This window comes from Erigeron canadensis, chromosome 4 (genome assembly GCF_010389155.1).
Source record: "Erigeron canadensis isolate Cc75 chromosome 4, C_canadensis_v1, whole genome shotgun sequence".
Classification (NCBI taxonomy): domain Eukaryota; kingdom Viridiplantae; phylum Streptophyta; class Magnoliopsida; order Asterales; family Asteraceae; genus Erigeron; species Erigeron canadensis.
The window spans coordinates 33,403,536-33,520,257 of NC_057764.1; the positions used below are offsets into that span (position 1 = coordinate 33,403,536).

The following is a 116,722-nucleotide window of genomic DNA, read 5'->3' on the forward strand; positions in this document are numbered from 1 at the left end:
CCCATCTTATGATGAGGAGGGTCATTAACTTAGTAAAGCTAATTGAGCAAATCTATTAATTACACGTAACACGTTCATCATCAGTTGATTGAAGACTTGGAAGTCAATTAAAACTTATATGTTTCAATTTTTAAAGTGACAAATTAGTACATATATAACTTGTTTTATTATCTAGATGGATGAAGCAATTATAGAAATTTCGGTTGAGCACACATCTTCGCAAAATAAACTTATAGAATGATATCATCAATTGTTTTCGTGAAAGATTTTGCGAAAAGTATTTTGCATAAAGTAAAAATAAAGTTGTTTAATATCTAAACTTTTTTCACAATCTGACGTTGTTATATTATATGTCTAGCTAGCTAAATCATGTGTTCATAGTTCATACATATTCTTTCCATGTGCAAATCACTCTTTTTTTTTATTATTATTAATTTTTAAATATGTACAAAATGCAAATCACACTATTGATCCAGATTATGAGTACTGACAACTTTTGTACCACTATTATGGTATCCGATTCTATGAAGAATGAATTTTTGTCATCATATAGTAGCATGAAGACGAGTAGTAGTTAGCTAGGTCGACAGTAAAAGTAGTAACCCTTCTTTGAATTCAATTACTCTTTTTTTATTAGTATTATTCTCAACGTAATTAATTCTGTTTGCACGTTAAACGTATTTTAGCTGTGTCGAAAAACAATTACTTATAAAAACATACGTAGTATTATATATGTTTGGTTCCTTTTTGTGACACGTTGTACTGATCATTTAAACAAGAGAAGTCAACTATTTATTACATTATATTATACTAAACTACTAGTATCCACGCGCAATGTGATGGTGGTTTAGTGGTGGCGGTGGTAGCGAAGACCGTGGTGGTGATAAACTGTTGATGGTGGTAGATGTAAATAATTGATGTAAAGAGAAAGAGAAGATATTTCATAATGATAATTTTGTGTATGGAAATTTTATAAAAAGAAGTATTAAGAATTAAAGGTAAAACACGTACTTTGGTTATATGCGTTATTATAGAAACTAGTGTTATGCCCGGTCGATGGCCGGGGATAACACCTATTCTCTGGTTTTGAGTTTTAGGATGCAACATGGCTATATGTTGTTAACGTTTCTGGTAATACTATGCTTTAAAACAGGTTAATGGCTACTGATTAGCAAAGTGCTATAATTACATTATAATGTAATGTGTATTTACTACATGAGTAGGTTAGGTACTTCGAAAACAAAAGTTGTAACCAACTTATAGCTTTTGACTCGCAAATGATAAGGTGTTTAGCTAGTAAAAGTAAAAAGAAATAGGAATAACAATTGTAGATTAAGTTGTAACGGCAATTAATTGAAGCAACAAAAATGTTATCTGCCAAGGACAAAGACAACAGATAATCTTGAAGAAGTCATGTAAGCTAATGATAGATTAAGGGTAGACTGATACATATGAAACCTAAATAAGAAATGTTTAAGGTTGTGTTTAAGTGTTAAACTCAATCTATACTACTATATAAAAATTATAATCCCATATTGAAAGTTTAAATAAAATAGGACATGTGAATTCACCAAAATACCCTTAATGGATTACATCACCAAAATCCTTAATATTAAATTACACTATTAGTCCATTATATTATAAAATATCTCTACTAACCCCTTTAAATCAAATACCTTTACCTACATCAATTGATGATGTCACCATCCGTCACCGTCACCGCCGGCTCGCAGCCGCATTGCGTGGATACCATGCTCGTATAAAATTATTAAATGTTAAGTGATAGTTATATTAGATTAATATATAAGCGTTTGAAAGCAAAAAAAATTTAGAAAGGGTGTAAATTAAATGTTAAATATGTATATTGAAGAATCAATTTTTTTTGGGTGCTTGAATGTTATTGATAGTTTGTTGTATTTAGTATTTTTATTTCTATTAACGTGGCAATTAGATGACGAGGCCCACGACTAATTTTGGGAGTGGTAATTGATACATTGATTGGGTGAAATACTTGTACATTCTATGCTTAATTTACTTGTATTTTACTATTAAGACAAAAACTTTTTAAATAGGATATAAATAAACTTTGTGTATAAGAGAAAGTGCTAGAATTATTAATTATTATAAGATAATATAACATTTTTGCTTATATGCATGTGAAGGTTCATATATACTTTACATGCATGCATAAAAGTTTTTCAAAATTTAGAACAACAATATAATATTTGAAGTATGGGAAAATCATGAGTTGGATGGCACTATTGCACCATAATTTTGAAGGATTCGCTTTACACGGTTACACCTTGCTTCCTTGCAACTACATACATTCTTTGAGCATTTTGACATAATTTAGATGTTTGACTTTCATTCAGTCACTCAACATACCCCCTATATATATAACCTTCCCTCCAGGCTATGTCTCTCATCATTTCATTCTCCAAATACACTACTTAACTTAATACATACACAAGCTAGTAGTCCTTTACATATAATCCATCACTACTATACTCTCATATAAATTGCTGATTAGTACTGAATAATGAAGATACTATCCTTTAAAAAAAAGTTTGTCTTGCTTGTTTTCTTGTTAGCCACCTTCACTACCTTGGCACTAAGCCAAGGCAATCAGGGACGTGGTAGTCGTGGCACTCGTGTTGGCTTCTACAGGTCCACTTGCCCAAGTGTCGAATCCGTTGTCCAGTCAGCGGTCCGGTCTGCAGTTCAAGCTAACCCTACCATTGCACCTGGTTTACTAAGGATGTTCTTCCATGACTGCTTTGTCAATGGTTGTGATGCATCTATACTAATTAACGGTGCATCAACCGAAAAGACTGCGCCACCCAATTCTCTCTTGAGAGGCTTTGAAGTTATTGATGCTGCAAAGACACAACTCGAAACCACCTGCCCTGGAGTCGTTTCTTGTGCTGATATTCTAGCCATTGCTGCCCGCGATTCCGTTGTCCTGGTACTTAAGCACTATAAAAAGTCCTTTTTGCATTACATGTGGGTTAACTGCATAACTAAATGTGGTATTTATCGCTATTTTGCAGACGGGTGGACGTAGTTGGCAGGTGCCCCTGGGACGTAGAGACGGATTGGTTTCACAAGCATCTGATACGGCAAACTTGCCCGCTTTCAATGACCCAATGACTGTCCAAATCCAAAAGTTTGCCGACAAAGGTCTTAACATCCAAGATCTTGTTACCCTTGTTGGTAAGCATGCAGAACAAAATTAATTAATTAAAGATAACTTACAATACAATAAGTATATACATTATACGTATAATTAACTATATATATATGCATGCCCTCATGATAAAATTAAGCTTATATATATGTCATTTTTCGTTGAATAGGTGGACACACAATAGGAACAGCAGCTTGTGCTTTATTCAGCTACAGACTATACAACTTCAACAACACCAATGGACCCGACCCGGATATTAACCCAGCCTTCTTGCCACAGCTCCGAGCACTCTGCCCAAATGGTGGTGATGGGTCGAGGCGTGTGGCCCTTGATACAGACAGCGTGAACAGCTTTGGCAGTTCGTATTATGAGAACCTGAGGAACGGACGGGGAGTAATTGAATCGGATGCCAAGCTATGGAGCGACAGAAGGACCCAACGGTTTGTCCAAGGATTTTTGGGAGGAAACGGGCAAAGATTCAACGCTGAGTTCGGAAGGGCGATGATAAAGATGGGCGATGTTGGGGTCAAAGCAGGAACTCAAGGCGAAATTCGTAGAGTTTGTACTGCAACCAATTAATTAATCAACTGATGAAAGTTAATTGCACAATTAATTCATACTTCAATTGTCAATATATATATATATGGGTCACACACACTTGAATTAAATCGATTGAGGAAATATGTTAATTGGTTTCTTTAAAATGCAATAAAATCAATGATTCAGTTGTTTTATTTATGAGGATTCCATTATTTAGTCTTTCTTTGATATACTCTACTTATGAGATAAAATACACTCGGAAATAAGATTTGCCGAGAAGTGTTATGCATGGAGGTCAAAACAGGAACACAAGCCTTAAAAAAAAAACAGATATATAAGTTGGCGGTTTTTTTACATATGCAATAAGATAAAAGATTTACTTGCTTTAATTCACAATAATTCTGTATAAAAAGTGATCATGATGAGGATTTCATCACAATCCGATCGATGTTTTACTTGCTTTAAATCTTTTTTTTTTCTTTATTGATATTACAATGTTGATCCCTTCCAACAAAACACGAAAATTTCTTGAACTAGCTTCCTCCAATCCATGCATCTATAATAAGTTATTGTTGACTTTTTCTACACACTACTTTTGTATATTGACTTTTTCTAACCATGCATATTACTCGTAATTAACTTCGTCAGATATAAATAAAACCCGGACTCGAATCGTGCGTAATTTTAGACCCGGTCTAGTTAAGAGACTAGACCAATATTTGACTTATTCAGCATCGTTACAAAATTAACTTGTATTCATTCATCCTTTTGCGTTTCATTTTCCTTTCTAAAATATCTTCTCCCATCATAAAACCCCCACGTAAGAGGTAATCGGGTCATTCACGGATTACACGAGTAGCGGGTCACAAGGGTTGTAGACCGGGTTGTCGGATACGGGAAACACAGCAGGTTTACGGGTAATGGATATTGTTTTAAGTTGGTTGTGGGTGACCCACCAACTTCTCTTCTGAAATTACGTAACAAAAAGTTATTACTCGTATTTTTTTTTTCTTCAATTTTTCACTATACGAAACTGCTAATTACTTCTATGGGCTTGCTTAAATATGTTCAAAAGTTTTGCTTTATTCATTTCAAAGCTGTTAATTCTCCTATATATTGTGAATGTCAAGTGTGCATATAAACTGTTTGATGAAATGCCTAAAAGAAAGAACTTGCATTGTGTCATGGTTTGTTTTTCAAGTTTTGCCTATCTGACTTGTATTCTTTGTTATAATTGATACATTAAATTTCTATACCATAATTAGCTCAATCTTATATTTTTATTAATCCACTTTCTTTTTAGTTATGTGATTCTTTTCTTGAGGGTATCGTTGGTTGCCAAAATATGATTAGAATTGAGAATTTAGTAGTAGTATTTATGCATTTTAATGAAGTCATCAGAGTCGGGCTAAAAATCTACAATACATGTCACAATGTGCAGGTCGGTACCCGCAAAGAAAGTCTCGGTTTAACCATTGATTCTTAAGTTTCCTTGTTACATGTTTTCTGTTATATAAAGATAAAGTTAGAAAGTAGCTGCTTGACCATTAGCATACTCGCTATCGTTAAATTATTTCGTTTAACCTCAACTAGTGTCAATGCGATCACAAGAAGTATTTTCTTTCGTTATTTTTTATGTATGATATGTATCACACATCAAAAGATTTTAAAGTTGTGTTTAAACAAGCAATGCATTTATAATTTTTAGACTTGTTACAATCAATCCTTATTTTCGGACTACATTCCTTTATTATATGTACATACATCAATTTTAATCACCTGGAAGTATCTTTATTATATTTTAGTGGTATTATGATTTTGTGGACTTGATTTTGTACATCCGATAGAAATTGACCAGTTTTAGGTTTGTTGCTGCTCCACCTGCTGAAGTTCATGCTCGGCCATATGTCAGTTAGATATTTTGGTCGCCGTATATATAATTTCGTACATAACACATCCATTCGGCACTATCTCAGGTAAAAGTTTATCAGTTTTTGTACATCTCTCATGCATTTCTGTTTCTAAGTTTGGGTTTTGTTAAATGATCAACATATTGCTGATGCCTCTTGCGTTCCTAAAGAGAGCCATACTTGAACTGGTTTTCAAGTTGACCATCTTTCAACTAAAATTTAGAGATGCATATTATGTTTTCAACAAATGATACTTAATTGGATTAGATTCATAATTCATAAGAAGCACCATAATGCTGGGTTAAAATTGCACCTGTCTGTTTGGTGTATCAACCTTTAGCATAAAGAAAACTGGTGCTTTGTTCACAAATTTGAGATATTTTTTAATTTTCATTGTCAAAAACAACATAAGGATTTCAGACTAATATTTTGATCTACTTATATTAAGGGGTAAGTGTGCCAATATAAGTTATATAAGAGCTAAACTATGTTATTAACCTAGAGTAGAGAATTTAAACGATGTGTATTTTGGATTTGACAAACCACCATTTTGAGTTCAAAAGTTAGATTGTATCTTTAGTTTTGTGGTGTATGTGGCTTTAGTGATGTTAGCCAAACGTCATGAATCATTAGCTGTTATTCTTATATTAGAATCTGGGATATTATAAACTAATATTATACTATTGCTGTTTATTCAGGAATTCGATTAGCCAAAATCATTGCCTAGACATAAGATATACAAATCCAAGGGCCAATCTGCTTACTCATTCACTTTCATGTGTCCCAATGGCATCCCCAACCAGTGAAAAACTTACATTTGTGCTATACAATAGTCATTTATTAATGTCACATGTTCGATTAATGAGCAATTCTGCTATTGAAATGACAACGGATAAAGAAGTTGTCAGGTTTCGTATTAATAAACAGCTAAAAAGACCTGATCGTTTGAGAGAAGGGGACAAGAAACAAACACGAGGTCAAGTGTCAAAAAAGACCAAACTTAATGAATTAAGGTTTTATCGTTTGAAGGCAAAGAAAAAGATGAGATCTCCGAATCCAGAAGTTAGGATTTTATACAGGCTGGGAAAGGTTAGAAGCATTTCTACCTTGCTATTTGCATAATATTTAATATTGATCACGTATACACTCTATTCCAGGTTCATTTTCATTTTCTTATTTGAGGTCAAATGAACCAGATTAGTATTTCATCTGACCTACACATTGACAGAAAGCAGAGGTGGAATTATGGGCGTGTGAGGCAGATTGGGTAATGGGTCATCATTAGTAATTTTAAGGTGCAAGTGAAATGAGGTTACAAAAAAGTATATATGTCTAATAATAAGTAAAATGATTAAGGAAGTTCATGCAGCAGTACAAAATTTGGGTGACATTTGATCAATTGATCTTTATCTGATAAGCTTATTACTCATTTGACACTCATTTGACGATAAGCCATAAACATAATCTGAATCAACCCATTCATTAGTGAATGGGAAGAAATGGCCACTCGTTATTAGTCCATTGTGAAACATTGACTCATGTATTGTATTCAAAGTGGGTTTTTTTCATAATCATCTAAAATCTTGAAGTTTAATGATGATAATGATCAAAATATAATGGGGTTGAACTTGGAAATGTCCCTATCATTTTGGGTATATATAGTACTTGATTGTACTTTAAAAGTCAAACCATATGCATCTTGTATGGAACAGAAGGTGAACTATGAATATACGAATTCGTTACCTTATATATGTTTTTTTCTCCCAGGCCAAAAGGAAGGAAGAATGGTTGATTGAAAAACTAAGGAAATTTGAGGTACGGAAAGCTTCAGCTGAAGTATATGATCCTGAAATTTTAACAGAGGAAGAAAAGTTCTACCTAAAGCGAACTGGTGAGAAAAAGAAACATTATGTTCCAGTTGGGAGACGTGGGGTATTTGGAGGAGTTGTTCTAAATATGCACCTTCATTGGAAGAACCATGAGACTGTTAAGGTTGTTTGCAAACCTTGTAAACCTGGACAGATCCAAGAATATGCCGATGAGCTTACTCGACTAAGTAAAGGCATTGTGATTGATATAAAACCTAATAATGTCATCATATTTTTCCGTGGGAAAAATTATGTGCAACCAGAAATCATGTCACCACCAGATACCCTGTCAAAAGCAAAGGTAATTTTTTATTCATGATGCAAATGCATTCAGTTCTAAGTGGCTGTATTATTGGGATAACGGCATAAGAAAGCAAACAAGTTTGATGTCATTGCTATTATGGGTAAATAACTTATTTTAGGCTTAAAGAAAAGCACGATAAACGGTAATCCAAGATTACTTTTTTTCTGCAACTGCATCAGTAGTAACATGCTGATGAGAAGTCTAAAGTTACCAACATGTCATCGATTTATTTTGCATGTGGCTACTTTTTTTGGCGAATATTTGGTACATCATGTCTTTTTATGCAGTTAGCGCTTTTTTACATATCCTTAAGTACTCTAGAAATTCACATATAATGTTGTTATTGAACATTTTTCATTTTTGATGATTATACGAATTTTGCAGGCGTTGGAAAAATACAAATATGAACAATCCCTTGAACATACAAGTGAGTTCATTGAAAAACTGGAGAACGAGCTGGAAGAGTATTATAAGCATAAAGCACGGTTCACTAAAGAGAAACAAAGTTCACCAAAGGATTAAGTGAATGATGTTACATGGTTCATCTCTTTATGCACATGAATTTAGATTTGCATGTCCAGTTATTGAGAGAATGGGTCTAGATTGGACAACTGCCTGACTGGTTTATTAAGATAAACCAAGTAGACGATATCCAAATAGTATGTGGTGAAGTAACAGAACACCAAGAGGTTTGAATTGTCAGGTATCGCTTTTCCTCAAGATAAACCTGATGAAGAAGGTATCAGCCATAGCCGGAAGGTCAAGATGCAGTTTAATGCTGTAAACCTTATATAGCCGGAAGAAGTAATTGTTGACATGACGTTATTTAGTTTGTAAACCTTTTAATAGTGATGTGATAAATATTTATAATCGCTGTGTTTTAGTAATGTAAATGTAGGTTACGAGATTATCCCAATTACACGCTATTATCCAAGCTAAGTTTTTCCATATCTTATAAGGTTGGCATGATTTGACCGGCTCCAGTTCACCAAGCACAATGTTACACATAATCTTTTTTTCTCACTTAATAACATACAACACATGATCACTCACTTATTTCCATCCAATAAAAATAATGTCACCACTCCCATTTTGTAGGTTTATATACCATTATCACAACCACCAATCGAGTACCGTATTAACCCCACACAAAATTAAATGATTGAATGTGGAATAAATGTGGATAACGCCATGGGATGATACATAAAGATTCCATGGGTTCGGTCCTAAAAGAAAGATCAGTTTGTATTCAAAAAACAAACACTATACGTCTATACTAGGTTTTCTACGTTGATTTAAACCTTTAGAAAAAAATTTGCCAATTTTTTTGTGTTTGACTAATTTTATAGGCCCAGAAAAGTTCCTAAAAATCTAGCACTGAGTATTACACATGATATCTCTTAAACCTTTTATCTGTTGTGTGTCATCCTAAGGCATGATTTTAGCTCTATCAAATTCGTCAAATTTATCTTCTTTTTTTTTTCTTTTTCTTTTTTGTCAAATCTCAATTGAGTTGACAAATGGGCCATCACAAATTCTTTGGAAAATTAAAATTTAGTAGAAACCGGTCCAATTTAATCACGGCCCATATACCAAATCAATCTTCCCTGACTTGTGAGTTTCTCCCTGGAAATCGTACTTCAAACCCTCAAACACACAGACAGAGATAGATATATAGATATAGATATAGATATAGGAGGTAATGAGTTTGTCACTTATACAAAGCTATCCATCATCCGAAGATGAACAAGAACAAACTTACCTCAGCAGCTCATCTGACGACGACGAAGAAGAAAAACAAGACCATCAAAACGACGACGTTTCAGGCAGCAATTATAAAATAAAAAAGCCTTTATTTGATCCACCTCCAAATACTTCATCATCATCTTCTCTTCCTTCCGCATTCCTCGCATTCTCCGAAGTAATCTCTCTCTCTCTGTCACACACACACACACACTTTTTTTTATTACAAAAGAAGATATATATTATGATTATGATAAATATATATAATTAAACTGTATGATGTTGCTTTAGTGGCCGGAAAAAAATAATGCCCCCTTTTTTGCTTTATGACTATGAATTATAAAAACCCTTAATTCAAATGTATCAGCTGGACTTCATGATGATTTTACCAAAGTAAATACATTAATGGATGAGACCCTATTCAGTTCACCTGGGAAAGGCGACTCATTTTTATCGTAATCACATGTACTCCGCATAACTGAAGTATTCCGTAATTGTTTCCGAACTTTTCACTGGCCACTGCCAAGTTTGTACCTAGTCAGATTCGAACCTGACCTCGTAAAGAATTCCAGGATAGATTTATGCTTCACTCTAACAAGTTACCGAGTGAGCACGTCATTTTTAATTACATAAGTAAATAAGGCATTTCGTTTTTTTGTGTATCTTTATATTATAGATTTAAGGTGTCATCTTTTTAGGTAGCCAAGTGCATAGGTGAGGGGTTTGAAACGGGTTATTTGAGGATATTGATATGTTTACCTTAAGTCGTGGGTTGTGTGAACATCTTGTTGGTTCCTTTTGCAACAATTTTGACCATTGAGTTTATAGAGAATGCTACATACTGGAATTTGGTAGTGAAGGCTAGCAAATTAATCCTCTACAAAGAGTATTTGCGTGCTTGGTAATAGGATTGATATCAACAAGTTAAAAAGTGAGTAATGATAGACAATTTCTGCATTCAAGAGGTTTCATAATCTTTGTTTCTTTTGTTTTTTCTCATCTTCGTCTCTGAAAATTAATTACTGTGGTTTATGTCAGCTAAAAACTTATGATACTTATTTTCCTGTAATTCTTCAAGGTTTCAGGACCTCCACAGTTTCTTAACAACTCTGTTGGAGAGACGGGATCAGCAGAAAAAGATAATGATGGGCAGCTGTGGCGGCATGGTCGTCGGAGAAATCGCAGAGACAAAAATGATGTGCCTGAAGGTAGTTTCTTTCTCTACAATATAATAACATTTTCCTGCAGATATTTAGTATGATAAGAACCTGATCACTTATATATATTTGGTCAGAAATCCACCACCTTAAGTTTAAAGGAAGAGATGCACAATATCCTAAAGAACGCATTTGCAAGCCCCTCAAATCTTACAAGTTTTGCAAATTTTATGACTTTTGCCTCTTGTTTACCAGACAAATGTGTGATATTAACCCCTGTCCTTTGTTGTTCTGTTGTAAGCTCATCATTTACTTGTCAAAATGCAAAATTAACACTGAAGACAATTCTCATCATTTTATCTAAACTTCTGTTGCAAACTAACCATTTATAAATGGTCAAAAAATGTTCCGCTATGGCATACTGATATGTTTTAGTTTTTTTTTTTAAATCAAGTATGATTATTGGTATGAAATTTGATGGTTACTTGGTTAGGGACTTAGGGGACTACTTCATCAATACCATCGTTAGTGTGATATGGCCAACTTAGCTTTATCCTTGACCTCCTACTTCATAGTAATACAATCCTATGTGTATTACAATCACTTTTTAAGGTCAAACACGAAACCTGTTAAGAACAGGTCGTGTCGTGTTAACAGGTCCCGTGTCAAAATTGCCAGCCTTACATAGGATGGTGAGTATGACTTATAGATCATTGGGGGTATTCTTTCTTTTAATATGTTTTTAACCCCACATGGATGCCACCTGTGATGTGTAAGCTGCAATTTTAGTATAAAAAATATGAGGCTCGAATCTACTTTCACAGGAACATGTAATGTGTAGTTCATGTATTAGTCCTTGGAAAAGTATAGTTGGTTGGCAATCGGCTACTCTGTAAATGCTATTTTACGGTATAGAAAGCTCTTTCGATTAGAACGAAGCATAATGAGATTTTATTATTGTTTTTCATAGGTGCCGTAATGCAGGCTAAAGCGCAATTAGTGGGAATACGTGACAGAGTAAGCAGTGACGCTGGGACCAATACATCAACTCAATCTAAGGTTTCATCAAATACAACTGGAGGATCTGCAAAACGCGTGGTGACTGCAACTAATCCAAATCCAGAAGATGCTGCAGACCTTTTGAGGTGCTCTTCATATGCCCCTTTAAGTCACGAAAATAGTCTTTCCCCATAATCTAGTTTCAAAATCTGATCCTAAATTACCCTTCTGATGTCAAAGATTGGATTTACTTTTTTATTGAATTATTTATCTGTCATTATTTTTTCTTGTACTCTTGACGACATTGTTTTTCTACAGGATGTGTGTGCAGTGCGGAATACCCAAAACATTCTCTAATGCACGAGGAATGGTGTGCCCTGTTTGTAATGACCGTCCTATGAAAGAGACTGACGAATCATCAAAGAAGAAAGGATCTATGATTAAGGACAAGGAAAAGAATAAACGAATGAAAGGTCAGTCATCACATGCTACTTGGAAAAGCGAAACAGAGATGCATCTTCGACAACAGTTTGATTAGCGCATATCTTTTAGTAGTATTTGTGCTATGTAACATTTCTTTTTAAAGAATTCAGGTATCTTATCAGTTCAAAACTTGTGTAACCTATACTGTCACTCTGTCAGTAGCTCTGCAAGTATTATTTCTTACCTGTACTTTTGGGCATTGTAACCAATGACATGAGTTTTCTTTTTGAAATGTAGTATATCAATTGTTTGGAAAACAATGAAAATGTTGCATCTTCTTGAATGAAAAGATTTGTTGATTGCATTCTTGGATTCTCATGAGCGGTTAATCGTATCAGCTATGTCATTATGTACAAATTAAATCAATTTGTTCACCAGAAATCCTCAAATTTATTGGTTAAACTGATTAACATCCTCTTGTTCAATTTATGGCTGGTTTGAAATTGGATAAAGTGATCAGCTTGATCTCAGTATGATTACAAAGAGTGGAAGTATGTCATTAGTATACTGAATTACTGATGACATTTCTCAATCTTGTTGAAATGTGAAGGGCTTTGCTGTTCACTGACCAGTGAATCACTCTAGCTGCTAGCCTATTTCTCAATCTTTCTCTATCTTGTGCAAATGTGAGGAAATTCATTGTTTGAATCTAGTAAATCTGGTAAATGATACCACATTATTGTAAGATGGTAAATCTGGTAACTGATACCACATTAGTCTTTAAAAGTTTCGAGTCCCTGAGTACTTACGAAATCGAGGAGCAGAACAGCCATCCTCGTGCCAGCAACTCATGGTAACGACGTATAGAAGATCATTTGAAGGTTAATTTAAGACATAAATTGCTATCAAGATTTTTTAAAAAAAAGGGATATATACCAAGAAATTGTAAAAGCCCTACTGGTATAGGTATATGTTGTGATCCATGGGGCCTCTTGGATGATTTTATACATTATATTGCACAAACTATAAACAATAACTATAGCCTAATTTCGTTGCCACCGGTCTTGTCATTTGACTCGGCTGCTAATTCTTCTTGACGTACTATTTTCTCTGTCATCCTCGAGGGTCCTGGCATAGACCCTTGTTTCTGTTCAGCAAGGATATTACAATTTCAGTATCACGTAAAATCTATAATCTATTTATTGCAATAACAAAGTGAACCAGAAACAATAGATAATTTACCAGATTTGGCTTGGGAGACAATGGAGCAGGCAAATTAGGTGATTCTGAAGGCCTATGAAACAATAAATGTGCTACCGAACGATCTATAGGATTTGTATCAGTTTCCATATCCATGAATCCAGTGCACCTGTAATTATAGTGGTAACAGAGCCATTTAATCATTTATCAACATATACCAGAATATGTCAGGTCAATGCAATAAAGTAAATAGTTTAAAAAGCAGAGGTGGCATGATAGGCGGGTTGCGGTGGGTTAAATAAGAGGACAAAGGGGTTTGGGTCAAAAAAAAGTCATACTCTAATACTGGTTGAAACAGACCTAGTCCAATTCCTTGGCCTGCTAAAACTTATTAGTCCACTTTCCCATATATGTATCACCAAGTTAGGTTTAGGGGTCTGCCACATACACTAAAGATTGATTGAGCAACTTTCCACCCATTTGACCCTCCTTGACCCGTTTGGCATGTCCTTTTAGCTAACTTTTTAAATTTGACCCGTTCAATAACAAAACTCAAATTGACCTATACACAAGTAAATGGATCATAACATCCATTGAGCTATACAAAAAATAAGCCAACCTCCAGCTGAAACCATGCCTGATTTCCACCACAAAGATAAATGATAGTTGAGTAACTCATATAGCATGAGAGAAAGGAATCATACTTGTCAGATCTATCAGCAATTATAGGACCACCAATATCGTTCATATCAGTTGCGGCACTATTGAGACCTGGATTATTATGCCGCTGCTCAGCACTTCTCGCTAATCGGTACAGACTGTCCCTTATACATAACTTAGTTCTCAAGTCCAACTGAAAATAAACAGGTACAAGTTAAGAAACTTTAGAAAAGTTAAGAGTACAAGTAAGACGATAAAATAAACGAGAATCAGGTGCATGCAGGTAGTATGTTCCAAGTCTTAAATTTTTGTTTAAAATAACTGCAGGGGCACAGTTTCACAGGGCAGTGTACTCCATGAACTCCATATTGTGTTAGTTCATAGATTTCTCTTAATGCCCACAACTTTACTGCTCATGTAACTCAATGTCTACCCTGACTGTGATACCTCATTTATCATAACATTCCCATAATTGTGTATGTCTTCAACTCTTTTCTCCACTTTTATTACTTGGCAGCCTAGATTTGGCATGTATAGAAGATGTTAATGCTTCATTTCCATTTAGTTGCAACTAACATAAACTACATCTAATGTGCATACCTAGTACTCTAAATGCTGTGTGCGATATTCACCCCACACTATTTAAATTGACGGCCAAACTTGACACACTTTCACCACGTTTCTTAGGTGTGCTTTACCCAAAACCTTACTTTTTGGTTCCATTTGTTCTATCATTAAATCAGTCACATGATGAACATACTCCATTACTTCTCGCAGATAACTGTACTCTTCACACTCTGGGCTCAGTTAGAAACTTAGAACTGGTTATAATATTATATTTGACTGTATTATGATCCATATTCTGTAACAATCAACATGGCTTTCACAAATGGGTTGTAAGATCCACAACAGTTAGGGGATATTCAGCAATGTCCTTTGAAAACGATTATGGGATATGAAATGATCAAAAACTCACAATCAGCAATATTCCAAAAGTCGCCAGTCGCCACTGCTTAACCGATTATTTGACCCCTAAATAATCCGATAACCTAACTCAGTTACACTATACCCAAAGGCCCAAAACTGATTATTTAGGACCTTAGAACACAATACTTTTTTTTCAAAAAACGATGCCAAACATCCCTTCCTTGGTGCAACTATGAACATCTCACTTGTTCTTGTAGATCAGGACCAAGGTACTATTCATTCATTCATCTAAAATCTATTATTCTTAAAAATTGAATAAACACATGATATGATCAGCTATTATTAAGTGCAAGGGTGCAAAGTGTCGTCTTTAATACCTAATTTCGTATTTTTAGTATATTCTTGTGCCTCAAGTTTAGGTTTAAACCATTTGGTTAAATAAGGCCTATGGCCACCCTATTGTTAGTCAGTTAAACTACTGTGGTTCTTATGAACAATTAGGGGTTGCTGGAGCTCGAATCCAGTTATTTATCTATTATTTACTGCTGTGTTTCTGTGATTTTTCTTCATAATCAGTTTGGTACATATCAACCCAATTCTGTGTACCCAATAAAAAATCAAGACCGCAAGACCCAGAAGCCATGATTATTTTTCTCCACATCGAGCGTCCATATAAATTTAGTGGTGTAAACCCACATACAAGGCTTAATGAACAGCACGGACCACCCCAGGGATATACGTAAACTGCTTAGAACATAGGCAATATAGACAAAAGAGGGCCTTGTAGAACGGTATAGGATCTAAACACTTCTCGCAGTCGATATATATACACCAACTTTTAAGTTTCAACTTTCAGAACAGTTGGGTGTACAAGAGATCTCAAAGATGCAAATGTGAGTCATACTATGGTCCAGGTTTTGACTTCAACATGCATGTAAAAGATTGAGTAAGGTATGAAATATAGTGAAAACAGCGTACCTGTTCCATAATCTGTCGTAGCTGTCGGAAACAAGTTGATTCAAGTGACATCTGATCCAAGTCAGAACCAATTAAAGAGCTTGCTGAACCATTTGATAATCCTACATCATCTCTTTTTTCAACCCCTTCCATATCACTTTGCTTTTCAAGTTCATTTCCGTGAACTTGGTTTTCAGTAGAAAGCAAGATACTCTTTGAAGACTGAAACATCATACCTGTCTGTCTAGGGCATCCAATAGGTAAGGGCTGAAATCCTTGTAAATTACCTTCCTGATTTTGCACATCAACTTCAGCAGCACTCCCCATTGAATAACCCTGGTTAGATGCATAGGAAAACTCCATCAGACAAGGGGCCTTTAGATCCTTATGTTCAGATGTAATACCAGACTCCATTGGTCCAGGTGTGGTTTGATGAGAATAACTTGGAGGTAGATAAGATGTGTTGCTCGGCATGTGACCAGAAAAATCAGGTTCGAGGTTTCTATACTGCTGTCGATTGCCTAACGAGGTAAACACTTGGTCAAACTTATTTCTGGAAGAAAGCCGACTATCATTGCTTGTCAAGTCACTGATTTGATACAAGGAACTATCATCGTTTCCTACACCTTGTCCTACTTTATTTCCTTCCATCTGACTCTGATTCTTTGACTGCTTTTTCTGCAAGTTGATCAGTCAAATATCACCACAACTACATATTTATACATGATTTTCAGGGCATTACACAATTAAAAAGAAACGGCCAAACTACAAAAAAAAAGACTACTATTAACCAATAATTACATAGTTAACAGTAGAGTAAAAAATATTAAGCAAAAGCATGCATCTCAAGGTTTTTGTAAGAAGAGATGGACTAACCTGATTTCTGTAATTAAGTTCATCTTTGCTTTCAGAGATACAACTTATCTTGTGATTATTTGACTCTGAAGAATCATGATTCATTAAGATATTTTTCAAATCACTTGGCTTGGGACACGGGAAGTTGAAACTTGATGCTTCTTCAGAACCCTCAAGTCGATCTGATGTATACCAGCCAAGTTCAGTATCATTGTTTGTAACACCTAGTCCAAATGATGAATCACAACTTCTGCATGCAGAAAAGAAAGCATGTGTAAAATATTCTTCTATCACCAATGAAGAGAATATTTACTTTTGAAAGTTAGATCTACCTTATTAACTGGTCTACATCCTCGAAGTTTTCAATATCAGGCCAGCCATAATATAAAAGATCACTTGATCCCTTATCCTCACAATTATTGTCTACAAAACAAAGATCTCCTTCTTGGGAAATATGTGTTAGCGGGTAACTGTATGACTTATTATCACCTGCAGCTGATGTGCCACTGAGGACATGATCTCCGACACCAGAATCAGCACCAGAGGTGACATGGCTAATTTTGAAGCAGCTACGTGACATTCTAGTGTCATCAGATGCTAAATTAGGTATATCTTTAACAATCTCACCATCACTTGAAGACCTGAATACAGCAGGCGGTCGATGAGAAAGTATTTCCTTTTCCATCATGTTCGTTTTCTTATCCAATGGCTTAGAGTCTGTTTCTGTGATCCCTTGATAGACAGTATTGGAAACACCAAGATTGCCAGAGTTGCTCAAAATAGGAGTTGTCTCACGCCGGAATTTCTTACAGTTATCACGTTCAAATGAATTTCTACTTGTCCTAGCATTAGTAGGGTGTGGTACTATATGGTCATCACCTTGATCAAAGTCATCCCAGATTATATCATCGAGCTGCAACACCAGTTAGAAAATTAGCCATTATATTTCACATTAGCTGCAATAAAAGTTTGTAGGATAACATTCCAGTAAATTTGTGAAAGACAAACCAAAACAAACATAAATGTAAATCATCAACTTCCAACTGCCAAAATGAAGTGTGTTATTAAGTTAATCTAAAAGAAAAGTTCACAATCAGCAATTGCAAAATTTTGAATTTCACATGACTCTATCATCTGATTAGCTCATAACTCCAGATGATATCTCTCCTTTAGTTCGTAGAGAAGGTCAACGATATCATAAACAGAGGCGATTTACGTAATTTAAAAATTCCACCTTGATACATGATCTATAAGCAAAGGGTTCATTCAACAAGGGGCTAGGCTGCATAGAAATAAAACTTACACAAAATTCACACTTATATGTTGTTAGGAATACTCACTGACATGGAAACGGATTAAAAAACAAAAAAAAGTTTCTGATAACTAGAAGAGATAACTTAAAGTATCATATTACATGTGCAACTTATAAATTTCAATGCTTTAGATTCCCATCATGATTCACGGAAAACTTAGCTACAAAAAGATACAAAAAAGCTGTAACTATCACGTTTTATTTAACCAACTAAAATCTGGTCTCTCAGTCACTCTCATCAGCAATGAACGAGAACATGTGCTACAGGCCTACAGTAAAATGAATTAAGCGAATTTGAATCTTAACAGCAATAACACAAAGCTAGCAATAAAATTAAAATTCATACCTCATACATAGACATGTCTGACATTCTTTCAAACTCTTCTATCCAGCACTGATAATGGAGGGGATGTCAATATCGAACATCATAATTATACAAAACACAAAGCCTCCCTTTACCTCAGATAAGCACTCAAAAAGAACAAGAAAAAAAATATTAGACCTCAATAGCAACAAGATTAACATAATTATATACTAAACCAATATAAGGGTTACTATACTATGCTCAATAAATTATACAAAGAACAAGGTTACGTGCTTCTTAACGTAGTAAACTATACGCCAAAATCTATTAGTATGTATCATTGTATCTAACTTTAGATGTTGTTTTTGACTTGTTGAGGACTTGGGGGGTATATTTGGTAAGAAGCTTTTTGGAGGTTTTAGGAGCTTAAAGCTTTTACTTTTTAAAACAAGCTCCTATCATATTAGAATCTTTGTTTGGTTATAACAGTGGAGATGACATTTTAAATTAAAAAAAAAAAAACTCCAAAATGAAACGCTACTCCAAGAAACGTTACAAAAAGCCGGAGCTTTTAAGATGCAAAGATACTTCTTACAAGTTACATCTATATGCTTATGTTTGTTTTAAGAACCTGCTTAAACAACTTCACAACACTTTAACATCTTTTGTTTTTTTCTTATAATTTCAATCCTTGAAACTACAAATAATATTGCTGCATTTATATACAGATTTTTTTATGTATTCAAAATTACTATCAAAAACAATTACTATCAATTAACTCATACTAATATAACAATTATCATAATTTAATAATAAAATTGCTTATATTAATCAGATTTCACACATAACATAACTTTCCTTCACAAAAGTAAATAAATTTTATCTAAAAAATCTACTACATAGAAATCATACTTTCTAAATTTCAAATAAAAAAAAGACTATATTACTAATGAAAAAAACACCAGTTAAGTTCAAATTAATATCATAGAAAGATCTACCTGAAAAACTCTCCGAAAACCATGAAAAACTCGCCGGAAACTGAAAAACTCGCCGGAAAAATGAAAAAAGTCGCTGGGAAACCTGAAGTCAACCAAATCACACTACAAAATTCCAATAGCTTTCCGTTCAAGTAAAACCTAATTTCCGAAATATGCAACAAATCTGCGTTTATGTCGATATATATTATAGATACAGAGAGCGAAAATATGTGCGTGTGTGTGTGTATGTGCTGTATCTGTTTGTCTGTGAGAGAGAAAGAAGACAGAGTTTATGTGTATAAGTTAAAAATAAAAATAAAAAAATCGAGGGAAAAGTTAGGGGATATGAACACGTGACACGTGGCAAAGAAAATCAAAAGGATGGCTGTGAGGAGAGAGAGTGTTAAAAATTCGTGGATGAGACTGAAACAAAGAAATAATATCTGTTAGTAATATTTGGTTGGTCCACGTCAGCAGAGGGAACGAGTGCTATAGGCCTATAGTAGGCTGACGTGAGGTAACACGTGTTTCGTTAGTTAATTAAGACATTGATTAATTAAAGTTAGAAAAAATGTGTGGGTTTAGAATGATCCCGTGATACTTAATTATACCTATATTTTGTTAATTTTAAAGAAAGACCTTAATTATACAATAACCTACTAGCATTTGTTTATGTTAATTATTCTGTAATGCTTACCGACCTACTTTTTTTAATATTAGAGGCTAATAGTCTATCTTGTTGTCATAGTCAATTTTTGGATAACTAAGATTAATACTTTTAGAACGACTGTTGGAGCATTAGATGGAGGGATGTAAATGACCTTTTAACACTTTATAAACTGTTCGGTGAGAAGTCCATTAAACGAACATGAACACAATATTTATTCGTTTAGTTTAAATGAACAACATGAACAAAGATGGACCGAGGATCGGCCCATGTTTTATGGGGTCGGTTCGGTCCAGGTTAATTGTCAGGTTCGGTTTTTTGAAGGACAGCGTGAAGCCCGTACGTTTGTAAAAACATAGTGTAATTGTAGTTTGCAATTAGTACCTACTGAGTAAAATTTTCTTGAATTTTGTAAGTCTTAATTGTCATCGTAATTTTATCTTCTAAACTTTCTCGTGAAGAGAAACACCAAAATTGAAAAGGATGCATATCAAGTCAAGGTTTCAAGTTCATAATATCATGCATGTTAAACCAGCAAAACAATGTCAAATGTTGTCTTATAAATACTCGTAGATAAATATCAAGCATACACAACGTGTTAGATACCACATTGCAGCTATACTTGCCCAATAGTATATAGACACCATTTTGGAAGCCATCATAGAGGTATGTACCACGCTGAAAGCTATGCTCGTTACCACTAGTAATCGGCCCTTCTGTTAACTATAAATTTAACTACATGCCAATTATTATGGTATACATTCAGTCTTTAATCAAGACTCTTTATTAAACAAAGTCAGATACATAAATACTTAAAGGGAATTAAACGTGTACATATCTTCAGGTTTACGGGTTTTCAGGTTGTCACAGGTTACCCCAGGCACGACCCAAGGCCCGGTTTCATAAAAAGTAAAGCCCGTGGACTGGACAGGGTTCAGGCTTTTAACGGGCCGGTTCTTTGGTTTTTATGGCCCAGCCCACATTTTTTGATGACCCCTAGCATATGCATATAAGCATATTAATGAAACTGGCTTTCTACAAAGTAGCATTATGTTTGGGAGAAGAAACTTTTTCTTAGGTCAACACTAAACTGTCTAAACTCAAAGTAAGGTGGTGCTTGTTTGGAACTTTTTTTACTTAATGGATAGATGTCTTGATACAACACATCACAAGGGTGTGTTTGTTAACTTAATCTAGGAAGAATGACTCAACTTTAAAAGTATAACTGATAGGCAGCCATGTAATTTCCATATAAGTTATTATAAACAGAAGTTGCAATCTTGAATGTGTGCAAACGATTTGGGTAAAGAAAGTTGTAACATTGGTTTAAATACCAAATTCAATGAAATTTATCAAGGAAAACAAGCTCCAAATATGAAGAGTGATTATCCAAAAGTTACACAGACAACATTCGAGGTTCTAAACAATATTGTCATGAACATTTATCTATCAAACAAGTTGAACCCAAAATTTGCTTTCCCCTCTATCTATGACTCTAAATATGCGATTTTGACATAAAGATCATGTTATCAAGCACATGACTATCACTAAAATGATCCAATCCTAACAGACACATGAAACAACAACATTGTAATCTACATTCACCTTCTCAAAAGCTTGTTTGAGAAAATCCTCTTCGAATATGGGCTGCTTCTTGAAATTGCTTTGTGAGATTCAATCACATTCACCAACAAGTCATGAAGTGGACCCTGCACATATGAATTTAGACACTCTATTTTTGTTTTCAGTTACAATAAAGAAAAGGAGGTAATTTCGACCCAGTTACTTATAAATGGATCTATCCGAAGCATAACTTCTTTCTCTATCAGGTCAATGGTGACATAAAAAAAGGAAATTTACGGATTAAGCAAGTTAACATGTCAAATGGTAGAAAATCACCGAAAATGTATTTTTGATGCAACCTGGTAGTCTCAAAGTATCTATTTGTATAGTTAAAGTACTAAAGTATTAAGATAATTCCATTATCACATTAAATTTCAGGTCAACCCACCCATTACCTGACTTGCCAATGTTACTCTAACACAAACTTGGTGTAAGATCACAAACCTCAGAAACACGAAGGGCGGTTTGAACAACATAGTTAGCATGTGGATCTTGCAGCAACTGTTCGAAATGAGTAGCCAAGATCAGCTCACGAATGATGGTTGACCTGATTTGACCGTCTGATATAGCTAAACATTTCTCGACCACGTGGCTACTGAATTTTTGGGTAGCAAGGTGCACATAATTACCCTTAAACTGTGAGGTCAGTTGGGACACTGCTAAGGGAATCTGCTGCTCGAGAATGTACTGTACAACATAGTTTCTGTATAGTAAGTTGAATATTAGCTTCGCCAGCATCTGCAGAAATGATTAATTCAGGTAAATGATCTTTATTTATTCTTACCCAAATGCATCTTGTGCCAAAATAAAGCCATTTTTTGAAATTTCCAAGACTAGTTTTTCATGGTGTTCTTCAGTTGCGTGGCTGATACATCTTTGCAACACGCAACACCCATGCTGATGTGTGGCAATTTCAACACAAAAGTTTGCTGCAGCTTCGAATATGAACTGCAATCAATGAATAAATGGATGAAGTTGTTATACCCTTACAGTGGTTTCTACAGAAGAGGACGGGTTATGTGTTAACTCCAACGGGTCAAATGGTCAAATTTATTAGCTTAGCTAAAAATGAAATGCATCAGAAGCGAGTTGAAGCCACTCAAAGTGTATTTGAATGCTTTCAACCTCTTCAAACGATTTTTGAACAAGTTAGATTACATAGTATATTTCTTTAATTAAAATAATACTATACAATTCGCAAAATTCATAAGAACTTGTAGGAAAAGGTGTTTACATGACAACCAGGACCTGCCCCCACCCTGCCCAACCCAACCCTTATAGCTTCTTACCCACCCATCTTGCTGTCCATAGCTTTCCAAGAACATTAGTAAAAGACTGTCCTATGCATCAAGACCAAGCATCATGAGACCTTTATATGCAATCTTGTAGTTAAATATTGCAAAGAGACTTAATGACTCGAACCCATGAGATCCAAAGCCAGAAAATGGATACTTATAAGAACAGTTTATAAGTACACTTATACAACATTCATAAGACAAAGTATATTCAATCCATTACATTCATATGATTTGGGGTATAAACCTGTTCTTTTTTAAATCTATACCAAATATATAGTTTGTACCAATATTTAAACTAATGATTTCATTATTATATTCACATCTAAATTAAGCATACCCACCTTGTTCATCATGTGATCTTATATAGGAGGATATCATGTCAAACAGTATATGTTTGACCTTTAAAGTCAAAACAAGATCATCAGATTCCTAGTTGGTTCCAGTAACTAAATGCTTAATAAAAAACAAATTTTGGCCAATGCTTAATAAGTCCAAACCTTATTATCTTCATTGCTGAAGCACTGCAAGCAACGCTGAATGACATGATTACCATTTAGATCCTTTATAAGAGCAAGAAACCCTGGTTCAAGTGCAGAAATAACAAGCTCAATTTCCTGCCTAGTCTTTATAGTCTCTATGAGCTTCTGTACCACCCGAGTTCTACAAAAACAAACAACACTTTAGTAGTTTTTCATGCTTAAAGAATACAAATAAAGCAGAACAAACATGAAAGTTACCCATGAGTATTTAGTGAAATTTGAACAAGTTCCCTTCGTTCCTGAGTTATCGCCATCAAAATATGCATTCTTTGTTCTTCATTACACACTTCCAAAAGTTTTTGCATAAGGTAATTCCCAAAAGGATTGATCATAAGTTCGACAACATGCCCAATAATCTCATTAAATACAATTTGCACATGTTGTGGATTTCCATCATCAAAAATCTTTTGTAGAAGACGACACCCGTGTTGATCTTTTGCCATCAGAAAAATACGTCTTCGGGCTGCTGTCAAGTGTGATGAACTAGATAAATCAACTTTGGTTCGACCAAATTCACAGGGACTCACTAACCTCTTTCTAACCCGACTTAAGTCTTCACCTTGAATGATCAAACTTTCCTCACTAGCTGCTACACTTTCGAGCCCAGACTCAAGCCCTCTACGAGTGTTTCTAATATTTGGTGAACCACCTCCTGCCATGTGAAACTGTTTCGGGTCATGGTTCGTGTTACTCTTAGCTTTAGACCGGGTCACATAAGGTACATTTTGCATAGGCATACCTACACCACTTTCACACATCGGATTCATCCCAACAGGACCTGGAATCCCCCATTGATAACCATAATTCAATAAATTCCTTTCAAAATTCAATTGAGACAACACATTCTCAGAAATCCCACAATTTTGCTGAAAACCGAAAAACACTGGATTCATTTCACTACCAGAATACATAGGAATCCTCGAAAAATGAGGGTTAGCAGGAAGATAATCAGAGTCCCCAAACCTACTCAAACTAGTTCGGTTATCGCAAAGTAAACCCTCATTTCGACCCTGATCAATATACATTCTACCTAGTCCATCAACCAAACTTTCATCAACTTCATTACGAAAAGACGATTCGGGCAGTTCTATATAAGGGTATCTAGAAAAGACATAAGACTTAGGCATAGGGTCATGTGATGCTGCTGCTGATGATGATGATTGACCATTATCATTATTATACATACCATACATCCTTTTATTCAAAGTTGGAGCAACATTATAGGCCTTAACAAAAGGATTACCATTTACAACATTATAATTATAAGGATGATGATGACTATTTGCATAAGATGAATAATGATGATGATTATGAAGAGAAGAAGATGATGTTGCATGAGGGATCTCACCCAACAACATTTCAAGTTCTTCTTCATCTTCTTTCATGTTTTCAATAATCCCAACTTTCTCAACCATCATTAAAAAACACACACACAAAGTGTACAACAACAAAAGAAAAAAAAAATACAGAGAAATCAAGAAATCTTGAAAACAACAAAAAAAAAAGGCAATAAAGATTAAAAATTTAAAACACCCATATCAAGAAAAATGATCAATAAATAGTTAAAATGAAAAACTCAAAATAAATTACCATATTTTTCATCTGAGTCTATCAACAAGCAAGATTAAAGATGTGGGTTTTTAAATATGATTATATGATTGCAATGGGTTTTTGGGAAGTTTTGATCTTTGGGAATGAGTTTGGTGAAACATGCAAAGATGGATGAGTTTTTGTATAGTGTATGTATATGTATGTATGTATGTATGTACAGGTGATGGTGATAATGTACATACAAACACTGGGCTTACTAGTAAGGCCTCACGCCATAAAAGCTGGAGAGAGGAACATACTCACTCATCTCTCTTCATTACATTCTCTCTCAACAATACATACATGATGATCGATATATGTATATATATATCAGTATTTTTGTATATATATATCAGTATTTTTGTAAATATATATGTAGTGAGGGAGAGTGAAATTGCAACAAAAAATCTCATCAAATTAACTGGTCATTCATTGAAAATGTTATACATTTTTTTATATTATATGGAGTTACATATAACTTAAGAGCCATCTTTGAATGACAAACTAAGGTTTCATATACTGTGTATGTTATATTTATGAAAAAAATTGATAATTCGTATCACAACTTTTATTAGGTACACCACTATTATGCATTATATATTTGTACTGTGTGTTAATATGGCGGATTTATAAAAATTTATGGTACAAATATGAGCTCATTATGTTAGCAAATTATTACATTTACCTTTTATTTTATTATTTTTATGTGACCAAATATCAAGTTAAGGAACTTCAAATGTGTGTGTAGTGACTAGGATGCCTTTCATTTTGAGATAAATTGCCTACCCTTAACTAATGATGTGATGAAATGGTTAAATGTCATTATTGTTCACACAAATGCAACATCATTACACTCTTTAATGACAAATGGAAATATATTTAAGATTTTAACTATATTATGTTCACACAAAAAATGTTAAAAAAAAATAAAGATTTTAACTATATTATTAAGGGAAATAAGAATAAACAAATTTAACATTTTACTATTGTGTCATCATTTTAAATGGTTGTAAGCTATAATTTAATACGATAAACTCTATTAGATCATTCATAACAAGAATATCCATAGGAGATTTGTTATGACATAGAGGGTGTTTGTGGTAAGAGTATTGATGTAGGTGTTGACAATTTGACATGGAAAATATCCATCATTAGTTGTTTGTAGGGAAGGATGGGGAAAGATGAAGGTAGATGTCAAAAGTTATTTTAAAAGTTATTTGTTTTTTGTAAGAAGGATAAATATATTATTGTTGAGGGTAAAATATGTTTATAAAAAGGGTGAATGCAAAGCTAATGTGACATGCTAATTGGGATGTTTTTTAAAAGAACATACTAAATTGATGCGGATAGTCTTAAAATGATTAAATGAAGGTGTAATGTTTAGAGAACCAAGCCTAAAAGGTCCGGTCATATTTGTTTCTGTATGTTCAATTAGACTTTAAAGTCGAGTCATATCACTTGTATTAGTTCGGATAACATTGGAAAAAAAGCTTCGTATATCTTCTGTTTTAGATACAGGATATTAAATTGATTTATTTCATTAAACTATCAGATAAAAAATATGCATATTTCAAATAAGAAAGGGATTAAAAGAATAAAATGGCAACACGCAATGCATGTTTTATTATGGTATCAATGACTTTTATTTGGTCATAACTCATCAAGACTTTTTAAGTCTGTTTAGAATGAAGAAACGGAAAATTCTAAAACGCAAGAAAAAGATAGTTGAACTTTAATAATGTTTTACTAAAAATGAATGGTAAACTGAAACTTATGCATTACTTTTCCTTTCTTTACGTTTATTCACTTTACACTACGATTTAAGCATATGATATCTCACATTTTCCTCATACGACTATCAATTCTTTTTTTCGCATAATACTCATTAAACCAACATCACATAAGAAATTGTACTCATGTGTTGCATTTTTATGCTTTTACAAAGATTAACAAATAAATTTGATTGTTCTGTTTTGTACATTTGTACTTGTAGATTGTATCATACAATAATTTCTACTTTTTGAGTGAATTAAGAAAAATTAAAATTCTTTATAATATCTAAATACATTACATGGTAACATATTTTGGGGTGAGTTTAGGCTATATTCTAAGGGTAATATGGGAATTGACACCAAACAAGGAGGATAGATTGAGCCATTGAGGTCTCTTTTGCGTTACCATTAAGGGAGTGTGTACCTTTTTTTTGCCCCACATATATTTCGGGTACGCCAGATGGTCATGGTCGTGCAGTGGTATTATATCGATTCATAGAATGACACGTGTCATGTCCAACCAGACTACATATGTACAAAATTTTGATTCTTCATTTCCTATGATATGGTTTCAAACGAGAATTTTGTTTTATCTTATGTTTCAAATTTATGTGAAGCCATTTTGTGAGTTGTTGCCTTTTAAGTTCATTAAGAAAATGGACAGATGAACACGAACTCACTATGGAGGAATGAATGATGGAACGTACATACCAAAGGGTGTGAATTTGTAGGGTTAATTAACAATGAACTTACATATTGATATGATGAAATTTTAGATTTTTTTTCTAATCTATAATGAAATCTTCAAACAACTGTTTAAAATAATAATTTTAATAATCTCTACTAAAATGCAAATTTAATCTATATTATATTATAAGTCATTTAATTCATTTTTTAATTAAGTAATTATTGATAACTACAAAATGTTTTCTTTTCTATTCATTATTTTAAACATCTTCATTTAAATTACCTATAATATTTATTTAAAATACTTATAATACCTTTAATAAAATTAATTTACAATACTCATTCATTAACTCTTAAAATAACTACACTACACTTTTTACATCAATAACCTACAGTCTCGCACTATTTGTCACCACTATCACCATCTATCATCGTCGTCGCCGCCACCACCACCATCTGTCCACCACCACTTATCGACGTTTGTCACATCTCACATGTACTCTTCTATGTCTAATAATTCAACTCATACTTTCTTATACTTTATTTTGTTGTTTATATTAAGTTTAATTTTAATTATATAATAGATGATAAGTATATACACTTTTTTCGTCCCAAAAATATTGGGCACTCTTGATTTTAAAATTTTCCTTTTCATGTTCGACTTGTGTCTTTTTATATTTGTTATATAATATTTAAGTATAAAAAATATGATTGGAAATACATTTAAAATTCAATCCAATGTATGTCGATCTATGAAGTTGTTATATAGTACCAGTAATGTGTAGACTGTAGATTAGAGACTCCATGCGGTTGCATACCTCGCACATCTCATTGGCAACCTTGCAAATAATTAGTTATTCGAGTCGGAATATTATTTAATTCTAAGTTTCAAGAATTATAATAATAATAACTAGTAAAGGATGGCCCCGCATTACGGAGCTTCGGTTGTCGTATTGAAAGGTTGCTTATTCTAATATTGTTGAACTTTCAACGGCTAAATTAAAAAGTATTAGTTATTGATATATTTGTTTTAAATATACTTTGGATGATATGTCACTTTATATGTTGGCTAAAAACTTTAATTTCAGTATATTAGTTGAAAAAGGAGAAAAGTGTGGAAAAAAACCCTAACAGTGGTACATAATTGTATATGATATGGCCTTGAAAAAGTTGTAATATATTAGTTGAAAACCCTAAAGAAAAGATTATGTAAAAAACCAATAATTAACCTATAGTTGAAATTTAAAAAAGATGCGATATGGTAAAATCCAAATAGTGTGCGCAATATTGACATGAAAAAGTTGCAATATATTAGTCGGAAACTCCAAAGAAAAATATGTGCAAAAAACTTATAACAAACCGTAGTTGAAAATCTAAATGGAATGCGGTATGACAAAATCCAAATAATAGATAAAGGTGTATCGTGGACGAATGGTAACTCATCACGTAAGCGAGTTACTATTCATCAACTCATTTCCCTTGATATTATATATAATATAATATAATAATATAATATAATATAATATAATATAATATAATATAATATAATATAATATAATATAATATAATTTATTTATTTTTAAAACATGAGTTCAGATAAAAAATTATATGAATTTTTGGGAGCTTGGATTTTTATTTTTCTCAATAATATATTCAAACAATATTAAATTTTAAAAAAGGGTTTATGTTAAAAACTTAAACTGTAAACTTTTTAATACTCTAAAAAAAAAAACTTATAGCCAAATGGACCTATAGTCTCGCAAGTTGTGGAAATTAAAGGAAAAGAAAAACGAATTTTTTCCCCCAAACAGGTATTCACATGGTGGAAGCTACATCTAATAGAGTCCAAATGAATGACTGGTACAGATTGGAGGAATATTGGACCACGATCTTCAATATTAAGTTTAAGGGGTTGGTCTAATTCTAGATTTAAGCTTTCTGCCAAACAATAATTGAGATACACAAATAAACGTTGATAATTTTCTGATTAATGACGCTGTTTGGAAAAATAAGGTTATTACCTTCTAAAAGTCTTATCTATAACTATAATTTATTTATATTCCATTTCTAAGCTTTATAAACTATGATTACTCGGATTCATTTTCGAAATTTTTATCAAGTCATTGACGACATATAAAGTTATCTGTTGGTATAAAGATCGCATGAGTCATCAGTCATGTGATATTGTGATGTAGATGTTTTGTAAAGTGGATGAGAATAAGAAGATGACAGTGAAATATGTTAATCATGATCTAATAATATACAAGTCTTTCTACTAAATCATGACCCATGATATACGTAGTTTAATTCTTATACGAAATTATGAATCATAACTCTTGAATTTCTGAAATATCAAAGTTTTTATGACATGTACATCAGTACATATATTCCATGTAATATGACAAAATGAATTACAAACGATTTTTTTTTTTCGGTAAAAAGCCGTCAGCCCTTACAAAATTTCATTAATATGAATAAAGTTGACTTTTACAAAAACAATTTGGCTGAATGGATTACAAACGATCTTCTATACTCGTATAAGCTAACATCCCTTGAAAAATCAGTACTTACATCATTTGAGTAATTGACAAAAGTAGTACAACCATAACAAGTGATAGGGGTCGGTCAAATGTCATCTTGGATCTATAACAAGAAAAATTTTAATGTGTCAATAATGAAGCATAAAATATAATGCCACACTGATCATCAGTATCACACAGTCGCATTACTTTCAATTAATGTTCCAAATAAATAAAGATCAGAATTTATTTATTTTTTTAATATACAAAGATTTGATGTGTACAATGTACAAATCAATACCCTTATAATTAGGTAAAGTTGGAGTAGTATCATTTTGTTGGCTTAATTCAAAAGTATAATCCTTTAACTAATTCTAAGACTTCCACAAGAAACTTCCCAGTGCCCTTTCTGTCATGTATTTTTACTCCTTTCCAACGCCTTTTAACCACAGACGTTAATCGCTTTTAACCCCCCCCCCCCCCCCCTTTCGCCTGAATCCACAACCATCGGAACCATCTCTTCTTCCTCTTTATTTCGGTGCCTCTTTCCAATCTGGAAACCAGCTTTTTTCAGAAGTTGAAAGTGTTTTATTTTGGCAAGATTATGCGACATATCTATGACTAATTGACTATGTCACTATATACTTAATGTTGCGACACATTTGACCACCATCATAGCCTGCAGCCATAGGATGGGCAAGGTGATAGTATCGCCCCATTTAATATCACAAGTGACACGATTACACAACCTATGCGATACATCCAAACCTGACTGAGTAGACTATCACAGATACTAGAGATGCAACAGCTAGTCTATGGAATTGGACACTTGGTAATTATTAGTGCAACTGATAATTTTATATTCATCTAATCAAACATAACATAATCCAAAGATGTAATCGTTATAACATGTTTGGGACTTGATAAAATTGGAATGCAACACAACACAATGACCTGACTTTATACACTAAAGCTAAGCTCATTCTTTTCCTCCTAGTGTCCGAATTATAGCTTCTAGAAGCTTAATCTCATTATCCCGTTTCGAAATCTCGTCTTGTTTTGCTCGCAATTCATCCATGTGAAGTTCAAACACTTCTGCATACAACAACAAAATGGAAATGTTCATCACATCACTAAAGACGGAGTCAAGACTAAGGTGATGTTCATATGCACGTGTAAAAGACTAAAAGTGGCAATTTCAACTCATATATCAAGACTCTATTGTCTCAGGTCCTAAATCACCCCTAAGCTCAAAACGGGCCAAATGAGCAACTTTAGAAACTTGATTAGAAAAGAATGTGTCAAAGGGTTGAAAAATGACTCAAAAGAGTACTTAAGTGCTTACATTCACTTAAATCACTTCTTTTCAAAACTAATTAGACTAGTAATTTGATCATATAGCCTCACAATCATATGCTCAACTGTAATCTATTAGTAACTATAAAATTCAACATAAAAAGACAACTAACGTTTTCCGGTCGCTCGGCCCAATCCGTTTTACCTGTATTTCCATTAACCAATATGCATAGCTCAATACAGATACATCTAAGGTTGTTAGCAGTTTTTTCAAGGTAATAACAGGCCCTACTTGATACATGTTGGAACCTAAATATATTATAATTCATTTATATTTTCTCGCTCATTCTATAATTTCCTAATATCCTTTCTACTTAGATCAACTCATTGCAACCCCCAGTAATGCACTAAAATCATACAACCAGGACTCACTGTGGCTGAACCAGGTTTTCTTTAACAAAAGTATACACTATCACTGCAAACAAAAAGAGTATACGTACTACCGTCACAAACAAATTTTTGCTTGTTTTGTTATTTTTACACCTTTTATATCCACCCCTGCCCACAAAATGGAAGATGTTAACTAGCCTATATAAGTAAAAAGCCAAAGATGAATACTTGTGGTGTTCTCCAACTCCTTTGTGATTTCCTGTGCTCGTAATTCTGCAGCCTTTTGTCCTGCTTCAGCTTCACGTTTTTCCGTACGGGCACGGGCTGCAGCAGAAATGGCAGCATCCAGCTCCCTTTCTAAAGTCTCTACCCTTTGTTCAAGAACCTGCACTCAATATAACTCATTTTTCTATTTAAAAAAAAAACCTTATTGTTTTTGTTAAGTAACAACTCCAAAACGAACAAAGTACAAGAATATAATTTAAGAAGATAGTCATTTGTCCTAACAATCCAGCTAGTAACAACTCCACAATAAATAAAGTATCCTTAACGAGCATTTACATTACAGAATACTACACGCCATTATCTTAATAAGGAGAAACAGGTCTAATAAGTTTTTCTTAGGGCAGATGGGCAAAGTGTATAAGAACAGTGTTCAAATAGATAATCTCAGATAACAAATTAACAAGTATAGTGGTTGTTGAAGGATTTGGGTACAAACGGACCAGATGGATATTTATGTGAGTCATGTATCACTTTCAAAAAGTAATTATTACACTCTATTCAGTCTATTGTCCCTATATACTAAGGTATCACGAATATCACTACAGGAGAAAACTGATAACAATTTAGGTGCGATGTTTGGTCGCGTGGTTGCAAGTGAGTCTCGTATTTTGTTTTTGCATTTCCGATATATATAAAACAGTCAGAGGTCCCCCATACACCAGGGATTGGGTACGGTTGTTGTTGTAGAACAGTCGAAAGTTATAGCGAGTTTAAACTACATCAGAATGGTTCCGGGTAGTTACAGTTAGAGGGGGTCATATACTCAATTACCAACTTAAGTCCCAAATCAACATATTGAATCACTAACATAAGTCACTGACTGACCACACTCACTAAAAAAAAATACAATTTCCATATAATTTCAAGGATATATTAATATCAAAGGGATTGATTGATAAAATCATATATAAACACAGATAACTTTGAAGTATATCATCTAGTATTGAAATTGACCTTGATAGAGCGGGCTTGATCAGAGGTGAGATTGGCTTTTTCGAAAGAATCTGGATCCAGATAAACAGCTTTGTTGATGAGTAAGTTTTCTAAGGAATTCAGATTCTTTGATATCTCTGATATATTTGCGATCGCTCCCTTCCATCTCTCTCCTCCTTTTTCCTCCATCTTCTTTTTACTTTAATTAATCGAAAGTAATGGATTGTCCCGCATTTTTCATGTTTTTATTATGTTTGGATGAATCGGTTAACACGAGAAACTGAAACTGAGCTTGGTTTAAGATCAAATATGATAATTGGAATTGAATTTCATTAATTTCATTCCATATTTCCATTTAAATGTAAATATTCTATAGAATTTGATTCCTTCGTTTTCTTGAATTTTTAGAAAAATAAAAAACATTCAATCAAATTTTATTGAAATCTAATTCCGTTGCAATATTTTATTCCTAAAATACATTATGTGAACCAAACGCGAGTCACAAATTTTCTAATTAGTTAGAATTTTTATGACAGATTTTACTTAAATAGTTGGAAAAAAACTACTTTTTACAAAGAAAATATTTATCATTTATACAAACCATGCGACTTGGTTAACACGAAAAGGATCTATCCTTATGTTTTACAAGGTCAGAAAATCATTTGTATCTTAAATTTAACGTGAAAACAAAAATTTCTACTTAAGTGGTAATAATAGTATCTATATCTTAAATTATCCTATAAAAACACATGAAAAACTGCATTTGTTGTTACTTGCTCATTTATTCGACATAAATAAATAATTAGTTAGTATCGTGGATGATACGATGTGACACCGTCAAGTTCAATTAGTACATGTCGTTAATTTCAAAACAAATATTAAAAGAAAATGATAGCATAATATACTATAAAAATATAAGATAATGTTATAATTACGTTAAAAAGTTTGTTATTATCTTTCAATGCATATAAAATGTTTTGTAATTTAAATTACACGGTATCCAATGCATGCTTATTAAACATTAAAAATGATTTTAGAAATTAACTTATTAATTGAAGTTTAAAAGCTAAACATCATTTTATAATTTTTAATCTACAATGTGCCTCTTTGGAAAAGTCGATATATGGAAATCGATATTTTTAATTGGTCGATAAATTATTACAACAATTTTCTTTTAATATATATTAGAAGATAATTACTTTTTTTAAGTAAAAAAATAACCAAACTACAATTTATTTAACTATTTAAACAATATAAATGATAACTGATATTCGTCTATGTTTAATGAATCTTTAACCATTATAAACATTTTACATTCAAATCATCTAATGATTGTAAACTATTTAACAAAACCACAACAATTTTTATTTATAAATATACTTCACGCATCAAAACATAAGCAATTAAAAACTTATTTAGAAAAGGTAAATCTAAACTAACATAAATTTGGTTATTGAACCACGTTAGATGGTGATATTTACGTTTTTTCTCAACGAGCATGGTACCTGCGCAATGCGGCGGTGGTAGTGGGCACGACAGTCTAGTATTGTCGGTGACGGTATTATTCCTGGTGGTGGCGGTGTCAAGTATCAAATGATGTAGGTTGATGTAAAAGTGATAGTGGAAATTTATAGAGAGATAAGGTCTTTAAAGTGTTATTATTAAAATAAATATCAAGAACAATCCTGGTAGTTCAAAGATAGAAATTACTAAAAATAAAAAAAGATCATTTTGCTTTATAAAAGAGTTGAGATAAAGATAGAGATAAAAATATCTCAAATTCTCTAGAGATAGAGATAGAGATATCTCAAATTCTTCATCAAGCAAAGGATTTGCCCTTTGCCCTAAAACGTTTAATGAGTTGCTTTAAATGGTTCTATATTGTTTTTTTAAAAAGAGAAATTTCATGTATGTCTCATTTTAAAGACATAATTTCACATATGTTCAAAGCATGTCTTAAAAATATTATATTTATGCATTAAAAACTTACACTACTACACATGTGACGCTGACAAAAACATTGTATTTATGCATTAAAAACTTACGCTACTACACATGTGACGCTTCACTGACTTGTACAAAGTCTTAATCGAAACACCACCGCCTTTTCCTTACAAACAAACCGGCTACCGCGAGTGAACAACAACAAATCGCATACATGGAAGCTCAATCTTCCCGCAAACGCCCGTTCTCCGACGACGATGAATTTAACGACAAACAACCTCCGTAATTCTCTCAACTACATCTCATTTATATTTAATTTTATGAATATCTATATCTATAATCTATAAATACAGATAGATGTATTATTATATTAATTATTAGTTATAGTTAGGGTTTGTATAATAACTGTACTTTATCTTCAATTTGATTTATTCCTCTTATTGGAGCTTAATTGTTGTTGTATTTTATTTCTAATTTTATTGATCATATATAAAAAGTGTGGACAAGGAAGTAGGTTATTATGTGCTGTATAAATGCGTTTTAAACTGTCAGTATATCCGTAAAAAGTCGTATGTATGATATGTGAAAAATATTATATAGAATAAGTATGAAGGTTTGCTGTACTTGGAATTTATAAACAAAAAATAAGTTGTTGATTCTATCGATTTCTTGACGTTATTGTCATTTCGTTGTTGCTGACTTACTTGGAAAGGATATAGGTAAAAACATGAAACGTGATGACTTTTCGACACCTGGAAAGGAACATAGGTACAAAAATAACTATAAAAGTCGGTTTTTAGAAATTTGGTTATAATATGAAAACTATTTCTTTCAAGTTTTCATTTGATCAAGCTTTAGTTTTTTTAATTTTTACTTAACAATAGGAGATGCATAACGATTTGGGGTTTTTTATTTATATCTTGGGATGAAGGCTGCTAAGCACTTCATTATTATTCTGATTTGTTGATTACTGATATTCATAAGAAACCCTACAGCCCAATGGGCTTTCGGCTAACTAGCCGTTGGGTATTCTAACAGTTGATTATGGTTTTGTGTAGTTTGAGACTTTGTGATGTTTGAATAATGAGTTTGCAGGGAAAAGAAGGTGAGGTTTCCAAAGGGAAAGAAAGTGAAGCCTGGACAAGAAGTGCCGATGCCAAATGTCCCCCAACAAGTCCCTGAAGATGATGAACTTGTGGTGTTGGAAGAGCCTCAGGCTGTAGCCAAAGCACGTTCTAAACGACGGAATAAGAACAAAGGTGGATTCGATGATGAAGACAGCAGAGATATCCTTCAAGTTGTAGCAGATGCTGAATTGCAGTATAAGGTATTACAGTCTAGTTTAGCATTTTGTAGTTTTCATTATGTCACGTTTTCTTCATTTTTCGTCAGTGCTTAATGTTAATGAAATGAAAGTAGCTAAATGTTCAAAAATAATATAACCGGGCAGGCTAATAAACTGGAGAGATGCACAAACAGTCTGCTTGTACTTGGCCCAATTCCCAACTGCTAGGCTCTTCTGTATTCATTTAAAATTTTGTACTTATTAGTATCGTTAACTTTCTCATTAATCCATGCATGTTTCGGCCCTGTATTGCATGCCCCCTTGTTTTTCTTTGCCAAGTCTTACCATGCATGTACTTGTTGCTCATAATGGTTGTCTTAATTTTGAAATCTGTCACAAGTGGTGCTTGTGGATGCTTTATTCCACACAACACCTAGGGACCTAAAAGGGTTTGGATTAAACACTTATCACAATGTGGGATTATACCATAGTTGTTAAAAGCAATCGCTTTTGGCGCCTAGGCGCTGAGCGCAACAGATTTTCAACTAATTGCATCCTAGCCCTAAGCCCAAGGCCCACTAACTTAATGCGCATTTTTTGGGGAATCAGACTTAGAGATATGTATCAATCACATATATCTACCTTCTATATGTTTCATATATATCTCTCAATATATACCACAGAATATATATCACAGAATACATATCAATTCTTCCTTCTCTAATTCTCTGAAACGTTAGCCAATACTCAAAACAAGAGGGCGCGAGTAGGCAAGTAGTAATTAAGTTTGGTTTTTAACAAGGTCTTCTCAACCATCAACATCAAGACCATCGTCATATATAAGTTTAATTGATAACGATTCCCTGAAAGTAGAAGGTAATCTATATGATGTTGACAACATCCTAGATGGGTCGGATTAGTACTTAAGTTTGGTTTCCTAGGTTTTGAACTATCTGGTCTTAATATCTGTGTTTTCAATTTATGAATACTTTGTTCTTAAAGTTTTGGCTGAATTGAATGTTGGCTTGTGAATGGTAAAGCTCAACTTGAATGGCATTTTGCTTTTTTTACTTGAAGTCGCTTTTTTTTTTCTCGGGCCCGTGCTTTTTTTGCGCCTCTCGCCTAGGCCACATTAAGTGCCTTTGCGCATTGAGTGCACCCCGCGCTCTTGACAACTATGGATTATACAAAATCTTATTCCTCATGTAGGGTGTATGGTCTCATTTATGTAAATTATCATTGTTTCACTAGAATAGAAAGTGCTGGAAAACATCTATTATGAGATCTTGACACTGTGTTCCAGGTTCTGCTTAGGTGTTATAATATGCTTAGTTGATCCTTGAGTGAACTATATTTGCCATGCTAGGATAAGATAGAAGTGTGAACTTGATTGGGAACACTTGTTAAGTTGTTAGTATACTATAGTTGTAAGTGTTATCTTCTGCATGGATAATATTTTGCTTTGGGATGCATTACTTTGTGTTGTTTTGCTGGATCTGTGTCCATGGATAACCTGAGTTGAAATCATAGAAATCTATTTATAGGCTAAAACCAAGTTCCCTGCTTAGGGCCGGTTAATCGCTTGTATGACTGTTAAACATTTTACTGCTTATATTAGCAGCTAATCATCCTATTAAGCATTTCAAAATTTTAAATAAGATTAATTGGTTTACAGTACTTTTACCATATAAAAGGGTTTGATAGACTAAATGGTTGGGTAGTTGTTAGCTGTGTGATATGTATCAAGCATATTCAATAATCACACCATAAACCAAGTTCTGAAGTTGTATCTTCCTGCTTCATATGGCTGAAGGATTGAACGACAGATTCGATGTTTTAAATTGTTGTCATAAAAGTTTTGAGAATAAACCCTGATGAAGTCAATCCACCTGACCTTAGAGCTTTACGTAAAGCCCCTGAAAACATTTAACGCTATTATGAAACTCAAGTTTCTGTTCTCTAACTTTACTGCACTATTCATCTTTAAATCGGTTATCGGGATAGGAAGTGTGTATGAAGCAAAAATTTCTCAAGTCATACTCCTCAATATGCCATATCTGATGCTAATTTATTTCGTTGGAAAGGTATAGACCAAAACTAAGTAATTGAGGATATATGCATAATGCATGAAATACTAAGGATTCAGAAAGCAATGTATGAAAGATGTCCATAGAAAGTTGTAGCAAATATAGTCGTCAGATATCTCTTACATATTCCCTTTTGGTAATGTTAATTTCATACATTTGGCTCTACAGCATGATATTGATCCATGAGAGGGGTAAATTGTCTGCAAGTGCTATTTCATTTGTTTGAGTGCCAAATATCTTTTAATTGTTACGTTTTAGATGTAGACCTTTATTCTATCAAGTATTACATCAACCGCTTGTGCCACCGTGTAGGTTCACTACCCTCGCACTGATGACTGATCTAGGTGCAACTTTCACTGACTTGATCCTATTCCAATCAAATGACTTGAAAAGCTATTTTCAAGAAAGTTTAGACCTCTAGCATCATGGTGGATCGACAAAGTTACTAGAATTGCTATTTTAGGGCACTCTAGTGATTTTTAGCTTCAACAATTGCAATTGATTCCAATTTCTGTATTGTTAATATTTTGTTTACTTAGAGAACACCAATGACTGGGGGTTTGCTTGTGGCAGGATACTGAGACACTTGAAGACGATGGAATTCAGCTAGAACCTTTCAATCTCGAACAAGAAAGGAAGGAAGGCTTTTTTGACCAGACAGGAAATTATGTAGAGTACATTAGTAATGACATCAAGGTATGGTATAAAGAACCTTTTTGCGTATGGTGAAACGTCTTACATTTTAACCACTCATCACATCGATTACCTTTGCAGGATGCTTGGCTTGATAGCATTGATGCTGATCCAAATCTTTCCCTAAAACACACTGCGGTTACAGATAGCACGGTCGAAGCTGCTGATCTTTCAAGTCATGATATTGGAAGTATCAAGAGACGGATTGCTGATGTGCTTGAACCAGGGGAGACAGTAAGTTTCTGGTTATGACAGCCTCTCATTCATACTTCTATAATACGTTAATTGTTTTTTTCAATAACATTGATCTTTGACTTAAAATATAAAAATCATTTCTTTCTTGTTTTTCAATATTCTATTATATTACAAAGTGACTAATAGGGTACAGACATATATATGCTGGATATGGTATGAAGTTGTAAATACATACAGTACATGTTTTAATAGAGAATTCAAATCGCCTTGACCAAATTACCTTTTCTTTCTGTTGGTGCTTTATTTAATATCAGTATTTCCATGCTAGAACATGCTCCAAAATGAAATTGGTTTTGGCTTTTTGCTTCAATTTTTCCACCAATATCTAATCTCATATCAATTATAATGCTCTTTTCAGGTCTTGCAAGGTTTAAGAAGGCTGAAGGGAAGTTCCAATAGTAGAAAGGAAAAGATGTCGGATGAAACAAAAGTTATTTTTGATCAACTAACAGAAGATGCCATGAAACTGATGGAGGATGGCGACTACAGTTCAGACCTTAATTCAATTTTTTGCTTTGGATCTTTTATGAATCTTTAAGAGTTCTGAGTTCTGTTAATAACATTACTGCAGATGTATATGATGAAAAACAGGAGGTCTTCCAGAGGGAAGCCGGTAAGAACTATATCTAACATTACTTAATGGCCATTACCCAACAGTTTTACCATTAACATATAGAGAACTATTAATTTTTTCAATAATTTATCACAGTGTGTTATAGGTTGCTGTTTTGACAAATATACTTATGACTCGGTTTATTCTAGGTTCTATTTTATCTCAACCAGTTGAGAATTAAATGATTAGCTAGAAAGGGAACTAGTCAAATAGTTTAAAAGTCGCTGACTAATAATTTTAATGTATACTGGATTTTGTTTAAAGATGTAGTCTATTATTGTGGTAAACATCCAAACCCAATACGAAGGGAACCGTATCTGCCCATCTTGCCTAATCTATTGTTAGTGATTGTATCGTCATTCTATGTCGTGATTTATGAGAGTATGTGTCTCTCATTTTCATTTTATCTTTCTCACTTAAGAGGGATTTGAGAAGCTAGCACGGGCTAGAGGGGAAGGCACCTCAGGCTCAGAAAACAAGCAACCTGATTCCTCTGTGACTCTCAACGGAGTGCAGGCAGCAGATAATACTACAAACAACGAGGATGATTTTGACATGTTTGCAGAAAATGATGATGAACAAGCTGCTTCCAATGTATCCGATGGTAAGATATGTTCTCTGGGGATGTGAGATGTAATATATATTGTATTCCATTCAGATTATCTCTATCTATTCCTTTTGGATTATTATGTTTTTTTATGTCTATTGTATTTAACTGCCTCTGTTTTGTTTTCACGTGTAGGCACTGGACCAACACAAAACGACTATGTATTTGATGAGTCCTCAGGGTATGCATCTGTGTGCTAGTATCTATTTGTTTTTGTGTTTTTTTTTTCAGTCTGTTTTACTATATGATTTGTTTTCTCAGGTACTATTACAGTAGCAGTTTGGGTTATTATTATGATGCCTCTTCTGGACTATATTGCTATGCAGCATCTGGGCAGTGGTACGATACTCTGTGTCCGTGCTATTTCATTTGGTAGTTGGTTTACGTATTTTAACTTTTTCCTTATTTGGATTCTGCATCCAATAACCAGTGGCGAGACTCCATCTATTGCAAGTGCTACATTATTATATGCTTCTGTTTCAGTTTTAGCTGTCTATGGACTAAAAGCTATATGTAGTTTCTAACCATGTAGGAGAGAAAAGCCATGCAACTTCAAGTCAAACTTTTCAAAAATAGACAAAACACAGTGGTTCAATGGGCTTCCATCCTTCATCTAGCCAACTTGTTTAATTTGAAGTCCTATTACAAGTCGTAACTGCTATCTTAATTTTATGTTCCCTTTGGTCAATGTTCTCTCTATAAATGAATACATGATTATATTTTTTTACTTTTCTATTGTTAAAAACTTTACGTTAGGTACTCGTATAATCAAGAAACTGGGGCTTATGATGAGTTACCTGCAGCGGAATCCAATGCAAGCTAGTGGAATGACAAGTTTATTTTGTTCCCATTTATATCTTGTACAAAGTAAAGAGGCGACATGTTGCTAAAGCATCTTTGATTTCTAGAATTAATTGCTTAGTTGTTTCAGTTGTTGCTAGTACTTTGTCAAATTTAAATAGGACGAGTTCTCACCTTTTTTTTTTCCGGCAATTAAATAGATATTGCTTCTTTAAGGAAAATAAGCTGTATTTTGATGATACTATTGATGGTTGCTGCAATTTCATTTTTTTTTTTTTTTGCCAAGTATTAAGATATTTATATTTGTAAAAGAATAAATAATATCACAACATGTATCCATGTGTTTTGTGTTTCTTTCAGTTAACAACGAATGTGATCAAATGTGTCTTCTCCATGTTATTGGTTCATTCAAGAATTGGGCCAAAAAAGTTCTTCGTTGCGCTTTTCTTGCTTTTTGTTGGTTGACAACCAACCATATCCAAATCCAAGAAAATAAGATTTAGCTGTGCTAGCCAATGCCCAATGGGGTTGGTGGCTCATTCATAAAGTCTTTGACCTTGGGAGAATGCACCTAGGTTTTCAGATATACATGTAATTTAGGAATAAGAATAAGATAGAATCTTTTTTAAAAAAATAAATAAAAAATTAGATTTTTCTCAAGTCCTCCATGATTCAGGTATTTCAACTCTTCGAAGTCGGAGGCACAAATGGGAATGGCCCAAAGTGGCAAAAGATTAGGCGTAGATGCTTCTCTTTAAGATAAGAATTGGCTTCAGAGTTGAAAATTTACCAACCACACAAACAAAGTTTACGAAAATATGACAAGTTAACGAATGAAGCATGTGAAGCAGGAGATCGAGTTGCTATAGTATTATTGTTTCCCCAACATGTAATCTTGTTCTTTATGAGCTTGCTTGCATACACCTCATTTATAATGGGATGCATAGGTATTTCTAAACTACCAAAATCGCAAGACAGGGAGAGAGGGTAACGAATTACTAAGCTCTTCACATATACTCCTGGAGTGTTGGCAATGAATGATATACAAGCATGGAAAAGCCCTCATACGTTGTTTTTGACATGGTTGCCATTTTCGAGTCGATCGCATGGTGGTGACAACATGATCATCACCGTTTCTTTTTGTTTGTATAGATTTTCTTACTCATTTTCTATTTAGTAAAAATATTTTATGATAAAATGAGGAATAAACTTATTTTGATCTTTAGTTTGATATTGATGAAGATATATTTTGTTTGTCTTCATGTATTACTACTTCAATTAGAGATGATGCTAATTACATATGTATGTTAACACAAAAATAAAATGCAATTATATTAGTTAAAAAGATAACATAAAAAAATATTTAATAAAAAACTGACCAACTTAACTGAACATTCAGCATACAACTTTACCATTTAAATTTTATATATTTTTCGGTTAGCGTATGACTACTGATATATGTTTTCCTATCAATATTCATATTGATTGATAGTACTTTTTTTTAATACATTGGCAGTATTTTTTTAAAAGTACCTACTGGATACATACTAGTATTGTACGTATAAGGAAGCAAAATACCCAAAGTATCCCTTCAAAGGTGTTACCCAACTACCCTACCCTAGTAGATACTACATCCTATATATTAGCGAGGAAAAAAAAAAAGAGTCGTAAATGAGAATCCGAACAGGAAAACTAAATGAAAATGATGCAACAAAAATGGAGCAACAAAAACAACGGAACAAATTCAGCTCTACTTCTAGAGCATTAATTAACTAATTAATTAATTAATGGTAGGTACAATACCACAATGGAAAGACAAAATAATCAAGGATACAGATTGACACTTGAAGAAGAAGAAGAGGAAAATGGATCGAATCACATAAATTCTATTGATTCAGTTGAAGAAGAAGAAGAATCATATATTCGTTGGGTGTTTGAAGATAATAATGAGGAAGACGAGGATGGACACGAAGACGATTTACGGTTGCGAAACGGAATGGATTCGGATGACAGTGCAGAAGCAGCTGACCATAGGTTGATTCGAACTGGACCTAAACTTGATTCATTAGATGTTGAAACACTCGAAGTTTCCGGTGCTCAACGCAACGATTTCGAGGTATACTTTTTTGTAATGGTTAGTTTGTTGATTTGTGCTGCTTTGGATAAATGTTTAGAAATGGATTGGACGTTTAGTTGTGGAAAATGTTTTCTAGTTTTTCATTTATGATTTTCTAGAAAGAGTTTTCCATCCTAGAAAACAAAATGAAGTTTTTGAAAGCACGTATACTAAAAACAACTTGAGTTTTTTAAAATTTAGAAAATGGAAAATGAAAACTGGAAAACAATAAAAAAAAAAAAAAAGTGTAGTCTAATTTCCCATAGAAAAATGGAAAACAGTGTTTTCTGTTTTACTGGGAAAATTTTTTGATATTATAGCGTTTTCTGTTTTCCATGTTTTCTTGGAAAACAAAATACAAAGGTTTCAATGAGGACCACAAATATATTAAGACTGCGGTAACTGTGTGTTAATTTACATATGATAAGTGACTGAATTTTCAATGAGAAAGCGTAAAATGCTGAAAAAACATGTAGATTCGCATATGATTGGAGGTGTTCCCTTTTGACCGGTCTGTAGCATTCATATGTGAACCTATCGATTAACTTGTGTTTTCTACCTTTTCACCTGTCTTGTTTGAAATTGTATCACTTTTGAAATTTGAAAGAAGATGTAATTGTGTAGTTCTTGATATTTTTGTGGTTCTTAGTGGAGCCTAACTCTGCATGAATATATGTTCAAGTGGTTTGTGATTGGAGTTAAATGTTTAGAATGTGACGTGAGAAGGCATAGATTTGTTGAATACGAGTGAAGGTTGTATACATAGACATATTGGATGAAGGGTTTAGACCCTGTTTTAGCACGCGTAATTCTGTACAAGTATGCATGTGTAACTTAACTTATTTGTGATTCTCCCTCTATTGGAAGTTATCATATAAGGGTAAAGTCAAGACTAGAGATTGGAAAACTACATTTTGGGGATGGAGAAGATTAGATCCTTTTGAGTGTAGACTAATTCTTATGTTTTTCAAAGGCAGAGTTTTGGCTAACTTAATGAAGACATATTGCGTCAAAATTTAGCTTCAAGAACGATTGTTGTTTTTGCATAAATTGATTTTAGTGGAGTTTATCTTTGGCTTACCACTAGTAAGTTGCAATAAAGGATAACTCAACTTGACTTTAAAGCTCTTGGCTTTCATTCTTTTCATGTTATCATGAGTTCATGACTACTGTCAGGTGTGGGATTATTCAGGACAGGCCCTTCATTACTAGTTGGTTAAAGCACATCCCTCTCTTAGTATATCTATGTTCGCCAAGGATTCTTGTGGTATCGTGTAGAAAATTTTTTTTTTATTGAAAGCTGGCATAGTAGTTGGTTCAGTTGATTTCAAATAATGACAGTTATACAATTTATGATTGGTACTTGGGTACTAGCCTATTAGGCATATAAGTTTTCCTTTGATGTAGTCATGGAACCCATTCAAGTTGGTTAGAAGCAGTTCATGGATAAGGCACATGGCATGAGATCTGGAGTAGTTATTTACTAGTGAGGGGGGCCTTGCCATGTTAATAGCAAAGTTGTGTACCAGGGGAAGAAAGAAAGATCCACACACCCATGTCATGGTTTTCCACACTTCGATGTGTAAGCTTTAGGCTTGTGTATAAAAAAAGTGATATGTTTTTGTGTTGGATTCAGTTATATTCATCTAATAATACACAATTTCCCACCTACCAATTTACCTATTGCTGAAAGACTTGCCCCTTGGTACAAGAGTAAAAGGAGGAAACTGCATGTACTTGTGGAATGTGACAGAAGTTGCATACAAGCTTTATAATTGTTGTCTATCACTCTAACATCTTAAATTGTATTGGCAGGATGTTACTTTTAGTAAGAGCATTAAACTGGCTTTTCAAACACTCGGGGTTGTTTTTGGGGATGTTGGAACAAGTCCCCTATATACTTTCAGTGTGATGTTCAGCAAGGCTCCAATAGAAGGAAATGAAGATATTATTGGAGCTTTATCTCTTGTTATATATACACTGTTTTTGATTCCACTTATTAAGTATGTCCTGGTTGTTCTTTGGGCAAATGACGATGGTGAAGGTAAGTTGTAGCTATTTAATTCCTACTTTGTTTTACACTTATGCCTAACATGTGAAAGTCAAACTTTACAATTCGTATCTGATACACATGTTCTGTTCTCTATAAGTTAAGCATGCTTTTTATGGTGTATGATGCAGGTGGTACATTTGCTTTGTATTCACTTATATGTAGGCATGCTAAGGTCAGTCTACTCCCCAATCAGGTTGCTTCTGATACACGTATATCAAACTTCAAGTTGAAGGTCCCATCTGCAGAACTAGAGAGGTCATTGAGAATAAAAGAGCGCCTTGAAGCTTCATTACAACTGAAAAAGCTTCTTTTGATGTTGGTGCTAGTTGGTACTTCCATGGTGATAGCCGATGGGGTTGTTACACCTGCAATGTCAGGTTTTGTGCTTCTTTTTGTCAATTATTTCCCTTTCTCTAGGAGAAACTCTTATACATAAACCTGCAAAACATATCAAGGCTATCTTATTTTTTGCATGAAATCTTGTAGAGATCTCTTTGAGTCATAACTTATGCTAATATTTCTGCTGTGCAGTCATGTCCGCTGTCCGTGGTCTAAAGGTTGGAGTTCCCTTGGTCGAAGAAGGTGATATGATACTACAACTGTTTGTTATGGCCTAATAAAAAATAGTTCATAAAGGTCAAGACCTCATAGTTATGCCTTCGATCTATATTCACTATAGGATTACAACACAAAGTTTGTATTCACTAAAATGTTCCTTTGTATTTAAGACATTATGATATTTTTTGACCAGTTTACGTAGCTTGTTTTTGCCTCTACTGCAGATCACGTGGTGATGATTTCAGTTGCATATCTCATTGTCTTGTTCAGCGTACAAAGAATTGGAACAAGCAAGATTGGGCTTGCTCTAGGGCCAGCCTTATTTCTATGGTTTTGCTCCCTTGGGGGAATTGGCATCTACAACCTTGTGAAACATGATAGCAGTGTCTTGAAGGCATTTAATCCCATTCACATCTATTATTACTTTAAAAGGGACTCAGCTAAGGCTTTCTACTCTCTCGGTGGATGTCTACTATGTGCAACTGGTAAATGATTATGTTTATCATATAACTTTAGCTCTTCATATTTTTGCTGTAGCAATCTGATATGTACTGACTGATTTAACTGTACCAGGATCAAGCAAATTGATCTTTTAGAGTAATTCAATAGATAAACCATTCAAATGAACCAATCATGTATATCAATCCACATCCATGTGCATCAGAGCTATGTAAATAACCAATGTCTAAATGATGCACATTATTCAGGATTAGCAATATTTTTATTTACAAATAATGATGCAATCACACCATTTCTGAAGCATAAACACGACCAAATTATTACTAAATCCCATATTTACAGAACATGCTCGATACTGTGTGTAATTAGTTGCCTTGTAGTTATAAGATTGATAGTTCTAATCCCTTTACTTTCATGAAATGTATGTTTTACATTGTAATGTAATGTAATGTAATTTTTAGAGTATGCTTACCAAAGCAGCATAAGTTTGTCTGATTGTTTTATAACCTGAAAATCAAATCAGTACTCTATTAGGTCTATACTCTATAATTTCTAATATCGTATTCATAAGTCAGTTGGTTAATGTCTTTACTAGTAATAATAAAACGTCACAAGTGTCAAAATATGTTACCCTTTTGACTTTTGAAAGATAAAATGGAAAACTAAGAAGATAAAACCAAGACTGGAAAGTTTTAATCGTAGACAAATAGTTTTATAGCGCATATTTCTATTAAAAGATTGAGTTATTTGAGATTAGTACTGTCAAGAAACTCATTTAACATACTTTTCCAATTCATGTTTTGGTTCGAGAAATTGCTGAACCATAATATGAGGTTAACGTTTTAAAATCACATGATGTCGAGTAAACCTTCCGTGAATATCGTCAGTAGTAGTATCATACAAATTGTTCTGTAAAACTTGTTTTTATATCTGAAGTTCAGTTCTCCAAATGTTCTGTAAGTAGTAGATTTTTTGTATTTATCCTTCTCTTTTATATATAATTTGTTCCAGCTGTACCGTTATAAAATATTTGTGTGCTACCAGCACTAGCGCATTACAGTCATTCAGCATAATTTAGTGTATAAATGTATTTTTCCATCCAAAAAGTTTTGATGATAAAGTTATAAATAAGTTGATTATTCTAAATCTATCGTGATCTATAGCTGGATTAGTTGGATCAATCCTTTGATGGATCAAATTACAGTCCATCTAGTGAGATAGTAGATCAGTCTAAATGATGACACGATCCAACTTGACTCAGCCATTGACAGACCAAGTGTGTCACACTAATAGTTGTTACAACGTCAAGTGATCAACTAGGCTAGTACCGAGTGTGTAGCCTCCTGTTTGGCTCTTTTCTCAACATATTGATATATGAGATACACTTTTGGCAAGCAACCGAAAAGGACCATGGAAATGAACTGTTGTTGCCTATAAGCTGGTTTATGTAGTAACTGTCGGTTCAAAGTCAATAACACATTTTTTTGTGTGCTGGTATTCTTCAGGTTCAGAAGCAATGTTTGCAGATCTTTGCTATTTTTCTGTGGGAGCCATTCAGGCAAGGCAGAAGCATTGCAAATGTGTTAATGCACATTTTCTTTTCTCCTTTCTGTTGCTTTCATCTGACTTAGTTAACCTGGAATCTGTATTTTGCAGCTTATTTTTGCTTTCCTTGTACTTCCGTGCCTTTTATTGGGTTACCTGGGTCAAGCTGCCTACCTCATGGATAATAGTGGTGACACAGAGCAGCCTTTCTTTTCTTCTATCCCATGTGAGTCTCTTTCTCTGTCTCTAGCAGCGTCATACGCATCAAGTCATTTTTGGTTATCTTATTCCTGCTATATTGTCAATATATATAGATGTGGCTATTTTGACCCATTTAGCTATAACTTATAACCTGGTCGATTCAGGTTGTCTGTATTTTAAACGGATCAAGTAGTCGAAGTCTATATATTTTACTAAAAGGGGAACATGCCAAACAGGTCGAACATATCAAACATGTTAAAAGCCGGAAAAAGTCTATCTATAATACACATGACCTTCTAAACCATTTTATTTAAAAATTTAAACTTTTATTATAGTAGAATTGTTCTTTTCAATACTAGACCATTTTATAAGCTTAGCTTGTAAGAGGAAGTTATTTATATGTTCATGTATGACTTATACTTGGTTTATTGCATGTTCTATATGCAGATGCTATTTTTTGGCCGGTCTTCTTCATTGCTAATATTGCTGCATTGATTGCCAGCAGAACAATGACAACAGCAACCTTCTCTTGTGTCAAACAGTCAATAGCACTTGGTTGTTTTCCTCGGCTAAAAATTGTACATACTTCTCGCAAATTCATGGGTCAGATTTATATTCCCGTAATTAACTGGTTTCTGCTGGGCGCTGCTCTTCTTCTTGTCTGCTTTATTGCCAGCACTAATGAGATCGGAAATGCATATGGTATTTCATTCTCTATATATTCTTAATCTGCAAATGTCTATTTATATGAACTGTTTATTCATTGGATGCATTTTCCTTCTTTTCTTTTATCCTAGAGACTAAATTACCAAATATATTTTAAAAGAACTTCTAAAAGAATTTTCATAAACTTGTTTAGTTGCTTGGTGTAATCTCTAGTATTCATGTGAAATTAGCATCGAGAATCTCTAATGTGCCGTCGAGTGTAGAAGGCTAAAAGTTGATAATCTTTAAATTGAAATAAGCTTTGTGTGAGCATAATGCTATTCACTGTTTTAAAGTGTTAGTTTGAGGGGTTTGATTTTCACTGGAGGTATCAAAATGGGTTGGGTTGGGTAACAGGTCAAAATGGGGGTGAAGTGGACCCAAGTAGGGTCCAAAATTTATACTAGGTTTTATTAAAAAATGTGTTTAAAATCTGATTCCACAATTATATTATTATAATAACACACTAGCTTTAGAATAAGAATGTTTTAGGAGCCTTTAGGCATTAGAAATACACTGTAGGTAACTTCCGACCCATTGGAACCGCTCCATTTATTCTAGTATTATTTTTTACTGCCGTTTGACATCTTAGCGATAAAACTTGAGCATTATCTACCCATTCACAAAGTGTACAATTCAATCCATATATTGCTTTCTGGATGGATACGTAAAAAGTTCTGGTCTTGCCTAATGTAAATTTCTGTGAACTATACAGGCGTTGCTGAAATTGGAGTGATGATGATGAGTACTATCTTAGTAATCCTGGTAATGCTTCTTATATGGCAGATAAACATCATTCTGGTGCTGTCTTTCTCCATTATTTTCCTTGGGTTGGAGGCTGTATTCTTTTCATCAGTTGTATGGGGTATCAGAGATGGAAGCTGGCTCATCTTGGTATTCGCCATAGTTGTATATTTCATAATGTACATATGGAATTATGGTAGCAAGCTTAAATATGAAACAGAAGTTACGGAAAAGATGTCAATGGATTTGATGCGTCAATTGGGTAGCAATCTTGGAACTGTGAGAGCTCCTGGCATTGGATTGCTTTACAATGAGCTGGCAAACGGTGTGCCTACAATATTTGGACAATTTCTAGCCACTCTTCCAGCTGTCCATTCAATGATTATTTTCGTGTGCATTAAGTATGTTCCTGTTCCTTTTGTGTCTCCCAATGAGAGATTCTTGTTCAGGCGAGTCTGCCCAAAAAGCTACCACCTATTTCGTTGTATTGCCAGGTAATCTCTCCCTCTCTCTCTAGTTTGTAGGATATTCTTTTATGTTCATTGGGTCCTACCTCAAAAATTGAGGTGGAACTGGGCCAGACAGGGCTGGTTGGTTGAGTAGGTTGCCAAGATGGACTTGGTTGACCTCAACACTCTCAGTCCAAGAATTTTGTAAGTTAATTAGTGCTGTCATTAGGTATTTTTTTTATTTTTCCTGTTTGACCTGTTAGGTATAAAACGTAACCCAAGTAGACCCTTCTATAAGTAATTGGTCGAAATTATCACCTTTACAATTGTCCCCAATGATTGCCGATTGGGCGCTATATGAGTGTTTGGCTAGGCCAACACATTGTATATAGTCTAACACATAGCCTTCGACAGATACGGCTACAAGGACGTCCATAGAGAGAATCACCAGATATTTGAGCAACTTCTAATCGAAAGCCTCGAGAAATTCATCCGCCGAGAAGCAAAAGAAAGGTCATTAGAGAGTGACGTGGATGCCGATACTGAATCCGAAGACGAGTCTTCACACGTCCTTATTGACCCAAATGGGACAGTCTATTCACTTGGTGCCCCTCTCTTATCTAAGCACAAAAACAAAACCTCTAAACAGCCCATTATCTCAGAAGCAAGCACTTCACATGAGCCTGAAAAGGAACCTGGAAATAGCAACTCTGGTCAAGACAAGAGTTTGGAGAATGAGCTCGAGGTTTTACGTATGGCTAAGGAGTATGGGGTCGTTTATCTTCTTGGTCATGTATCTATTAGGGCGCGAAAAGACTCATGGTTTATAAAGAAATTGGCCATAAATTATTTTTATGCATTTCTGAGGAAAAATTGCAGGAGGGGGATCGCAACTTTGAGTGTCCCACACACACGTTTGATGGAAGTGGCCATCACCTACATGGTTTGAGCCACCAACATGGCATTAGGTTTGCTATTACGGCTGTGCAGATTTTGATATCTGTAGTTGCTGGATGGGCAAGATTGATTTAATTTGTGAATTAATGATTACCAACTTTGTGTGTAATTTTTTGACGTTGATGAAGTTAAAGCATACAGGGTAAAGAAAGGGACGTTGCTGGTTGTTGGTTCATTCATACATCAAGTTATTAGCTTTGTATTGGTAGAGGTCAAGCGGGTTATAACCCAAAAGGAAAATGTTGTATTGTTTTTAAACTTTTGTTAAGGTATAAGAAACGAGATTGTTCAGATAGTTATCTTACTTTTATAACATGATGAGGTATTTGTTGCTGTTACTTATTTATTTAATATTTTTATTTTTTATGTCAACATGAATTTTTTAATTTCAGAGAAGAGTTGTTTATCAAATATGTGAATGACTTCATTAGATCCAAAACTTTGGGATCAAATATAAAATGAACCTTTACAATGTGTAAGCATTAATTAAAGGTTAACTTAAAGTTAAGTCCATTTTTTTATTTTAAGGTTTAGGTTTTTGAGATTTCTTTTTAGCAAGCCATTGAAGATTCACCAAATCGAGTTTGTAACTTTGCAAGGGAAAGAAAACTAATAAATTAGGGGGGAAAAAAAAAAGAAAAAAGAGTATGATAACTTTACCAAATCGAGTTTGTAACTTTGCAAGAGAAAGAAAACTAATAAATTAGAAGAAAAAAAAAAAGAAAAAGAAGACCATGATAACTTTTTCTTTTTTTATTTATTTTAAAGTTAAATTTAGCTGGAAACTACGTGTCACGATTTGACAACGGAAGGTCTAGCATACGATGTCTTAACCGAGTCCGCGCTAGATAACTCTCTCAAAGTAGAAATGCGTATTTCAAATACCCGATCAGAGGAAAACTCCTTATTAATCCGCCCGAAGGCATGACAATTAATAGGGTAAACCTTGCCCCTTCAGACTTAAACCTGAGTATACCCAAGTCACACCTTCATAAAAGGACTTAAATCTTATGTCTTCTTCAAAGCTTGAATACATGATCTTATGTAAAAAGAGATCTTTCAACTATTGAGCTAAAAATCAAGGACAAAACATAAGTAGTAAGTGAAAACCCACAAGTGTAGTGTAGACTCGAGTACTTGGTAGCGCAGTGGTTGGACACTCCGGATGTTGTAATAAGGGTCATATGTTCGAATCTCATCTCGAGTATTGTTACTAACCAATATTATTAACGTGCGAGTTGAATTTACCGGGTGAAGCGAGCGGGAGGAAGGGATCGATAGGCCCTTGGTATCCAGCTTTGCTGTTTTAAAAACAAAAATAAATAAATAAAAACTTGGTAAAAGAAAACCAATCAAATCATTATCTTAATTAGGCAGGGAATGTATGAGAACGAATGATTCTCAGTCAAACAATTTTCCTCAATTTAAAAAAAAAAAAAAAAAAATTCTTCCTTTTTTGTAATATAACTTAATAAATTAATAAATAAAATAAATAGCTCACTCATTCTCAAATTTTCTCTCTCTGTCTATCTATCTGGGCGTGACCGACCTTGGCCCAAAATTTGACTATAATCTTCGCCTTTCATCAATTTTCCATCATCATCTTCCAGGTAAAGTAAGTAACTGAGGCTAAAATTTAATTATTATTATTATTTATTATAATTTTATGTACAAAGTTTGTATTCATCAGGTAGGTTCTCCTTTTTTATCTAATTTATATATCTTATTTACTTTAATATCTGTTATTGTATACTATACATCCAAATCCCGATTTTTTAGGAACTGAAAAACCTCTATAATTATTATTTGAACTTAGATCAACTTTTAATTCTCGATTCTGTAAAATACTTATCACTGTATTGTTTAAATCATCATCATTTTTAACAATATAAATAATGATTTTTGAATGAATAGCCTAGATACATTAACTTATTATATTTCTGTAAACATGGACACGTGCGTAAAATCTAGTATACAATACAGTAAGTAAATAAAAATGTGTGATTGTGTTAGCATGTTTTGTATAGTGCGGAATTTAGTATTGTATTGTATGGATCGGATATTAGTAAATTTCCGTTTCGCTACTATTTTATTGTAAGTATTAATGTATATGAGCTTGTAAACCGATGACATGGCAGCTTATATGGTTGCAGATACAATAGATAGTACTTATGGAGTATGATGCTTTTTTTGTGCATGGAAATTAAATCTCAAAGATGTGTATATTGTTGGGGACATTTTTAACGAGTTCTGACTATGTGTAAGCGTGTGCCTGTGTGTGTGTATGATGGGTGACATAGGATACTTGGTCTGCTTATATATATTGTGTGTTTATCTCAAGTTCACTTTTTTTTGTCCACGCCTGCAACAAGCTAAGAATAAAGTTGATCACTTGATCTCGACAAGAGTTTGTGATACCTGGAATGAAGTTACTTGCATTGCTGGTAAATGGCTTTGCTAGTTTTGATTATCTTTTTCCATTTTGGGGCGAACGGAGTTTATGTTAATTTGAAACCTATGCCCTTATTCCTAGGATAATCCTCTACGTAAACTGGCTCAACCTAACAAGAAGGAAATGTATATAGATATTTCTTGATCCTTTTTATATTACATTGTTTTTTGAATCTGTAAGAGAAATTTTATTTTGTATGGTGTGGGTGAAGATATCCGAATTATGATACTTTTTTTTTACGGCTTTTGGATGATACGCATTTTACAGAAAGGAAACTTGCAGCAACAATATTAAGGCTTTTCTCTAACAAGGGTTTAACGACGGATAGAAAATTCCTTTCTTTTAGAAAGAAAGAATCATCAGTACAAACGTATTCTGACTTTATCTATACTTCTATACTACTATATAAAGCAAACTGCCCTTCCCTTTAAAGTAATTAAGAACCTGAAATGACCATATTACCCTTCTTATTTATTCACTAATTTAAACATCTTTACCTATATACCTATAATACCCTTAATAAAATAAACTACAACATAGATTCTCCAATCCTTAAATAACCATATTAACCCTTACCGCCGCACACATCGCCACAATTGCCGCAGCCACACCTTTGTCGTTACCACCATCACCGCTGCATCGCGCGGACACCCCGTCTCGTATGAAAAAAAAAAGAGACCAATGCACAAGGGCGGTTCGGTAGTTGTTACAATCTAGTGTTCATCTCTTGTATTTTTTTTTCCTATATTCCGTTTCGGGAAAGAAATTTGGAAGGATAGTGCTGAAATATTCTTTTTATATATAAATACTTAAACAGATAAGGAATTTTACTTTGTTTCTTCTTTTTGTTATGTTAGCATGTTCCTTTCTTATTCAAAGAATAAAGACTCGTGAATCATTGAAGGAGGGCCTTTTGCCATACATCCCATCATTCTCGTTCGTTACATTGATAACTTTTCTGTGACCCCTGAGTAGTTGTCCTCGTATGGGCTCAACTACGGCTTTTCAGGGTCTTTTTTGTTCTTCTTTCTGGAAGATATTCCTTTATTTCCCTTTTAAATGAAGTTTCTCATTGGTGGTCTTTAAATTCAGTTTGTTTGGCAAGGACTATACATCTTCTCCTTCTCCTCTTTAAGTAAAGTAGCTGGAAGATGCTACCTGTGATTTAAGTTTTGGTTAAGTGAATAACACCTAGTTTTCTTCAAGCCTTTTATGATTATTATGTCGGGTATAGAGATGTCATTTTTGTCAGTCCTTTTTCGTGTAATTCACCAAGCATTTATGCTTTTTGGATCAACTTTATCTGATGATCGCACAACTAATTAGATTATGTGCAATATTATTCACGAGAGCAAGTACCCGCGCGTTGCGGCGGTGAGATGGTGGGGTGATACCTAGGTCATAGAGTATGATAGTCAAATGCCTTAGCCGTACGGGTTCCGCCCTCAGATTTAAAAATTTGTCGAAAGTATATCGAATGACATCTCTAATGAAAGAGCATGAAATTTTAAGAACACCCATACAATTTTTATAATTTATCGACGTATGATTTTTGAGATAAAAGATTTTGAATGAATTGGAGGAATAAATGATTTATGGAGGAGAGAGAAAAAAGGTGATTGGTTGAGATTTGAGGAGAGAGAAAGGGTATTATGGTTATTTTAGATAAATATAGAATAGATGAAAGAGGTATTTTGGGGATGTACTTAAAATCAATATTGAAAATTTCAACTCAATGTTGAAAATCTGGAAGGAATCTGCTTTATAATATAATATAGATATACCCTCAATTTCTCAATTATAAGAATGAAGATGCTAACCTTTTCAGTCCTTTTGATGTTCTTGAAACATACTTTAGTTTTCTCGATAAGAGAAAGGATAGGGATGGAAAAGAAATAAATAAAAGTTGCATTCTTGAGTTCTTCAAGCTAAAGAAAGGAAAGAAATAGAAAGGAATTTGAGGGTGGTCATAATGTTTATTCCTTCAAAACTTTTTCACCCAAAATTGGGACAAGTGTAAAGGAATCCTCTCCCTTTCTTTCTTTTCCTTCAACTCGAGAATGACCTTTTCTTTTCCTTTTTATTTCTATTCTTTTCTTCTCCTATGATATAATTTTTCAAACTCTGGAGAAACAGTAGATGCTTTAAATAATGACAGGTTCTCCTCTTCTCCTTTTGTTCCATATTAGGACTTTCTGATTTGAAGTTTTCCTTATAGAATAATAAACTGTTTCTATTCTACTTCCGTTTTTGTGTGAATAATAAACTGTTGTTGTTCTACTTCTGCTTTTGTGTAATTTCTTTATTGGGTCCTACTGTTATTAGTTATTTATAGAAGATGCGCTGTGCACTTAAGCATTGTGTAACGAACAATGTGTTTCTGGGCATATTAGTCAAGTTGCTTAACGAATCTTTTCAGACATACCGTATACCTTGTGTTTCAGAATAAGTGCAGACCTTCCTTTTTCTTCCATCTGAGATACATACCTTTTTTGTTAGACATTACAAATCAACTTGACTTACTCATATGTACAGACAATAATAGCTATAACACATAACTTGCATTCAACAACTGCGTAAATCAGTCTATTCTTAATATACTTCTTAGAGGCTGAAGGACCAAAAGGGCAACATAGGTTTTCCAATACATTGCTCATGGTATATTTCTTTCTTTGTATGGAAAAGAGTGAGAGTATTAAGGGTCTATTGGTTTAATTGGATTATCACTTTGACAAAAGGGCGTGTACAAGTTGGGCTGGATGTAAGAAACCAAAGAACCAAATGTGAACTAGACCGAACCGAATTGAACCATTATCGGTTTAACATGATTTTGGTATCCCTTTTTAAGTTTTCTAGGGAACGGTAAAATTCAAGTTTGCATTCAGTTTATGGTCCTGTTTAACGATTTCCTGGTCTCAATTATATTATTGTTAACTTATGTTCATATAAGCGTTCTTCCCTTGGAACTTTTATTAGCAAAAATATTGAACAATTATCTTACCTTATTCCTTGAATGCAGAATACGTTTGGTTTTCAGTTCTGACGTTCTGTATCTTTTGTGTGAATCAAGTTATAGTGACGAGCAATGTCGAGCGGCAGCAATACACATTGGTGTTACCAGTGCCAACAATCATTTCGTCTTCGGGGTCGTAATCCCGTATGCCCATATTGTTCTGGAGGATTTGTGCAAGAACTAAGTGAGTTGGTTGAGCCTGGACACCAAGAAACCGGGCGTATTCATGTACATGAGCCTTCGGATTTTGGGTATATGGAACCGTTCCCAGACCCAAGAAACAGAATCATGGATGCTTTCGCTGAGTTAATAAGACAAAGAATGGCTGGAAGAAACCCAAATTTTGACATCAGAAGAAGATCTGGACTCGTTCCTGAACATGGTGTCGTTCCATGGTTCATATTTGACGGTCAAGCCCCGGCTCGGATGTCTGCCAACGATAGGTTCGAGTTCTTCTTCAACGGTGCACCACCAGGTCCAAGACGGTCTAATGTCAGTAACATCTTTATGGGTCCCGGGTTACAAGAATTAATCGAACAACTTACACTGAATGATACTAGGCAGGGGCCACCACCAGCAACCCGTTCAGCAATTGATTCTATGCCCACTATCAAGATCACAAATAGACACCTTAATACTGATTCTCACTGCCCAGTTTGTAAAGATAGGTTTGAGTTGGGTTCTGAGGCTAGGCAAATGCCTTGCAACCATATCTACCATTCGGGTTGCATTGAGCCTTGGTTAGTTCAGCATAATTCTTGCCCGGTGTGTCGCCTGGAGCTGCCAGCACATGGTACAAGTAGGGGAAGCAGCAGTGGCGCAGCTGGTGCTGGTGAAGAAAGTGGTGGACACAGTCGGGGAAGGAGGAACGCATTATCATTTTTATGGCCTTTTCGCTCTTGAACCGGAATTAGTAAGAAACAAGTAAATTACTAATGGGGAATTAGTAAGAAACATGTAGCCAACTAGCCGCTTTGCATCTTGTACTTACTTTTCTTCATATTCGCAAATTAAAGTCTTGAAATTGGTTTGCGCTTGCACTTGGGTTTGGGTTTGGATTTTGGTTTGGCTTTAGTTATCTGAATGTTTCAATATATAAAATGTTAATCATATGTAATCTATGTAAATGGTCATAAACATTTCCTTTTCTAGAGATATAGACCCTGAAATCAATCACTACATAATTAAAAGTTGCATACTCACCTGTGTTGTACTGTTGTGCATTTTGTAGTATACTTCTTTTATGTCTATGGAGTAACTTTGCTGTGTGAAATACACTTACCAGCGTATAATGGTGCATGCATTGTCATCATATATATTCTATTCTGTGGGTGAGTTAATGTCATATAATTTGCACTTTCTTTGGGAAAGCTAAATCTGGGATCTCTTTAGTCTTTACCATTGGTTTATTTGTGCACCTTACGGTATTGCATCACATCTTAAGCAACAACCAAGTGTGAAAATTGTGTGAACGGCATCTTTATAAGAGCAATCCATGCAAAGACATGAGGTGTTAGCCATAAATTTTGTAAGAAAAATCAGAGTGGAAAAAATGTGCAAAAATGATCGAATTACACGTGACTCTATGCAATGTTGGTGGTGTTGGTGTTATTGCTAGGGCTAACATTTTTTTATTCTTGATAAATTGTTTAATTTGGACTATGCAAAATTTATTTTGCAAGTCTTTAGGGTCCTATTAGATCGTGAAGTCTTTTCTTGATTGAACATCACGGGGGCTTGTTCATAAAAGCCCCAGGAAATCATGACCATTAACGCCTTTTTCAAATGCTTTGTGAGTTTCTGGTGTAGTTAACTAATGTTTTGCGCAGATTAATATAGTTGATGTAGATATATAACATTTACAAAAGAGTTTCTGATGCAGGGGACCCGTAACCCGCCTGACCCGACCCGCGATGGAGTTTAATTCAAGTTATATTTTATTTTGATTAAATAATCTTTTATTTTAATAAGTTATCTTTTTATTTATTAGGATAACTATGACTTGATTTGTTTCCTATTTTATTGGTGTTAGGATTAATATAAGTATTAGGGTGGAGAATGTTTATGATCAGTTTTGAGTTTTATAAAAATATTGATATTTTGTCAAGAAAACCTTTATGGTTTTGAACTTTGATTAATCGATTGTTCTTTAGCCATTTGAATGCACTCGTAATTGCATCAGTTTCAGTGGCGTTCAGATAAAACATATGTTATCTTTTCATTCTTGCTAACATTCTTGCTAACACAGAAATTATATGATCTTCATCATCAAGTCACCTTAGGCAACCATCTACCTTGAAGCTGAATCTTGCAACAGTTGCGACTCGTGTGTGTGCGCGTGCGCGCGCGCAATAAATACAACATAAATCAAATTATTGTGAATAAATTTGTAGGCTATAGAGACCAGTTTCTAGTTTATGTCCAGAAATGAGTACTGAAACAATTACTATGATTACAGTGCTTGATAAATAGGAATTCAGTCACTTGAACCAATTGTGTTGTTTGATGCGGATTTGCTTTTCCACACATACATACAACTGCTAAAATGTATTCAGAAAGCAACAGACATTTTATTTAATCAAGATAACCCCATCTTGATAACAACCAAATTCTTGTGATTATGGTTCTCACAATCATGTAAATCCTAGTTGAATAGAAGTTGATATTAACTTATGAATTCAAGTTTGCTTGATTAAAAACAGATAGACAGACACTATTTGAATCTTATACCAAGAAATAGACATGTACCTACACAAAAATAATAGATTTAGTGGTAACCAACAGGCGCTGGAGCCTCCCTCAGTTCCTTCCCCTGAAAATGGATGTCCTGAAAAAGTAACAGCCCAGTTATACTAAACCGATGAATAAGAAGCGACATATCAAAATTAAAGATGACAAATTTCAACCCATCTAACTATGTATGGGTCAATTTGGATTCTACTTTATTTTAACATACCACAACAAGAAAAACTTTGAAGGAAATGTGTCAAACAGGTTCAATGTCACCCAAAGTGTATTTTCAATGCGTAGACCTAGATTGTTTATTCAATAATTTGGATTACTAGTAGATATATATTTTTTAATCTTATATGATAATAAGAACCCCAAAATGTGGACAAAAGATTTCCGCAGTTAACGTAACCCAAGCACTCCAACATGTACCCAAAAAAATGTTTGTCCTGACCCGTTACCCGCCTATTTATTCAACTCTAACCAATATGGTTGGCCTGAACTTACAGAAGCAAAATGGTTGACATCACGATGGTGAGCTTCATCAGCCCGGATAACAGTTATGACATCTTTCAAGGTTGAATCTTTTGGCAACCTCCAGTAATCAATAGCAATAGCAGGAGCTGGAACGTTTTCAATTGCACCACTCTCTATGTCCTTCAAAAACTCGGTGTAAGAATGGACCGCCTCTTCTTCAAGATACCCAACTATTCTATGTGCCAGTTTTGGGGATAACATGTATATAACGAAAAAAGCGTTGAAGAAAACCCCCTGGACTGCCAGAACCAGAAGGCGTTCATACCACTTGGGTTTCACAAGCTCCACCATTGTCATGAGGTGCATCCTCTCATTCTCGGCTTCTTCAAGCAATGCTTTGATCCAACCCCCACTTTGTTGGAACCTACGTAGAGATCTCAAGTGCAGTAGCATTCCACCCACCATGCCAGGGACGGCTGCTACTGTTTCAAGCATCATTGCACGGCATCCATATCGCCTCTGAAACATGATGACATTTTAAACATAAATCCAAGACTATTAGAGGTGGTAATTTTAACCCATTCACTTATGGATGAGCATATATGGATTCTGTTTTATCTCAAAAAGGTCAAACAAACAATCATATATAGCAAAAAGAGCAATGGATCAAATGGGTTCTAAGTCACCTACAGTCTCCCTTGTAATACATACAGCTTGATCTTTTTATTATTGATATATTCTGATTGTATTTCTAAAGTGTTGTTTTGTAATCATAAACGACGTAAATATTCATAAAAATATCAGACTAGCAGACTAAAAAAATGAATGCGCTAATAAACATTACATTAACTTGCAGAAAGAGTTCTGATTGGTTCTTCCTCTAACTGCAGATGCAATTTTAGTAGTGTGATTCCTACAGGATACAACCATTGTATAATCTCTTAAGTTTGTTTTCCACATGACACATTTAAGGTTATCAATATCCACATCTACTAAAGTGACGAACTTGAAATCCAGCAATTTTACAACTGCAACCAATGTTGCTTTTGAGTTTTGGAAATGCTTAGCCCAAAAACAACATATTATCAGACTACATGACTAGACCAGTAGACCAACCTCTAACATTACTTAACATATATCAAGCTTATATGCCTGCAGTTGGACTTCAGTAAACAGAGAAATAACAGATAGCAAACCGAAAGATAGGATAAGGAAGCAAGATACCTGGAAAAATACATCTGTTGGAATTCTCAGCAGTTTCACTGTCCTGAGAGCAAATTTATCCACAAAATTCTTCGGTACATGATGCTTGCTGAGATCTATGGACAAGTTTGATTGATAAGTATCCCATGGCTACAAAGCAAGAGAGAAAGAACAACACAATTAAAATCCCGGATGGTTCCAGAAACCGAAATGTAGATGACAGTTTGGATTTAGAAACCTTGAAAGTGTTCACAAATCACAATACCAGAAAATATTAAAATCCCATAAGTAAGAAATACAACTACTGCTACATCCATTAAAGTGGTTGTGTTGATATGTGCTGTGTGCAGTATATAAAACAAAACTTGTCACCATCGGAGGGCCACCGCCATTACCCCAGCCACCGGCCACCGTTGGGATTACTTTGTCTTTTATTTAATTTTAAACTATAGACAAAAAAAAACTACCAAAATCTAACTCTTGCTGCCACCTTAGCCGCCAGCTACCATCACCATCGGATAGTTTTTATCTTCGGTAAGTTGCATCAAAATGATGCTTGTGGTTTGGTCATTTTCTCATCCACCGTCCCTCATCATACATATTTTGCACATACGATCCATCAAACTACTCTTTGATAAGAATTGTCCAACTATTTCGAAACATTTTGCACGTTTCGTCTCTTAAACCATTATTTCAATCCACATTTATTTGTATGCCTCCTGTTAGGTCAATTTTTGTTAAGAGAGAGACCATTATTACAACCAAAACTGTGATTTTAAAGATCATACGTGTAAGATTCTTCAAAATAGCCTAAGAATGAAAGATTATGGTAAATCAAAGAGACCGTTCATGCAATTTACTCATTCATTTTATATTTTACGTTAAATCTTGAAGTAAAGAAACTACCTAAACATATCTGCTGCCGTTATCGGCCGTCCGGCCCTGTACATCTATATTTCACATATTACGTTTTATATAATAAAAATAAAGAAATTACGCTAAAGTATCCATTCAAAACCTTTTTTTTTCTTGCCACAGCTTTGCGGAACCATCATCACTTTTTTTGGTGAACTTTTTATGGGATTTTATAGTGGTCCATACCATTCAATTTATTAAATTAATATTCTTTGAGATCTAAAATATGACCAACATGAGTTATAAAATATGTCCTTATAAAATAGTCATGAATGATACATCCACTAGACATATTATTATGAAGGATGGAATTATGGAATCCAAATATTGTCTATATCCATTGCACCATAAAGCAAAAATGTTCATCTATGACCTTATAAATATATAACTTGGCAAATCAATTTGTTTAGCAGCTGACAATTACACATAATACTACAACTAGCCAGTTGCTTAACCAATTGATTTGCCAAGTTAATTAGAAAGCATAAAAGAAAATCAACATGCAGTAATTGTCTCGAAACAAGATCATTAGAATGACTCGAAAACTTGAGTCTGAACATTCATCAACGTATTACGTAATACATATATGTACTAAAAAATCAAAAGCATCGTTGTTATGATCCGTTTTTGACATTAACATCATACAAATTTAGAATTTGGATCGATGAATATGCATCAGATCTTGCATAGGATCTCAAACTTTATTGTTAAATATGTTCCGGCCAAGTAGCATACATATATTAACTAAATATTCAAATTTCACTAATTTCCTTACATTCAAATCGTATCATCTTAACTATAAAAACATCAATTTCATTCATTTCCTTACAATTACTGTTACATATCAGAAGCGGTACTAAAGGGGGCAAAGGGGTCCAATGACCCTCAAAATTTAAATTTTGTCATGTATTTTAAAATTTTTGTAGATTTTTTAAATTTTTCTATAGGTTTTTAACATTTTGCCCCTTATGGGATTTTTTCTTGGTACCCATATCATATATGTAACATACTCCTATAGGAAATTTTATCACAATTATTCAATTATTGTATTTTGCAGAAACTATTGATCCACAATAAGATCTCGATCTTAACATTCTATCTTATCAATCGTAAAATCGACAAATATATATACGTAATTTTAAAGTTCTCGCACTTCTAAAAAAAATTATTTAATTAAATATACATACATATATATATAGTGTGTGTATATATATATGAAACAAGCAGCAAAAAAATTAGAGTAGTAAGTAGAGTAATTAAGTTACCATAAAACAGTTCCAAGGCCATTCAGTACCATCTTCTCTAGTAATCTTTGATCTCGATATCCCCCAATAACTCGATACAACCTCCTTCTTTTGATCGCTACCGCCTTCCGCCTGCTTCACCGACGGCGCTTTCGCCGCCGGTTCCGCTTCCGAACTCATCATCCTCCGCCACTCAAATTTTCCAAAATCATGATCCTTAACTACAACCACCGCCGACGGAAACTGTACTCCGGTAAAGCTCCGGCCGCTGTTGATCACGCAGCTCCGCCTTATAATCATGTTGGCAACTAATCGATTCATTTTGATTTTAAGTTTAGAAATGAAACAGTAAATTATAAGGGTTTAAGGTCTGTAAAGATTTTAGAAATATATTATTATAAGAAACTGAATGTTTATATTTGAGGAAAGATAATAATATGATCAACTGCCTCGCGGTCTACAGTTTTAAATATAAGTTATGGTGTACCGCCATACACGGGATAAAATGTGCTGAATAAGTAGTACTGTACAAGTTATTTATGCGTGTATAAATAAAAGAAATAATTGGAATTAGAAATATAAATGACGATTTAATCCTTGAGAAAATATTAAGGCATTACTTTGGGTCCAAGCTTATGGGGGATGTTTGGCAATGGAGTAATTAAAGGGGTGGAATCTACAAGTGGCAAGATCCCATCTTACATTGTCTTATACTTTGGTCTTTTTAGGTGTGCTTGATTTTCATATTAAGAAGTTGAAAACATAATAAATAAGTTAACAAAAAAACCTGCCACTTCTTATATACTTGTTCGAACTAGAGACTGTGTCAGAAAAAAATTGTTAAGGGGACAAATTAAAAATTTCATGAAAAATAAAGTTAAAAGGAGGTAAAATGTTAAAAACCTATATAAAAAATAATAATAATAAAAAGAAATAATAATAATAAAAAGTTTAAAAATACATGACAAAATTTAAATTTTAAATGGGGCATTGGACCCCCTTGCTTCCCCTTTAGTACAGCCACTGGTTCGAACCGATTTATAAGATAATAAGCATCATTGGTTATACATATATAATTAGTTCTATATTGTTGGTTACGTATTTATAATTTTAGGACTCTTGAAAACCTTTAAATAATTCACTCCATAAATGTGAAAACTGGGATTCGAACCCTGATGAACAAACTCTATAAAAACACAATTGGATACTCTTATCAATTTCAAAATAAATATGCATCTTTTTTTCACAAGATAATTATCCTTCCAACATTCTAAATATTGATGGTTAGTCCAATTGATTAGAGTCAATTTCAGTTTTACTTAAGGTATTGAGTTCAATATTCAAGGATGACAAGTCTTGTAGTTTTTCTCTTTGAAAACTTGTAACGTCACATAGTCAACATTTGGTTGTTTAGGTCCGAACATAGCTTCACCATTATAAGGTGAAGTTTTCCTGGTGTCGTATCCCGAAATATTTGGGGAAAAAAATCCATATACCTTTTTTACAACATGGATCTATACGGTTTTGGAAAAATTGATATATTATTATTATTATTATTATTATTATTTTGCTATTAAACTAAACGATATTATGACTATTCATTTTATAAACTCATTTTTTTAGTTTCGAGATGGAAAGGGTTAAGTAATTGTTTGATAACATTTAACCAAATCACAAGATGATGCTTATAGAGTTACAACGTTTACTTGGTTTCACACTATACCAAATAAGAACTTTTATAAGGATTTTTATATAAAAATTACTAGGGGTGATCAAAAACTGAACCGAAAAACCAAAAACCAACAAAACCGAACCGAAAAAACCGAAAACCGAACGAAATCCATTGGTTTGGTTTTTGTTTTCTAAAAACCGAACGGATCGGTTCGGATTTCGGTTTCATATGCCAAAAAACCGATCAAAAACCGAACCGAATCAATTATATATTAAATATTTAATATTTATATCATATTACATTTATATTTATTAGTTATAATTTGTAAATATGTTAATATATATAAACTTTTTGTCTTTTTAGTATACAAATCTATATAAATTGTATGTTTTAGATGAAAGCGTACAAGAAAATCAATTCGTTTTATAAAAGTTTTATCAATTTTAACACCTAAAAAATATAATTAGTTGATAAAAAACATCTTTATATTTTAACTTCTATATCATAATTTTTTTTGTTAACAACTGAAAATTAAATTTATAACATAATAAACAAAAAAGTTTAAAAAAAAATTATAATAAAAACCGAACAAAAACCGAAATCGATCCAAACCGAACCAAAAAACCAACAAACCGAACCGAACAAAAACCGAATCCAATGAACTGGGTTTTCTAAAAACCGAATGGATCGGTTTTAACAAAAAAACCAAACCAAACCGATCTATACTCACCCCTAAAAATTACTATAGAATGCAAACAAGCATGCATATTAAAGTTTGGGAAAACCACTTTCTGATATATCGTTTTTGTTTTTGGTATTTTTGTTAGGAAAATGAGGTTGTCATTAACAACTTATTACATGCTTAAAAACTTGTACATTATATATTAAAAACCGCTCCTTGATTTTTCTAACAGCAAAATACAAATTTTAATGCACCCAATTAGTTTTTACTGACAACCTTAAGGGCTGTCACTAACAAATCCTTTTTTGTTATAATCATGAATATTCTAGCAGCTATCTTTAAATAAGAATATTTATTTAAAGCAAAGCTTAACCTGTAACCAAAAAATTTAAAAATAAAAACCAAATGTCGCTGCCCGGGTTCGAACCGGAGACCTTTTGCGTGTAAAGCAAACGTGATAACCACTACACCACAGCGACTTTTGTTTAAATATCAGATATTTTATTTTTATATATAAAATAAATCTTGAGTTTAGCTAATTAGAGTTTATGTATACGAAAAAGTAATTTGTTTTGTATAACTAATTTTTACATCAGTCAAGAGCAAAAAGATTATGATGTATCATTATTACAAACTATTTTTATATGAAAAAGTTATTTGTTTTGTATAACTATTTTATGCATAATGACTTGGTAGTAGCCTAGTATTGCAGTGGCATGGCCAAAGTTTATAGTCCAATACGAGACTGTCTTCCAACCCAATGAATTACCTTGGAATGCCTTGGTGGCGTTTTGGTACTAAACGCGTAATCGGTTGGAGCTTGGGAACGTCATGGTAAAACACATCAAAGTTCAGCTTTATCATTATATTCAAATAAATTAAATTTCTTTTTGGCTAATATATAACATAAAAAATCTAATAAACAGTCGTAGATAATATACCTAACTACCTAAGGAGGAAAGATGTAAAAAACAAACACCTTTCTTAGCTTAGTAAGGTTGCTTGTTTCCACTCATTGAAGATTCTATCTACAAAAAAAGGTCCACAGTGTACTAAGATGGCTCTCACTGACACCATCTATGAGAAGGTGAGGAAGGGGAAATCAAAGAAAGAATTGACTTCAGTATTCTAGTAAAGCTGGAGGCCAAAAAAGTAGTTTAGCATAAAATGCAAACAACATTCAGTGTACGAACCAAGCTATAAAATCTAACAATCCGGCTCTTTAAAGACCATATATATAAACTAATAAATCGCCTCATTTTGATCCAACTTGGCCAATGATCTAGCCTCATATCACATTACAACAAATTCTTCATTGCATGGGCTTCATTCTTCACACGTTAAACAAAAATACAACAAAACCATAGCTTCATTATTCTCGTAACATAAATAGGTCCTATAATGCAAAAAAATTACAAACAAGATGTCATTCCAAGAATTAACAACTCAGTCATCCACATTGTCATTTTCTTTGATAACCATATTAGGGTTTAAAAACGAAGCTTTCGTCATCATCCACATATGCACCTTTATTGTTACTACTAAAAACACATCAACGGCAGCAACTGTACATCAAACCCATCTCAAGTTTCTGCTCATCTAATAATCCCAAACTGCTCTATATGATATGACAAAAAGCAGCATATCCAGATGTGAAAAAGGATAGAAAAAAAACATTCACCAAACACCTTTTTTTTTTATCATTTTTTTTGTACCATGGTATCGACAACAAGGCTACTTCAATGATCATTGTTGGGCAGCAAGGCTCTCATAGAACAAAATGTACCCATGATCGGTGTTGCTTGCATATTCTTGGGCTGACCCAAATGCGGTTTGAACAGCAGATTCGTCGATCATTTCTACATTCTCGTCATCAAAGAATAGCCAGTGGTCATGGCTTTTAACCAAGCTGACATAATGCCCATGATTAGGACCACTTCCCACATGAACCACCACCGCAGATAAAGAGTACTCACAATCAGCATCTTCCATGGTGTTGGTCAGCTTTAGCTCAAGGGGAAAAACAACACGATATGATAATTTCTTGTACCTACCGAGCTGCTCCATGTACTTGAAACGCTTCAAATGTATAACCAAAACATGAGGTGGTTTCTTGATCTTCATCCTCTTTTGCGCTTCCTGCAAACTGAGAGCCACACAACTATCAATATCCAAAAGATATGGCAATATGCGTGGGTTGGGTAACAGATCAGCTTTTGACCCCAGATACCATTTATCCAAAAACTCCACATTACTTGCCAGAAAATTAGTGTGTCAGATATAATTAGATTATAACGTTTCAATAACAATAATAAAATATTGACTAAACTGATTTGGTAGATTTTATGCATTACAAACAAACTTTTGCGACTTTCAGCCCATAAGACTATTTATCACACTACCCAGTTCCTTATTAATCAATTTCTTTTTCATTTTACACTTTTGACCAGATAAAGATCAAACAGAACCCGAACTTAGCCAATAGAGTGAGAGTTGGGAATCACTTCAGAATAGTTCACGACCTTAAGTTACAGTTCCCTAAGAAAATGAAGTTTTTAGGTTCATTCATAAAAAGGATTTAAAGTTATACCGTAAATCAAACATACCCAAGCCTCGCACAAATATGAACATTTTATTTGGTGTTTTATGACTTAAACTCATTTCAAATAATCAGAAGTACATAACTGTTCCGTGGAACAAAAGTAGTATAATTGATGTTGAACATTACAAACCTGCAGCATTTATCACAGAAAAACTTATCCTCGGCATTTAAGGTCTCGGTAGAGCTGAAGTTTTTTAGACAGCTCGTTATTGAGCTGTTCTGCTCTATATCAAGACTCAAATCAAGAAAAGTCTCGTCCCTTGCAGTCACAGTCTCACATCTTAAACACTTGGTTTCGTTTGTAAGTATACCCTGAAATTAGAAGCAAAACAAATGATAAACAAGATGTGCTATAGACTAAAACTTTGGAAAATACTTTTGACTTTTTCTTTTTCATTAGGACCCATACATATTACAATATTTACAAGAATTACTGTAAGGGAAATACTTATATTATATAAAATAATAATTCTTTGAAGAAAATAATACAGATATAGGCCTCATCAGTTGGGTCCGTAATTACCAGATTTGAAACTAACCTGAAAGTTTTTGTGAACCCACGTAACCAAAGGCTCCTTTTGTACACCATTGGCCTGAGGCATATGTATCCCATTAGGGATACTTTCAGGAGGTGATGAATGTTCTTTTGAACTTTTTGCTGCATTGGTTTCTTTCTCTAGTATGTCAACTAGCTCATTCAGCAGGAAATTCAAAAATTCATGAGCATCCTAGACAGCATTTGCAGCATTACTCATGTTAGATATTAAATTTTGAAGGAAACAAAATGGAAATGGACTCATTTAGTTATGGGCGAGTTGATTTCAAACTAGTCAGATAGGTCAAGTGACATGTGTACTTCAAATGCATACGACCTTCTAAACAGGTCAATTCAACTTTAATCTTAATTGTGTAATCACATTCAAGGCATTATAATATACAAACTTTTCCAATAATGAAAAACTGATGGTGAGTAAACACAATTCAACACACATTGAAAACTACATAATCTGATTTTAACCAAACCTGACCTCCCTGGACATTTTGCTAACTTGAGATTCCTAATATCATATTCAAAGTAGAAGTTGGGACATATACCTGGTGCATATAACCACGGAAAAGCTCATTTTCTTTCTTGACTCTTTGTACAAAGCGTTTTGGAGCAATAACACCTGTTTTCTTCTTTTGTGTACTAATCTGATACATGTATCAGAAAAAATATAAGTTAAAATATATTAATCAGAGAGCATTCAACCAAATAAGAACTTCAGAATTGCTTGACAATGATCAGAAAATACGAGAATTGCAAACCATCTTTATATAAACAAATGCATAACCAGACTGAAACAACAGATAACACAAATACTTGGTTTTGGAAACTTCATTATAAGGTCTAGTCTCTTGGCATCTCATTTTATGAAAAGAGGGTGTAAATTTTCAGGACTTGAACAAGTCAAAAAACTTAGGGGGGGTTTGGTTAGAGAAAACACCCCTTGTTTTCCATTTTTGTTTTCCAAGAAAACATGGAAAACAGAAAACGCGTTTTAATCATAGATTTCTAAGAATGTTTTCTAAGAAAACAAAAAACAAGGTTTGAAAACACCTTTTTCTTGTTTTCTATTTTCCATTTTCATTTTCCAATTCATTCCACCCCCTCCCCTCACAACTCTAACATGTTTTCTAGTTTTCTAATTAGAACGCGTTTTCAAAAATTTTATTTGTTTTCTAGAAAACAAAAACCCCTTTTATTTTCTAGAAAATTAAAAATGAAAAACTAGAAAACATTTTCTACAACCAAACGCGCCCTTAACTTCTTTATCTTCCTGGTTCATAATCAAATTTTGAAAACAGTACAACCTTTGCCATATTCATCTAGACTTGAGCATTTAGACAAGTCTCCCCACCATGCCACAATGTAAAAACTTTCAACAGAGCATAAAATAAAATGATCATCAAATGAGACCTCAGTGTATAGGTGTTATGACAATTTCCTAGAAATTATGATCAAGGTGCTTTAAACTTAGCCGGAGGCCAAAAGATAAGAATGTGATAACTGTTATCATCAATATAAAACTCACCTTCTTTAGTAATGATTTAAAGCAGACACATCTATAACCTTTCAATAATATTAATATTAAAAACAGACGCGTGATGTTGTAGAAGTAAATCATGAGATACGATATATGTAGAATATTCTATAAGTTTACATAACAAGTAAGAACTGCTGCTAATAAGCTTATTTCCATGTATACTGTGTACCTGCATAAACAGTTCCGCCAAACATGTAAGAAGATTTTCTTCTACATCTCCTGGATTTTTAACATTTCCATAATATTCGAGTAGCTGCTTACGAAATGGAACACAAAAATATAGAGCCTGAAAATTTAAAGGGGAAAAAATCATGAGAAAAACCAAAAAAACGTATTTAGTCAAACTTTGTGTGAAGTTACATCAGGCTACAAAAAAAGGTGGTTTGTTGAACAACTAAGACAAGAACAGCATTAATGTTTTATTATTAAGATAACAAGGGAAGTCAAATGCAATCTGTAGATAGCTAGCTTGACGGCAAGAACACAAAAGTAGGCCTATGTATCAGCCAGTTTTTGAGAATATACTATCGAAAATAAATCAATGAAATAGTGACCGGTTTTATCAATGTAAAGTTAAGATTTATGAATTATTAATTGTTAAAAACAGATCAAGAAGTGCAATACTAACAAAATACCTCTCCAATCATATTTATCCATGTTTAAAAGCTATTCCAAGTACTAATTCTAATCACCCCGTTCCGCTGATTTACTCCTCAAAGACACAAGACATTTTTAGTATTTTACAACTTTCACAGTTTACGACACGTTAAAAGCAAAACTAAATAAGTATTTTAAAAGACAGAACCACCAAAAGCTACACTTTTGTTAAACTCAAGAGATATAACAGTGCATACTATTCAAGATTTTATTTGATCATCGAGCTACAACGAGGCTAAGCATATATAAGTTAGCAATAACGACTACTAGTCTAATTACACCAATTAAGATCATCATACTAATAATAGTAACAGTAATAATAATTAAACTAATCCAAAAATAAATAAATATTGTAATGGAAAAAATGAGGTAACCTGAAGGACAGAGTTACAATAACAAGTGTTGCCAAAGTTTTCGAGACCGAAATAACGTTCGCCTTCGGGGAATTGATCTCCTAATGCTTTCTCTAGTTTAGATCCTGCTGCTCCCATCTCTCACTAACCACCATTCACTACCAACAAATCCACTCTCTATTCTATTTCTCTATATATTTATCTCTATATTAATCGAAAGCACACAAAAGTAGAATAATAGTAAATAATGAAATGAGTAGTAATTTGATTGATTGAATAAAAATGCGATTGGAGTTATTAGGGTTGTGTAGCGAGGAGTATATATAATAAATTTTGTAGCGTGTAAGATTTGATTTTTTATTATGTGGGATGCAGATATAGATGATTATTATTAGGGTTTATATATATATATATATATATATATATATTTTACTTTTATATTTTTTTGGATTGGATTGGAAAAACGGAGGATATTTCAAAGAGAAAGAATCGTGGTGAATCCAATCGGAAAATTACACTGTGTTTTATTCATTTTTATAAAGTTTCATTTTTGTCAAATACGGATTATTTCTTTTTCGGCCCCTTTCATTTTTATTTATTTATTTTTCCTGAAAGATGACTAACTCCCTAGGAATCTAAAGGAAATAGTCTAAATAACCAAAAAACTATCTTAAATATACGAAAATACTCAAGTTTTTTTTTAGTTTTTTTTGAGTTTTCAAAAAATACACATACAATTGCAAAACCACAAGGACTTGCGATCCTCAAACACTGCTAGCAGTCCTTGCGATTTTGATTATTTTTTTTTACTTTATGGATAAAGTTTTTTTTGAAACTTCCGGTACTTGTAATACGTAAGAAATAAAAAGGCAGTTAGGACTTTTATCATAAACACTTTATCGTAAACACCATAAATATTTTCTTTCAATTATAAATAAAAGGTATGTTTTTTTTAACAATAAATATTTACTTTTATTTAAAATTATAATTATAATTTAAATAAACACTCATGATACTTGATAGAGCATAATCAATTTACATAGGTACTATTAACAATTTACATAGGTACTATTAGCAATTTACATAGGTATTGTTGACAATTTGACAATCATATCCGATAAGTGGAAACTCAACTGATATGACTATTTTCATATGCTTTTCATGGACTTTGTGCTATTCATTTCATGGACTTTGTGCTATTCATTTCACGTTGTTTGTTTATCTCTCTTACGTATTGTAAGTATAGTAAATCTCACAAAAAATCTTATCCATAAAGTTTTGCGATCCACATCTCCTCTTTGAGCTCTTGTGATTCTATGGGTATTTTTTATAAACTTGAAAATTTTTGGTTTTTTTGATACGTTTAAGATGACTTTTGGTTATGTAGGCTATTTTCTCATCATAAAAACAAGTATGACATATGTATTCCATTAACGGTCTTATCATGATTTTGTAGTTCAAAGGATTTGTCAGAAGATAGATCATTTTCCTTTTTTTCACAAATTATTATACATTTATATTCACTCCTCCAAATATCTTTTCATTGGTCATATCTCCGACAGACAAGACTCTTTTGGGTCAACAATGCTAGAGTAACATCCTTTCTTCGGTTTAGGCCTATTTTTTTTCTTGACCAAACCATCTCAAACTTCATTTAATAATCTAAGTAACTTATTGACATATGTCATTCATTCCTGAACCATGCCCTTCTACGTTATAAAGGAGTTTTGTCTTCCACTCCTAGACTATGTCCATTGGAGACATTAGTTCCCATGCAAACCCAAATGTTTGGTCATTTCATAGTCACTATCTCATTACCAATTAACAGTATCAGCCCATCAGTTTTTATTTAACAAAATGGCCCGACACAAATACATAATCCTCTTTTTCTTGGACGTTCCATAGCAAAATGACCCCAGCACCACACAAACCCTATTTCGTTGATTGTTGAGAAAAATGGATTGTACCGATCACAAATCTCATGTTTGCCTAATTGCCTGACATTATGTTGATTAAGAAAATATATATACTTTACTCATACTGTATAAATATATATATATATATATATAAATATATATATATATTTTCAAAATTAATGGAGTCCATCACATAAATATTCCTTTTCCAAACCATGTATGAAAATTTGACTTGTTATCACTCTTTTGACACGTGTATTGTCAGGTTGTAACTGTATGTATACTTGGCTCTCAATGGTGTGTCATTTGACAAACTTGGTCGGTTTTATGTTACTTTCGCTATTCGGCTTGGTTAGGGTTCGGCTTTGGTTAAGATATCTTTCGTAAAAGTAGTTGTATGATACCTACCCATGTTAGTTGTAGCTTTTAGTTTTGTCTGTAAGCCGTAACTTTTTATTGCTTTTGTCGGCAAGAGCTTTTAGCTATTAAAGACGTTTGACACAATAACGATACTTGCAACTTAAATGACTAAAAAACACAAAAACAAAATGACTAAAAAACACAAAAACAAAATTTACCAAAGAAAAGTGTAACCATATATAAGTTTTGCTTTTATAAATCATAATAATCATTTATTTTATGTATATTTATACATTAAAAAATAACTAAAAGTTAATTTCTTACATAAAAAACTCTAAAATCATCGACGTCATCTCCAAAATCTCATTTGATAGAATTTAGCTGGAATACCCACTGGTTAGGTGTAACACCTGTCGTTTAAAAACAAGGATTTTCAAAAACTTTTGCCTAACGGCGTTAAAAGAAGCGAAATTAACTTTAAAAGTCCAAACCAGTAAAATCTGTTTGGTTTATTCATTAAATGGTGTTACTAGCCATATCATCAAAATAAGTCTAAATGGAAATCCATCGGTTGCCCAACATTAAACAACCGAGTACAATATCAATACAAGACATTATTATTTAAACATAAGGCAAATGTCTAAAGCGAGCAGCCACTATGGGTAAATTATAGCCAGCTTCAAGATCATCTACCCATGCCTCACATCTTCTCACATCTACCTGCTCACTATTGTTGGACCTGAGGGCACAACACATTTAAAAGAGCAAGTGTTAGCTAACGAATTAGCTAAGTAAGATAACACATAGTTATAAAACGTTTGTCCATTTAAAACATTATATAAAAGTCGCCTTAAATCGTTAAGGCACATATCATCAAATATATCATCTCACATACGAATCATAGCATCATCATCTTTCATATTAGGATGGGTCATCCTAAATATGCCTAGTCATCTTTTGCATCTCCACATATCACATCTAAACATCTTTATAATTGTGACATAAGTCACGCATCTCATATAACATATGCATCTTAATAAGTGTGACATAAGTCACACCCGACTGGATGAACAAACTTTACGGTTGTACATCATTGTCGTTAAGGAATGGCAAGCCAATCCCGGAGTAATCCGTATGTTCACGACAAGTGAGGCGGGTCAAACCTCCCGTATTACTCTTCACATCTTTGACCATGTTGCAAGGAGCCACCCAAGCAACCACATCTACGCACTTAACCGGGCTAGGGCAAGTACGGGTTAAGCTTAACACTTTCATCTAAAATTACGAGCTCGATTTCATCTCATATAGTTTAGGTGTTTACACAACCTAAACAATCATCACATATACATCTTTTACGTTTGGGCCTTTAAACGTGCACGTGTCATGGCAACTTAAAAGGTCTAGTGAACTAGATGAACAAGCCATGTAATCATGCACATTTCACATTTCATCATCATATATCACATTTCAAATCATCTCAAACATTACATAGCATTTCGTTTCATATCATTACATCTCATAACATGGCATAACATTTCATTGCATATCATTACATCTCATAACATTGCATGTCATTACATTGCATATCATTACATCTCATAACATTGCATATCATTACATATCATAATATTGCATAACATTACATTGCATATCATTACATCTCATAACATTGCATATCATTACATATCATAATATTGCATAACATTACATTGCATATCATATCATATCATTGGGGTAGCATTTCAGGCTTTTATATGCATCTACATAGCCCATATCACCTCCCGTATACTCCCGAATACCCATAAGCAAACAAGATACCGTTTGGGAAGTTATTATATGAAAACTATGTTTTTGTTGAACTCTCAGCATGTCAAAGTAGTGTATCTTACCTCAATGGAGTGCACAAGAAATGATAACGTAAGTTACCGAGCTTTGCAAGTATTCCGACTCCCTATAATCATTAAACGACATAATGAGCTAATAAAATACCCACTTACTTATGGTCATAACTTAGGTCTCGATACCTATAAACATGACCCACGACAAGACTTGATGCATTGGAGGTTCAATTAATGCTTTAGAGCTTACATAACTCGACAGAATTCGACATTCACTCACTAAATTAACCTTTCTGAACACTTGAAATCATCGTCATCTTTTAAAAGCATAACCATTAGAAAGTAGACTCTCTCACGGTTTCGTGGATAGCTTATTTGTCAAAATCGGAGTTACGATTCAAAAGTTATGGTCGTTTAAAATGTTAACAAAATCAGTCCCTAATGGGAGTTACGAAAATATGTAACGGGAGTTACGAGAATTTGTAACGGGGATTACAGTGGGGGTGCTATCGCAATTACCCAACTAACGGGAGTTACACAACCGTAACGGGAGTTACGACGACCAGTCGTGAAAAACAACTAAACCTAACCAAACACATCTCAAACGACTTTAAAACATCTCCAGGTCTTATGAACATCAAATACACTTAAAATAAGACCAAAATCACTCATTGAAAACACCAATTAATCCTTGAATCATATACCAACTTTATACAATCGATTTAAAACCCGTAATGACCTAAAATCGATTATTAACGTAATTGAATCCAACCCAAACCCTAAAACCAAAAATCAATGGGTTGAAAGGACTTATTATGCATAAAATCAATGTGGCTAATCATCAATTACCTGGAGATAGCAAAGGGGATGCAAAACTTGATCAAAACACCATCGAATCACCCAAACGACGATGAAATCGAATTATAGAATGCTATGGAACCAAGGGGACAACTAAGGCTTCAAAGGAAGAGTATAATCTCTGTATTATGAGTCTAATGATAGGTTACAAGACCCTTAACCCGTTTTTGAGTTTAACCCTATGTCAAAAGTAGTCCCTAAGCTTCCAAACGACTCATATTAAGCTCAAAACACCTATAGGGAACACTTACAACACATTAAACACTTTAAGAACCTCTAAAGGCATTTAAATATACCTTTAAACACTTATACACATCGATCATTAAGGCATTTAAAGCATATTAAACATATAGACGCATTGAATCATCTAAAGACTTAATAGACACGGAATTTTGACTTAACGACTAAAGTCAACTGTTAACTAGAAAGTTCGGGATGTTACATTAGGTGCCCAAGTACCATTTATTTTATGTTGCACTATGAATTAAAAAGCTAAAAATTAAACCCAAGAAATAATATCGGGCAAATTAAAAACATAAGGAATATGATTATGACATAGGGGTATTTGAGTAATATAAAATGCTAAAAGCTACAACCACATAGGTAACGCTGTTTGGAGCAACGTTTTGTTTTTTATTTTTTCGTAACAAAATAAAAGCTACAACTAACACATCTAAACAAAACTTTTAAAAGCATATGAGCTTTTTGTTTAAAATAAAAAAGTAAAATTACTTAAAAGCTCCTTAAAAGCTCATGCCAAACATAACCAGGTCGACTAATCGGTACAACAATAAATCGGGTGCGAGTACGAGAATCCAAATAATAAATAAATAAAAACTTTTTTTCTCAAACAATTCATATAGCCTTTTTATTTATATTTTATCTTATTTCTTATAACAAAAACAAAAAACTATATATATATATATATATACACATTCATTCACATTTACGCTTTCTACAACAAAAGCAAAATTCACATTTGTAAATCCATTTTATCCACATTTCACTAGAACTATAACTAAAAATACACATTCATACCTTCATTTTGTTCATACTTAACTATAACAACAACTATAAATCTATATAACGTAAATGGATACATACCCGTTTACGACTCCAATAGAAAGAATTTTATGTTGGCTGGCAACGGTTTTTGATACGAAACAGACATTCATTGTTCTTGGTTATTTAGATGAAGAGAATGAAACAAAACAGCTAAAAGTTGAACACTGTCACATGATAAATTTAAAACATATATTGAGAATTAATAAATAGTTTTGTTTCTTGTTTTTAATTAATTAAAAATTTAGTATGTGATTATATGATGATTTTCATCTAAGTTGGGTATGAACAGAACACATTCACTTATCTAGTTATCTATATAATATATTGGGCCAAGAACTACAAACATGGACGAATTTATAGTTGATCCTGGATTAAACTGAGGTTGGGCTGGGCCAGATCGGTGAATGGGTAAGAGGTGGAACTAGTCCAATATAAAAACACGAAAGTTTGATGAAGCCCAGATGGATTAGGTGTACGTGGGTGGTGGGCCAAGCTTACATAAAAACGATTCCCTAGGATAATCGGAAAGTAAACTAGTACTACACTACTACGAGTACTTGACTAGACTCGAGTCAAGTCGAGGTTAATAAGGATAATTGTATAAGGCTGGGTTCATAATTTTTTAGAGTCTATATATTTGAGAAAATGATCCGTACTGCAGACTTTACGTAAGCTTAGGTACTGTCACTTTAAAAAAAGTTATAAATTAAACCTTTGAATTTGATAAACATACATAGCCCTTCTGAATTTTACATAATCTCTCTTGTTTTACCTAAGATAGGTACTGCATGATTTACCTAACATTTCTCTTATATTAATTAAGGAAAAGTGAATATAAGATTGTCCAGCACCTAAGCTTAGGTGTGAACCTCTTACATACGAAATTTTTAATATTTGTTTATTAATGAATAAATGTTTGGCCCCCCATGAATGTTATGGATTAAAAAAAACACGTAAGTGTTTCACACCTAAACTTAGGTATCTAATGGCTTTATATTACCATCTCCTACTTATTAAAGTTTACAACTCCAAGTAAAAAATAAGTATTGTGTGTTGAATGCTCAATGGAAAATCAACGATAATTGGTGCCTAAAATAAAACTAATTAAAAAGCAAAGTATTAGAAAGTACCTTATGATTGCATTGGAAGATCTAACTAAGAAACATGTATTGTAGAACAACTAGATGGGTGCCGCACGTTGCAGCGGTATCATTTAAAAAATGATAGTCTAGTGTGGTGATGATGGATATAGAAGGTGATGGTCGAGGTGTCGGTGATGATGGACACTGTCACACTGGAAAGTGATAGTATGAAAGAAAGGGAGACAAAGAAGTGGTGTGAAGTGAACGTGTGTTACTTATTTAGGGTTAGGGGTAATTTAAGAATATTGTAAAAAGTGTTTAAAGTCTTAAATCATATTCTCTTTATAAGGGTTTATAGATAAGTAAGTAAGAAGTTACATTACATATGGTTATGTTTTCTTATTAAAATATGTTGTGTATGATTTGTACTTGGTGGTTGGCTGGGCTTGATTTGATACGTGTACACAGGGGCGGTATCATTTGGGGGCAAAAAAAGGCAAATGCCCATCTAAAAATTTAAATTTTGTAATGTATTTTTAATTTTTTCATCAATTTTAAAAATTTTTTTATAAGTTTTTAACATTTGACCCCTATTATATTTATATTTCACGGATTTTTTAATAATTTGTTCTGTCTGAGATTTAGGAATCGCCTCTACGTGTACACTTTTGATAAAATGTTGTTCAAGTATGGTGATGTACGTGGCTTGTGGGTATGTGAATGTCTTGTTTCAAGTACAAGAACTATTTAATAATTGATCGGTATACACCAAGAAACTATATATGTTGGTCATGTTTGTGTCTATAATGAAACTCCCAATATTACTCACCGAGTTTTAGACTTTAGTTTATGAAATTGTTTGATCACGAGATGTAAATCTAATCCGGTGATATGCACTAATGTGTATAAAAAAAAGGACCAATTACATATTCTATGATAGATTTAAATTTGAATTTTTATATTTAATTCCAAAATTTTTTATATCTAAAATCGAAGTTCAAAAACTTATTGAATGCTATATATCTCCTTTTCAGACTTTTGGTTTTCTAAGATAAATACATTAAACATCAACAAAATACATTTGTAATCATTCTCCTTAACAATTAACTTTTAAAACCGAATAGAATGTATTTTTCGGTGCATTTTGGTGTTTTCATCCCCAAGAATAGAAAGACGTGAGCTTTTTAAACAAAACCATTCAATTTATCTAAATGAATGAAACATCACAGTTTTATGCATGCATACGGACCTTATAGCGGTCGTACACTTTCAAACGAAGTGAACCATACTATTTATAGTCTTTCAAGGGAACATATGACGTTCACACTAACATAAATTCCATTTTGGAACAATTTCGTGTGATAGGAATGCCAAGAAATTCAAATCATTACATCACAGAATTGTCATTTTTTCTATAAATAATTAACACGATCCTCAAAATTCACCAAAATTTGAAGGTGATGTATAGCATGTACACCGATCATGATTAAAATGCATCGTAGTTTCCGGTTAATTTACTTTTGATGAGACTATATATGATACATTATATGTATGCAAATGATCAATTTAGTTGTCACTTTAAAGTACAAAACCAATTAAAAGTTGCTTATAATGTAACGACATTAACAAAAAGTTAAGAAAAAGAGAAAGAATAAAGACAACGATGTTAATAAAGTTCGAGTTTTGCTTCTACGAAAAGGGCTTTTTAGATAAAAAGGCACATATCTTCTACTGTCTTTTTATTCATTTTTAACAAATCCTATGTACTTCATTGTTAATATATATTATTCAACTAAAGTTGTCGAAGTGGTAAGGATTTTAATAGATATACAAATAGTTCAAAGTTCAAATTAATTTTTTGTTACGTTTCAAGTGATTTACAAGCACCTCAATGACAAATACAGAGATGGTTTAGAATTTGGGTGTTAGTTGAGGGTATAATAATCAAGTCTATAGTAGGTATAAATGTCACCGATCTTTTAGAGTCTTGAATCTAAGATATTCTTTATATTACAACTATTTAATTTTTTAAATGCATGAATTACTCACAAATATCGAAAATATGGCATATATTGTTTTAATCAAACTCATACTAGATAGTCTCCTCATCAAATTGATACCTAACTTTAACCCTTTCATGAGAAATTCTTATCGCTAAAAGATCTGAAGGGAAAACTCACTTAGGCTCACTATAAATCGAGATTGTTTACCTGCAATCACCCCATATATACCTAGTGGATGAATCAAACCCTTCACTATTTGTGAGGAAAGAGGTCTCATTGCCATTAAACCGCAACGCCTTTATCGACATTGTATTGCGTGAGTACCCTTTTAGTTGTAACTAAATATTGCTAAAACAGAGTCTCACTTCCCACATTTGTGGGGGTGAATTAATAGGGATTTCACGAGTCTTGGGGTTCATCCCAGAGACATGCGTGTAACTTAGAAATAAGAGTTGATTAAAAATGTCGTTCTTAAAAAAACAAAAACTTTATTGGGTATCCCATAAAATATAAAAGAATATACATCGACTTGGTTTAAAACACATTAAAAATGTATTGATTTCCACAATGTTAGGGGAAATGTTATACTCTCACCGTCCCATATTAAATAACCTAGTTTGACTTTTTAAGTTTTTTATCTTTCAACTTTGACCGTAAATATTTTTGTTTGCGTTATCTAACACTTGATATAACATATATGAATTGATTGAGATTTAAGTGTATTTTTCATATAACTTTCATCAACTAATATATGACACAAACAAAGATATTTACGGTCAAAGTTAGAAAAAAAAATACTTGACCAGTCAAAATAAGACAATTAAAATGGGACGGAGAGAGTAATTAACAAGGTAACGAAAAATATTGTTTTAACGTTTTTAATAATTAAAAGCTTAAAACACAATTCATACCTCATAAAAATGGTAACTAAGTAATATGTAATGTCGTATTTTATGGGTTTTAGGTTTCAATACCTTAACAACGTATAAAGGAGATGGAGATGTAGACAACATTACTTCTACCTAAATAGAGAGACTCTTTTCAAATTTTATCAAAATGATTCAAAGTACACCTAGCTTCTACATGGAGTGATGATCGAACCCTTAAACTTTGTCTACAAAGACAAAGGTGGTAATTAATTGATGCAACCACATACCTTGCAATCCCTTCAGAGTGGTATATCGTTAGATATTTTCTTTGGCGTTGGTAATGAGAAAACATAGACCGTTAATCGGGGTTTCATACTGTTTGTTTGGATATCATTCTGGGAACTTGATCGCTAACAATTAACACGTTGCTTTTTTTTTTTGGAAAAGTAATTAACACGTTGCTCTAAAGTAATAATAATGACACTTTCACTTATATTGGTAAGTTTTATATTTTGCATTTAGAACACACTTAATTCGCGAAATTATATTTAGAAAAATGCTAAATGAAGCCCTTAGGGTTTTACTTAACGTGCATAAAAAAGTTGTACGTTTCCATATCAAATGTCCACCCCCTGATTTTTATGGTAATTGTACAACTATTTTATACACCTTAACAAAAACCCTTAGGGTTTCGTTTAGCAAAACCCTTATATTTATAATAACTAGAATTGTGCAATTACATTGCATGACAGTAGAATTTGTTTCAGGTTGTTTTGTAAGATACACGATTGAAAGGTTGGGGTGACGACAAAAGGTGTCGTGTTCGTTCTACGAGTATAGTGTCCGCGCAATGCGGCGGTGAGATGGTGGGAGTGAAAGGTCATAGGAGGTGATAAATCATAGAGTGCGATAGTCAAATGTCTTAACCGTACGGCTCCTCCCGCGAATTTAAAATTTTGTCGAAAATATATCGAATGAGATCTCTAATGAAAGAGCATGAAATTTTTGTTTTCCATCAATAATTTACACATTTCAGTCTTGAATATTTAATTTATATTTATTTTAGCCATCAGCTTGAGAATATTTTTTTCTTAATTTTTAATCATTTAATTAATTAAGAAAATATCAACATATGAAATATTATCTACAAAAAATTATTTCAAATGATGAAATACAATATATATGTTCAATGTTCTAGAACTATATTTTTTTAAATTTGTTTTTACTTACATTTTTTACATTTAAATTTTTTTATTTAATAATTTAATTTTTAACTTTTCGTGACTATTTATTATATGAATAAATATAGATTTACACATATAAATATCAATGTCGATTAAACTAAATAAATTAATAATTTATAAAATTGAATTCAAAAATCTATCAAATTATATCTCTTCATAACTAAGTTCATATAACTCATTAATTAAGATTTATTCAAAATAAGACACTTAACAAACATTCCAAATATCCAACCAAACCAATAATTAGCTGCCTTCGTTACCTTTTTTTGTCTTGACAAAATGTAACTATAAGTTTATTTAATAGAAAATTATATTAGTTTAATTAAAATTTATAAAAGGTAAATGATGTAATCAAATCAATCCAATGGCTAAAATTCAATTTTCTTTTTCATCTAAGGGCTATAGCTTTTTTAAAAATGAATTTAAAAGTTTCTTTTATTATTATTGGGAGATTGGGAGATAATATATTAAATTTTTCATTTTAATAAATTGAATTTATGCTTTTGCCGAACATTTAGTTGAGATACGACATCAGTAAAACCTCCCTGTATAATGATGGATTTATGCTTTCAAATTTATGTTTTTTCGAACATTCATTTTTTTTTTATGATATTATTCAAATTCTCTGTAATATAAATTACTTAAAAGTATATGATAAGGAAACAAGTGAGTAATTAATATTTTTATAATAAATGTTGAATAAAACAGTTATCATGATATGGACAACTAAAATGTTCATGATATAAATTTCGATTCGAATTATGAGACTTGAAAATTTCGAATGAAATTACAATACGTTTCGAACATATTAATCAAATTATTTAATATACAAAAACTTTTAAGGTTTTGTTATGACAGTTTTTAAAAAATACATGGACTTTTTTGATGTAAAGAAAATGAAAAATGATAAATACTTTTAACCAAATAGACTAATAATCCTCCTAATATATTAAGAAGGTTACATGTGTTATTCACTAATTCTTTTTCTTAATCTTGCCACCTGATTTTTTCACATCTCATCATCTCATAGTTAGGAGTTGGTTAGGAGGATTAATTATTGGAAAATGATAAATCATCTTAACCAAATAGCCTTATAATCTTCCTAATACATTAAAAAGGTGACATGTGGTATCCACTAATTCTCTTTCCTAATCTTGCCCCCTTATTTTCCATATGTCATATTAGTAGGCTATTTGGTTAAAAGGATTAATCATTTCCCTTAATTATTTCTCAAAGAAAATACTCGTATTAAATAGAGGTTTAAAAATCAAGGTTGATTTGAGTTGACTAAAATTCTCCCTGAGCGACCGGTGACCAAATTCTGGATTATGAGCATTTACTTTTGTAAGTCTCACAAAAGCACATTACACCTCCCATTTAAGACCATCATAAAAAATGTACTTTCAAAAATAAATATAAATTCATTAAAAATACAGCTGTGATATAGCTTCCACTTCAGAAACCTTTCTGACTTGGTGTCTTTCTTCACATTTTTATACAACCCCAAAATATACATATAAAAACATTTATTTATGTCATAAATAAAAGAAAGAAAGAAAAAAAAGTCAAAATACGGGGCAGTCTAAAGCCCTTTCTCTGTAATTAGCAAAGAACCCTCTTCTCTTTAAGTATATATTTTTTTTATAAAAATAAATTTTTAACTAGTTATATATTTATATCTATATATCTATATCTATATATATACATATAAAGTCCTCTATAAATACCAAGAATACTTACACATCTTTTGTAATGTTTGTCAACACAAATAGTAAGTCTTGGTGAGTTCAAATTGTTGATACCCATTTGTTAAATATTCACGAAATGATTTAAAGCTTGTTAATTTATTAATATAAGTAATAATTCTTCAAGCCAATATGTTAAATTTTCAAGAAATGTCATAAAGTTTGTTAATTTATTGATGGGGTTAGTGGGATTCCTGATATAAATGATGGGTTTGGTTGATCATGTTACCTTTTTTTTATATATATATTTTTATATTTTTATTCATAGTTCTAAGTTTTATTTGGTTTATTTATATACTCTACGTTTGTGTGCTACTATTTTCAGGTAGTGGAATTTAAGGCTGAAATGGGTAATATATGTGGCAATTCTGTTTCCAAGGTGAGGAAATTTCATTCCTTTTTGTATATGTTTTCAAAAAAAATTGAAGTGTTTTTATTTTATTTTGTTTTGTATATATTTTATTTGAATTTATGCATAATTGAAGTAACTTGGCTGGAAAAAAAAATGATTTTTGTCATTAATCTTATTTTTGCAGTTTATTTGATTAAAAAAAAACTACATATGAGTAAGTAATAAAGATTACATTTTTAAACCAACCTGTTGAAATTTAAAGTCAGGCTGGATTGGATGTATGAGTGTATGACATTGTGGATGATGGAATCCATTAAGCATGTCTGAAGTTTGAACTATATACAAAATTTGGTTTTTCGTTATATATGTCGTTATCAAATCTATGGCTAACGGCTACCGTTCGTGGTCACTGCGCCGCAATTCCGGTGCATTTGGAGTTCTTTCGTATTAAATGAGATCACATGTATTGTCGTTTTTCGGTCATGGTCAAAGTTGACTACTTTTCAAAGTCATTTATGTGATCTTCAGTTGTTGATTTAAGCTCATATTGTGGTGCATTTTGAATATAAAGCTAGATGTTCCTCCTGTGTCAAAACTTGTTTAATGACTGTATTGATTGTGCTTGCCACAAACTCCTGCTTTTTTTAATCAAATTGTTGTTTAAAGTTGACGGTTGACTTTATAGATATTTAAATTCTGGCAAGATAACTTTTGGGTAAATTGATAATTTTTATGTTGCTAATTCGACGACCACAACCGCTGTTCTAGTACATTATGAATTTTCTTAATTAGGGCAACCATGATTAATGTCGTCTTACCATCAAGGTCAAGGCTAATCTTTTCTTGTTATGAAAGTTGAAGTGCAACTTGTAACGTCAGTCTTCATTTCATGGTTTAATCTTTTATTTCTCTAAATTAATATATGGTTTATATGTATAGTAAATAATCGAGCACTAATGATAGTTCTATTATTGTGAGCTTAACTGTTGACTACTTTTTGGCGACTTGCATGTTTATGCACGTTCACAGTACTGCATTCAGTCAATTAAAACCCTACTTCAACCCAGCACTGCAAATTGTTAGAACCTTTACAGTTTTTGATAGATAACTGAAGTGTTTTCTGTTGTTGACTTCAGCTTGCAAGTGGGGAATCATCGAGCGGGTCAGGCAAGGGACGAGGCCAGAATGGGTCGGTGAAATATGGGTTCACCCTTGTGAAAGGGAAGGCTAATCATCCAATGGAAGACTATCATGTGGCAAAGTTCGTCCCTTATCAAGGACGTGAGCTCGGGCTCTTCGCTATTTTTGATGGGCATCTAGGGCATAGTGTGCCTGCATATCTTCAAAAGCATTTGTTCTCCAATATCCTAAAGGAGGTGAGCTTTACAATATCAAACAGGCTAATTCTGACTTATTAATTGACCTAAAAGTTAAGACTTTAAGTTAGAGATGGTATCTAATCTCATAATGGAATATTCTCCAAAGTTTTGTAAATAAGAAGTTAAAACAGAAAGCAACCATGGTGCACAAGGTCCCTTTGACAATTTGAGGTTCATGTGCTAAAAAAATCTAGAAGTCTTTTAAGGAACTGGCATTAAAATTATTTCAAAAGTTTATAAGATTTAAATGCATGGAAATTTTCCAAATGATTGGTCGTTGACATATCGTCCGTACATATGTATGCACATTTCTAGGTTTTATTTCCTTTTTGTTTTCGTGCGCGTCATACTTGCGCTTGAAATGTGAATATATACTCACCACGGTTATGTTTTGTGCGTCATACTTTTGCTTCCATCGTGCGTACGTCCTAACTTTGACTCAACTGTACTGTCAACGTTGCTAATTTGGTTATATGTAATTATGTATGTTACGTTAGAAGTCAAAAATTTGGGATTGTTACATCTTGAAAGTGTTTATATTTGTCTTTTTGAACCAGTTATCTCAATTATTTTTAATGCTTAGCTGATGAGATTTTGGTTCTCATTTTCTGATATTGGTAAGTAATCATTTTCATATAAACCACCGAGGCGACCTAGTGGATAGGCGTCCTAATGTCCGCACATTCACAAGAGATCTCATGTTGGAACCTCCTTATGCAAACATCTTGGGGGTGGTGTGGGAAAGGGCACGCGGAGGGTCACAGGGACACCTAGATTAGGCCGCGTACGTATGAGTCAAAGACTCACCTTCCCGGTAAGCTGAACAGGGATAACCTTCTCCGTTTATCCATAATCATTTCCATATAAGCCACAACGATAAGTTTACTTATTTGCCCTTCATCTTACCTGATTTGAGAGACTTTTACTTGCATTAGATAATATGCCTCGTTTCGCCCCCAAGATGTGTCTGTTTTGCTGACTTAATCTATTCATTTCTTCAGTTATTGTCAAACAAACATCTAATTATTACGGTTTCAAACAGCATAGCTACATCCTAATAGTACTATTTTCTTCAACCTTTTTCATTAAAACTACTTTTTCATTTAATTACTTAATATCATATAATTACTTCCAAAGAACATACCCCCAACCCCCTTGCACACCCCTCGAGCATTTCTAGGGAACATGTTATTCTATATACTTTCAATTAATCAAACATCCTGTTTTTGGATAATTCTTTGATCATATGATGTTTTGTGGTATAGCAGGGAGATTTTTGTGCAGACCCAAACCGTTCAATTTCAAAAGCCTACGAAAGAACTGACCAAGCGATTCTTTCACATAATCCTGACCTCGGAAGAGGTGGGTCCACTGCAGTTACAGCAATTCTCGTTAACGCTCGTAAATTATGGGTTGCAAATGTTGGAGATTCTCGGGCCGTTCTTTCAAGAAGAGGAAAGGCAATTCAGATGAGTGTCGATCATGAGCCTAATACCGAGAGGGGTAGTATTGAAAACAGAGGAGGGTTCGTCTCGAACATGCCAGGTGATATTTTAAGATCCTTAAATTGGTATTTTATTTGGGTATATTTAAGGTTTAGTTGTCATAAATAGCGTGTTCTCATCAGTAGCACTTACCAGTGTGAAAGTTGGCAATATCAAGTTATCAACCCATTTATGAGTGAATCCGTCTGATTTGAGTTATCTTTCATCTCAAATGCACGGAAAGTCACTTGATTTTTGATATGCATGAAACATTCTAAATTGTTTTATTGATAAGTATTTCTAATCATATTTAGCACATTATATATCTATAAAATGCAACTCAATAAAGCCAAAAAGTGGATGGGTCTACCCGGCTGACCTAATATAACCCAAATTGAACATACGCACCCCATCCGCGACGCACCCATTTTGCAACTTCTATCTGTGTCGATGAGGTGAGCCTGCTTGTTAAATTTGCTTACCGACCCTAGGAGAGGAATCTTGCTTGAATATCTGAGTGAAGCTCAGGCTAGGATGAATTAAGCCTATAGAAGTCCTTACTGGCAAAGCTCGAGCTTACATTTATGTGAACCATACGTTAGACTTTGTAGATTGGTATGCATTCGAGAAATCCATTTCTGAAATGGGACTCTTTCCTTTAGAGCAAATACTGGAAGTGATGAGCTTTTAATTTCTCGTAAATGCCACGTCAATTTGATAATGATGTAACAGGAGATGTGGCTAGGGTGAATGGACAACTAGCTGTTTCACGTGCTTTCGGAGACAAGAATCTGAAGAGTCATTTGCGCTCTGATCCCGACATTACAAACTCGGATATCAGTGTAGATACTGAGATTCTCATCGTTGCAAGTGACGGGCTATGGAAGGTAAAAAAGCTATAACTTTGACTTCACGTATTCGAAATTTCTCTCCCTACATGAGTTTGACTTTAATGGGTGTCAATCCAGGTTGTGACTAACCAAGAAGCGGTAGACATAGCTATAAATATCAATGATCCAGAAAAGGCGGCCAAGAAACTTGCTGCTGAAGCACTGAACCGAGATAGCAAAGATGATATATCATGCATTGTCATCCGTTTCAAGTGATGAAGATGGAAACTACATAAAGAACCTGCGTATTAGGATCGAGTATGTGCAGTATAAGATGTAAATTATGAAGGGTTTACAAAGTTCATTGGCGTTCTGGAGTTTTTTTTTCTTTTTTTTTCCCCTTTTTTTTTGGGTTTCTGTTAAGAATATTGACTTGTTCATGTTGGGTATTGTGGGTTAATTTTTTCATTTCTTGAACATCTAGATTTATATATACTACATATATCGGGTTTGGTTAGTTATGCAGCGATCAATAAAGTAATAATTGCCGTTAGCTATCCGATCTCTTGTAGTGAAAGCAAATTTGGATATCGAGTTTTTTTTTTAGAACAACATTTTAATCTATTCCTATTCTTAAATTATACGCATACCTGAGATGAAATTCAAGAACTTTTGAAAAATCCTTATTAATCTACCGCCACAAATGTGGGAAGTGAGACTTGAACCAGGGCCACCAACCCTATTGGCCGGATATTGAGCTTACTTGAACTTATTTTGAGGGCGTGTAAGTAGACAAACTACAATAGCTTTATATCCATTGCAAGTTTGCTTTTCATTCTTATACCATGAAATTTAATGTAAAAGGACCGCAAAATACATGTTTTGGAAGTAAAGAGTTATTAACTTTTGGTTAATTAGAAATCTCTTATATTAATAAAACAAAATTGTTTCCAAAAGCTATTTTTAGAAAAAGAATGAAATGACAATCCCTCATCCTTTGCTAGCACAATTTTTTAAAAGATATGACATCATAATTTTTTGTATTTTTATTTTCTTATTTCTCCTTTTTACCCTAAACTCAATGTACGGGTTCGAACTGATTTAACTGTAAAAACTCGGGTTGAACCCGGGTTTGATTAACTAGTATAATGAAGAATAAAATTTAGTCATTCAAACATGACAATATTATGCTTACAAAGGTTAATGTGTCGAGTCTTTTAGTAGAAGTAAAGTCAAAATTGAAGGGCATATCAGGATTTAAACTTGATACTTTATGTAAGAAAACATGACCATTTGGTTAATTTCATTAGACTTTTGGTTTTAGTTAATAAAATAAAGCTGTTAAAAAAAGAAAATTGTGAGATTTCAATAATGACTTCATTAAATAAAAAAATTCCCTAAATATATCCTAAATATTGACTCTTTTTCAAAACTAACTTTCCTGATCAAATCTTTTATTTATGTAAAGTAAACCGTAGTTGTTAACTACAATAATCACGAAAAAGGTAATATAAAAAACAAAATATTTGTTTTATGTAGAGTATATGTGGTTATGAATATTAGAAAAATTGTCCTCTCCCCTAGCAACCATACAAACAAGAAAACAACATTAATCGTTTTACACGTTACATTACTACCTACACCAATTTTTCTTGAGGTTTGTCTATTTTCTGCAATTCAATATCTAAACTTTGTTTTTCTCCATCTTTCTTCTTCTTCATTTAAACTTATCTTAATCTCAAAAGTGTGACAACATGATCGAACCTCAACAAGCAACAACACCTTTAGCTCCATATGTTATTCGTAACTTCATATTACCTTTACTCGTATACACCGATAAATCCTTAATAAACTTAACTCATAAGTTTAAACTATTCAAATTAATTCGTTACACTTTAGTCAAAACCTTTTTATTCTTTCTTAAAATCATCCAGTCTTTCTTCCTTTTTTATTCCAATTTCAATCCCAATCCCAACTATGACAACGATTTTTATTTAGGTTCGTTTTTGGATTCAGATTCTGAAACCAATGGAACTTATTTAAAGGTCCCTTTTATAAAAGGGACCCAAGAACATAAGAAAATTGGAGAACATAACGTAACTGGTGACACGTGCATAGCACGTGCACTTGCTCAGTTATTAGCTATAGTTAATGAAATACCAGTTAGTTCAAGGAAGTACGAGGTTGTCAGATCATATGCGGAGAAACTAATAGATGCAAATCTCAAGGAGAATCATGAGGCGTTACGAAAAGTTAACGCCGCGGTTTTGTCGCATGCGTTTTCACACGCGCTTCGACAACTTGAAATGGCGGCTGAGGTGGCGGCTGTGGTGGAGAATGATGATAGTACAATGATTAAAAGTAAAAGTAAGGGTGGTGGTGGTCGTTTTGGGTTGACCCGGGTGATAAAAACAGTTGGTTATTATGGTGATGTTGCTTGGACCCGGTTAAGAAAAAAGAAAACGGCCCGGTTTGAGGGTTCGGCTGAGAAGTTGTCAGCTGAGCTGCTTTGGTTGGCTGAGAAGTTAGCGGCTTGTGGGAGTGGTGATGAGGCTGTTCGTGAATGGGCTTCGGCTTCTAAGCTGGCGTCTGTGGCTCTTTCGGCTCAGCTAAGACTACAAGGATCGTTGGTTAAACTTTCTGGTACGGCTTCTCCTTATGACTTTTGTTAGTATATCAAGGTAAAGTGGAATGTTCTTTATTAGAATGGAATATAAAATATGTCCCATTTGAGAATAAAGTATATTATAGGTGTTACAATTTTAGCCATTGTGTGTTAATTTTTTTTATTTTTTATTTTTAACTGACTATTAACTAATGTCTATGGTATGAACGAACTAAAGTTGTATACTATATGGAGGGATTTGTACATCAAAATGTAAACAACTTTACACGAATTGTCATAGTGTGTATCGAACTTCAATCTTTTGCATTGTATGTAATAAACTTTCAAATTCTGTGCATTGTATGTATCTGGCCAATCAAAAACTTACAAGTGTCAGCTTATATGGTTCACGCATATACTCAGATACATGCAATGCACAAAATTTGAAAGTTCATTACATACAATGCACATAATTGAAGTTCGATACTCACGATGACAATTAGTGTAAAGTTATTTACATTTTAATGTACTAATCCCTTATATGAATACAATGAAAACCATGCAGCATTCTTGTTCAAGCAAGCGGCGAATATGGGAGGTGAAGACCAAGAAGAGGGTAACATGGAGGAATTAAGGAAAATCAAAATGACATTGTTAATGTCATGGCTACCGTTTATGTGCCAAGCAAGCCTTGGAACAGACGCACCCGTGCTAACAATTAAAGAGAAGCTTGAGCTAGAAAATGTCTTAGGAGAACTCATAGGGTCTTTAAAACATGAAGAAGAACAAGAAAAGGTCTTGTCTTTATGGCTCCATCACTTCACTCATTGCCCATCTTCTGATTGGCCCAACCTACATCTTTACTATGCTCGTTGGTGCACCGCTTCTCGCAAGCTATTGATCCTCGAGGGAAAGTAAGTCAAGCAAACAAGAACCGTCATTGTTAATCTTGTGCGGCGAAGCACAGATTCTTTTAACTAACAAAAGCACGAAAAAGGACTTATCACCAAGAATCCAAATGCAGAATGATGGATTTATCTTTGTCTTGTATATTTTGGTAAATGATCATATTTATTTGCAATAAAATGTGAATATGTTCATATTAATCCATGATATATGTTTATCTGATTAATGTAACATGATTAGTGCCGCTATATATAGAAATCTGTTTAAATGTTTTATGTCTACATTTATGTCAAAAGCATGTTTGTTGTTGAAAACGGTTTTAAAACACACATGTAATTGTCTAAGTAGGTTGGTACCACTAAATAAATCAGAAAAATTTTATTTCCTACATAAAACGGTTAAATGGAAAAGGTTTTTTGGGCTCATACTTCCCGGTTTTAAAGAAATAGGATGCCTAACTACAGTCATAGCGGGTCAAAATGTGTGATTATAATGGCAATGCGGCAATGCCAGAATCAAATAGCATGTAAATACGAGAATCTGAATTTATCACAATGCGAGAGGGCTACATAAACTTGGCACAAGGTTTGTTTGTTGGTTTTCTAATTTTGTTTTTAGATCTGAAGATGTGGTTTGAACTTCCCCAGTCATTATCTAAGCTCCTTGCCACACACATAGGTAAAACGGTCACTATAAGTGTCTTACCTAATGACATTCTAACCTTAGAGTTCTAAAAATATCTGAGATTATTATCTACTTAAACTTAACCTAAGTAAACTTCTATGAGTTTTCTACATGGTTATTTGTTTAGCTTGAGCCCAAGGGCACTTAATTACGAGTTAAATTTTATTTAAAATCTATTAAATCATTAATTCAAGTGGTTAAGGTAAGGTACCCAATGATATCAATAATGGGAAGAGCATGGGTTAGTCCCACATGTGACAAAATATTGGTGTTTTATGTTGGGCAAGGGGGTTTTTGTCTCACATATGATGGGTTTCCACATGTGGAAGCATGTGGAGATGATCAGGTAATTTAGTGGCTCGTCAGTAATCTTAATTTCTCGTTCAAAGCAAAATGTTAAAATTTTACGAAATTCTTCGCGCTATCATGTCATATCACATTAGTTCTTGGGTGTCTCAATTGTTTATAAGACCTAAATGGATTTTAGAAAGAAAAAAAAATTATACTTTATTGATTTACATACTAGTATTCAACTGCACTATGGCTTTGACATAATTAATTTTGGTTTATTTATTTACAAATTACAAGTAAAAGGAGCGACTGTCAAAACTAGATTCATACTTCTTTTGGGGTTTAGAACACGTTTATGCTTATAGAAATTGAAAGTTTTTTGATCCGGAAAGGGAAGGCTTTGTAGTCTATGGTAACTACTTCTTATAATCAAGTGTTGAGTACAAACCAAAATCTCACACTGAAACATGATAAATTCCTAAGCCTGCATATAAGTTTGATGACTAGCCCTATTCCCACTTAATTTTAGGATGAAACCACCATGTGGGCTTACATGCTCTTCTTGGTAAGATTGATTAGTTCAGAGTGACAACTTTTTTACAATGAAAAAGGCTCCGAGTAAATCTCAAATCTTGTTGAACTAGATAATTGAGGCTCCTGCAATGATAAACACAATGTTAGTACCTGGTACAAGCTTATGTCAATTTGGCATGCATGAGAATCTCTTGGAACAGTTCTAAGAGACTATGTTTATCTCTTTTAGACATCAAACCTGTGGTGTAGATGCAAATGGAGCATTTAGGCCTTGTCGTTGTTGAGCTTCACAAATTACTTTGCGTATGTTATCAAGTAAGTCTCCATATGTCAACTTATGTGCAGTTTGCACTGTTTGGATGAAGCTATAAGTCAATGCACCAATAGCACTGCCGGTGAAAACCTGAACGTAAAGTAGATGCTATTAGCTAGTAGGACAATCCAAAACTATTGTACTTGAAAATTACATTGTCATAACATACGATAAGTCCTTAAATGGTGAATGTATGTTCTCAATGCATTATGCATATATGCCATTTCCGGATAAGGTACTAACCGGCGTATCTGCTGAATATTGATCATCATCACAGGCACTAATACAGATTGCTTTTCCACCACTAGTACCCCCATACGCTGAAACATGAGATGGATGGTGATCTTCCCACTTATAGAATCCTCCCCTGCATGGAAGGTAGATTGAGCAATCCTATTTTGTCAAAGAGTTGTAAAATTTGATCCGTTTACCTCAAAATGGGTCAATTCAGATTCTATTATATCTCTAGCAGGTCAAACAGTAAACAAGTTAAACTTTCATGAATTGGGAACGGGTCATCTCGGTAGACCTAAAATGTTTTCAAATGCTTAAAGACTCACACATCCCCACATCCCCTTATTAAAAGAGTTAGCTTTTTATTTTAACAACATAGTCATTACTATTTTAGTGAATACTTTAAGTAATTTTAAATCTCAACGAAAGGAGGGCCTTACTAGACAAGACCCATTTTGACATGTTATCCAACCCAGCTGACTTCCAGTTCGATATGTTTCAATAAAATTTATTTATTGGGTAAAAACTATAACCCTTGGGCTTTACCAATATGTAAAATATGTCTAGTTTGATAAAGTAAACGTGGTTCAAATTAGGCTTTAAATTAGCTATTGTGATTCCAAGATTACAAGTGAGACCAAATTTTACCATTAAATTTTGGTATGACTTTCAGGCCTACTTTGAGGGCTCCTAAGTCTTAAATGGTTAAATTTCACTGAAACTGGTTTATTGCGTATTAAACTACGCCCCTAAGGCTTTACAAATATCTAGAACATGTCTTGGTTGTCAAGGTGGTTCAAAATAGGCTTTATTCTAATTATTTAGCTAAAAGATAAGACCAGATCTGGTCTTACCCTATAATTCTAAAATGACTTTCTGGCCTACTTTAAGGGCCCAAAAGTCTAAAATGATTAAGTTTCATCGGAACTTATATATCGGGTATTAAACTACGCCCCAAGGGTTCTACAAAGATATAGAATATGTCTAGTTTGGTAAAGTAAAGGTTATTCAAAAAAGGTTTTAATTTAGCTATTCCTGATTCAAAAGTTAAAAGGTAAGACCAGATCTGGTCTTACCCTATAATTATGGAATGACTTTTTGGACTGCTTTGACGGTCCATAAGTCTTAAATGGTCAAGTTTCATCGGAACATACTAATTGGGCATTAAACTACGCTCTTAGGGCTCTACAAATATGTGGAATATGTCTAGTTTGGTAAAGTAAAGGTGGTTCAAAGTAGGTTTTGTAATAGTTATTTGATAAAGTTAGAAGGTAAGACCAAATTTGGTATTACCCTATAAATCTGGAACAAATTTTGGCCTACTTTGAGGGTCCAAAAGTCTAAAATGGTCAAGTTTCATCGGAACTCATTTACTGGGTAATAAACTACGCCCTTAAAGCTGTACAAATATGTAGAATATGTCTAGTTTGGTAAGTAAAAGTGGTTCAAATTAGGCTTTAAATCAGCTGTATTGATTCAAAAGTTAAAAGGTAAGACCTTACCATTAAATTTTGGTATGACTTTCGGGCCTACTTTGAGGTCCCATAAGTCTTAAATGGTTAAGTTTCATCGGAATTTATTTACTAGTGTTAAACTACACTCTTACGACTCTAAAAACATGTAGAATATGTTAGATTTGGTAAAGTAAAGGTGGTTCAAAGTAGGCTTTAAACTAGCTATTCTTATTCCATAATTATAAGGTAAGACCAGATCTGGTTTTACCCTTCAATTTTGGAATGACTTTTGGCCTACTTTGATGGCCCATAAGTCTTAAATGGTTAAGTTTCATCGGAATTTATTTACTAGGTATTAAACTACACTTTGAGGACTTTAAAATTATGTAGAATATGTTTCATTTGGTAAAGTAAAGTTGGTTCAAAGTAAGCTTTCAACTAGCTATTCTTATTCCATAATTATAAGGTAGGACCAGATTTAGTCTTACCCTATAATTCTAAATTAACTTTCTGGCCTACTTTAAGCGGCCATAAATCTAAAATGGTTAAGTTTTTTCGGAACTTATATATTGGCTATTAAACTACGCCCCAAGGGGCTCTGCAAGTATGTAAAATATGTCTAGTTTGGTAAAGTAAAGGTGGTTTAAATTAGGCTTTAAGTTAGGTGTTTTGATTCCATAGTTAGAAGGTAAGACCAGATCAGGTCTTACCCTATAATTCTGGAATGACTTTCTTGCTTATTTTGAAGGCCTATAAGTCTAAAATGGTTAATTATATATTGGGTATTAAAGTACGCCCCTAGGGCCCTACAACTATGTAGAATATGTCTAGTTTGGTAAAGTAAAGGTGGTTCAAATTAGGGTTTAAGTTAACTATATTGATTCCATAGTTAAAAGGTAATACCGGATTTGGTCTTTACCCTATAATTCTAGCATGACTTTCTGACCTACTTTGAGTCCCATAAGTCTTATATGGCCAAGTTTCATCGGAACTTATTTATAAACTACGCCTCTAGGGCTCTACAAATATGTAGAATATGTCTAGTTTGGTAAAACAAAGGTGGTTCAAAGTAGGCTTTAAGTTAGATATTCTGATTCCAAAGGTAAAAGGTAAGACTAGATCTGGTTTTACCCTTCAATTATGGAATGACTTTTTGGCCTACTTTGAGGGCCCATCATTCTTAAATGGTTAAGTTTCATCGGAACTTATATATTGGGTATTAAACTATGCCCTTAGGGCTTTACAAATATGTAGAATATGTCTAGTTTGGTAAAGTAAAGGTGGTTCAAACTAGACTTTAAATTAGCTATTCTGATTTCAAGGTTAAAAGGTAAGACCAGATCTGGTCTTACCCTTTAATTCTGTAATGACTTTCTGGCCTACTTTGAGGACCCATAAGTCCTAAATGGTTCAGTTTGATCGAAACTTATATGTAGACCAGATCGAAACTTCTAGCCGTAGAGGTTTAGAAATATGTAGAGTATGCTTAGATGGTAAAGTAAAGGTGGTCCAAATTAGATCTTAATAAAGCTCTCAGGATACCAAATTGAAAGAGTAAGACCACATCTGATGCAATGGTTCTCTTTAATTTTGGTATCATTTTTTGGCCTACTTTGAGACTAAATGGTTAAGTTTCTTGTGAAGCTAAGTTTTCGGTAATAAATATTTCAGAAACATAGTGCAATTACTGTTATCATTGTGCTAATTATACTAACCGCTTAATCCTGCAAAGAAAAGGTAGATCGAGAAGAGTTCCACTAAAGCAAGTGTCCATAATACTGTGAAGTGTTGCTCCATGAGGTAATGGTTCTACAAGGATGGCATTGAATTCATCATCTAGAATCTTCCCAGATACACGATAGTCAACAGGACACAATGCTTCATCATACCCATCTTTTTCATCTCCACTGTAATCGATCATGCGGGACCCATGGCCTGCATAATAGAAGACCAATGAATCTCCAAATTGGCAACCTTTGGTGAGCCACTCCAATGCCATTAGGATGTTATGTCTTGTTGGAATCCTGTTGGCATATGGTTCCTCTTCTGCAATTATAGGTACTCGGGTCAACTTTGAACACTGCTCTACCATGATATGATACTTTTTGGGATATGATACGATATCATTCGTGGAAGCTAAATGTGTTTGAACGTTGGTCTGACTAAACAAACATAAGAAAGTGGTCCAGTAGTTTCGATTAGCTTCTGAATATGACAGAATCAGTCATTTCTTATAAAAGATTATTTTCCTGTGTTAAAAAAGATTCTGCTTATAAATGGTCAATTCAGGTTATGTATTATCTCTAACGGGTCATTCAGGTCAAATCAATGAATCAAGCTAAAAAGGAAAATAGGTGAGATGGGTCAAAATTCGAATGAAGTTTATTTAATACAAAAAGCCTTGAAAGTAATTTTTTTGAAAGAATCAGATTTTCTTTGAAGTTAAATACAGACTAATTATTTATAACGTTTTTAAACTCGGACAGAAAACTCATTCTAGATTTCTGGCTAACCAGACATTTCATCCATATCAGGCATTACCCATTTTATTTTTTGTCAATCATGTTTTGTCCGTTATTCAACCCACCCATTTTACCACCTTTCATTTTAGACAACTTGGTTTTGGCACTGTTCATTGATAATTTTGTGCATTACTATTCTACATTACTATATATATAGAGAGAGAGAGAGAGAGAGGAAGGTGGCTGTCAAGACCTGTGAGGATGCAAATGGAACCATTTGGGAATCCCATTTTCAACAATACTTGGTGCATGCTCCTGACGTTATTTATACTGGCAGTTAACGTCCTTCTATGACCTTTGTAGGTCACACCACACAGCACTGCCCTCTTTCTCTTATACACTTGTGGTGATTCTTGGTAATAGCTGTTATAATAACTGTTCCCATACACCGGTGGAGGTGGCAATGCCTGTTGTGGTGGACTATAATAAGCATCACTATAGGCTGTAGGAGAAGACCATGGCTGCTGCGGTGGCTGTGGCTGCATGCTATAGTAGCCAGAATCATAGGCTGGTGGAGAATTATAACCTCCATATGCTGGAAATTGTACAGGCTGTTCATATGGGACGGCATCAAAGTAATAACTGCTTCGTCTGTTGGCATAACCATCAATATACTGGAGTACTCGAGACAGGGCATTATAGTTAGAACTATTTTTAGGCCTGTTGACTGTATAACAGATGGAACAAGGATGCCCAGTCGGAACTGTCAGGTATTTTTTGCACCCTTTGCAGCGTTTTTGAAGTTCCATGTTGTCTGTGATAGATTTTGAATATTTGGCAGGATAGAAATATGTTTATGAGAGGAGATGGTTGGCAAGTCTTTTAAGTTTGTTCTGGTTATTTATAGATTCAGACTTTTAGTAAAAACCAAGTATTCCTGCTTTAACCTTTCTTACAAAAAACTAATTATAAATGATTACGGGAGACTTTAGCATGGGCACGTTTTGTACAGGTTGGATGAATGGACCAGGTTCACCTTTGAGAGTCCTTAAGGTGGAGATCAGATTTATTCTTCTCTTAACAAGTGGTTCTACATCTAATATTTAATTTGGTAGTGTGAGCATATGTTAGTTATTCATGCTTTCATATGTAGGGATGAAGATCATCTTTATTATTCACCTCGCCTAACTATTAAAGTTAATATGTACTTCCAAATTCTATCAAGGTTCCACCTTTGAAATATAAGCATGTAGATTCTTATGCAACTTAATCCTAATTAGCTTTTTTGCGATAGGGAAGATGTTTCCACCAAATTAGAGCATAACTACAATTGGGCATATGAGTATAACTTGAGCAACTTTACCATCCGTACAACCCATTTGACCCGTTTGTTTTTTGTTCTTCATGTTTGACCCATTGAGATGGTATATGGCTATATGCAATACAAATTAGCCCATTTCAGGGTTAGCGAGTTGGAAATTCCACCTCTTACGCAGTTTGAGGTTTCTTGGAATTTTTAGAAGTTTTTCTCTGTGTTAGTGATTTTTGTGCATCTAAGGGAATCTAACTTGAACTTGTTGATGATTCAGGAGGTAGGAGTGCAGTTACCAACATATCAGACCCATCATAGGAGTCAACGGGCCATGCTTCCCTGCGAGATTGTAAGGCCCAGTGGCCTACCCCTCTAGTGGGGTCTAGAGCATCCGCAATGGGGACTAGTTTGAAGATAATTCGGAAAACTATGTTTTTAGGAGAACCTTGAACATACTTTACACGTTATCCCATTTGAGTCAGCATACTTTAGGAAGTCCCATTTTCATAAACCTAAGTATAGAAGTTGTTCCATTTGCATCAATCATATTCATAATACTTGTGAAGTTTTATTTTTCATATACTAAAGTAGATAAGTTTGTTTCATTTTGAGAAACTAAAGCCCTATTAGAAGTTTCATTTTCAAAGACTTGTAAAATACGACGACTCGTGTAGAACAACTAGTAAAGTACATATATATTTTATGGAATTCGCCCTAGAACAATTTAGGAAGTGATTATATAATGAACACTCTGGGTCTTTCAACCCTTTAGAGATATAATCAGAAGACAAAAATCGACCCATTTATAAGTAATACGTCTCAGTTTCCACCTCTACTTGTGCTGACATGCTTTACGTTTAGTTGTGTCTTAACAAGATGGATATTTTTGTATCAGGACGCAATCTTTATTTAATTCTGCCTTTTTTAGACTTCTGTTTATGGCACCTTTTGAGCAGAAGGAAGATAGGCAAATTCTTATTGGCTTCTTTTTATGGTTCACATAATAGGATCATATAGAGTATAGGATAACCAATTACAAATTCGTGTAGTACTGTTAATTATTTCGTTTCCATGCACATTCGGTGTTTTACATTTTAGGATTTCAGCTTTGGATAAATCTTAAAAAGCAAAAGAAACTAAGGTAATACTACAAAAGGCAAAGACAACTTTATATATGATAGTGGAATGTTTGATTTGTTGGAGGAATTAGATGCACTTTGATCAGTTTGATGATAGGGAAAGAGAAAAAGCACCTTGACATCATTTGTTTTTAGCAGGTAGCATCTCCTAAAGTCATATGCCGAGAAATGGTAAATGCAACGAATGAGCCAGAGCCCATCGTATCTGCTTTCTAAAAATTCTGGTTTAGCGTTTTGTGCCTGAAGCATCGAAGCTGTTGTAGAGCAACCACATCTTTGTAGATTCTATTTTCCTGTTTTGCGATCGTTATATTAAAGATTTGTTTCTTATGTTTAAAAGTATTGTAATTAATACATATATCAAACAATTGGGATTCTTGGTAAAGCTTTGTTAGATTCCTGATATATCTAATGATCATCTTTACTTAGCATACTCTCTGCATCAATCCATTTTTGTAGTGCTTATCATGTTTTGGTGGGTCAAACTCAAGATATAAATCATGTTCAAACAGAATATGCCTTCAAATATTGTAATATGCACTCGCAGTTTGAGCTGGAGCATGACGGACGTTCAAACAGGATTGAAAATTACGATACATTCTAAGAACGGTGTGGGTGGTGAGACATAACTTGGCCCGAAACTATGTAGATCTGGAAACAAAAGTTTAGATGAGTGTTATGTATCTCTGAATTAACATGTGACTTATTTTAATTGGTTATGAGGTGACTTTTTGGTTTGTGATTTCCTTGCAGGTCAAAAGAGATGGATTGTGATTTCCTTCTTGAGTCTTTGTAATGAAGGTGGCGTGACACATCAGCGTCACATCACCACATCCAACAATTAATCAACAATCACACCACATCTATAACAGTACCCCCCCCCCCCCCCCCCGGCCGGCTCCCTAATGGAAGATCTCACAATGTCGGGTTGGTTGGGCTCCATAGATATACGTTATTCTAGATTTCTCCAACCATTTTTCAAGAAAGCTTCCGTAGAAGTATGATAGTAGGACGCTGTGGCTGCCGTACCCGGGAAGCAGGCGTTAATTTGTTTTAAATGGAAACCATGTCAAACACTTACCTTAGCCAAACGATTTAATTTGTGTTTATTCAGTTTGATTCTATTTGCTTACATGCATATCTAAATTATTTCTCTGTTCCATTTACTATCAGAAAATATAATTTGCATCTGTTATTAATCATCTTTTGGTGTTCTAATATCCCTTTTCCTACAACTTGGTCCTGAAGAAGTATGTAGTTTAGTTGACATTCTCTGTTATGTTTCTATATGGATAAATGAGCTGGTGTGGTCAAAATAAAAGGCTGACCTTCATATTTGAGAGGAAACCTATATATTTGCATATTGAAAGAGGGTATTTTTGAACTCAATCGTGACGTTCGAGTTACAAGAAGGAAATTTATGGTTGCTTCATTCCATGAAATTCCATATTGATGTCTTGTAGAATTGCAATGTTCTTCATGCCACAATAATGATCTATTAGACAATAGCAATGCTAAAGGTTTTTATTTTATATATGATTGTTATTTTACAATTTGTGATTGTCCATTTGACTTTTGATTAACTTCATTTAGGGGCAATATGGAAAACTTACTCCATTTTGGTACTATAATTTAGGCATTTAGCAATAGTAAGATGAACAAAACCAATGCTTAGTCCGGAGTCATCAAGAAAATTTCACACATTTAAGTATTACTTAAACACATTCATTAATAGTAAATTGTAGACTAAACTATCAAGCTTCAAAGTAAAGACATTGTGTAAATCCGAAATGCACAAGTTTGTCAGTAAAAAAGAATTGCAGCTTCTTTTCTCAGTATACTACATAACTTGATGTCAACTTGGCAAGCATGATACATTATTTTTAAGTTTGTGTATAGATAGTAGATACTATGACAGAGTGAACATCTTCTTTACAACATAAAATGCTCTGAGTAAATCTCAAATCTTGTGGAAGATGATAGTTGAGGCTCCTGCAATGATCAGTACAGATATATATGTTAGCACGTACAATAAGCTTTTGAAATGTGACCATAGGAAACAGAATTATGATGATTGATTTGTAATGGGGATCTACAGGTGTAAAATCTGTTATAACCACACGTGTGCACAGTTGTGGCCCATAAGCAAAACTACTATCATCATTGATATATATCGTGATGATATTTGCGTCTTGGGTCTTCATTATGTTGACATCATACCTGTGATGTAGAAGATGCAAATGGAGCATTCATGCCTTGTCTTAGTTGAGCTTCACGAACTACTTTCCGCATGTTCTCAAGTAAGTCTCCATATGTCAACTTACGTGCACTTTGCACAGCTTGAATAAAGCTATAAGTCAATGCACCAATCGCATTGCCAGTGAAAGCCTGCTTGTAAAGTACACATTTAGTATATATATTGACTGTTTAAAATGATCCATAGCTAATTTACATGTAAATGTGGTAATGATTTGCGCTTAATCCGCTGAAACATATTTAGATATGCATGAAACATATTTAGATATGCATACTAACCGATGTATCTGCAGAATTTTGATGGTCATCACAGGCACTAATACAGATTGCTTTTCCTCCATTAGTACCTCCATATGATGAAACATGTGAAGGGTGGTGATCTTCCCATTTATATAATCCTTCCCTGCGTAAAAGATAGTGAGTCTTCCTACTTTTCCAAGTGTTGTGCCTATATTTATTATTTAGAAGTGGAAATCTTAACCCATTTATCTAAAAGGACAATTCGGGTTGTATTTTTCTCCGAAATGGGTAAATTTGTTAAAACTTGGCTAAAACTGAAACACGTCACATGGGTCAGCCAAGATTACCTACTGAATCAATTTTGTTATATAAATCATAAATGAACATAGTATTGTTTTAATAGTGTAGTTTTTATGTTCATATCTACAGTAATACTTTGATTAATTACAAATTTCAAAAAAGATTAACAAAAATTTTCAGGTTATACTACCTGCCCATACTAGAAAGTAACTATTTTGACCCAAACCCATTTTGACATGTTATCCTACCTGCCCGACCCGCTAATTTTCCCTCTAAATAAAGATAGTAGAAACTTGGTGCAAATGAAGATATAATGCTGCCAACAATACTAACTGATTAATCTTGCAAAGAAAAGGTAGATCAAGAAGAGTTCCACTAAAGCATGTGTCCATGATGCTGTGAAGTATTACTCCACGAGGTAGTGGTGCTACAAGAAGGGAATTGACCTCATCATCTAGAATTTTCCCAGCTATACTATAGTCAACAGGACACAATGCTTCATCATACCCATCTTTTTCATCTCCACTGCGATCAGTCTCATGAGACCCATGGCCTGCATAGTAGAACACCAATGAATCCCCGGACTGGCAACCTTTCGTGAGCCATCCCATTGCGGTTAGTATGTTGCGTCTTGTAGGAGTCCTGGCCGGGTCTGATTCCTCTTCTGCAGAAAGGTTATATAATTATATTTTCTTGACAGTGGTTGCTTCGGCATTAGATTTGGCCATCCTGTAAGTCTTTGAACTTTAACTATCTGCCTTCAATTTATTTTTCTATATCTTTGAGGTTGTGAAAATTAGCCCACATTGACAAAATTGATGAAACAAACCAGAACCAGGTATATTCTGTTTGGTTTTAAACTTTGTATGAAGTTCATTATCTGTTTCAGGCTGAAATGGTTGTAAAATGGACAGTTTTAATCTATTGACACCCGTATACCCAAAAGTATCATTAAATTGGACAAAGTAGTTTGCTGATGCATAGAAAAAGAATTCTTCTTTGGGCCGAATGGGTCATAGATCTCCCGGTGTGTATTTTTTATGCATAAAGCCTCAACTCATCCTATTCTAAAAGTTATGCTGACTTAACATAAATTTGATTGACTTGCTAATATATATCAAGCGCCCAACCCACCCATTTGGCCACCTTAATTTTTATTGTCTTGGTATGGTTCATCGATCATTTTTGTGCATAAATATTTTTATGTTATTTTTGTGTGTGTGTGTGTGTGTGTGTGTGTGAGAGAGAGAGAGAGAGAGAAGGGGGAAGACGGTCAAAACCTGTAAGAATGCGGATGGAAGCATTCTGGAAGCCAAGTTTCACCAAGAATTGGTGCATGCTCCTGACGTTATTTATACTAGCAGGCAGTGTCTTTCTGTGACCTTTGTAAGTAACACCGCACAATACCGCCCTCTTTTTCTCATGCACCTGTGGTGATTGTTGGTAATAGTTATTATAACCATTACCATACGCAGCAGGAGATGACAAGGCTTGTGGAGGTGGACTATAATAGTCACTACCATAGGCTGTACGTAGGAGAGGGTGTTGGCTGTGGCTGTTGGCTGTAATAGCCGGGCCCATACACTGGTGGAGCATAGTAACCTCCATACGCTGGTGCTGTTTGTGTAGGCTGTCCATAAGGGGCATTACTGTAGTTATTGCTTGCTGGTCTGTTGGCATAACCATCAATATACTGGAGTATTTGAGGAACGATACGGTGAGCCTTTTTGTTGGGCTTGTTGACTTTATAACAGATGGAACAAGGCTGCCCAGGTGGTACTGTCAGATAATTCTTGCACCCTTTGCAGCGTACTGGATTTTCCATATTGTTTGTAATAGAGTTTGAATTTTTGACAGGATGTAATGAATGCTTATGAGTGGAGACTCTCTTCGATTTGTTCTTCCTATATATAGACTGAAGCTTTTAGTGACAACCACACAATCTTGCTTTATTCCGTTTACACAAAACTTATTTCAGATGATAACAAAATGAGACGTAATTCTAGAGGTGTCAAAATAGCCGGGTTGGATAGTGGGTCAAAAATGGGTTAGGCAGTGTGGTTTGACTTTAAACACTATTCGTGAAATATATATAATGTTATCCATCTATAAGTAGTTAGTGTCATGTATATGACTACACATATCTTGTTTTATATCAATAATAACCTAATGTTTGGATGCCTATATCTTACATCCCCCAAACCCCATTTTTGGCGAGACTGCGTTGATGTTGTTGTTTGAATGAAAAGATTTCATGCATTAAGAATACAATTTGAGTAACTTTTGGCCCATTTGACCATTCTACTTTTTAGAGATAATACATAACCCATAAGTAGATGACTTGAAACCGTCACCTATACTTTATTCATTCATGGATACGTGATAGGATGGGAAGAACCTGGTTCACACTTCAAAGTCCTTTCGGTGGAGATCAGATTCGATCTTTTAAGGCAAGTTCTAGATCCCGTATATTATTTAATAGGGTGGACATATTCTGAATTTCATCTTTTATTGCTAGTGTCATTTGTAGGGATGAAAATGGTCTTCATTCTTCACCTTGCCATACCTGTAAAGTTGATCTGTACTTTAGTTACCTACTTCCATAACTTAGTTTCAGCTTATTTAGATTCCTGAAAATCTAAATCTATCAAAAGAGAAAATCACTACAATTTTCCTTAATAAGCTTTGTTATGTATTTTGAGAACTTCATACGCTAAGATATGGCAAATATGTAAACCTTACGCCTGCAATGTACCTTTTTAGGACATTTTATCGCTGCTTGTTAGATTAATTGAAATTAAAAGCATGCGATTTATGATAAACACAGTGAGCAAAAGCCAATATACCTGAGACCCTGGCTCCGTAGAATGTTGGTTACACACATCAAAATATTAGAGTTCATGTATAGCAATTAGTGATAATGTTGGTGATCCAAGATAAGTAATGCCAGTATGCCATCAAGCTCATGGAAACTGATCAAATATGACAAGACGAGTGGGTTGGATAACGGGTCACAACCGGTTAGGTCAGGTTGATTCCTGTCTTTCCATCTATGAACTATTAGACTAAAGATGATTATAAGAGCTATTTTATCAAACTAATAGTCTAATTGTTTTAATAAAACGCTTCAAGAGGTTGTATCATTTCTGTTGGGATGCATTACTTTCCTATTCGGTTTCCACTGGATGGCACATTGACCTTGACAGTCAACTGCACCTTCTGAACTGAAGTAAATTCAACATCATGGCCAATTGCAAATTTGTGTCTAAATAAAAAGAATGATGGTACCGTGACAAACAGCAAAGATTACTTTATGATGGTGAAATCTTTGATTTGTTGAAGGAATTAGATGCATTTTGAAGAAAAAGTATGGCAAAAATACTTTACACCATTTGTTTAGAAGGTAGCATCTCCTAAAGTAATATGCTGAGAAATGACAAATAGAACCTATGACGCCGTCTTACTTTTGTTTTTCATGCTATTGAAGAACAAATTAACTTTTGAAGACATTCATTTATCGTTTTGTAAACATTGAAAACAACGTTTCGTATAACCTTAACATTAAATCCAGCTTTTGAGTGCTTATCTTGACTATATCCCCAGACAAAAGTGACAAAACTACTAATCATCAAGTGAGATTGTAAAGACTGTAACTACCAGCAAACCAACCTTTATACACCTAATGAAAAATGAGACAATCATCAGCCTTCACAGTGTTGAAGCAATATCTAAATACATAATCCTTCATAATTACCTGTTCTAACAGACATTTTGCATGTTAGCAAATATGCCGAGAACAATCTGAATTTAATCTATGAGCTACTACTCTCTTATTCTAGCCGCACTCTAGAGGTAAATTATCTGCTTGCAACAAATCCACAAGCACTTTGTCAGAAGATATAAACATATTCACTCGACAAAACAATCACAACTACGTTTAATAAAAATTGACCCTTTGTATCTAAAACTTGATTATCAAACATCAAAGAAATACATTTCAACCATCAAAAGATGCAAGACACTACATCATTACAAGATCCACGAAATGATGTGCCCGTTAGAAAATAAATGGGATTACCACGAATTAATCGAATTTTGATCCACCCGAAATCCCCTAATGTAAATGAAACAGGACCAGTTTGAAAATTGAGGGTTATGCACTACAGTATACACAAAGCTTCTTTTAAGATTTTCTTCTGCAATCAGTATCTTCGAATAGAACAAGTGTGCCATTTTGATCATTACAGCTTCTAAGAAAGAGATATATAAGGTCCTCGAATCAAACAGCTCGTGTATAAGTCACAGATACCACATTGAGAATCAACGTCCATCACCTGCTTTAATAACTAGGCATTGTGCTTTTTGTTGAGGTCATATAGCACACATAAATCTGCTGCTGTCTTCATCTGAAACCATTCATAAACCATTTGTTAAAGCACTACCACTGAAAAAAAGATGTGGAAATTTCAACCCAATTACCTATAGATGGGTTGATTTGATAAACAGGGCAAGCAATAAAAATACTTGATGAAAATTAAATGGGTCAAATAAGTCATAAGTCGTGCAAAGTGGTTTTCATATACATAAAATCTCAAAAAATCATTTTAATAAAAAGAAAATTAGTTAATTATTGTAACAAATAGGGATTTGTAAACTATTATCGAACAAACAAATATTTGCAAATTTTAAGAATAATACATAAAATATAAGGGCACGTTTGGTTGTGGAAAACACCCCTTATTTTCCATTTTTTTCCCAAGAAAACATGGAAAACAGAAAACGCGTTCTAATCATAGTTTTCTAAGAGTATTTTCCAAGAAAACAGAAAGCAATGTTTTTTAATTTTCAATGGAAAACCTGAAAACATCTTTTTCTTGTTTTCCATTTTCCCTCCCTTCCCCTCACAAGTCACATCTCTAACATGTTTTCTAGTTTTTCTAATTAGAATGCATTTTAAAATTTTTTATTTGTTTTCTAGAAAATAAAAAACCCTTTCATTTTCTAGAAAATTAGAAATGAAAAACTAAAAAACATTTTCTACAACAAAACAGGCCCTAAGTGTCCCTGTTTAGACCTAGACAAAGAAAGTTACACACTTTTGACCCATTACCCACCCCACCTACGTTGGAAGCTCTGGAATAAAGCCATAAAGGATCGAGTTACATATGCATAACTGACCAAGATTTTACCAAGGGTAAAGAGAGCCAGTAATACATATGAAAAGCAAATCATGAGGACTTAATCCTAAGATGAAAATCAGAAGGAATATTGATATTTTTGAGCAAAGGTGAAATCTGCCATAATTTTCGGACCAATATGTGTACCACTAGAAGACATAATTGACATGATAAAACTGTAAAAGCAAACTAGAAATGAGTTCAAGTGTCAGCCTAATCCAGCCCTACCAAACAATAAATCATGATCTAAGTAATTAATTACTAAACTAGTGGTGTAGCGATCAAGGTCCGCTATATGCTATATTGGTTATAGCGGTGAGATAGTGGTGGTATAGCGGTAATGAAAATATTATGCAATATCTATATATATATAATACTTATTACTTAATATTCAATAAAAATATCAATTAATACTTTATACTTAATAGAAATAGCAAAAGTCAAGCTTAAAAGTGTCAATATTTGAAACATTAGTGTTACTACTTGCAAAAACTAGAGCTTCTTTTAAGTTTTGGCCCAAAAAAAAAACCCGCTATAGCACCGCTATTTTACCACTCTTTGGACCGCTATAGCACCGATATCGGTAAAATAGTGCCGCTATTAACTACACAGATCATGATCAGGGCAAAATGTGTGACACTAGAAGACACCAATCTGATCCAAACCAAGACATCAGCCTTTTTCACCTACAATTTTGACTATTTATATGGGACACCTTTTGGATTTATACATGGCCCTGTAATGTATACTCGGTGACAGTAATGTCAACGCATTTTGCATATGTGGATATCCATGGGTTTATGCAGGCGTCTATGATAAATGGCTTTGAGGTATTAGCCAGTAACTAAATGTTCTTCTAAGCATTCAATACTCTTCATATGCATTCTCCTATGAGCTTCATGCTGGTAATGATCTTTAACTACACATTGTATTTGCGCTTTAGCAACAACGAAATTTGATCACTTGGATCATTTTTTTTTAATGAACAGCATAAATTGGATCAGTTAATCATACTTAATGAAACAGTAGAGTTAAGTGATTGCACTCTTTTGTGATTGGTTCAGACTTTACGGAAAAACTGTAACTCATAGATGCAAACTGTACAAATATTATCAACCAAAAACAAGAATACCGCCCTCATCTTGTATTTTGTGATCAATTAATATAGAATTTAATTTGAAGTGAAGACTAGCTACCATATATATTGTATTTTAGTTTCACCTCTTAGTAAGGTTACACCATCTTTAGATGCTGCTAACACAAGGAGGTGTAAATGGTAAAACCTAAACATAGTGTTACTCTATCTTTAGATGCTGCTAACACTGCATCTGTAAGATTGGAAATGATCATAATACCTGTATAATATTGACTAATTGTTTGGTTGCCCATCCAAAGATAAGCAAAGCAAGTAACACAGAGTATATTATACTTTGTTGTGCAGCACCAAGCAAAACCTAAATTTCCATAGAAAAATGACATCTGTTACTCTAAATATTAAACAAAAGTTCAGAACGGAAAAGTTTTAGGCTTACATCAGCTATATTATCCGACTCCTTGGCTAGAAGAAACAAAGTTATGTAGAGAACCTGGAGATCAGAGATTCAGTTTATATTTCTGGAGCCCTTTGCTAGAGCAGACTTTGAATTGAAAAACCTCAGATTTCAAGAAGCAAAAGCTCAGAAAGCAAGCATTTATAATTTACCTCACAAGCTATGCAGCAGTATCCCATAAACATCCTGTTTCCGTAGTACAACTTAAACAGCCAACTGGTGCTGTCTTTCACATCTTTATGATTAGATTTGCCAACCAAGAAAGTACTGCATTTAAAAAAATGGATGACACAATTGAGCATATCTATTTCCATACAGCAAAAGGATACTATTTTGGCCCATTCACATTAGGAATGATCACTGCAGATAATGTTTCATACTTTCATATCTAACAATTAGAAGTATTTAATTAGAAAAATAAGCATACAAGGAGATGGTTAAACGGGTCAAATGGGTCGGAATTCAGAAATTACACAAAATGTATAGTAATATAGTTAATACATAAATTTTCCTGAATCACTTTTATGTATACAAGATTATTATAGTTGAAATATTGTAGCTGTTGTATCACATTCAGCACAACTATTTGTAAAGAACTTACAAATTCTGAATAAAAGGTGAGCCGGGTCAACTAAATACGGCCCAAACCATTACTGACCCAAGCCCATTTATAACATTCACGGCTTCACATAAAATGAATGAGGATTTGAGTTGCATACACATAACATACCTGTACATTTGCAACCAATGGCTTGCAATATCCAAGGCAAGCAACGACAGGAAAACAAAGCTAGGTCTGCAAAGTTGAAAAACCAAGTGGCTGAGATAATAATCACATGGGCACAAGCGCAAAAAAAAAAAAAAAAAAAAAAAAAAACAGGAAATAAGAGACAAAATAAAACCTGTAGACTTGAGATAGAATTACCAGAAGGCATGCAGTGCTAATCCTGAGAGATGCCAAATTTCAGTAACGTAAACAGATAGATGTGATGACCATTAAGATAAACTCACGAAACAGACAAATATGAATGATGTAAAAGTAAAACAGATGTAAAGAATTCACAATAACTTATTATTATCACCTATCTGTGACCATATCCAGAACAGCTCCAAAGGTTGAAACTGCACGGGTAAAATAGAACAGAAATAAATTAAATTGGAAGAAAATTCTGGAAACACCCAAAACAGCTAGAAATCAAAAAACATCTAGATGATTTGCAAGCTTCAAATTGACAACGTTGGTAACAACTATTTTTGGATAAATTCTTACCTTGATTAAATTTTCGAGCAAACCAACCATCCAAGGCATCACAAACAAAGCTGCAACAATAAAATCAACCACTTAATGTTCTAATCACAACTTTAATAAAATGGTATCTTAGTTAAGCCAAGAATCAAGCTAACCAACAACCTTTTATAAAATACTTATATTTACCTGATGAAATAGAGAATTGAGAAAAGCTCTTTATTAGTAAAGCAAATCGCAAAGGCAAAAACATTCATCAAAACCCTTATGTAACCTGAAAATACGCATAAAGCAGTAATATTCATGATCAATAATAATTCCTATAGATACAACATATTTTGCCCAATAGTTAAGTGCTTGGAGACGTATTGATCTATAGCTCGAAATTCATACTTTGTATTGATCTATAGCTCAAAAACTGAAGTATGTATCATACTTTAAATGTTGATATTATGTGTATGCAACTTTCACTATCTAAATTTCATTTCATATTCTATAAGTCATCAAAACTGTGTCACGCCAGCACTTTACAAGTCAGGTGGATACAATATCATACATACTATGGATTTCGAACTACAGCTCAATGCATTTCCAAACACTTAACCCTATAATAATTTTAGTATATCGAAAACGTAAATGAGATAGAATACACTTACCAATGATATTAGGTATGTAAAGATACACACTTATTGTTCTAGGTCTCGATTTCGATGCCATTTCTACTTGTCCAAACTTATATATAAGTATAAGCAAATCTTAACCTGCACAAATTAATCAATAATTTTTAAAAACTTCACAAATTTAAAGCCAAAATTTTTTTTAAAAAAATACTTAGAGACACGGCATATATAAAACTACACTATGGACTATATTAACTAAAATTAATACTACAAAATATGATTATAATTCATGAAAGAAAAACTAGGAGGTACAAAATTCAAGATTTAAATAAAAATAAACATATATACAAGATACAAAATAATTATGTATATTTATAGAAATTGAAATATATAGAAACAACGGAAGATGGATTATACCAAATCTTGTTGATGATGAATTGAAAAAAAAGATCTTTCAATTAGGAACCCTAAAAATAATAATAAACCCTTTTCAGGTATTATTAATCAATTTTTTGGGATTAAAATGGAAGTCAATCATGGAGAGAGAGATACAGATGGATATTATATATATTCGTCTGGAAATGGCGATGGCCTCCGTTTAAAGCAATTCTACGCGCGTCCCCGATTTTATTTTTTTTTTACTTTTTTTAATTATTCTGTTAAACAACAAGAGTGAAAAGTTTCATATACGCCCTCTACCGATGACTAATACACACTCAGTCCTTCAAATTATCTATAGACTAATACTATACTTCGATTATCTAATACGAGTACTATATAAAACATTTTGTCTTTTTTTTATTAAGAAAAGATGATTTGAATTACCCAAAATAGCCTTATTCTTTATTCACTAATTTAAACATCTCTATCTAATATACCTATAATAACCTTAAATCTCAATCACTCATTTTTTTTCTTTTCTCAAATCTCAACCACTCATTTTTTTCTCTCTCCTACATAAATCATTTTATTCTTCTAATTCATTCAAAATCTTTTATCTCAAAAATCGTATATCGATAAATCAAAAAAAAATTGTATGGGTGTTCTTAAAATTTCATGCTCTTTCATTAGATATGTCATTCGATATACTTTCGACGAATTTTTAAATCTGAGTGCCCGTATAGTTAAGGCATTTGGCTATCATACTCTATGACTTGACCTATCACCCCCACCATATCACCGCCGCAACACGTGAACACTAGCTCTTGTTTCATACAAAATATATTGGGCTTCGATTGGTATTGTTGTTTTGTTTTGTGGTTTTAAATCAAGCTCAACAAGTTTTTTTAAAAATTATTTAGGTTTAATTTTAATTTTTTTAATTACTTGAAAACGTGAATCTTCATTGCTTATACAATTATGTGGGTAAATGTATATATGAGCATACATGCATTAATAGTATTATAGTGAAGTGATTAAGTAAGAACAAAAATATCGATGAAAACGTGATAACCATTAAAAAAATATCTCTAAGGGCTTAGAGTTAAGAGCTACGCCCGTACCGTATCAAACCATCACCATCTCTTGTATCCCCGCCTATTAAATCCATACTATTCCATATACGTCCGGTGACAACCCCTTTAGAACAGATGGGGACAACTCATATGATTTTTTACAAAAAATAAAAAAAAATTTTGGAATGGGTTTTTGTTAAAAGAAAATAAAAATCAAGAATTAAAAATTAAAAAAATTTTAAAAAACAAACCAAAAAGGAGTTAAATGGAGGAAAACTAGTGGTTCTTACGGTTCTCTTTCATGTTTTGGTTCTCACATTAATCCTACCCGAGGCTTATATATATATATGGGAAAAAAGAATATAAGGTTGTCAAACACCTAAACTTAGGTGTGGAACCCCTCACATACTAATATTTTATTATTTATTGTTTAATAAATAAATGTCTAAGTCCCCATGATTTTTATGGTTTAAAAAATTAATATGTGAATGTCCAGCACTTAAACTTAAGTACCTAACAGCTTTATATTCCCATCCCTTATATTATATTTATATATATATATATGCAAATCAAGCATATCCATACAAGTATTTTATAAATAAATGTATCATTAGATAGTTTGGTGATAAAAAAAAAAACGTACATAGATAGTAAATGAATATGTGTAAACAGTAGTAAATGATAAATGATTTCATAGATATTTCTATGAGCATGGGTGCATGAAAAATGTTATGAACATATGTATGCAAAAAGGTACTTAAAAGTTTCTACGACTTTATATTGTTTCTCTTGTTTTATTGTCTAATCAATAAGAAATAATCAAATCTATAATATTTCTAGCTTTCTTAAATATAAATACAATAGGTGACTCTATCAAAACTAAAAGAGATTAGATTTCGAAGTGTTAGAAACTAGTTTTTGGCTATCTACAAAGGCTATTAGCAATTTTAGAAGATAGAAACTAGTAATTTAATATTTTGATTGTGTGAGTGTTTAGTGTTTAGATTTAGACCCGAGAACTCTACTAATTATTACAACATATATGGCATCACGAAGATTAGAATAAACTTTGCAAATTGCAAAAGCATTAATAAACAAATTAAAGGAATTTATTCCACATATTTTAATAAATCTCATGGAATGGAATTTGATTCTATTTTCAATCTTTCAAGTCTTATACGAGTATTTGGAACATGTGGATCTCGAGGACACAATAAGTTACGCAATGTTTGTTCACTTTATGAATCAGAAACCGTTCATAAATATTTTGAATTATGTTTAAATGTTTGTGTAGTCTCTTTAAAGGAAAAAAAATTAATTGGCAACTTGTGTTTTGTGACAAGAGAGTGCTCGAAATAGTGAAATACTGATCTGGACATTTTCTATGCCTTACCTGTTTGTGATTTGGCAGCACGTGAGAAGCAACAAAGCAAAATGACGCGCCAACAAAACAAGACTTTGACCAAATATTATAAATCAGGTCCTTAAACTACTTGTTTCTTTTAAACCAACCCCTAAACTTCTTACAAGTAACACATCGTGCCTGATAATTGATAAATCATAAATTCTGAATGCTACATCCTAGTCATTTCACTTGATGTAGTTAAGAAAGTTGCACTTTAACGACTCACATATACCTAATTATCTTTTGTCTTCTTTGTATGTACAACTACGAGTTGTTGTTTGTTAAAAGCTACAATTTTAGCCAATTCTTAATTTGTTCAAAGAACACAACATTTTGATCTCTAAACATTCAAAAAAATATATAATAAAAATAATGATGCAGATATATGTTTTATAAACAAACTTTGGATATTAAATTCGATCTATTCAAAGCCAGTAGGCACTAAAGTATTCAAAGTTTCAAAACTAACCATCTTTTGTCTTATTCGAATGTATAATTACAAATTGTTGTTTGTTATCATGCATCATATATACTTCAACGTACTATATAACATATAAAAGAAAATTCAATCGGCCGTGCCTCGTGACGAGCAGTAGATATCTCATCATTTCGATGGACCAACACTATAACAAATATATGCATGTATATAGTTGACTCGATCTTATATTGTTTGCCTATAGGTGTTTTACATGTATCTATTGAGCTTTAGCTCACGTGATATGTGTAATAACTCGTCAACTTATAGACTATGGATTTAAACAAAGTGGATTAATGGTTTATCCATCAATAAACACTTTCATTTTTCCTTCTCATTTCTTGAACCAGACTATCATCCTCTCAATCCAAAAAAGCCTAAAAGATCACATTTTATGAAGATAAAACTTCCACAGGCTATCGCATTTGTTTGACATTACGATTGCAAACAAAAAGGTTGTGACCATTGATCAAAAAGGAGAGAGTTTAAGTAACGAAAATAACATTATCTTTACCTTAATTTTTGGGATGTTGATCAATATGTATCTAATTACCCTTTATTAACATAAATGAATGTGAATAGTGTTATTTTGTCTTTTTGCGCCACTTTTTAGCTAAGAATATACTCGTATATCTGTTACAGCAAGTACTAAACAAAAGGCTTGCTAGAAGAGTTACTCAAGAATTAATTTTTGTAGTTGATGGTCATGGGTTCGATTGGCCTTCCTCTCTTTTTTACTTTTAGGTTGAACAAAAGAAATATGTTGGTGGGCTGGGCTGGGCTCTTAAAATGAATGTAATAGGGCTCTGAATTTTTATCCATTTTGGCTGGTGAGTTGGGTTGGTTAGGTTTGGATTTATTTAATGGTTCTTTTTGTGTTATGTTTTTTAACAATTCTTTTCAGATTTGTTTTTTTTTTTTTTTGAATATATGTATGTATTTGGGAAGACAACTTTTTAAATATGGTTATTCTTTATTTTTACATATAATTATTTAAATACTATATATCTTAAAATTATCTCTTTTATGAAATAAATATGTAGTTTTATAGCAAAGTTTGTTGGAATTTTTGTTGTTGTTGTTTCTTAGTTTTTACATATAATTTTAACATGTTTTTACTTAAACTAATTTTTTAAACCTTTTGTTTTAGGTTTTAGTTTTAATTTTAAGTTTGGAGGTTTTTTAATACTCCTCTATAAACTTTTACGCATTTGCATTCTAACAATACTTTTTCTCTTTCTATACTTTTATTTTTATTTTCTTCGCTTTAATTCATGGGTTTATTTGGTAACATTTTCTTTTCCCATTATGATTTTTTGAGTATAAATGTAAACATGATGGTGTAGTTATGGTATTGCTCTTAGAAAGAAAAATGACCAACCGTACTTTTTTAGCTTTACATTTTTACGAAACAGTAGGTATGGAAGTAAACAATTTACAATGTTTTGTTTGTGGTATTGTCTTCAGAAAATAAAACGCGCAAAAATGATAATTACGAGCGCACAACTTAGGGCTAGCGAATCTTCTAGTTCTAAATAATAACAGGTAGTCTGGTGAACTTATATGATAGTAATCTTGTTAGCTATATAGACACTTTGTAGTTGCTTATGAGAATTATGTTAAATGAAATTAATCTTTTCTTTAAATGCTTTTTGATCATTGTTGTGTTACTGTTGGGTATAAAACCATATCTCAAACATTAAAAATAAATAAATAAACTCTACGGGTGTAACGCCTCGATTTTTAAACGGTAATATTTTAACTATGATATTATATTTTATAATTAGTAAGGATAAATGAGTCATTTCCTTATAAAATATTAGTTCCTAAATGAAATATTAGATAAACAACAGGGGTAAAATATAACTAATAGTACTAAATACCCTTAATTTAGTTAAAATTACAATTACATTGTAAACATCCTGGAACTTCTTATGTGTGTGTGGTCGAGAGTGTTCA

General features: G+C 33.4%; 16 protein-coding genes and 1 non-coding gene across 29 annotated transcripts; 8 read left to right on the plus strand and 9 right to left on the minus strand.

Annotated features, from left to right (window-relative positions):
• Positions 1 to 2,454: 2,454 nt before the first annotated feature.
• LOC122597808 (peroxidase N1-like) lies at positions 2,455 to 3,859 on the plus strand. Its single transcript, XM_043770383.1, has 3 exons — positions 2,455 to 2,965; positions 3,051 to 3,213; positions 3,357 to 3,859. The coding sequence occupies exons 1-3, from the start codon at positions 2,540 to 2,542 to the stop codon at positions 3,764 to 3,766; spliced, it is 999 nt and encodes a 332-aa protein (XP_043626318.1). The 5' UTR covers positions 2,455 to 2,539; the 3' UTR covers positions 3,767 to 3,859.
• Positions 3,860 to 4,500: 641 nt separating this feature from the next.
• On the plus strand, positions 4,501 to 8,725 carry LOC122595743 (uncharacterized CRM domain-containing protein At3g25440, chloroplastic). Of its 2 annotated transcripts, XM_043768173.1 has the most exons (5): positions 4,501 to 4,644; positions 5,586 to 5,703; positions 6,336 to 6,726; positions 7,405 to 7,806; positions 8,194 to 8,725. In XM_043768173.1, the coding sequence occupies exons 2-5, from the start codon at positions 5,621 to 5,623 to the stop codon at positions 8,329 to 8,331; spliced, it is 1,014 nt and encodes a 337-aa protein (XP_043624108.1). In that variant the 5' UTR covers positions 4,501 to 4,644; positions 5,586 to 5,620; the 3' UTR covers positions 8,332 to 8,725. The 2 variants fall into 2 exon arrangements, with proteins under 2 accessions (XP_043624108.1, XP_043624107.1); XM_043768172.1 differs by lacking the exon at positions 4,501 to 4,644 and having other exon boundaries at positions 4,936 to 5,703.
• Positions 8,726 to 9,291: 566 nt separating this feature from the next.
• LOC122595526 lies at positions 9,292 to 12,423 on the plus strand. Its single transcript, XM_043767893.1, has 4 exons — positions 9,292 to 9,730; positions 10,631 to 10,760; positions 11,680 to 11,854; positions 12,027 to 12,423. Exons 1-4 carry the CDS (start codon positions 9,512 to 9,514, stop codon positions 12,244 to 12,246), a joined length of 744 nt encoding a protein of 247 aa, XP_043623828.1. The 5' UTR covers positions 9,292 to 9,511; the 3' UTR covers positions 12,247 to 12,423.
• A 582-nt stretch (positions 12,424 to 13,005) lies between these two features.
• On the minus strand, positions 13,006 to 18,825 carry LOC122595525 (protein LNK1). Its single transcript, XM_043767892.1, has 7 exons — positions 18,389 to 18,825; positions 17,063 to 17,643; positions 16,752 to 16,980; positions 15,897 to 16,553; positions 14,036 to 14,184; positions 13,374 to 13,500; positions 13,006 to 13,278 (listed from the first exon to the last, which is right to left on the minus strand). The coding sequence occupies exons 1-7, from the start codon at positions 18,410 to 18,412 to the stop codon at positions 13,168 to 13,170; spliced, it is 1,878 nt and encodes a 625-aa protein (XP_043623827.1). The 5' UTR covers positions 18,413 to 18,825; the 3' UTR covers positions 13,006 to 13,167.
• A 2,583-nt stretch (positions 18,826 to 21,408) lies between these two features.
• On the minus strand, positions 21,409 to 24,661 carry LOC122598432 (putative pumilio homolog 8, chloroplastic). Its single transcript, XM_043771024.1, has 5 exons — positions 23,649 to 24,661; positions 23,409 to 23,571; positions 22,398 to 22,561; positions 22,058 to 22,316; positions 21,409 to 21,699 (listed from the first exon to the last, which is right to left on the minus strand). Exons 1-5 carry the CDS (start codon positions 24,641 to 24,643, stop codon positions 21,592 to 21,594), a joined length of 1,689 nt encoding a protein of 562 aa, XP_043626959.1. The 5' UTR covers positions 24,644 to 24,661; the 3' UTR covers positions 21,409 to 21,591.
• A 6,193-nt stretch (positions 24,662 to 30,854) lies between these two features.
• Positions 30,855 to 33,232, minus strand: LOC122596541. The gene is made up of 3 exons (XM_043769140.1): positions 32,944 to 33,232; positions 31,933 to 32,089; positions 30,855 to 31,113 (listed from the first exon to the last, which is right to left on the minus strand). The coding sequence occupies exons 1-3, from the start codon at positions 33,109 to 33,111 to the stop codon at positions 30,998 to 31,000; spliced, it is 441 nt and encodes a 146-aa protein (XP_043625075.1). The 5' UTR covers positions 33,112 to 33,232; the 3' UTR covers positions 30,855 to 30,997.
• A 1,799-nt stretch (positions 33,233 to 35,031) lies between these two features.
• Positions 35,032 to 41,451, plus strand: LOC122595872 (CD2 antigen cytoplasmic tail-binding protein 2). Of its 2 annotated transcripts, none has more exons than XM_043768335.1 (10): positions 35,032 to 35,148; positions 35,962 to 36,193; positions 38,812 to 38,934; positions 39,013 to 39,165; positions 39,545 to 39,674; positions 39,758 to 39,799; positions 40,221 to 40,403; positions 40,542 to 40,587; positions 40,668 to 40,745; positions 40,939 to 41,156. In XM_043768335.1, exons 1-10 carry the CDS (start codon positions 35,081 to 35,083, stop codon positions 41,021 to 41,023), a joined length of 1,140 nt encoding a protein of 379 aa, XP_043624270.1. In that variant the 5' UTR covers positions 35,032 to 35,080; the 3' UTR covers positions 41,024 to 41,156. The 2 variants fall into 2 exon arrangements, with proteins under 2 accessions (XP_043624270.1, XP_043624271.1); XM_043768336.1 differs by lacking the exon at positions 40,939 to 41,156 and adding an exon at positions 41,163 to 41,451 and having other exon boundaries at positions 35,034 to 35,148.
• A 1,434-nt stretch (positions 41,452 to 42,885) lies between these two features.
• LOC122596235 (potassium transporter 7-like) lies at positions 42,886 to 51,332 on the plus strand. The gene is made up of 10 exons (XM_043768782.1): positions 42,886 to 43,323; positions 45,139 to 45,367; positions 45,505 to 45,753; positions 45,908 to 45,958; positions 46,159 to 46,419; positions 47,899 to 47,951; positions 48,050 to 48,164; positions 48,587 to 48,841; positions 49,560 to 50,082; positions 50,452 to 51,332. Exons 1-10 carry the CDS (start codon positions 43,015 to 43,017, stop codon positions 50,984 to 50,986), a joined length of 2,580 nt encoding a protein of 859 aa, XP_043624717.1. The 5' UTR covers positions 42,886 to 43,014; the 3' UTR covers positions 50,987 to 51,332.
• A 1,163-nt stretch (positions 51,333 to 52,495) lies between these two features.
• On the plus strand, positions 52,496 to 57,657 carry LOC122597926 (probable E3 ubiquitin-protein ligase RHC1A). 6 transcript variants are annotated; one of them, XM_043770518.1, is made up of 2 exons: positions 52,496 to 52,609; positions 56,466 to 57,657. In XM_043770518.1, the coding sequence occupies exon 2, from the start codon at positions 56,532 to 56,534 to the stop codon at positions 57,360 to 57,362; it is 831 nt and encodes a 276-aa protein (XP_043626453.1). In that variant the 5' UTR covers positions 52,496 to 52,609; positions 56,466 to 56,531; the 3' UTR covers positions 57,363 to 57,657. The 6 variants fall into 6 exon arrangements, with proteins under 6 accessions (XP_043626453.1, XP_043626454.1, XP_043626450.1 ...); XM_043770519.1 differs by having other exon boundaries at positions 56,517 to 57,657; XM_043770515.1 differs by having other exon boundaries at positions 52,496 to 52,604.
• Positions 57,658 to 59,007: 1,350 nt separating this feature from the next.
• Positions 59,008 to 63,462, minus strand: LOC122596563 (ubiquinol oxidase 2, mitochondrial). Its single transcript, XM_043769170.1, has 4 exons — positions 63,050 to 63,462; positions 60,891 to 61,019; positions 59,697 to 60,185; positions 59,008 to 59,286 (listed from the first exon to the last, which is right to left on the minus strand). Exons 1-4 carry the CDS (start codon positions 63,347 to 63,349, stop codon positions 59,227 to 59,229), a joined length of 978 nt encoding a protein of 325 aa, XP_043625105.1. The 5' UTR covers positions 63,350 to 63,462; the 3' UTR covers positions 59,008 to 59,226.
• Positions 63,463 to 65,788: 2,326 nt separating this feature from the next.
• TRNAV-UAC lies at positions 65,789 to 65,861 on the minus strand. The gene has a single exon. It is a non-coding gene; the product is annotated as a tRNA-Val (tRNA).
• Positions 65,862 to 66,620: 759 nt separating this feature from the next.
• LOC122597879 (ubiquitin carboxyl-terminal hydrolase 4-like) lies at positions 66,621 to 71,459 on the minus strand. Its single transcript, XM_043770457.1, has 6 exons — positions 71,103 to 71,459; positions 70,241 to 70,357; positions 69,080 to 69,178; positions 68,524 to 68,712; positions 68,115 to 68,296; positions 66,621 to 67,528 (listed from the first exon to the last, which is right to left on the minus strand). The coding sequence occupies exons 1-6, from the start codon at positions 71,217 to 71,219 to the stop codon at positions 67,129 to 67,131; spliced, it is 1,104 nt and encodes a 367-aa protein (XP_043626392.1). The 5' UTR covers positions 71,220 to 71,459; the 3' UTR covers positions 66,621 to 67,128.
• A 12,409-nt stretch (positions 71,460 to 83,868) lies between these two features.
• Positions 83,869 to 88,665, plus strand: LOC122597997 (probable protein phosphatase 2C 9). 5 transcript variants are annotated; one of them, XM_043770601.1, is made up of 6 exons: positions 83,869 to 83,944; positions 84,387 to 84,440; positions 85,550 to 85,789; positions 87,058 to 87,337; positions 88,009 to 88,163; positions 88,245 to 88,665. In XM_043770601.1, the coding sequence occupies exons 2-6, from the start codon at positions 84,408 to 84,410 to the stop codon at positions 88,380 to 88,382; spliced, it is 846 nt and encodes a 281-aa protein (XP_043626536.1). In that variant the 5' UTR covers positions 83,869 to 83,944; positions 84,387 to 84,407; the 3' UTR covers positions 88,383 to 88,665. The 5 variants fall into 5 exon arrangements, with proteins under 5 accessions (XP_043626536.1, XP_043626537.1, XP_043626535.1 ...); XM_043770602.1 differs by having other exon boundaries at positions 83,880 to 83,914; XM_043770600.1 differs by lacking the exon at positions 83,869 to 83,944 and adding an exon at positions 83,998 to 84,097.
• Positions 88,666 to 89,724: 1,059 nt separating this feature from the next.
• LOC122595633 lies at positions 89,725 to 91,817 on the plus strand. 2 transcript variants are annotated; one of them, XM_043768040.1, is made up of 2 exons: positions 89,725 to 90,749; positions 90,950 to 91,302. In XM_043768040.1, the coding sequence occupies exons 1-2, from the start codon at positions 89,861 to 89,863 to the stop codon at positions 91,156 to 91,158; spliced, it is 1,098 nt and encodes a 365-aa protein (XP_043623975.1). In that variant the 5' UTR covers positions 89,725 to 89,860; the 3' UTR covers positions 91,159 to 91,302. The 2 variants fall into 2 exon arrangements, with proteins under 2 accessions (XP_043623975.1, XP_043623974.1); XM_043768039.1 differs by having other exon boundaries at positions 89,743 to 90,749; positions 91,277 to 91,817.
• Positions 91,818 to 92,935: 1,118 nt separating this feature from the next.
• On the minus strand, positions 92,936 to 98,398 carry LOC122597444 (metacaspase-3-like). Its single transcript, XM_043770037.1, has 5 exons — positions 97,843 to 98,398; positions 96,843 to 97,332; positions 93,683 to 93,806; positions 93,365 to 93,529; positions 92,936 to 93,249 (listed from the first exon to the last, which is right to left on the minus strand). Exons 1-5 carry the CDS (start codon positions 98,396 to 98,398, stop codon positions 93,190 to 93,192), a joined length of 1,395 nt encoding a protein of 464 aa, XP_043625972.1. The 3' UTR covers positions 92,936 to 93,189.
• A 3,422-nt stretch (positions 98,399 to 101,820) lies between these two features.
• On the minus strand, positions 101,821 to 104,736 carry LOC122598421 (metacaspase-3-like). Its single transcript, XM_043771016.1, has 6 exons — positions 104,393 to 104,736; positions 104,117 to 104,340; positions 103,170 to 103,500; positions 102,576 to 102,699; positions 102,261 to 102,428; positions 101,821 to 102,032 (listed from the first exon to the last, which is right to left on the minus strand). The coding sequence occupies exons 1-6, from the start codon at positions 104,659 to 104,661 to the stop codon at positions 101,973 to 101,975; spliced, it is 1,176 nt and encodes a 391-aa protein (XP_043626951.1). The 5' UTR covers positions 104,662 to 104,736; the 3' UTR covers positions 101,821 to 101,972.
• A 2,036-nt stretch (positions 104,737 to 106,772) lies between these two features.
• LOC122595628 (probable CDP-diacylglycerol--inositol 3-phosphatidyltransferase 2) lies at positions 106,773 to 111,963 on the minus strand. Its single transcript, XM_043768034.1, has 11 exons — positions 111,847 to 111,963; positions 111,466 to 111,570; positions 110,999 to 111,083; positions 110,834 to 110,883; positions 110,646 to 110,685; positions 110,466 to 110,510; positions 110,294 to 110,359; positions 109,716 to 109,830; positions 109,546 to 109,599; positions 109,369 to 109,467; positions 106,773 to 107,242 (listed from the first exon to the last, which is right to left on the minus strand). Exons 2-11 carry the CDS (start codon positions 111,524 to 111,526, stop codon positions 107,183 to 107,185), a joined length of 675 nt encoding a protein of 224 aa, XP_043623969.1. The 5' UTR covers positions 111,527 to 111,570; positions 111,847 to 111,963; the 3' UTR covers positions 106,773 to 107,182.
• Between the last annotated feature and the right edge of the window lie 4,759 nt (positions 111,964 to 116,722).

Coding starts and splice junctions, on each gene's coding strand:
- LOC122597808 (XM_043770383.1), top strand. CDS start 2,540: ATGAAGATACTATCCTTTAAAAAAAAGTTTGTCTTGCTTGTTTTCTTG. Junction 2,966..3,050: donor CCCGCGATTCCGTTGTCCTG/GTACTTAAGCAC, acceptor GCTATTTTGCAG/ACGGGTGGACGTAGTTGGCA. Junction 3,214..3,356: donor AGATCTTGTTACCCTTGTTG/GTAAGCATGCAG, acceptor TTCGTTGAATAG/GTGGACACACAATAGGAACA.
- LOC122595743 (XM_043768173.1), top strand. CDS start 5,621: ATGCTCGGCCATATGTCAGTTAGATATTTTGGTCGCCGTATATATAAT. Junction 5,704..6,335: donor TCCATTCGGCACTATCTCAG/GTAAAAGTTTAT, acceptor CTGTTTATTCAG/GAATTCGATTAGCCAAAATC. Junction 6,727..7,404: donor TTTTATACAGGCTGGGAAAG/GTTAGAAGCATT, acceptor TTTTTCTCCCAG/GCCAAAAGGAAGGAAGAATG.
- LOC122595526 (XM_043767893.1), top strand. CDS start 9,512: ATGAGTTTGTCACTTATACAAAGCTATCCATCATCCGAAGATGAACAA. Junction 10,761..11,679: donor CAAAAATGATGTGCCTGAAG/GTAGTTTCTTTC, acceptor TGTTTTTCATAG/GTGCCGTAATGCAGGCTAAA. Junction 11,855..12,026: donor GATGCTGCAGACCTTTTGAG/GTGCTCTTCATA, acceptor GTTTTTCTACAG/GATGTGTGTGCAGTGCGGAA.
- LOC122595525 (XM_043767892.1), bottom strand. CDS start 18,412: ATGTCAGACATGTCTATGTATGAG. Junction 16,981..17,062: donor GATGTAGACCAGTTAATAAG/GTAGATCTAACT, acceptor TTCTGCATGCAG/AAGTTGTGATTCATCATTTG. Junction 16,554..16,751: donor AACTTAATTACAGAAATCAG/GTTAGTCCATCT, acceptor ATCAACTTGCAG/AAAAAGCAGTCAAAGAATCA.
- LOC122598432 (XM_043771024.1), bottom strand. CDS start 24,643: ATGTATGGTATGTATAATAATGATAATGGTCAATCATCATCATCAGCA. Junction 23,572..23,648: donor ATTTCACTAAATACTCATGG/GTAACTTTCATG, acceptor TTGTTTTTGTAG/AACTCGGGTGGTACAGAAGC. Junction 22,562..23,408: donor TCAGCAATGAAGATAATAAG/GTTTGGACTTAT, acceptor CATTGATTGCAG/TTCATATTCGAAGCTGCAGC.
- LOC122596541 (XM_043769140.1), bottom strand. CDS start 33,111: ATGGAGGAAAAAGGAGGAGAGAGATGGAAGGGAGCGATCGCAAATATA. Junction 32,090..32,943: donor ATCAAGCCCGCTCTATCAAG/GTCAATTTCAAT, acceptor TATTGAGTGCAG/GTTCTTGAACAAAGGGTAGA. Junction 31,114..31,932: donor GGAGTTGGAGAACACCACAA/GTATTCATCTTT, acceptor TGTTGTATGCAG/AAGTGTTTGAACTTCACATG.
- LOC122595872 (XM_043768335.1), top strand. CDS start 35,081: ATGGAAGCTCAATCTTCCCGCAAACGCCCGTTCTCCGACGACGATGAA. Junction 35,149..35,961: donor TTTAACGACAAACAACCTCC/GTAATTCTCTCA, acceptor ATGAGTTTGCAG/GGAAAAGAAGGTGAGGTTTC. Junction 39,166..39,544: donor TGCTTGAACCAGGGGAGACA/GTAAGTTTCTGG, acceptor TGCTCTTTTCAG/GTCTTGCAAGGTTTAAGAAG.
- LOC122596235 (XM_043768782.1), top strand. CDS start 43,015: ATGGAAAGACAAAATAATCAAGGATACAGATTGACACTTGAAGAAGAA. Junction 43,324..45,138: donor CTCAACGCAACGATTTCGAG/GTATACTTTTTT, acceptor TTGTATTGGCAG/GATGTTACTTTTAGTAAGAG. Junction 45,754..45,907: donor TGTTACACCTGCAATGTCAG/GTTTTGTGCTTC, acceptor TCTGCTGTGCAG/TCATGTCCGCTGTCCGTGGT.
- LOC122597926 (XM_043770518.1), top strand. CDS start 56,532: ATGTCGAGCGGCAGCAATACACATTGGTGTTACCAGTGCCAACAATCA.
- LOC122596563 (XM_043769170.1), bottom strand. CDS start 63,349: ATGAATCGATTAGTTGCCAACATGATTATAAGGCGGAGCTGCGTGATC. Junction 60,186..60,890: donor CAACAGATGTATTTTTCCAG/GTATCTTGCTTC, acceptor ATCATGTTTCAG/AGGCGATATGGATGCCGTGC. Junction 59,287..59,696: donor ATGTCAACCATTTTGCTTCT/GTAAGTTCAGGC, acceptor TTACTTTTTCAG/GACATCCATTTTCAGGGGAA.
- LOC122597879 (XM_043770457.1), bottom strand. CDS start 71,219: ATGGGAGCAGCAGGATCTAAACTAGAGAAAGCATTAGGAGATCAATTC. Junction 69,179..70,240: donor TGGCGGAACTGTTTATGCAG/GTACACAGTATA, acceptor TACATGTATCAG/ATTAGTACACAAAAGAAGAA. Junction 68,297..68,523: donor GGGTTCACAAAAACTTTCAG/GTTAGTTTCAAA, acceptor TTCTAATTTCAG/GGTATACTTACAAACGAAAC.
- LOC122597997 (XM_043770601.1), top strand. CDS start 84,408: ATGGGTAATATATGTGGCAATTCTGTTTCCAAG. Junction 84,441..85,549: donor GTGGCAATTCTGTTTCCAAG/GTGAGGAAATTT, acceptor TGTTGACTTCAG/CTTGCAAGTGGGGAATCATC. Junction 85,790..87,057: donor TCTCCAATATCCTAAAGGAG/GTGAGCTTTACA, acceptor TTTGTGGTATAG/CAGGGAGATTTTTGTGCAGA.
- LOC122595633 (XM_043768039.1), top strand. CDS start 89,861: ATGATCGAACCTCAACAAGCAACAACACCTTTAGCTCCATATGTTATT. Junction 90,750..91,276: donor ATCGTTGGTTAAACTTTCTG/GTACGGCTTCTC, acceptor AAAACCATGCAG/CATTCTTGTTCAAGCAAGCG.
- LOC122597444 (XM_043770037.1), bottom strand. CDS start 98,398: ATGGAACTTCAAAAACGCTGCAAAGGGTGCAAAAAATACCTGACAGTT. Junction 97,333..97,842: donor TTCCATTTGCATCCTCACAG/GTCTTGACAGCC, acceptor TGTCATATTCAG/AAGCTAATCGAAACTACTGG. Junction 93,530..93,682: donor AATATTCAGCAGATACGCCG/GTTAGTACCTTA, acceptor CTTTACGTTCAG/GTTTTCACCGGCAGTGCTAT.
- LOC122598421 (XM_043771016.1), bottom strand. CDS start 104,661: ATGGAAAATCCAGTACGCTGCAAAGGGTGCAAGAATTATCTGACAGTA. Junction 104,341..104,392: donor CCCGGCTATTACAGCCAACA/GCCACAGCCAAC, acceptor TGACTATTATAG/TCCACCTCCACAAGCCTTGT. Junction 102,429..102,575: donor AAAATTCTGCAGATACATCG/GTTAGTATGCAT, acceptor CTTTACAAGCAG/GCTTTCACTGGCAATGCGAT.
- LOC122595628 (XM_043768034.1), bottom strand. CDS start 111,526: ATGGCATCGAAATCGAGACCTAGAACAATAAGTGTGTATCTTTACATA. Junction 110,884..110,998: donor TCAATTCTCTATTTCATCAG/GTAAATATAAGT, acceptor TTATTGTTGCAG/CTTTGTTTGTGATGCCTTGG. Junction 107,243..109,368: donor AATTAGTCAATATTATACAG/GTATTATGATCA, acceptor GAATGGTTTCAG/ATGAAGACAGCAGCAGATTT.